Here is a 144,179-nt window from a genome sequence, read left to right on the forward strand (position 1 = left end):
CCACAGCCTGCAGCTGGAGCTATGGCAGAAGGGAACCATGGGAGCAGCTGCTGGCCTCACTGCAGTCAGGAATCACAGAGAACAAGGGAGGGATCGGGATTCCAAACTATCCCTTAGTGTCCCTCCCTCCAGTGACCTACTTTCTAGTCTCCTGAGAGTCCACACAGTTGTGAACTCAGAACAAGCCAAGATGAGGTTAGTCACGTCACGATCTGGTCACCTCTAAAGCCCCACCTCTAAATATAGCTGCATCGGGGATCAAGTTTTCAATACATAATAAGTCTTGGAAGATACTCACATTCATATCACAGCAGAATGCTTCAGTCTGGGTGGGTTATTCAGTAAAAATCTGCCTTTCACAGTTTAGTCTAATGCCAATGTGCCAATTGTGTTGGTTCCTGCTCAGGGCTTTTTTGGTGGCTTTTCATTCTGTTTGCATATGGCAGACAGACAGACAGACAGATAACTGATAGAGATAGATGATGATGAAGATAGATATATAGTAGTAAATAGGTAATTCTCTTCTGAAAGGATGCCTGTCCTGTCAAATTAAAGTCTTGCTACTATGACTTCATTTCACTGTAATTATCATCTGAAAGGGCCTTGTGTTCAAATGCATGATTTTGGGGATGCATAATTCAGTCTATAAAGCAGGGCCTCAATATAATTTTCTCCCCTCACAAAACTAAGCAGGCTGTGCTGTGTTCCACCCACCCAAGCCCAGCCAAAGCTCAAGCAAACTCTTAGGGAAGTGATTGTCCTTCGAGGTCTCAATGCCAAAACTTTCAAGTAGCCAAGGAGTTGAGGGATGTGGTCCATTGCAAAAGTGGTCTGTTTCTCAGCCCAGGAAGATCTGCTATTCTCAGAGGCCTAGAAATATGTGTGAAGCTGAAACTATGCTCTGATGTTCCTGCATTAGGATCTCTGGGAGTCCATCTGGTTCTGCCTGGACGGTGCTGTGTAGTCAGTACTGAGCCCTCTAAGCTGATATGGGTTGAGCACTTTCTTGCATGCCTGGAGTACAATGCTAAATGCCTTCCATGTTATCACAGCTAATTCTTACAGCAGATTAGAAGATTCGTCTGGTTACTGTCCTTAATAAAGAGAGGCAGAGAGAGCTCAAGCAACTTCTCAGCATTACACAAACACTCTGAAGGGTCACAGATAACCCTTCATTTTATACTTAAAAGGATTTGCATTAAGAACCCAAACACTGCATTCTTTTTCCCTCAGAGCATGTCTGAGGACAGACTCAAGTGAATTTCCAATAACTCTTTTTATTGCTTGAACCCATTTATCTTCCCATTCTGAGTTCATAATCAACTCAAACAGAACTAAAAGTGTGGGCTAATTAAAAAACACAAGATCTGCTATCCTGTTAAAAAGAGGAGTAAGATCATGAATGTTATCTAGAACCAAGCACCCCCTTCAGTGTGTGTTGATGAAACTGCATCTCAGAACTTGAAAAGATCCTGCCTTTTCTAGAAGAGAGTGTGACCCCTCAGGTCTTCTGGACTTCGTGTTTGTCACGCTGTGAGGAACCATGACTGTACCTTGTGCAGACCACATATAATCTCACTTTCAGTGGTACACATTCTTCACATACAGGTCTGATAGCAACCTTAGGGGAAAGACTGTTTTAGTCATTTCTACTCTGCCCAAATTTGGGTGGGCAAGCAATAAATCTTGTGACAACTTTATAAACATGATACAACTTGACCCTCATGGCTATTATCCCTATTAAAAATACACACACTCCTCAACCCAGTGATTATTTAAAGTGAATATAAACCAACAGCTTTTGGTAGCATGGTATCAGCTGTTTGGATTAGCTTAGGATAGCAGACTGCTACAGAAGCCGACCAGGAAAACTTCTCAGCTCACAAAGGATGCTTGTCATGTAGGGTGACCTTTTTCCTCAAGTGAGCAAAGTCCTCCAGAAACACAGCCCTCCTTTGTGAGGGACTGAGCAGCAGCTAGAAAGGAGTACAGAAGTGTCACATCACGAGGGAATGGAATGACCACAGCCACCTAGCAGACCAAAATATTTGCAAGATGGATTAAGAGGAGTCTTTGGAATCAGTGTGATATTTTAATAATCTGAACCCTTTATCGATAACTGCAAGTCAGAGTGATAACGCTGGGACTGCCATCAGCCTTGACGCTCCTCCTATGTAACACCGTTCGATTAGTTTGTAGTCAGTGCTTTGATGCTGAATGTCCTTCTGTTCTCATTCATCCACTCGCCCATTAAAACTCACAGCCTTTTTAACAGTCTATAGACCAATAGACCCCTAAACTTTGTCACACATAGATTAGGGAAGGCAAGAACAAGCAGGTTGTAAATGGAGCAGCTGAGCAGAGAAGCAAGAGAGAAAAAAAATGTCCGAAGCACCCAGCTTTAGTTCTGAAAAAGGCAACTTCATTATTTCCTGAAATATTATAAAGACTTAGACCACAGAAACACCTGTGGACATTGACCCAGAAAGCAGAGCCAAAAGTCATCTCTAAGTTTGGAAACTGAGCCTGTGTAACTAGAGGATGGTCCCGTGACACATTGGCACTAATGGTGAGTAGCCTCCTCTCTCCTACAACTGAGATCCTATCTGTGCCAGCAGGCCCTGCCTCTTGCTCTGGGATTTCCCTACTGCTGTCCTGATGTCTTCACCCCACTTCCTTAATGTGACAGTTTACCATCGGAGATTCTCAAAACTCCTCCACATTCTACAGCTACAACCCCGGGAAAAGACCGAAAGAGAAAAGGGCCTTTGGCTGCCGTCTGCATGTGGCTTTAATTTTGTTCCAGCAGGTTTTGCTTGTGAACTTATGAACTGTGAGCATCTGGGCTGATGGCCCAAGGAAACAGCTTATCATTAATCTATACGATGAGTATCTCCGAGTCAATTGCTTTCTCTGATCCCTGTCCATGAAACTGGCAAGAATGTGTGTGCTATCAACATTCCACGCAAGGGAAGGGGAGCTGAGTACAGAGGCAGAAAGCAGCAACATTTCTTCAGCAGCTAATCTAGCTCCCTCATCTAAAGTAAGTCAATAATTTAAAATCAATTATCAAGGGAAAACGAATTATCAAACACAGCTGTCTGTCTGTATATCTCACGCCCCTATCCAATGTATACCAGGTCTCCTGCTTTCCACATCTCAAATGTTTTTTTTTTTTTCTTTTTCTTTTTGGTTGTTGTTTTCTCTCTTTTTTTTTATTTACTCACAAGGTTGGCTTCCTCTCCAGGTTTGAGAACCTAAGGGTTTTATCTTTTGCTGCCTATTCACTTAGAATTTCCCTCGCCATAAAATGATCGGCAAATGTTCGTTTTCCGTAACTCTGATCACTGCCTCTCATTGCCCTCCTCCTCTATCACACGTCCCCTGATTGTCACAGGAACATGTGAGATTGCTGCAAAATCAAATCAAGATCGAAGATGTTCCCTGGGAAGTAAACAGACCTTAGAGCTAAGATACTCACATCAGTCAGAGAAACGGTATACAACGGGAACCCCAATTTCCAAGATTAGAGCATATTCAATGTGTAAATGCTCATTTGGAAGGAGGGGAGGACACTAATGGAGGACCCCAAAGAAAGCCAAATAACGTTGGATACTAGATACAGTGTGTCCATGACAGACACCAGCCCTCACCAACATCATGATCAGAATCCATTTCATACAGCAAACCTTCGTGACACAAAGAGACTTGTGTACATGGCAAGGAGCCATATAATTCAGTCATTTATATGTTCAAAAATGTCCAGTGAGAGTGCAACATATATTCAGACGTGGTCATACGCACATGGTATCTGCTGACTGTAAGTACAGGCTAAGCCAGAACTGCCTCTCTTGGTTATAAAGCACGGCACTAAAGTATTCAAGAATAATATGGTCTCTGGCTATCTATTTTGTATTGTTGGACTCTACCAGATAAGGATCAAAGTTGGGTTCAAAATTCAGAGATTAAAATCCTTGGTAACAAAAACCTTTCCCTTAAAGCCTGGCCCAGGTATCTCTGGTCTGATCCTTATCAGAGTTCAATTCATACCCTGGGTGGGACAGTGCCTGCCATGGCTGCATCCTTGCTGGTGTCCCACACTCTGTGAACACTTAAAATTAACTTTAGTTAAGCAGGTCATACTTTTGGTGTTCCAGAGGATCTGAAAAGTTAAAGCATGGAGTAACCTTTATAAAAATAAGATATTATTAACATTACAGGTTTTTGTGGTCCCATTTTTAGGCACAGTGATCATACTAGATGACTATTCCTTCATGTCTATAACGGAGGGGCAACAGCACCTGAAGGCAAGGGCTATATCTCCCTTCCTGGCTCCTAGCTATGCCACATGCTTCCACTACAGTACTTATAATATAGCGTGAACTGAACTTGTCACTGTGCATCAGGTGTCTCAGCGCCATAACTAATTCTCTAGGCAAGGGTCTGTTGTTTGATGTTTTTGTAGGCTGGCAGTTTGGCAAGGCCTACATCAGCAGTTCTCAACCTTTGGGTCATGGCCCCTTTGGGGAAGGGTTGAATGATCTTTCTCAGGAATCTTCTAAGACCATCGGAAAAAATACAGATGTCTACATTATGATTCATAGCAGAGCAAAATTGTGTTATGAAGTAGCAACCAAAATAAATGTATGGTTGGGAATCACCACAACATTAGAGACTGTATTAAAGGGTCACAGCCTTAGGAAGGTTGGGAACCACTGTTCTACATGAATGAATTCACCAGGGAACGCACCTGGCCATGTCTGAAGGCTCAGAGAGACAGAAAGACAGGCAAAGCCAGACAATTTGCATGCTCAAATGCTTTTATCCTAATGCTGTTTCACGGTCAAAAGAATCAGAGACTCAAGATAAAAGCTCTGGAGGTTGTTACATTTGTCCCTGGGAGTTAATTCAAAAGTGTCTTTATCTCGCTGAATGAATCTTTGGACTTTTCTGAGAAAGCCACCTTGCCGGCACTGCCTCAGGCTCCAGGAATCTCTCTATGGGGCTGGAAAACTCCGTTCCACTCTAATCCACCAGTGAAGCACGTTTCATAGGCAAAGCAAGTTAGGTAGAAATGGGACAGATGGAGTCAAGGGGCTCTTGTTCCATCAGGAGTTTCCCACTCTCTGTCTACCCTCAGAATCTTAATTCCCAATGCAGGGATAATGTGAGCACTATCCTGCCATCTCTGTCTATCCTCCCCTCCAACAGCACAACCAAAGTATAACTTACACACGGTGGGGCAGAGGAAAAACAGGTCTTCTTTTCTTTCCTTTTGACCCTTGGATTCTATTTTATGTGTACTCTGCCTGCAGTCCAAAGGGTAGGTATGGGGAAGGGGAGAGAAGCTGAGAACAGAGTCAAGGAGCCAGACAAAAGGCTCCAGAGCCACCAGCTGCAGCCAATCGCATATCGCACCTCAGCTGGGCCACCTTAGCTCTCCCACCCACAAAGCCAACTCAGGCCCCTGTGCCCAAGGGCCAAGTAAGCCTCTTGGCCTGGTCAGGTCCAACAGAGAGAGGCAGCTGGACCTGACCAGGCAAATGGCTGTGGTTGCTGGCAGCTCAGTGGCGGCAGCCCAGGCCTGCCAGGTTAAGGCTTTCCTGGGAGGAGGGTCTCTTGGGTTTTTCTCATTATATATCCCAATAGGTCAGCCTGGTGGTGAGGCTCCCCACAGGACCAAGCGGTATAAACCCAAAGGGAAAGAAATGACCTTTCTCCCAAGGAATTCTCAGACTCAGGTTCCCACTCACGGTTGGTGTCTCCAGGTCCCTCCTCCACACCCAGAAATGCCAAACCACTTAGATCACTGCTGGGGAGAGTGGGCAGAGGGGCGGGGTTCTGAGCACCTGCAGAGATCCCTTTAACCAACCAGGCAAGTCTCTTCTTTCAACTTTCTCCTATTTCACCTGCAAATGAAAGGATCCCTAATTAAGACACCGTGGGGGAGGGGCAAGCTGTGCTGCACAGTGTCTGATGTGTAACAGCTGGAGAGTGTCAGCACCCTCCCCTCCCCTCCCCTCCCCTCCCTTCCCTTCCCTTCCCTTCCCTTCCCTTCCCCTCCCTAAATACAATGTTTTGTCAAAATGGGGACTCCATTAATTTTCATTAGAATAATTTCACAATGAAATCCATCACTCTATATACTAACACAAAAAAGTTAATCACAAAATGTGGTCCCCAATTGGATTTTTCTTTTTTTTTTTTTTTTTTTTTGAGCACCCATTCAATTAAACGTGGTTTCAATGGAGTCGAACTGGTGTCTGCTCACGATTCTGTGAGTACCATTCAAGAACTGCACTATGGACATAAAAACAAGGCGTGTTTTATTTATAATTGGATATGATAAGATTACATATTAGTAAGTTCACAGTAGTGATTTATTTGTTTTTCTGATGTAACAAGATCCATAAAGAGCAAACATTACCCAGAAATACGTTATGCTGCGTTCTAATTGTAGGGTCTCTGCTGCAGGGCTCTCTTCAAATGATCATACAGACATCCCTGTCAATTTCAGTCACGAATCATTGGTTGTTTCTTTTAAGTTACATTAAATAGATGCACGGGAGGCTCCCTGGGGAGTGAAGTTTGAACAGTAACACCCCACCCCAAGTTTGCCTGGTTTTGGTCTTGTTTCTTGCTGTTTGTAGGTCACAGAGGTCCCAAGGCAAGAAAGAAAGAAATGGGCATGCCTGCAAGGTGACAACGGGCTCCCACAGACAGCTCCTCATGGAGAAGCCAGTATAAAGAATGAAGGAGAGGACAATGAGCCAGCTTTGAGGAACGGTCGTGAACAGACTCAGCCATACCCACATGTACAAACGAGACACACAACGACTTGTCACTGGCCACGTGGATGTTATGACTGCCAGCGTGCAAACATGGCAACGCACACTCCGAGAAGTTCAGGTGGGAACAGGTCCTCTTCTTCCCTGATTTGCATCCACCTGTAGGGAGTCTTGCACAGCAGGGCCAGGGTTGAAGAGGGCAAACCAAGGTCTCTGCTTCGTTGGTTCACTGGGTCAATGATTGGCAGTGGTGAGAGTGGGTAGTCAATTTCCATGAGTACAGTGTGTTGGTAGGAGTTCACAGACAGAACTCTGTGCTGGCTAGTTTTATGTCAATGTGACACAACCTAGAGTCAGAGAGGAGGAGTGCCAACTAAGAAAATGCCTTAGTAAGATTGGTCTGTGGATAAGCCTGTAAGGCATTTTCTTAATTAGTAATCCGTGGAGGTCCCACCCCACTGTGGATGGGACCATCCCTGGGCTTGTGGTCCTGGAAGCTATAAGGAAGCAGACTGAGAAAGCTTTGAGAAGCAAGCCAGTAAGCAGCACTCCTCCATGTTCCTGCCTCCAGCTCCTGCCTCCAGGTTCCTGCCCTGTTTGAGGTCTTGTCTTGACTTTCTTGATGATGAACTATGATGTGGAAGCATAAATCAAAAAAACCCTCTCCTCCCCAAGTTGCTTTGGTCACGGTGTTTCATCGTAGCAGTAGTGTCTCTGACTGGAGCAAGCTATTGCATTTAATACATGCACTCCAGAAGATGATGTAGAAATTAGAGCTGCTCACCACCACCTCTGACTCAGGAGATGGCAAGATCGAGTACCCTAGACCTTTCTAAGGCTTATCTGCATGGCCAGTCTCCCCATTCATTAGAAAGCCCCACACTCTTAATCCCAGCACTCGGGAGGCAGAGGCAGGCGGATTTCTGAGTTCGAGGCCAGCCTGGTCTACAAAGTGAGTTCAAGGACAGCCAGGGCTATACAGAGAAACTCTGTCTTGAAAAACCAAAAAAAAAGAAAAGAAAAGAAAAGAAAAGAAAAGAAAAGCCCACACTAACAGTGAATTGTGATAAGGCAAACATACCCAGGCCACTGACTTCATACTCTGTGCTATAAAGAATCTGTCTTCTTATATCCAGATGATGATGATGATGAAGATTGGACCTGCACCAAGGACCTCAACACCCCTAAACAACAGGAAGTGGTTTAAGAATTCCGATGTCCCCTTTCTTCTCTCACCTTCTCTCTCTCCTACCTAGTGTCAGGGGATTGGAAGGGATAAGGGAGGTGAAGGGTAGTAGGGAAAACAACTCAATAAAGTACCCAAAAGTAAAAAAAAAAAAAAAAAAGAATCTGTCTTCTTGCAGATCTCAAAAGGGAGTTAGAGGAAAGAAGGGAGATGATAAATGTTGGGTAAGCATTTACTTTATGAACTTTAGCCAAGACAGTTTTGACCCCACGGGTTACCTAAGGATGTGTGAGCCTCATAACCTTAAAGTCCATTTTAATTCCCACTTCCTGAGCATTCAATTCCAGGACTATTAAAGACTGCTTTTTCTTTTTTTTTTTTTTAAGCACACAATTCTGAACAAAAGTTGTCTTATCTACCTTTGTAGATAATGAAAATCACCCGGGAAAGACGGCAATCTCAGACCTACACTCTTCATTGAGTTCTTCCACAGTTAATGTTAGAATTTTAATAACTTAGGTTAGAAGTTATAGGGGGGGGGGAATCTATAAACGTTTAAGGTAATGGAATCCTGTGTCCTCTAATAGGATCATGTATCCTACTAGCCTTGGGGAGCAATTTACATCCTTTAAAAAGAGTAGGCTATGAGGGTCCAAGAAATGAAATAAAACTTTATTGTCTTCAGTTGTGTGATGCAGCTTTCTGCAACTTCACATTTCTTTTGCAAACTCTCCTCTACACCGTTCGCTTCCACGTCAACTCGGCCTGGTAAAACGCTGGGAGCACAAAGACTTTAAAGGATCCTGCTTGTGATTTTGGCTTTTCTTTCAGGAATCGATGCAAACTTAAGCATTTTGAAGAAAAAAAAAATCGATATTCAATTTACAACCAAAACAATAATTTCAGGAAGTCTGAAGTTCTATGCAAAGGAGATGGAGAGGGGCCAGGAGGGAAAATAAATTAATTCCTTAATTTAAACCGTTCTTTGCCCTTCTGGGAATGCACATACCAACACAGGGCTCCAATTTAACCCCTTTAAGACCCATGGTTTAACCAGGAGCAGGAAGCATAGTACTGTAAGATGTTACCTTTAACGCTGCAGTACTTACATTTATGGCACTTAACAACTGAATGGTGTTGGTGGCGGAGCAGCTCTGCTGTGACATTACCCTCCACACACAGCTGGTCTCTCACAGACTGCCCACCCCTTACCTCGTTCTCCTAAAATATTTCCTGAGTAAGACATCCTGAGGAACTTCCAGTAGAAGGGACCTAAAGGTTTCAAAGTAAGACCAAAGCACCTGGTTACACTATATGTGTGTGTGTGTGTGTGTGTGTCACAGGTTTCTCTTCCTTCTCTAGCACATCTTTCTGAGCAAAAGTTATTGAACAAAAAAATAACATTGGCTTTTCTAAGCACAGGTGTATCACAAATATTCCATGCCAATTTGGATTTTTTTTTTTTTTTTAATGACAGACAAAATCGCTTGGTTCGTGGAATGCACAGACAGAAGGGTACACATATATGGGCACGGAGATGATGGCGGCCTTCTCCTTTCCTGAAATGAGATCCCTGAAACTGATAAAGGAAAGAGTACTTGGTGGAGCATTGCTTCGGATGTAGGCAAGCAGAGACTGGGACAGCCCACTACAAGGTGTCAGGAAATGACTCCTTGGGCACTCCCCTGCACAGGACTCTGCCAGGAAGCAGCTATGTCTACAAATGGGACATCAAGGGCATTGTCCTCTGAAACCAGCTACAACATGCTGACAGAAGGAGCCTTCGGGACTGCACGGCTGACTCAACTCTCCCTTTCCCAGCGACCCTTTTCCTTGTGATAAGTTGCACAGTGGTGGTGGTCACAAACCTCAGGGATGGGACAGCAGTAGTTGCCAGGGTGGTGGGCACTGTTTGGTTTCCCGTGGCAGGGAAGCTTGGCACATGAGCTTTGTTGAATACTTGTCTCCCTGGGAAATTAGATGGCTACATGGGGCACCTGCCAACTGGGAGTCACAGTGTTGGTCTCTCCTGGTTTGTGTGAAGCAGGGCTGAGGAGGACTGGGTGGATGGGCTCCTGCTGCAGCCTAAGGGAGGTGCTGCGGCTGAATAGATCCCCAGAGTCATACCCTACTTCTCGGGAGAAAGACTGGGAGAGGCTGTGCAAAGAGCTGTGGGTATACTTGGAAAGCCAAATCCCTGACATCTCTGGAGGACCAAGCTAGCCTGGCCAGGCTGCCCACCATGTACAGCTGTGGTCCAGATGCTAAGGAGAGTGGGCGTTAGAGTGAAGCCCAGGTAGGCAATCCCAGGGCTAGGGAAGGGCCAACAGAGGAGCAGGGCCAAAAACAGGGCAGGTAGGCTCTCTCTCAGGGGAAAATGGAAAGCCAATCACTTAACAGCTGCAAAACGGCAGTGCACATTTCCTATCAGTTTCTTTCTCTTCGCAATGTAAGGCAACAAATGATTAAAAACTCAGGCGGTTGGACATTTCCTGTACTGCCCACCACTCCCCAGGGTGGTGTGGTGATGTGGATAACTACATGCACAAACACGCAAGTGGGTGTGTAGTGTTTGGCTTCCTGAAGCAGAATAAAGTGAGGCCCCTAGGATCTATGAGGTGGTAGACCAGAAGTCCAGGCGGGTGTGGTACTGGGCCACAGGCAGGGACCAGTTGTAAGGCGAGGCTCCCAAGGACACACAGCAGCTACACTTTGGTTTACAGCTGTCACAGAAACTCCAGGGAACAGCTTCTTCAGAAGTCCCATCTATTAAAGTCAGATGCCAACAGTCACTTGTTGGGGTGGGCATCTCCTGCTTCCTTCCAAATAAAGTGCAGATGGTCGAAGGATACTGGTCTATCCTCTGCCAGTTTGAGTCAGCATTGAAGAATTTTAAAAAATCTTTATAAAAGAACTTCCTCCTGGACATATATATATATATATATTTATATATTCTTTTGTTTTTCATAAAGCCACAAGTATAGAAATTTTAGACTGATGTCTCAGACTGTAAGCGAAGAACAAACTTGTGAGATTTAGGGTCTATGAACTCTTCTGAGAGTACAATGAATGGGATTTTCTTCACATTGACCACGAGGCTGAAGTCCAAGCATTTAAGGACGAAAACAATTCCATCCCGTAACCCGTTTGTCACAGCCTCCTCACTAATAAGTCTCCACTGTGTCGAGAGCCATCGATCCTTGTCATACTGCAAGGTGGGGCCCGCACTGAGGTATCGTTCAAGGAAAGCCTGAAAGCCAAGGAAGAACATTGGTGAAGTTACAAGGGTTGCTGTGCGTTATAGCTAGGCTCCATCTTGTTTTCCCTAGAAAATGTTACCCAACTACCCCATACCTTAGACTAGAGTTCAGCCTCTCATGCTGAAGGCCCACGAGACCCTCTCTGTAGAAGGAAGACTCCTTGGGCTTCGGAATTTTCTTTTGGCAATTTACAATCAGAGGGTGAGTTGAGGGAAGTGGATTGGCTACCACTGTTGATGTAACATGCCACCTGAAGACACGGGCACCTCTCCCTCCCTGCTAAAGCCAAGAATCCCCGAGGGCAGGCTGAGTGCCTGGAACAGAGACGTAGTCAGTGAATCCTGGGCAGACAGACAAGGACAACCGCACAGACAAAACTGCATGGCTCTACCACCTGCTGGTTGTGTGACCTTGCTCAGTCATTTGCCCGGTTCTCTCAACCTCGCCCACTGAGCTGCCAAGAGGTGCACAAAGCACTCCCAGTAGGCACACTGTGGGTGTTGTCTGTCATGCAGAACTGATGCATGTGTGGCTAGGGCTCCGTATGGCCAGACCCACGTCCCCTCTCCTGAGTGCTTGCTCCAGGGACACGACACCAAGCAGACTGAAGTTCTCTGATTCCACTACATCTTCATGTGCCATCCCTCCTGCTGAGAGCTGTCCCAGAAATCCCTCCTAGACCTTCACATCTTACACTATCCCTCAGATGGATCAACGTGTTCTTTTGCCAAAGCTCCTGAAACCCCTGGCGATGACGTCATGCCATAGTTCACTTCCTGAACTCTGCTGACTTGCTGTCTCCTCCCCTCGAGGCTTCAAACTTGTAGAAGATAAGAACTACGTCAACCCTGTCTTCCACTTTTTAAAGTATGACTTTCTAATGTGCCTGGCATGGAATTAAATACATACATCAGTTTGGTTGGGAGAAAGAATGAACTGACAATATAAATTGAAAAATACTGGCATGTAGCCATCTGGTCCTAGGCCAAGGTGAGGACCTTTTTGGGTTTCAAGCAATCCTCTTTCATAACTCCTCCACTCTGCCGGGCAGTGCAAGCAGCTGTAGCCATGGTGATAGGCACACAAGAAAGCGCTGCTGTGCTCCAGTGAAATCGGAGTCACAGAAACAGCCAACCCCTGGCTTTGACCAGTGAAACTTAATTCAAAGGTGCACCAACAGACAAGTGGTTAGGCAAATCTACATATCTGGTGGAATCGGGAGCAGCTATTCACAGTGAAAGCTGCGTGAGTCAGATCTGAGTGTATGGAATGAATGATCCAAGAAACCTTGAGTGAAGAAAGCAGGCTTCCAAAACGCAGGCGTGTCTAGTATTAAAGCATCTCTGCCTTAAAAGCTAGACTCAGACTCAGCTAAGAGAACACACGTCAGCCCGAACTGGAAGGAGTGGGGGGTGGGGGCAGAGTGCGGTTTTGTTGATAGTGTGGGGGTTCTAATTACTTTGTGTTCTCTCTGTCTCTGTCTCTCTCTCTGAGTTTGTGTGTGTGCACGCCTATGCATGCCATGGCATGTGTGTGCTGGAAAACAGTTTCCCGAGTCAGTTCTCTCCTTCCAGCATGTAGTTCTGGGGCCTGAACTCAGGCTTGGCAGCAAGCACCTTTATCCAAAGAGCCGTCTCACCAGCTCCAGTTTCGGTTTTGGTTTTGTTCTTGTTTGATTGGTTGTTTTTTTGTTTGTTTTTGTTTTGTTTCTGAGAAAGTTTCTGATAGGTAGCACAGGCTGGACCAGAATTCACTACATAGCACAGGGTGGTCTTGAATCCATAAGCCTTCTGCCTTGGCCTCCCAAGCAGTGTGATTACGGTGATAATCTACCACAGCTGGCTGAAAACATAATTTTCTACATTGGACTTTTCTTTTTTAAATAAAAATCCAAGAAAGCATACATTTAAAAAATGAAACGGGAATATATCAGACAACTTTAAGAAACCCTGGAGATAGGAAACCAGCGGTCCCTTCTCCTTGACAGAAGCTATTCCTCTGCACAAGGGGACAATAGTTTTCTATTTGCAACCTGTTGTATGTGGACTTTTGTAACAAAATATTCAAGTGTTCACCCACATTGCAACAGATGATATACCACAGCATGCTAGACACTCTTGCTTTTGTAAACGATTTCCAGTTTGAAGTTACACAGAATAATATTCTGGGGGTGGGCAACCTACCTTTAATGTAGAGTTGTACATACAGATACTAATTGAAAAGCTGATTCTAGGATGCCCCTTATATACTATAATCTGATGTTCAAGTCTCTCATATAAACGGGCTCACCGTTTGCATGTACCCTGCAGTTACCCGTGTACTTTAGAATGCTTAATCTCTACATGGCTTGCAGCACCTACTCCACTGTGATGCTAAGTAGCTGCTACACTGTGTTGTTTAGTGGACAGTGACAGGAACGTGTGTACATGCTCAGGGTGGCAGGGAAGCACGAACATGCACTTAGTATGACAGGAGTGCATGTGTATGCACTCAGTGCAGAGATACATGTTTCCATCCATGGCTAGCCGACTCCACAGATGGGTCCCGAGCTGACTACGGACACAGCTGTGCTGGATATTTTCCTGGGTGGGAGACGACTGAATCAAAGAAATGAAAAGCCTTACAGTTTATCATGGCTATTTCTGCATGGCTTTCCCAAGCTGGTAGTACTTGTGAGAAGTGTAAGAGTAAGATGTCCTTATGATGAAAGGTGATTGGATGTCACTTGTGCACGAATGCCAAGGTCATCCATGCTTCCATGAGACTTACATGCTTATAGCCTCTCTTATCATCATCCCTCACACAACAACTCTGTCAGGCAGCTATCCCTGCTTCATACGGGAGGAATCATTATAGAAAAACTTGTGCACAGCTACAAACCAACTGAATGGATGGGCGAGAATCCGAACCCACCATGATACCCACTGTGCCCACCCTTTCTCTTTTTGCCCCAGTCCTCTATTTACACTGCTGATGACTGCAACATCTATCCCTTACAGTGTACTAAAGCCACGATCCAAAAACAAAGTCTACAACATCCAAAATGGTGGCATCGTTTCTGCCAAAAATCAACAGCTGTTTAGTCAGACTTTTATCAAATGATAGGTATGACTTTATCACATGAATTAACATGAGGTATGAAGAACATCCTCAATTCACTGGTTAGGAAACTGAGGCACAGTACCAGAAGCTAATTGTCCAAGGTTGTACAGCAAGACAGTTGGTGGAGGGCCCAGGTTAAAATGGGTCAGTTTAGCATGTACTCAGCATGTACATACTTTCCTGTCACACTGATCATGTACACATGCTTCACTGTCACACTGAGTGTGTACATACACTTTCCTGTCATACTAAGCGTGTACACATTTTCCTGACCACCCTCACCACTACACTGTACTGGTTCCAGGTGGGATTTTTTTCCTCTGTTATAGTGCTACATCCACTCCAGTAGTAATAAGCGACAGGCCCCGAAAACCTGGGCACTGTCCTGAGGCGAAAAGTTCATGGAAACGTAGTCTCCTGGAATCGTGGCATCCTGTATATAGAATGCTCCAATGTCCTTGCTTTAGTTGGTAAACAGATCCGTGTGCTTTTAATATTGCTTTATTACAAGTGCTCCTAAGGATTGATACTTTGACAAATAGCTAAGTTAGATTCTAGGCAGTCCTTGATCCGACCCTGGGCATGGATAGCTAAGTCACTGCCCTACACAGGAATTTACCTTTATCTAGGAAGAAGGAAGTTTGTGATCTAAGGAGGAACCAGAGTAGACACTTAGAACTATAGATAGCTGAGTTACACCCATACACAAGTATTTACAATGGCCTAGGGGGAAGCTGGACTATACAATAGACTAGAGTAGGAACTATGGCAAGGGCACGAAGCCCTTGACCCTGGCTTCTAAGATTAAGTGGACCTTAGGTGGAGCTGTTTTTGATCCCAGTTGTTAACACTGAGTTTTACCCCAGTTGGTTCCTGTCAGTCCTTCTGTGTTTGCATTCCTCTGTTTTGTGTAAGAATCCAGTAACCTCTTTGTACCTAGCCAGTGTGTCACCCAACTTCCCTATTTTCTTCTGTATAAAAAGTTTGATGCTCGATTTGACAAATTACATTCAGATTCTACACAATCTCATGTGTCGCTTCTGTTTGTCATTCACCAACTCCTTGTCCACCTGCAACCAGAGACCCGTTCCACGCAGATAGGAGACCCAAAAAGGGGGATAGTCTGCAGCATTATAGAATCTAGAGGCCTTCAAAACATGTACTTCAAAAAATAATTGTTCCGGGCTAGGGAGCCGGCTCAGGGCTACAGTGCTTGCTGTACAAGTGTGGGGATCTATGTTCAGATTCTTAGGACCCCCACGTACAGTGCTGGAAAGGAAGAGAGGGAGGATCCTAGGGCCTCACTAGCCAGCCAGTCTAGCAGAATCACTGAGTTCTATGTTCAGTGAGAGACCCTGTGTTAAAAAAATAAGATGATGGGCCAGAGAGACGGCTCATTAGTTAAAGAGCCTTTATTGCTCTTCCAGAAGACCCAAGTTCAGTTCCTACTGGCCATATTAGGAGACTTACAATCACTTGTAACTCTAGTTCCAGGAGAATGTCATCTTCTAGCCTTTGCAAGGGACATCCAAACATGAAAGATGCTCACACAGAAACACACAAGTACATAGATATCAAAATCAAAAGTAAGTCTTAAATAACGTGGTGAGCAACAGTGGAGACATGGGATGTCATGTGACCGGCCAAACCCAGGGACATTTCTGCCCCAGCCCCGACCTAGCAGCGCACCTTGGGGGTCATGCTGTTGGTGATGCAGAAGGCCAGGTGCTGCAGGATACTCTCCATGCTGTGGTAGTGCTGCTGCCGTGTGGTGCGCAGGTACTTCTGCAGTGCCCTGGCCATGGAGGGGAAGATGGCCTGGGCTGCCTCTCTGGGGTCCATCACCTCTCCGGGAGACTTCTGCTGCTCCTCAGCCTGGAGACGCTGGATATGGATGAAGGCTTCCTCCACAGCCACTACCAGTCTGGAAGGAGATTCGGGACAGTCAGCAAGGCAGCGCCCACTGCAGGGTCTGGGGACAGTCCCATAAGATGCAGAGGGCCTTTATTGACTGAAGCACCCTGGCCTACCACCAACTTCCCCAAGGCTCTGTCATACTGTATCCCTCTAGGAGATGGAAAGAGCCTGGGAGAAGAGAAGCAACAGCAGAAATGAGATGGGAGTGGGTGGGTGGTATCGCTGGGCCTCCCAGTTCTGCCAATAATGAGCTCAGAAAGCTCACTTTAACCTGTGCTTTGATTTCTTCAATAAAAGGTGTCTCCTGAGAAGCTCTGCCCGAGCCTGACATATACAGAAGCAGATGCTTGCAGCCAAGCATTGAACTGATGATCACAGGGTCCCCAATGGAGGAGTTAGAGAAAGGACTGAAGGAACTGAAGAGGTTTGCAACCACATAGCAAGAACAATAATATCAACCAGCCAGATCCCCCTCCCCCTCCAGAGCTCCCAGGGACTAAACCACCAACCAAGGAGTACACATGGAGGGACCCGTGGCTTCAGCTGTGTATGTAGCAGAGGATGGCCTTGTTATGCATCAATGGGAGGAGAGGCCCTTGGTCCTATGAAAGCTCAATGCCCCAGTGTAAAGGAATGCAAGGGCAGGGAGGTGGGAGTGGGTGGGTGGGTGGGGGCACACCCTCATAGAAGTAGGAGGAGGGGGAAGGGATAGGGGGCTTCTGAGTTGGGGGAATCAGGAAAGGGGATAGCATTTGAAATGTAAATAAATAAAATATCCAATTTTTTAAAAAGCGAAATAAAGACTTCTGTTCACACTCCATCGGGAAAGCGAAAGCGAGCGTGCAGACACAGCTGCTAAAGAGCCAGAGCTTGGGTAGCTTTAGTTGGCAGAGGGCTTGCCCAGTACCACAGAGACCTGGGACAAATCCCCAGCACCTCATGTGGTGGCACACGCTCCTGATCCAGCACTCAGCAGGTGGAGGCCACACGAGAAGCCAAGCTGACAAGATGGCTCAGGGCAAAGGTGCTTGCAGCCAAGCCTCACAACCCGAATTTGACCCCCCAGAACTCGTGTGAGAGAAGACAAAGAACCAATCCCCAAAAGCCATGCTCTCCATATATTCACTGTGGCATATGTACAGGCACACATACATGTACATGCACACATACATGTACACACATGTACACATGTACATACACACACACACACACACATAGATGTTTAAAAAGGTTTTAAAAAAGAAGTTCAATATCATCCTCAGCTATACAGAGAGTTTAAGGCCTGGTTAGGCTACAAAAAAAGAAAGAAAGAAGAGAAAAGACAAGAAAAGAGAAGAAAAGGAAAGAAAAAGAAAAGAAAAGCAAGCAAGCAGAGCTTTAGTCCCCTTGTTCCACTTACCCCTCCCCCCAGCCCCCCAGCAACTCAGGAAGGGGAAGAATGAGGTGACAGGCTTAAGGGAAGCCACCTTTGTCACCTTCCATTCACATGGGAAATGGTGTGGGTGGGTCTTGCCCCCTCCAAGGGCAGCCACAGATGCCCCCTGGAAATCTGCTCTGAATGCAGATTCCCAGGCCCAGGCTTAGGCCCACAGACCACGTGGTAAGCCTTGTAAGTGGGCCCAGGACCTGTGATGGGTGTTTAGAGGTATGTCTGGTGGTGATTACACACAAAGTCTGAGAAACGTGAGAGTAACGTGGTCTGAAAACAGTCATCCAGGGCATGCGTACAAACAGAAAATTAATTCTGGAAGTTAAAAAAAATTTTTTTTTTTAAGTAAGAATAAAATGTTCAGCGGGAGGAGGGCCCAGGCGTGCAAGGGTCACAGACCTTGCTCTCCGCTTCTTCACCCTGCGTTCGTGTTCGGCCTCTTCATAATACAACTCGTTGTGGCTGGAGTCTCTGCGCCGAGCTGCTGCAGCAATCATGGCTCGGGACTGACCAGTGGCGTTATTACTAGGCCCTTTGATGAAAGGAGAAAGGTAGATAGCTTTAACGGTAAACGCCAGGAAATGGGACCGAGAAGCAGCACCAGGGTCTGTGGTCTGCTAGTTAGCGCCCACCCACGCCCCTACGGAGCACCCCTGGCTGGGCCTGCGCAGTACTCCACGCTCATGGCAGCCAGGAGATCTAACCCCAGTGTGATGGGGAAATGGAAAAAGAACTCTGAAGGGGCTGCCAACTGCTCACCCCTGAAAACGCCGGCCAAGAACAACACCCGCCGGAGCGTGCCGAAGAGGTCACTTACCATCTGCTACACAAAGTTTCAGTTTGGCCATAAGGGCAGCTGGGACATCGCATACAGCGGACAATGAGAGAGAGTGGGCAGGATGGGAGAACAAGGACAGACAGAGAAAAGAGAAGTCAAGGGACACTGACAGTGACCACACACAGGAACACAAGCTAAGCCGAGTGCTATCTCCCCCAACACCAAAGCCCAGCAACCGCAATACGCCCCGCCCCATCTGTGAATCGACCTACAAGTCCCGTATCACCCTGAGCATGACCCAACTTAGCTTATCACAAAGACACAGCCAGGACCTAATGCTTTCTTCTGGGTGCCTTAGAGAACTAAGTTTCCCAATCAAGGGTGAGGCTTACCAGTCATACCCCTCACATAGCCAAATTTAAAAAAAAAAAAAATATTTGAACACTAATACCAAAAACTGATACCTATGTAAACCAGATGTCTTACTGACAACATGAATCTCTCTGGGAGTCTGCAAAGCTCTTGTCTTAGCCCAGGTGCCCAGCAAGACGTAAGAGGGAGTCCTGTTTCTCACACTTAAGCATCTGACACCCTGAATGAAACTGGCCTCTGACTTGGTGAGTCTGCCTCCAGCTTCTGGTTGCCATTCCTGGCCAGGACTGAGAGACTAGAGAGGAGCTCCCAGATAGCTGACTCTCTAGGCTGAATACGTTTCTAGGCCAGGGTGGAGTATTCTAGGCCGAAAGCCCTGAGAGCATCGCAGTCTTTTGGTAAACAGCTCAGACTTTGAAAAACATTCCTTTCCGAGGACTTTCAATCTAAAGTGTTCCCAGCAGGAGGCAGGAAACACAGCTACAGTTTCCAATACCAAAATCTCCAAGTGGATGAACTTGATATATATATACACATATATAGACTGTAACTGACATTCCCCCGGAAAAAAATGTTTGTCTACATTTAAACTAAAAATATAAATTGTTCTAAAGTGAGAAAAGACCGTAAGGCAAGCACAGAATACAGGGTTGAAGCAAACGTACTATGAGGTTTAAGCCACAGAGCCACCTAACTGTGCGCCCCCCCCCCCAAACGGTTTCAAGCACATACCATCTACATTGTAGACTTTCAGGCCAGCCATGTGCTTGGCTGCTCGGAATTTGGATGCTGTTAGGAGGTTCGGGTTATAGATGGTGAAGTCCTTGTAGTAATTTTCCAGAACCACCAAGGCTGCTCGCTGGATGCTGTAAAATGAGGGCAAAAATGAATGCGGGGTTTTCACCGGAATTCAGTGGGGCTGAAATGAGAAGTCTTTCTGAGTCAGGTCAATTGTAAGTCAAGGTAGCCCTCCCAGGAAAGTCTGCTGGCTCCTACACTCCCCATGGCTCCCACTATGGCGGCTTCCTCTCCTTTCCCAGGCTCTGGCATTCCCCATATCCCATTCAGCCAGAAGCTGAAAGAGGAGAGAATTACAAGCTGTAACTGAGATTTAGGTTTGGGGTACATAAAGCTTTTCCTGTTTATCCTTAATTTACCAAAAAAAAGGGAAGGAAGTTGAGAAGCTCGCCCCCCCCCAAAAAAAAGGTAGGAACTTTGATGATGCTCTGAGACCCTCATTCAGTAATTGGTTACACACACACACACATACACACACACACACACACACACACACACACACACACATACACACACAGAGAGAGAGAGAGAGAGAGAGAGAGAGAGAGAGAGAGAGAGAGAGAGAGAGAGAGAGGCGGAGATTTGCCCCAGGTCTAAGGAACTGGTCTCCCATGTTACAGCAATGTCCTCCCTATGGGGCAGAGTCCTTTAAATGAGGCTTCAGTTAAACGCTAAGATATTCTGGGTCTTAAGATCCTCAGAAGCTCCTGCCCTTCAAGTGTCCTGGACACTCAGCAGATAATAGCTCCAAGCTACCATTTTGGAGCTCAGGTGATAACACACATATCCCAGAAGCATGCTGGGAGCTGAACAGAACACTGCAGGATCCCTGCTGTTTCAGAGATCCACCAGCTGTAACAGGGAGGGGCTTTCACTCATCTCCTCCCTTTTGACCTTCACGATCACTCCAGGGAAGAAAACAAAGGTACAGAAACCCACAAGCCACACAATGGCATGGCATGCCTTAGAGTCTGGCTAGAATTCTGGGGTGGATTAACAACCTAGATGCTGGCCCTTCACCCTGCGCTGTGTGTCCTGACATCTGCAGCTCCCGAAGCTGTTCGCCAAACACGCTGCACTAAATACCACAGCTCTGTTTTATCTTGCCCTTCTGTGTCTCTTTCCCAGCGCTCTGCTAAGATAATGGGCTTATAAGGATTATTTACAATGGCCTGAATGCCAGGACAGGGACTGCCTTGGATTCCTGGAGGGCTATGCGGCATCCCAGGGCTCTCTACCCCCTACTGACTGAGCAACCCTTAGCCAGACCGCTGAAGCCCCGACTACCCCCACTCCAAGACTCCCTTTGCGCTCCGCTTTAAGAATTGAACACAGGACTGAGGATGAGTCTCCAATGGCAGAGTATTCACCTCTGCACTATGTAGGAACCGAGCAGTCATTAGGTCAGCATGGAGTGCAAGACTAAGGCGGTCCTTGAGGTGAAGGGCTTCATTTTGATCTTACTGTTGTTCGGAGTTCTGCCCATTGTGTTTTCAATTTCCTCCTCCTCCTCTGCTATGACCTTCCCCAAAGAGGAACAAGTGTTCCTTCACTTCCAATGCATCCAAAAGTGTACCCGTCCCTATCACACACATGCACCCTTGCACATTGCTATGTTTGAAAACCCTAAGGATGAAAATAAGCTTGGTTATACACAGACACACTGGTTCAAACTAGTTCATCCCGTGCTTTTATACCAGCAGAAGAATTTCTCTAGGTGCTCAGATTAGAATATTAAAAAAAAAAAAAAAAAGTTCGTCACCAAAAGTTAAGAACTGGTAGGGAGAAATTGAGAGATGGCTTAGCCATTAAGCATTGGCTGCTCTTGTAGAAGCTCAGGTTCAGTTCCCAGCACCTATATGGCTTATAACCACATATAACAGGGGATGCAATATACTTTTCTGGCTTCTGTGGTCTGCATGAGTGTGGTGCACACAAACTCTGCAGGTATATACACATTATAAATAAGCAAGTAAATAAATCCCCCTTTAAAAAAGTCCAGAGTTTAAAGGTAGTTTCGGAAGTTAGCCTCAGGCCCACCTCCAAAGCAAGCCTTGTGGTGACTGCTGGGTTTTGTTTTTCATCCAGGTCACAAGGAGGAGCCCAGAGAATTCCATCGGCTCAGTCCAGTGCCTTCATCCCACATGTGCCATCTCTATAAGTGCCTTCTGTCCTTGTCTCCCTCTTCAGAGCTCCAACCCTGCCACCTTAGCATGGCCTAAGACACGGTTGAGGTAAGGCCCGCAGCTGCCAATGTTGGAGCAAAACTCTATGCATCCCCTAAGAACTTCCCACAGATAGGGCTGATGCCCAAGGACAGAGCCCCGGGGCTTCATGCAGGGCCTCAACCTTGCCAAGGCCAGAGAAGCCCATCTCCCAAGAAGCACAGAAGAGAAGAGCAGGCATCCTGCGCCTTCTCCAACCCCATCATCGCACAGAGCTCCAGCGTGACTCAGAGCCAGGCACGGTCCTGGCCGGATGCCCAGGCTGACAAGCTAATGCAGGAGCTGAAGTACTCGCGCCAAGTTTATAAATGCCTCCAAGAGCTGTGCACACTCTCGCCTACAGAGAACCATTTGTCTGGCACTCAGCACATCTAACAATACGAGGGAAGGAGACTTTCCACAGAACTAAGACAACACACAACCAATGTGCCCAACTTTAAAAGGTTGCAGTCGTTTGAGCTAAAATCCAACATCACAGTGCTTCATCTTTTTTACAGAGCAAACTATGTACTGCATGCCTGAAGTCTTGCCAAGATACAGGATGGTGATTCCTTGTGTTCATGGCTGAGCTGTGCTTTGTACATAACAGCCATAAGTCACGGGTGCAAACAGCAGGCAGACGTTCCCAGTGCCCATGTTCTGCTCCAGGCTACAGGAACAATCTAAGCACTCAGAACTCCCTGGTTGATGTCATTTTCCACATTCTCCCTTGCTCTTAGCAAGCAAAGTCATTTCAGGGGTTTAGGTGCAGGCTAAGTCATAGACCCACAAGCCCAGGACTTACAGTGCATCCCTTCCTCCAGCCAGTGTCCGTGCTCAGACACCTTCCTTGCCTTGGATCCTCTGTATCCTCCAACTGTGGTACCACACAGGCCTCTATCAGTAAGCCTTTCACACTCCCTAGACCCTAAAGTCTGTCCCTACACTCAGAGCACCCAGCATAACACAGACCAGTAGTGTCTCCTACAAGGAGTTAGATATGCAACCCCTGCCTCTTTAACTTCTTACACAAGTCCCTCTCACACAAGCAAGGCCTCCTGTATTTCCTCCATATGTAACACTTGTTGGCTCAAATTGTCTGTTTATAAAACCTTAGGATTCCCATAGGTTTAACATTAAGATCTTAAGGTTTAAGACTAAGAAGAATTTCATGAAGCCATTAGAGGCAAAGGCGGGGGGGGGGGGGGGGCTGAGAGATGGTTGAAAGCAAATCTTTAAACTCATCCTGATTCCTAGACAAGATCATCTCTGAGGAAAGACAGGGGCAAGGAAAGTCAAACTGGCGGGGAGCTTGGCATCATACCAGCACTGGAGCCAGAGAGGAGAGGCAGTGAGCAGGCCAGCCACCTTCACGCAGGAGTCCTGGGTGCAGGCTGTGGAGACAAGCCCATCATGGTCCCAGAAGTGTGAAATGAAAGCCATCTCCTCGTTCTCCTCCAAAGCCAATAATCAAACAAATCATAATTCAACTATTCCGATCTCCCACTTTATGAAACAATTGATAGTACTTCATACCCCCTAGAGAACTCCAGCCTCTCTGGAGAGAGAGAGAGAGAGAGAGAGAGAGAGAGAGAGAGAGAGAGAGAGAATATGAATCATTTTATCTTAAATTATTCACTTTTTCAAATTTCATTCTTTTTTTTTTTTCTTGAATAGGATGGGACTACTAATCCAGAATGCCTGGCACTGCCATGGTACGTGGGCTCCAAACATGTATGTATAAGGTACATCACTGAGAGCTGAATGAAATGAACCTGTCAGGTCAGTGTAGTTAGAAGTTCCAGTGAGACACCCTGAGGTTCAACTCTATGGGGTGCTGGCTAAGGCTGGCATCAGTTTCTGAGAGCTGTCTCTGAAGCACCATGGCTAGTGGGCAAATTCTGGACTTTGACTTTCTGAGAGTTCACTTTAACCAACATTTAGGCCGGGGAACATGTTGGTGATTGGGGCGTTTGCCTTCTATCTTCCCCATTTTGAATTGTTTGGTTGGTTTAGGCGTGGCAGGATTTTATAAGGTAATATAATTTAAAGGGCCCAGCCTAAGGCACAAGCCTTGTGACTGATACCACCATGGCCATAGGTTTCTATGTCCGCATGTGTGCTGGGGAGGCTGATCTGCCCCCTGTGTGCACCTGTGCCAATCTCTCTCCCCAAGAGGGACTGACTGCCTTTGAAATGGAGCCAAGGCAGATCCTTCCACATAGCTTTCCCTGGAGATAGGAACCATAAGGACCATAAGGTTAGAGCATTCCTTGACAACTCTCAGCCTCCTGACAATCCAATCCACTTATTGGGAGGTGGCCATGACTCACAAGTGGAGAAAGCCTTGGCCTAAGAAGCAGAAAGTCTGGATTCCAGAGCTGATCCTGCCATTCTGTTACTTTCTAGAGTCTTACTTCCTCATGGCCTGTGATGGCAAGAGAAAAATCAATGGCCTTCTGCGGTTGTTCAGAACATCCGCTGAAATCTCACCAGTGATTATATTTGTAAACCATAAGGCATTATTCAAAACTGCCTCATATTATTGATAATGGCCCCAAGCATTTTATAATAGGGAATGCGGTTCATTGGTTCATGCCATTCCTGGGCATAAAAGCATGCTCAATATTCATTTATACTGAATAACTTATTATGTTTTGTCTCTTTAATGCTCCCCACAAACACTACGTATTAAATGCTCAGTTGTCAGCCTGAGGAACTCTGGGGAAGTAGTGAAGCCCTGAGAAGGTCGAACCTCGCAGAAGGAAGTCAGGTCTCCAGGGGGACGCTCTTGAAGGGGACTCTGGGATCGCCTGTCGGCTCTTTTTGCTTCCTGGCTGCCATGTTGGACAGCTTTGTTGGACTTTTGTTCCCCACCACATGGCTCTACCTTGCTGCGAGCTCAAAGTACTGGGGCTGAGTGAGTGTATGTAACACAAACGAACACAATTGAAATTGTGAGCCCAACTAATTTTTCTTAGAAATTGGTCATCTCAGGTACTTTGCTTCAGCAATAGAAAGCTGACCGACACACGCCCAGAATTCTAGAAAACAAAGTGATCTCGGTGTTCTGCCAGAATCTCAAGAATCAAAGAAAGCCGAATCCACTCCTTTGAGAGTACCCCAGCCTCTGAAAAGATCACTCTCCCACTACGCAGAATACTCTTTAACTTCTGCTTCTAGTCCTTACTGCTTCCTCCGGAGACACGGAGTACTTATGAAAACATCTCATACTTGGAGGAAACACCTTGGCCATAAACCATCTCTCTTTTAACCCCTCTAGGTTGCAGAAAGAGGGACTGAAGTCTATAAAAGTATGCACTCTCACACACATACATGTGCACCTCTACACACATTCCTTTGTTTACTGTTCATTTTCTCTCCCCTTGATTGTGCTTTCTACAACCAAACCTGTATATATGACTGAACTCAGAAATTAGCACTGGTCTTCAGGATGTATCCAGGAGAAAGCCCTTATATCCTCTGCTCCTCTCCAAGGGGAGAAAGCATGGCCAAACTGGTAAGACCCTCTTAAGTTTCAGCCTTTTCCAATATAAACTGGATCCATACCACTCTATCAACAAAACAGCTTTCTCCATGAGTCAGAAATGTGAGCATGTTTCGTACATGTAACTGCCCCACATCAGTGTCAGGACATTATTGCAATTACCTTGGCATGTGCTGACAGATGAAGCACTAAACAGTTTCTCATCACAATAAAATCTGGGAAGACTTCCGTGTAGAGTATATAATCACCATCCTTTGAGCCAACCACACTGACGTCCAGAAAAGGTTCAGAAGAGGATGAATAACCAGCTGCCCCACCCCCATCACGACAACTGCAAACACTGAACACCTGTGACTTTCCAGACGCTGAGCTACAAGCTGGACTTATAAAAGGCTGTCCACTCCTCCAATAGGTGGTGACAACCACCCAAAGGATGGGAATGCTTAACCGATAAGACAGGGGTGGAGGCAAACATAGTGAAGGGGAGGGAAGGGGAGGTGATGAGGAGAGGATGATGGGGGTTTTAACTGAGGTCTACACAGCAGAAAATGCTAAGTGTCTGGGCTGAGTCTTAACAGGTCACTGTTGGCTCCATTCTGTGGACTCTGGGCTCCAAAAATTCCAAGTGGAGCGAATAGCGCGAGCAGAAATGGGTGTTACGCACTGTTCTGAAATATCCACAGCGCGGGAGCAGAATCAGTGTTCATCCCTGGAGAGAGGAGAGCTTGTGTATTGTATGAGCAGGTCACCTGTCAACTAAAAAGCCTGTGACCTATAGCTTAGGCAGGAAATACGAGGTGGAACATCCGGGAGGCAGAAAGAATCATGGGAGTGTCCCAGGAGGGAGATCCACCAGGAAGATGTGACTAGCAGATGCCTGATACCTGAGCATGTGTAGCCAGCCATGGGGCAGAATATAGGTTAAAATAAATAGGTTATTTTAGTGATGATCTAATAAGAAAAAAGCCTAGCAATATGGCAAAGTTATTCATAAATATATTTAGAGTCTGGGTCTTATTTCTGGGAGCATGAGACTGGAAGGAAGACCTGGGCCAAACTTCTAGAAAAGCCTTTCTTCCTTAGGGTGCTTTCGTTAGGTGTCTGACAGCAGCAACCAGGTAAGCAACTAATACAACCATCAATGCCTTCCGTTCAGCCAACTGTGAATTCTCCCCGGCAGTATCAGTGAGAGCCAAGTCACTCTGCATGCGTGGACATCACTGTCCCAGACCAGGAGCAAGATACAGTGGGGCCACATGCAGCAGTATTTGTGTGAGTCCCAGAGAAACACACATAGTTAGGGGAGCACCCTGCCCCCAAGTGCTGCTGCCTCAGTCAGGCACAAAACATGTTTACATCTCCAGACCTTCTGCCTTTTAATTAAGATGTTTGCACTTGGGAAGGTAGCTTGATCAAGTCCTATACAGATAACAGGGAACAAACAACCTTGGAGTTCAAGAGAACAGAAGGGGCAGAAACTGGGGTTGGCTTAAGTTTACTAACCCAGGAGACAGGGTGAACTTCCTAGGACAAAGCATCTTGTGACACATTTCTGGTACTCGGACAGCCTGTGATCCTGAACCACGGGGCACACCACCACCCGAGGAGGGAAGCAGATCAGTTGTTCTGGCTGGCTGCTGAGGCTGCCAAAAGCGCTAGTCCATCACTGCCTGGATTCACTGGTGATCCATGCCCGGCAGCTCTAAATCAGACTCACAGTGTATCCTTATCAGTAGTGCAGGAAGAGTGAGCAGATGGAAAACCAGGGACCCTGATGGCAGACCTCCAAGACAGAACAGGACTGAGTCACCATGGAAGGGTCTCCAAAGTGCAGGCTCGGGGACACCTATGCTCTTACTGTCCCCATTTTAGGTTTATAGTGAAAGTGAAGCCCTGAGAGACACCTAGTTTCATACTGTGAGTGTAACCACAGTAAGAGAAACCTGCTTCTGGTCTTAGGAGAAAAACAGGACAAAGCCGCCATGGGTGTGATACTCCCTGGCCATTATTCATCATCCTGTGCAGGGCCCCGAGTGTGCTGATGGTACTGACAGACATTCTCCTTCTGAGTCTGATGAGTCACAGCCAGAGCCAGGCATACAGGAGCCCTCTCCCACTGGGTACCCAAGAGACCTATTGCTATAGGCAAAGGCCATGGCCCTGCCACTAGCTCCCCAGAGGGCTGCAGCTCTGCTTCAGGCTGTAGTACAGATCCCCACCTTACTGTCACCTCCCTGTACTGTCAATTCAACCTCGCAACAGTCCCTATCCAGGAACTGGCCTTTCTTCCTTTCACACACTGCCATGGTGAATCGCACTAAGATAAACACTAGAGACCTAAGGATCAAAGAGGTGCCTGCCTAGTATGTTTGAAAGCATCTCTCTAGACAGAGGCTAAGAAGGCCTGCAGACACACACACCCGAGAGGCTCTGCTGGCCTTCTCTTCCCTGCCTCACCTTCCTCGACGTCAGCACCGCTAGCTTTGGGAAGATGGGAACGTAGACGATAAGTCTGGGATCCAGAGGTTAACAGGTACCCAATGGGATCTCTGATCACAAAGACAGGGCGGGCAAAGCTATACCTGGAACAGATCTGAATGCCAGCCAATGAGACAGAAGGATTCCCCAGTCACCACTTCCCGCTTGTCAGTGCCGTGACAGCAAAATCACACCCGTATTTATGGACGGGAGCTGGAGTGTGGGACCAACCCACATAAACCCTTGAGGGAAAGGCTCACCACTTGTTCTGGAAGCATAGCTGTTTCTCTTTAGGACAGCTACCTTCACCAACAGGGTCCTCGGTATTTAGACTAACCCTGCCCCGAGGAAGGTTCTCTATTCAGCGTCGCCCCCAAGTAAGCTGTCTATACTAGCGTGGGTTCCAGGTAGGCTGTTCATTCCAGCAAAGACCTAAGGGAAAGACCAGAATGGCTTCCATACAAACATGGTCCCCAGGAAGGCCTTCCACATCAGCGTGGCTCCTGGGAAAGCATACACAAGCACGGCCCTTAGGAGGCACTCCCAACATTCACACACACACACACACACACACACACACACACACACACACACACACACACACACAAACACACACACGCACTCCCAACATTCACACAGACACACACACACACACACACACACACACACACACACACACGCGCGCGCACGCGCACGCGCACGCGCACACACATGCACGCCAAGGGAGTGGAAAGCACCTTCCCTTCCATAGCGCGCTATACCCTGTGAGAGGTGAATCCTCTGGCCTCAGCATGAGGCTGCAGGCGGACGCCATAAGAACAGCTGGATAAACACAGTGCTTCAATGTCCAGAAACTTACACTCTCATTAAAGCCACTTTTAAGAGGTACCACAGCAGCAAACCACAAACGGCAGCTCCCGAGCTTGCCCTGAAATTCTCCTTCTGCCTGAATAAACCCTTCACCCTCTAGTCTTAAGCTTGCATTCATTTTTATCCACTGCTTTTTAACGGAGTGGGCACGGGGACTGTTAAAATACCGTTATTGGAAAGTAGTTACAAATGAAAACACCCATTTCTAAAAATAACAGTTTATATATGAAACCACGATAGTAATAGCATGAACCAAAAACTCCAGTAAGCATTTAAGAACGTTCCTCGGTGCCACGGCCCATGGCTCTGGGCCTTCCACAGCCTCCCAAGACCCTTGGTGTTAGTTTCCAGTGTGGGAGGGGAGGCCTGGGCCAGTCCTACAGCTGAGCTAGATTTGCAGCCTGAAGACCAGCTTAGATACTACTGGAGTCAGAGTCAGGGACTTAAGACTTCCCAGATGCTGGAGTAAGCTAACTGTTGGGAGACTCCTCTGTCCTTGTTTTAATTAAAAAAACATAGACTAACCAGGGGAAGAAAATCCCATACTCATGCCTAGAGATGTGTGGGTGAGCCACCCAGACGACAAGACCAGCCCTGTTTCATTAGGGGCAACATGTGCTTACTCACCCCACAGATTCCTGGTCTTTAGGGTAAAAATTGCTAGTACTGATAATATCCCTATCTTGACTTGGGCTATGACAACATGTACGAGTCTGGGTAGATTACACAACATAAATTGTTCTCTCGCAGTTCCGAGAGCCGAAAGTCCAAGAGTAAAGCCAATTTGGTTCTTAGGAGAACTCCTATTCTGGTTTTCAGATGACTGCCTTGGCAGTGTCTCACACGGTCTGTGTACGTGTGCACACGAAGAGTAGGCTATCTGGGGTCTGGGTGCAAGGACACTAATCCTATCGGACTAGATTCGTAGCCTATGACTTCCACTAAGCCCAACTATTTCCTTAGCAGCCTATCTCCAAACTGGGATGAGGGCGTCACCATGTATGTGGAAGAAGGAACATAAAAATGTCTTCTCAACAAAGCTGTTCAGCAACTGTGTATAATCAATCATGCATTCCTATGGTTTAGAAAGCAATCCCGGGGTCATTTCTTTTCAAGCAGAGAAGGTTCTCTGGTTAGCTACCAACCCTGTGAAGAAGGGGTTCATGTTCAATGTCAATTTATAAGACGCTCATAGTCTTACTGAATGAAGAATTAAAACACCGCCAACAACAGTTAAAACCCACAGTGCTGTGAGTTGTGTGGGCCTTTGTGGGTTCCTTTCTGTTGAGGTTTAGTTTATTGCTATGTATTTATACTGCCCCCCACCCCACCCCACCCCAAGATCTAGTTGTGGCCAATGAAGAGATCCTCACATACTCAAGAAGTGTTATGTAACCTTACTCCTTAATCTAAAACTATTGGCTGAATAAAGATGCCTACAGCCCATAGCTGGGCAGAAGAGGGGTTGGGGTCTGAGACAGAGATTACTAGGAAGAAGAGGAGAGAGGAGAGGAAGAAAAAAGATACCATGAGGTAGGTGGCTCGTAAGCACGTGGCCATGAGGGCCTGCATGGTAGAGTAGGAGGGTCCCAGGCAGAACGTGGCAAGTTATATCCTGGGGTTATTGACTGGGAAGCAGACAAAATAGCATAGAGGGATGATATTTGTGCTTTTAAGGTTTATTATAAAAATAACGGTTTTGAGTCTTTGGGGGAACTAAAAGATCTAAGGTGGGGCAGAAACCCCCAACTTCCACCCCCAATATTTACCACAACACTTTTCTTCTTCCTTTGGCTGATGATCAGCAAGGTATTAATATTCCTGTACAACCCTAGAACAGCACTCTGTCCCCATTTGTAACATATTTCTGGTCCTTTAAGATATAGACATTAAATATCAGAACTATATGTAACGTAAAGGTAAGCAGACTAGGGCTGAGGAGTCTGAGGTGGAGATGCTGACAGGGATCTAGGACAGTGGTTCTCAGTCTTCCTAATGCTGTAAATTCTTTAATACGTTCCTCACGTGGTACTGACCCCCAGCCATAACAGTATTTTGTTGCTACTTTATAACCGTAATTTTGTGGTTATGAGTCATAATATAAACATCTGAGATGCAAGATATCTGACATGTGACCCCGGTGAAAGGGTCATTTGACCCTCAAGGGTTTGAGACCCACAGGTTGAGAATCACTGATCGAGAAGATCCTAAGATATAGCCCTATAAGAGATTAAGTCAGCCTCCGAGCATACCTATGAGAGATGACCTAGATTGAGTTCATTAGAAGTGGGAAGATTCACTGTAACTGTGGGCGGTGCCATCCCCTGGGCTGGGGTTCTGGGCTGAATAAAGAGGAGAAAATAGCTGAGCTCCAGCCTTCATCACTCTCTGCCTCCTAACCGGGGATACAATGTGACCATCTATATCAAGTTCCTGCTGCTGCCATGATTTTCTCTCCATGACTGACGACATGCTCAAACTGTGAGTCAACATACACTCTTCAAATCTGGGCTTGCTTTAGTCAAGAATGAACACAGCAGAAGTGTTGCTGGGCTGGCTCTCAGCCTGAGCTCTGCGGGGCCTGAGAACTTCTTCTTGAGCATCCTTCGAAGCCTCAAGCTGCCCCTGACATCTAGATACTGATGCAGGAGCAACGAGTCCATGTGGGAGATGGAGAGTATCTCAGGAGATGCAAAGAAGGACCAAAGCTGAGTCAGGCTGGCTCACCATGTGTGCATAATTACACAAGGACTCAAGTAGGCTTAGAGAAGACCCACCCAGTAGAGCCTAACCCATGCTGCAGAACCATTCGATATAAAATGATGGTTGTTTTAAGCTACTGTGTTTTAGGCTAGATATTACACAGCACTAGGTTTGAAGGAGGGAAAGTAGAGAACGTAGGAACGGTTTGGTCAGAGAGTCTCAAAGCCACTGCTGCAGACCCAAGGACCAGCCTTGGGAAACTGGTCAGTTAAGAACTGGTGGGTCTAAGGGACCAGAGAGAATAAGCCAGCCATTGCTGCCACCTGCCACCTGCCTCCTGTCCACCCAGCTGTAAAGAAAGAGCCGGATGAATATAACATCATGACATCAGCTGGTACCTGGTAAACGTGGACATAAACCCTCTGTTAGGGGCCGGTACAATGTGAGGTTAAGATCACTCTGAGACCAGACCATCAGGGCTCAAGCCATGTCTCTCACAGTTACAAATGCCTTATAGAACTTCCTGAATTCTCTGTGCCTCTGTTTCCTCATCAACCAGCGAAGAAGACAGTGCCCACCCCACATGACTCTCCTGAAGACTGAGTTCTGTGTTCAAAGCAAGACAGCACCTGACCCCTGCTGGGAGCCAGCTACTGTGTAGCTGTTCACTGTCAGCTACAGGAGTGTCTGTTCCAATAGTTACTGAGTTTTGCTTCTAAGATTTCAAATCACAGAAAATACTGCAGTTATTAAAAGTCATTCTGAGATCTGTTTTCCATATTCATCTGGGTTTCTCCCCTCACACAGGAAGTTAAAAAATAAATTATATTTCTAGTAAAGTTAAAGAAAATTTAGCAAATCACTGAGAAAACCTGACAAGTGGGATGTGCATGGGCTGAGACCCCACCCCCACCCGGAGAACCATGGAGAACAGAGGTGGGCAATGAACTGCACCGTGCTACCTGCGAACCTGCACCTGCTACTGCGAACAGGTCCCTTAACCTGTCCTCAACTGGAAGAGATGTTAGCTGTTGTCCCACCTGCCCTGACCCCCAGAGGTGGGGTAAATTAAGTCCAAATATAAAAAGCCCACGTAACACCTAAGGCATCAGTTAAGAGCTAGGTCATATCTTACATCTATTTATGGAATTTCACAGTCTGCAACAATACTCTCTTCCATTTCTGAAGGTTTTCAAATAAACCCCTAATGATCCCTGCTCACGAGGAAAGCCACAGCAAGGGCCTTTTACAAGTGCTAACAAGAAGCCCATTTTCTTTATGAACCTAAAGAGTAGGCATTCTTTTGAAAACTCTCAAAAATAGCTCAGACCATTCAGGAAAACCTCCTTTGAAAATGAGAAGAAAGACCTCTCCAGCACTCCACACCTAAGCGCAATAGGTCACTCTGCAGCGAAGGCTTTGCATAAAGGGGAGGCAGAAGGGCCTGGGGTTCTGGTTGGGTCTGCTGACGACCTGCTATTCTGATGTCTGGGGCTTGCTTTGTCCTTCCTGCTCCCCCCTTCCTCCTGTTTTAACAATTTATAAAAGGGCTTAGAAGTCATATTTCTGCCCCACTGGTTCTTCCCACCATGGCTGGGCTTGGGCCAGATTTAGCCCATGGAGCAGCAGGTGATGCAAACTGGTTGTCACAGGTCACCTAGTGCTGTCCAGGGAGAGACAGGACACCTTTCCTTCCACCTCAGAATTCAGAATCACCTAAGGGTCAAACCAGATCACATAAAAGGAGGGAGAGTGAGGACCCAGGGAAGAAATTTCTCTCAAATACTCCCCTCCAAGCCCGTTAGACATGTCACTTGCAGTTTTCCTAGGACCTGAGGTGAGCCTTACAGAACTTCCTGAGCAGCAGCGGGCCAGCAGTCCGGGAGCAGTCTGGCTTCTCCCACCCAGTTCTGCCCCTGACCCACATAGCAAAGCTGCTGACAGGGATTCTTTTCCTACTTTGCAGGGGCCGTTGGGTCGGCCCCTTCCATTTGCACCCAGGTCTCATGTAGGGGTGAGGTCAACCTGTTTTTGAGAAGAGTGGGAGCCCAGAAGGGATTGTTCCTCCCATCAACCTGGACTGACCTAAGGTGAGGAAGACATTACCCTTCTCTGTGCAACTGGGACGGACACTACTCAGAAGGAAGACCGGGACATAAGGCTACAGCTATCTGTCCTTCACAGTCTGTGGCTGCCACAGTCCCAAATGCTATTCACCTGCTAGGAGACCACAGGTCTGGCTGCACAGCATAGATCACAACAAAACCGGCCTCGGAGCTGGGCTGTTTGCCAATAGGCTTCATAGCTGCCGCTCACTGGCTGACTGAAACTCCCTATCTTCTTGTGCCCTGGTCTCCATCTCAGGCTTGGCAGAGCAACTGTCCACTTCAAAGCCATATGCCAGCGACTCTCCAAGTGCCTGGGATCCCCAGAAAACCCTGGGAGATATCACTGGGGAGGGGGTCGGGTGGGGAGGGGTCCTTCTCTAGTATAAAGACTGGGGAGAGAGTTCTCTAAGGTTCCAGTGCCCCAGTAGCTTCCTGGCTTCCACAATTTTACTAGCATCTCTGGGGGATTAGAAACCAACTTATCCTTCATGGCACACCAATTCAAAGAGAAACTCCCCTGGGAATCAATCATGGTGACAGCAGCCTTGAACACTAAAGCAGCCTGTCTCAGGCAGGACGAGCTGAGCCAGAGGACACAGATGAGAGTGTACGTCAGCAGGACACTGGATGAGCAGTGGGATCTACTCCAAGCGGGGCTGGGCCACTTCTCTGGACAGTAGCTAGCACAATGACAAAGCCAGTTATTCTAGTGACCACAGCGGTGTTCTCACCAGCCCTGGCTGCTTTGCCATGTGACACATCAGCTTTTACTGCTCAGGACAGTGAAACTTTGAAGCCAGGCATTCAAGGTGACTTATTTTTATATTATTGTGAAGAGATACCATGACCAATGCAATTTATGGAAAAAAAAAAAGCATTTAATTTGCGGGCTTATGGTTTCAGAGGTTTAGAGTCCATAGCCATGACTGTCATGGCAGAGAGCATGCAGCTGAGAGCTTACATTTCTCAGGCAGAGGCAGAAAGGAGAGAGAGATGATTAGAAATAATAAATGAATGGAAATGGATGGAAACCACAAAGCCCACCCTCACTGACATACTCCCCCAACAAAGCCACACCTCCTAATTCTTCTCAAATAGTTCCACCACCTAGAGACCATGCATTCAATACATGAGCCTCTGGGGCCCATTCTCATTCAAACCACCACAGTGGATCAATCACCCAGGAACCACATGGCTGCCAACTGTGAATCATGCTCCATGCCAGGCACCAAGGATGTCAGGTGGAGTAAGACACACTGTGTATCATTAGGGATCTCAAAGTATATGGAGGGGAACAGATGGAAGAAGAAGATTCTGCACGGAGGGAGAGATGTCATAACTGGATCATTCACTCAGCCCAACCGCATGACATTCAAGGGATCCTGAATAAAGCCGGGCATGCCTGGTGTGTTGTGTAAATTACTTACACCCTCTACCCCAGCTCTTTATCCATAACACTGGGATGAATAAAATTACATGAGGTTTTACAGTGATAACCAGCATAGAGTACTTACCTTCATTTATTTATAAAACAAACGTTTAAGAAGACTTTCACCTTTGAGTTAACCATGGAATAATACACTAAAGTTATGCACAGATAGGAGGTTGTTTTTTGTTGTTGTTGGTTATTTTTTTTGGTTTTTCGAGACAGGCTGTCCTGGAACTCACTTTGTAGACCAGGCTGGCCTCGAACTCAGAAATCCGCCTTGCCTCTGTCTCCCAAGTGCTGGGATTAAAGGCATGTGCCACCACGCCCAGCTACCGATGGAGTTTTAACCTTTCTCATATTACACAAACACTTTCAAAACATTCAGTCCTTACATATTTGTAGTCTGTAGCTGGAGTCTGACTCTTTTTGTTGTTGTTTGTTTGTTTGTTTGTTTTGAGACAGGGTTTCTCTGTGTAACCCTTGCTGGACTGTAATTTATGCTGTAGACAGGCTGGCCTTGAACTCACAGACATTCGCCTGTCTCAGCCTAGTGATGCTGGGATTAAAGGTATGAGTCATCAACATTGGCTGGAGCCCGACTCTTTATTAGTCACTAGGGTGACTACATAATTGACTGACCAAACAGGCTGTCTGAGAGTGGAAACAAAAAGGAAGAGCTAACAATCCCACTGAGGTACCAGGGTAAACTTGATACACCATTTTTAAAAATGGCATTAAAGTTTTAAATACTGAATTCAGGAGTGTGATGTGTACTTGCTGTATAAATCTATACATTTCATAATGTTTTTGATAAAGTACATCATGTACTTAACTATATTCACTAACCCATAACACCACCCCCCTTTCCTATTTCTCCTCCCACCCTGCACCTCCATTTCCCTTTCCTAAATAGATCTCCTATTTTCATGTGTGTGCATCATATATATATATATACATATATATATGTATGTATATATATACACACACATATAAATATATATGTATGTATACATACATATGATACATACATATGTGTGTGTGTGTATATATGTGTGTGTATATACATATAAAACCTAGGTCTGCATGACAGAAAATGGATTACCTGTCTTGTAGGTCTAGCTTACTTTGTTTAACATGATCACACCAATTCTGTCCATTTTTATTCTTCTTTATACCTAAATAAAACTCTATTACATATATATGTATATATACATACATATACATATATATTATATACACACATATATATATAAATTATCAATTTTTAAAAATAATCCATTCATCTGCTGGTGAACAACTAGGATGATTCCAAAACTTGGCTATAGTAAGTATCTGCTGCATCATTTTGGACAGAATGGAAGTACTAGTCACCTTATCCATTATCCCCAAGCCAAGTTCACAGTCAAGGTAGGTAGCCATCATTGTGTCTATCTTTGGGAATTGCCATTGAGGTAGAGTGTGAGTCCAGTAAAACCCTGAACTTATCTGAGAGTCCCATGGAAAGGCACGGACACCCCACAGCTCACCCAGCCCCTACTAACACCAAGGGTCAAGCCCCAGTCTTAGCATCGCGGGAAAGGCACAGACACCCCACAGCTCACACTGCCCTTAGTAACACCAGAGAAGGGTGGGGCTCCAGTCTTAGCATCTGCCTCTAGGGCTTCATCTCACCCCTGCCGACTAATAACATCTGTCTTCTAGGGTTATTAGTCATCCTTTCTGCTTACTCCGTGTGCATGCCCCTTACCTCAAGTGTCCCAAGCTGTAGAAGCGGGACTCTCCGTCGGTGGAGCGGACCACCTGCAGGGTGAACATGGGTTGCAGCTGCCTCAGCTCCAGCAGGACGATGGCAAGGTAGTGGATGAAAAGCAGCGCGTCCACAAGAGAGACTGCGTATTGCACGATGTCCTTGTAATTTTGGTCCCGAGAGTCCAAAATGCGGACCCCATAAAAAAGCCAGTAAGAAACCACAAAAAGAAAGATAAGGACCAGTAACAGCGCTCGGAACACAAACACCCGCGGCACATCCGCTCTTTGCTTGCGGAAGAAAAGTGCCCAGGTTCCGATGAGCAGAATAAGCAGTTTGAATGATACAGAAATGAGAAGTCCCTCACAAATGGCGCCACAGGGTTTCAGCTCCTCCCTCCACAGGATTTGGGGTAGCAGGATGAAGGCAATGGGGGTGAGGAAGACAAGTAGTCCAAGGAACGAGGCAACGGTGAGGCCCAGATAGCGCTTGCAATCCAGCCCCACACTGTCCTCCATGTCCTTGCTAATCCTGGCAATGTCCTCTTGGGATATACTGTGCTCTGAGGTGCCTGTGATTGCGGTGGTGGTCTCTCCCCAGTTGTCATCCTGATGACAGAGAAGATAACGAGGATGATTTATAAAAGCCACAACAAAATAAAATACTTCAATTAGCCAACTTTTTTGGAAGTGTTCATAGAATCAGCTTTTAATACAGGGACATTTTTAACTATAGCTATTTTCATTGAAATTTTCGCCATATATTTTATGTTTGCCCTTTGAACCCAGAAAACACAATCTAACCTTTCAATTTGTTTGGGAGATTTCATTACTATGACACCTTGTCATCCCTCGAATTGAAAAGTTCTGGGAAGCCCTGGGTCTAGGCCTTTCTGCTCTGACATTAATAGCAGCTGTTAGACTGAGCTGAGCTGACTCCACTACAGGAGAACAGCCACCCTTACCGCAGTAAACTCCGCCCATGCTAAGTTCTAGGCTTACAAAGCCCACATCCAGACACCCCCGCCCCCCAGTAGCTCCACAGAGCAGAGAGCATAAAACAGGAATTCCCAGCACACAGAGGTCAAACTCACCCACAGCTGAAAACACACTACCTAAACTTCTGTATGACATTTATAGGACTCACTTCGGTACAGAACAGCATTGAGGATTCTTTGACATCATTTCTCACTGACTAAATAAAGAAAATTCAAAACTCTATGGCCAGAAGAGCTCAAAAATTCTCTCTAAAACATGTTTTCATAATAAACTGAGTGAGGGTATAGGACTATCAGGGTTATTATATCTTTCACTTCATTATTTTCTCCTTTAATGCTTCTAGGCAGTTGCTGCTGTGGGCTCCTGGTGTGATCATTCAACAAGAGTCTGGTGCTAGACTGTCAGATGCTTTTGCTGTTCTGGAAACTAGGACTCCATTTCAGGGCACAACAGAGCTGGGGTGCACCAGAAACCATGTGAGCTCCGTGCATATGACTTAACCAGGAAAAATATCCCATATAGAACAAAGTGTTGGAATGAGGACACAGATGGAGTCTCAGCTCATAGGTAAAGCAACAGCATAGGTCGCTCATAACCAAACCAAGCACTTCACACTCATTTGTGGATCCCAGCGCTGAATCTTTGGCTTTGTGTGCTTGATCTGGAGTAACTGTAGAATCTGGGGAGCAAGAGAGGGGGCCATTGGTGGCGGGGAGGAACAAGGGTCTTAAAGGGAGAGTATAGGAAGGGGAAAGGGGAGACGGAAAGGGGTGGGGAGAGGAGTTTGGGTAAGGGATAACTACTACTTTACAAGCATCACCCATACATATATTCATATAAAAGAGTTTAGTCACCCTACACAAGACATAAAGTTCCTCCCAGAAGGCCCAGGTTACCAAATACTGCCCAGTACTGGATGTGTCCACCAGAACTCAACAGTAAGACCTTACTGCTGAAGACGTCACACTCTCTGGTTATAGGAAATGGAGACATCAAGTAGGTACTGACGAGGAACCTCCCTCCCTGCTGGCCAGTTTCCACAGTACAGGGGGGTCATCAGTAGTCTTACTCTCAGAGAACTCTCTGAGCTACAGTAATGACCAGCATGGGAAGAGACCCCTAAGGCTGCAATAGTGGCACAAGTGTTATGATGGTAACCAACTGCTTTCTGTTGGTCACCTGTATTTAAAGCCTGCTCCACAGGAGGAAACATACCTAGTACTATACATCTGGCCAAGAATCCATGGTTGGGGAGCTCACAGATCTTAGGGGGATACTACTACCATTATTCTGCTAAACAGTCATAATATATTTCTCTACCAATAGGTTAATGTAGCTCTTAGACCTCGTCAGAAAGGTTTCTCTATAAAGTAGGCGGCAACTACACAGAAATTCAGGACTAGTTAGACTAAAAGGAAAGTGAGTCAGTCACAAATGGGGCATCTTGTTTCACACCCCTTCTGTATGAGGGTCAGGGACCACTGCAGAGGAGGGGATGAAAGATTGTAAGGTCCAGAATTCAGGGAGGACCCAGGAAAACAGTGTCTTTGGGACACGATAGGATGCTGCACTCCTGAATTCACAGCAGCTGTGTCTGCTTGCACAAAACTAACCCAGTTAACAACCCAGTGTGGAGTGGGAAAGTGCTCATGAGTCCCCATGTGGTTACTGGGATTTGAACTCAGGACCTTCGGAAGAGCAGTCAGTGCTCTTACCCACTGAGCCATCTCGCCAGCCCCCAAATTTTTTATTTATTAAGGCCTGAGCAATGCTGGGAGTGGGTAGTAAGGATTTCAACCTCGGGACACAGAGGCCATCAACTTAGGAAGTCAGAAGTATCACAGAGCATGACAGGAATGATGTAGACAATAGTTAGAAGCAGCCAGTTCCTTCAGGCACTGCTGGTAGAGGTTTAAGATGGTTTAATACCACCAGAAAACCAGCCTGACACTTTCACAGTGATTTAGGTACGCATTTAACTATACAGACCAGCCATTTGACTCCTAGATTTTATCAAAAGTTAATGGAAAAAATGTTCACAAAAGACCTATAAAAATATTCACAAGAGCTTAATCCATCATAATTAGAGTGTGTGCACCTTAAATGTCCACCCACCAGAACAAATACCAAACTGCGGTCAGTTCAGTGGAACACTAGTCAGCAAAAATAATAAAGAGTGAACTGTTGAATCACATAGAACATGGATAAATATCAAAATCATCCTGCTGAGTGGAGAAAAACTCATATGATTCCAATTATATTCAATTCTACAACAGGCAAAACCAATCCACTGAGATGGAAATCAAAACAGCAGTTGCCCTGCAGAGGTGGGGGTGGGGGTAGGGAACAACTAGGAAGAGGGAGGAGTGGTTTGCGCTGAGAGGTGTGGGCTCATCTGTTAAAATTTACCAAAGTATACCCTTGAGAACCATTTGGTTTATGTGTGTAAATTTAGGTCAATCTCCTTTAAAAAGTACATCGACAAGAGAAAACACACCACAAAAGTCATACAACTTGGAGTTCACAGGCTATAGAAAACAGTTGGCTTCACAGTAATTGTCTCAGAGAAGACAAATGCTGGATTCTACACATGCGATTGATAAATCCCTGCTGAAGTAAGCATTACTAATATCATGTTGACATTCTGTTGTGTAATATCACTGCTCTGACTCAGCTGTGCGTCCAACTTCCTGCCAGTGCACTGCTAACTAAATCTCTGTTCATTTTAAGGACGTATGTACATCTTTGTCTAAAAAAGTAGGGCTATCCAAAGGCTTCTTTCAAATTTGAGGTCTTCAGGGGTTGGGGAGGGTGGGAAATGCATCTGAACTTGATGAGTCTCATCCCTTAGAGTCTCAGAAGCTGGGGACAACAAAAGTTTAATTACCAAGTTGACAGAGCTGCTGAAACACACAACCTCCCAAGGCTTCCTCATCACACCATCCTGCTGTAAGCAGCAACAGCTTCCCAGGGGACTCAGGGGACAAAGAAAGAAATGCTTTTCACAGTGGGTTACTAGCACCCCCGAATACACTTCTAGGAGGAAACTGACCTGTGAAGCTTTTAAGAATGATCCAGTCCTAAGACTGACCACATCCATCCCCCATCCATCCATCCATCCATCCATCCATCTATCCATCCATCTGCCTTCCTAGAACCAAAGCAAGCAGCGCGACGACATTAGAGGAATTTGCTCACCACTGAACAAACCCCACATTCAGTGCAGAAGCACAGCTATGAGTCTCAGTGGCATCTGTATCCTTGGAGGGACTGTAGTTCAGTCTTCCTAACTGATTACAAATGCCTCTCTGTGGGTTCCTACAGGTGTGCATGGATACATGCTTATCTCTGTTCCTGTATCTTTATAGCTGTGTATTCCTTCATTGCTTTGTTTATATGAGGCAAGGCTGGGCATGTAACATTTCAGGAGATGGAGGTTGGGGGGCAGTGCAAACATACTTCTGAGTCTAGCTCACACATTTATTTAAATCAACGAGGCTGCCAAACAGTTGGGACTCGAAGGCAATCCCACACAACTTTCTTTTATTTTTTAAGTAATAAAGTGTTGATATTTTAAAACTGATTGACTCCGCTTGAAGTCCTAATGCTAATATTACTAAAACATGCAAGGCCTGGCAACCCCAAATTCCTACAGTCCTGAGTGGCTGCAGGCTGGACCACAGTCCTGAGTGGCTGCAGGCTGGACCACAGAAGCTGCTGGATCTTGACAGAGGAAATCCAGTCTCCAGATCTGTCCAGTCCCAACCTGTGTACCCCAAAGACCACCGCTACTAACTCCAAAGTTTGCTGGACTCCTTTCTGCCCCATCTTTGACTCAGTATTATCACAGTCACCAGATTTCCATGCTTGCCATCTGAATGCCAAGCCCTTGATTTCTCTCTTATACCGAGTCCTGGGCTGGCTCTTGGAGTCATTGTTAAGCACTCCCTGATGGTGCATTTTTTGTTTTGTTTTTGTTGGTTTTTTTTGGTTCAGTGGTTTTTTTGTTTTGTTTTTGTTTTGGGTTTTTTTGTTTTGTTTTTGTTGTGGTTTTTTTTGTTTTATTTTGTTTGTTTTGTTTTGTTTTGGTTGTTTGTTGTTGAGGGAGTTTCCGGCCCTCTCCAGTCCTGCTCCATTTTGGAATTAGTCTCCAGGGACTCTTGCCTGTAACTTTTCCCTTTTCTGACCTGTCATCAGTCAAGCTGGCTTCTTTCCAACACCATTCAAAGGAGGCTAACCAATCACAGGGCAGAAAGGATCGCCCCACTCCCTAGCTCTTCAAGGGTAGGACGTGTTGTGCTTAGACCAACAAGAAAGCCAGGGAAATAGATAAACTCATTAAAATGCTAGAAAAACGAAGATTAAAAACCCAAGAGAACTTAGTGCAACAAGACAGGAACACGCAGGCGGGAGCCCAGGCTGAGTGGCAGTTGGCTGACAGCAGCGCCTTTGAGCCTTACCTGAACTTCCTCTGCGCCTGTGCGGGCAGAGTCATTTGCCAGCAGGGGCTCTCCAGCAGGAGCCTGGATGGTGACAGACTTTTCTGACCCTCTGCCATCTTTATTCCTTGGTGATTTGTGTCTTTCTCTTGTTCTTTCCCTGGGGGGAAATAATCCAATAATCAGACACCAAAACTCATGCCAGGTTAGTTACTCTCTAGCTCACCCCTCACACCGCATCCATGCCTACCCATCCCCACAGCCTGCCAGGAGTAAGAGTGTCTTAAATTTCCCAACTATTTTCAAAACAAAGACTGCCACTCCTCCACCAACAACGGTCACATTTTTCAGAGCCTTGTTTTAGAAAGCCTTGCTTTAAAGCCTTGCTTTAGAAATTATTACACATTTCACTGTAATAATTACTCAGTTGATTTGGTTATCATTTGCCTAAACTAATTCGTGTTTTACTGGACAAACACTATACTGTATCATATCTAAACTTCAATCTGAAAAAAAGAAAGAAGGGAAAGAAAAAAAAATCTGGGACATGATATCGCTCTACAGTTTGGGACGAGAAGAGAAGAAAGGAAAACCAAAGCCGGGACAGAGAATCCTGTACTTGTCTTTCTTACAAATTCAACATGAAAAGCCACTCTGTGGGTTTTGACTGTGTTCAAAGACACCCATAGAAACAAAGAAGGTGAAACAAAACATTCCCGGGGGTGTGCTTGTCCCAGGCCACCTAAGAGAAGCAGGCTCTCTGTACTCTCTCTGTACCAGAGGAACTTCGTGGGTGGTCTTCCTCCAGAGACAGTGGGAGGACACCCTGCTGCTGAGTCTTAAAACTACAAAAGGCACCAGCCACAGTGGCCGAGCCCTAGAGGTCACAAGCTGGTCAATAAGCAGTAAAGGAGAGGGGCACCAAGGCAGCCCTGCAGTGGCCAAAGCCAGTGTGTCTCCTTGGCGACCTGACATCAGCTTTCCCCATTCCTACTTGTCCTCATGCCCAAGGTTTCCCATTTTGTGTGCAAAGTCAGACAGTCAGCTCTCCTATGTGTGACTTTGCACAGGTTGATGACCTCAGTTTTCCTTTGTGGGGAACAGAATGGGGGCCATGATTCCTCATACACAGGGAGAGTGCGTGTGCTCAGTACAGAGGCGTGGAGTGAGTACCAATGTACAGCAGCCATCTTTGGCCAATGGCAAAAAATGGGGTCTGAACTTTGTGAAGGAGAGTGTGATATCTCTATCCCAGAGAGTGTGATGTCCTGGAGAGAAGGACACAAAAGAGCCATGAGCACACCATAGGCCCACCACCAAACCCTCTTCCCCACTACACATTTATCTCCTACTAACCTACTACTTAGCAACAACAATGAACCCCTAAAACTGCATGGCAGATCTATTGTCAGACTCCTATCTTGGGAACCTCTCCCTAGGAAAGGCACTATTCAAACTAGGAAAGGATAACTATTTCAAGGAACAAAGGGTTTGTGGCAGACAATGTTTCCATGACAATAACTCCATTCTTAGCCAGATAACTAGACAAAGATGTGTTCTGGTTAGCTGTGTATGGCTCCCAGACAGGTAACTGGGGGAGGTGGGGAGGGGGGCAGTAAAATAAGCAGAGAATCTAACTATTCACCCAGAGCTGTATCAAATGATGTCAATCTCTCCTGCCCTGCCCCCTTCACGCAGCACTTGGCTGAGTATGTGACTTCATTCAATTTTAACAAATAATTCTGAGGCCAGTATTACTGCCCCATTTCTCAGATAAGAAAAACTAAGGCACAGAGAGGTCAAGCACCTTGCAAAAGTTGTGGTAAGGAGCAGAACAGGAACCGATCCCAAATCTGTTGCCACCATTTCTATTCAAAACCGCCATGTGACATTGCTTTGAGGAACGATTTCATTTTTAAAAACTAGCATATATAATTATATAAGACAATGAGATTTTACCATGGTACTTTTCATACATAAAGATAATGTACTTTGATTATGTTCACCCTTCTTCACCCCTCCCCCACTGGCCCCCTTCCTTTCCTAAATCTTCATAAGTTGGAGATTTCATAAGGTCAATATTCCTAGCCCTCATCTTCACCCCCCTATACAGTCTCACTGCTCCGAGTTAGGAAATAGGCCTTCGAGGTCACTGTTGGCTGTGACCATGGATAGCCTTAGTTGTGTGTTGTCCAAAACCAGCACCCCAAAGGGTGTTCTCTGTGAGCAACAGTAAGCAGGGTGGGAGATTTGAGTGAATTTTAGGCTAGGTCCAGAACTGTTAATTCACCAGGTTCCACCTGCAGCCGGCTGGATGACCCTGGAATGATCCCCACCCCTTCCACTTCCCCTGGGATCCCCCATTTGTCACTCATGTTGGCCACCAGCCTAGTCACATGCTTATCTAACCTGGTTCTCTATTGAAAACTCCCACAGGTCAAATACTGTGACAGCAAAGATTCTACTGAAACAAAACCCTTTTGCTTTGTGCCAGTTCCTGATTCCTGAACATCACAGGGGTGAAAAGCAGGCGGAAACTAACCAGGACTAAAAATGGCTGCAGTGCTCTTTCCAGGATCACCCGGCTGGGTTCTTAAAGGACCCAAGGGCACTGAGATGGGAACAGCCCACACTGGGCAGCTTTGCCTCTCAGCTCCCCGCGTAACCCTGCCGTAAGCCAGGTAAGAGCATCTTGTATAGGACGCCAAGGACATTCCATCCTCCAGCACCTGCCCCCTACACCCGTGTTCTCACTTCTCAGACCCCTGGTGCAGACAAACCACCAGGGCTGCAGAGATTGGGTGGCCCTGCCCTCCGAGAATCTGTCTGGGAGGAAGATGACAGGAATCTACATTTTTTCACCAGCACCCCAGGTCATCAGGATGCAGGTGATGCAAGAGTTGTTCAGGAAGACTTTCCCATCCCATGTTTCTAGGGCGGCTGTGGGGATTCCTACTCAGGGAAGTTTGTGTGTATGTAAAACGCCTCGTGAATCACAGGTTATCAAAATCATGGATGCTCAATTAGGTGTGTAGCACCATAACACACAGTGTGTCATTATTAACAGAGTGGGGCTGGAGAGATGGCTCAGCAGTTAAGAGTGCTTACTGCTCTCCTAGAGGATCTGAGTTCTGTTCCCAGCACCCCACATCCAGAGACTGGCAAATACCTGTAACTCCTGTTCCTGGGTTCCCTCGGCACCTGAAGACACTTACACAGACCCATACACATAAATAAAAACAAGCTTTTCTTTTTAGTATTGCATGGACATAGGGCAGGATGCAATCCTGACTGAGAGTAACCCAGAATAATGAGGGTCCTATCAGCGCTGCACCAAGAGAGCTGCTCTTGTATTACCTCACTGTGGAAGGGAGTGACTGCTCTGGGCAGGTCTCCAAGCCAGACCAGGACTTAGCAGTGATGTCCAAGAACAACACTGCTGATCATCCATCCATCCAGTGCTTTCTAGTTTATAGAACGACAAACCTCTCAGAGGTCATTTGACTGCAGAACATACCTAAACACTCATCCCTGTAACTGTGGAGGCAGGAACAGGGAGAGGGAGCTATAGCTCAGTCAGTAGAGGGCTTGCCTAGCATTGCTGAAGCCCTGGGTTCAATCCCTAACACCACATAAACCAGACATACTGGTACACACCTGTGACCCTTGGTGACATACAGAATTTGAGGCCAGCTTGGGATAGCAAAAGGATGATGTAAGTTTAAGCGACATCTATCTGTGGCTGCCCATTATCCTAGGAGAGGGTTCCCCAAGGATGAAGATGTGTCGAAGAGTGTAGAAATAAGTAAGAGTCCAGGGGAGAGTAAATGGTTTAATAAGTCAATAAATGGAGCATTAGGACACAGCTAAGATTTAACTGCCTAAGCGGTCAGGATCACCTGGGGGCCCTTTTCTGGGAAGCCCTAGGAATCTTCGTCTTTATCGCTAAATCTGTCTTCCTGCTTCCTCGGCCCACAGGAGTAAAGATAAGTCTATCAGTGCAAAGATAATTCTGTCAGTGCAAAGATAAGTATATCTGTGCACCATACGCACACATGCATGAGAGGGTGGGGAGCGCAAGTTGCAGCATGCAAGAGGCAACCGTGTGCGCAGGTAAATGCATCATTATTTAGGTAATTTGTTAGCTGAGCCCTGGAGGGCTGCTGCAACCCCCCAAGCCCCAGCCGGAATGCCTGCAATTCCCACACTGTCCCTACTTACAGTCAGCACTTCCTGGGCAGGCCATTTCCTCCTGTTCTGTTGCTTGTCTGTTTCTAAATGGGGAAAGCCACCCCCTCTCCCAGCCCCCCTCCCGCCCCCCCTTGTTACTCCTCCCTTTCCTCCTCTCCCACCACCCACTCACTACCTGTCCTCCCGCTGAGGGTGGAACAAACAGGCTCAGAGTCCTCGGAATCTGCCACTGCCCGGGCAGCCCTTTAGAACAATGCATTTTATAGCACATTAGTCACGTTCCCTTTCAAAGGCGGCATTCTCTTCCGAAGGGCCCACAAGCCTGAGTCTTGCAGAGGGTCTTCCTGGCCTGCCAGTATCTGGGAACCTTGTTCCTCCCCGTGCCTCAGTTTCATCACCTATAAAACGGGAGCTCCCAACTCCGGCTCTGCTAGGACTGTTGTGAGCACGGGAGAGGGAGACTCCCGAGATGATGCTTACTGCTTCCAGCTGCTGCTGACTACGGGTCAGACGAGATTGGCTGTAGTCTCTACACTCTCTCAACAAAGCTAACTGGACACTCTCTGGGGACCGCAGGCATCAGTGACCTCTTTGTCAGCAAACAGGATTGGAAAGCGGCCAACCCTCTAAGACAATCAGTGTCATCAGGCACTACATTATTATTCCTTTCTGAGTCGGAGCTGTGCTCAAATCACCAAAAGACCAAGTCCCTTTCTTTCCCACTCCTCCATTTAAACTCCCCACAAATCATCAAGCAGAGTAGCCTTCACAGGGCCCTCCTGGGACAAGAAATGCCTGAGACCGCCAGCTCTCAAGCCTGTGGAGGGCTCCTTCACTGATGGACACTCTTCTTGCCCAGGCTATGCATTCCACAGCACCTACTTACTGTGAGTGTATACAACCTCTGCCCCCTGAATTCTTATGACCTCTGTGGTCCTCCCTCAAATGCACCAGGAGGCACAGGGGCTTCAAAGATGCACCAAGAGCACACACAGCCCCACAGCTCAGGCCCCCTCACTCTGCTCCACTTGGAACAGGCACTCTGCAATATTCCCTGCTCAACTGCAGAGAAGCCGGAGCCCCACTCAGCGCTCCTCCCGGTAGGCAGGCGCGCTGCAACGTTCCTTGATCAATTGATTAAAAGCCTCAGCTCCGACTCACATTTGCCAAGTACTTTCCACAAGGGATCAAGACAGAACTAAGCGTTCTGCATGTCATCTTAATTGAAAGTTATAGTCTCTTACAGTTCCCATAACAGCACTAGAGAATCCATTTCTGGGTCCCCAGGAGGTCCAGGGAAGCAGCAGGAAGCAGCAAGGGGCCTGGAAGTGTGCAAGTCTTGGTGGGTGTGCCGATGAAAGAAGCCAGAGCTGGCTCCATTCAGAATTCTGCAAGCTATCCTTCCTGCTCAGCCCCAGCCCCAGAGGAAACCCGAATTCCTATTCATACCATCTGGAAGAGGAAGTCCAACACCGCAGTAAGCCAGCTGCTTTTTCTAGTTAGGTCTAAAAAGCAGGTATTTGAAAACAGCTGTTTCTGGTATTTTATAATAAATCTGTCAAGTTCGTCTACAGATCGAAATCTGTGATTATTTTTAAAACCAGGGCTCTCTCGGAATCGGGGCTGTAGAATGTCACTATAGGCTTTCCCCTCCCCCGCTCTTGAAGCACCCACACCCAGAGCCTTCTGTCCTCACTGAAGATCCAGCGAAGCACACAAGCAATTCAGGGATGTTTAGAAAATAAAGTGAAGTTTCCAAAAGAACCAGACAGAAGCCCACTTCCTTAAAACAATGGCATTAAAACACTTCCTTAAAACAAGAGCGTTATCTTTAAAGAGCTTTCCTTTACCCTTTTATTCCACTCACATTTTTGTCTTAAAGACATGGGTCTCACTGTGTAGCCCTGCCTGCCTGGTCTGGAACTTTCTACTTGCTATGCAGCCCAGGCTGGCCTCCAACTCACAAAGGTCTGCTTGCTCTGCCCCCTAAGTGCTCAGATTAAAGGTGCCTGTCCCTTATGGCGTTCATGTTTAAAAAAGTTACAAAGTACAAATTGGTACAGAAAACTAAAGTTTAAGTGTCTAACTTCCCATCCATCAGTCATCACTGCCAAGAGCCCCTTCCTGAAGATGCCACACCTGGCAGCTTGGGAAACACTTGCGGGCTTCTTTCCAGGTGTGGCCACCCACACAGAGCCCATGAAACCCACATCTTATTCTGAGATCTCACTCTGGGTACAGTTACTTATATGGTGATCTGCTCACTGAGAGAAGCAAACATCAGGACAGCCACCACTTCCACACAGCACACAGCTGTGGCCACAGCTGGGCCTCTGAGCTGGGGTCAGCTGTCACCTTTGAACAAAGGTGCTGAAATACCAAGACTGGGAATAGCATTAACACAGCTACAAGAGAGGGGCCTCCTCCCGGGACTGAGTTAATCATTTCCCATGTAGATTTCATTCAACCCTTACCCGTTCTAGAAGGAGGAATCCCTATACCCACTTCACAGAGGAGGAGACACCTCCATTGGATTCCTACCCTGCAGAGTACCACCCATTTCATCATTTATCTGTTTGTCCATCCATTTATCTCTCCACTCATCCAGCATCCTGCCCCTCGGAATGCACTTGGTCCCCTGAACAGCCACCCAGGTCTCTTCGTTCAGCAGAGGAAGGGGAACTTAGCCCCATTACTCAGGACAGTGTTTTCAAATCCTGACTCACTTGGAAGACTAGTTAAAGACAAATCAGGTACCAGGCCAAGCAAGCATGTGCCTGTGTGCGTGCACTCGTGCACCCACGCGCATGCGTAGCCAACGAGTCAGCAGCTTCGAGTGAAGCAGCAAGTTAACACCTGCTTTTTAACTTTCACTTACAGTATTGGTAAAGCTCTGAGAGAACAGATACCTATAAGAAGTATTTAGAAATGAGAAGCATTTCCAATGCCAGGGAAACTTTAATTTAAAACCAATTGTGAGAAATTAAGGCCATCAACTCTAATGGCAGCTATAAAACGTAAATTGGCAGTATTAGTGACTCCCCAAGCATGTCAACTGCCCTTACAGCTTGACTTCTCACGCACCAGTGACTGAACCTTCCACGTCCTCAGCCTTTCTGGTGGGCTGGTGGAAACCTGATTCTCTAACAGAAAGCCCTTCCAACCTACAGGCGCTTGTACACAGAAGGATGGCATGACGGATCGCTTACATACCCTTGCCTGTGAGATTTTTTGGAATGGCTTGAGTAGTAGGAATATCCAGAATACGTGGATTCGGTATCCATAGCAATGGCAAGCTTCGTCTGATGAAGGAGCAGGGGCTGTCCTTCCGCGTGCTGTCTCACCCACTAGCTCTAAAGGCCTTGGAGGACTCAGAGACACTACTCTTCAACAGGACTCTGTAAAGAGGAGAAAAAGGAGAGATTAATTCTCAAAGTCAAAGGGTTGAAAGATAAACCAACAACAGGCAGCTCTCCTCTGGGGTCCCTGTTATAGAATATGGGGTAAGCACAAAAGCCAAACCTCCAAATGCATCACTCAGCCAGGAACAAGTGTGGCAGGTGCCTGAGAGGCAGCTCGCAAGCTGGACCCCAACTCAGCAGGAGGAAGAAGGTTTGGGAGAGACCTGGACATTGGGACATTTATTTCCTGAACACAGCTTTCTTACCCTTATGGCTTTGGCTGTAGAGTAGTACACCAACCCCTAGATAAATGTCTACTTCACCCCCAACTGTCGGTTATAGAAACAACACCCAAGGAAATCCCTTACTCAGCAATTTGGCCATCATTTCCAAAAGTCAATTTGTTTTTTTTTTTCTTAGTCTCTGAGAATCCAAAACTCCTAGAAATTTATCTTCGATAATTAAAACTCAACAACCACCATGATTGCCTCGCTGCCTATGATAACAGAAGTCAGCAGCCACGTAAACACCTCCCCCCAGCCAAGGAAGAAATAGCTGGAGGAAGACAGGACTCAGTCAGTCAAAGAAAATACCACAGATCTGTACAAAATGACAATTACAAAGAACGGAGACTTTAACAAGCAGGATATGGGACTGCAGGCAGCCAATGGAACTATAGAACCATTGCAATGATGTAATAACTTATGGAAGGGCCGGGACCACAGGGGACATCAGCAATGGTGATTTATTAGTTACAAGGTCCTAGGTTCTTCCCCACTTCCCTCTAATATTGCTCTGCAATAAAAATAAATTAGAAGCACTTCCAAGTACATTCCGATCGAGAAAGCTCTACAGCTCTACCTCTTTCTGAATTGCTCTCCCAGGGCTGCTGGAGCCTCAACAGGGCTCCCACCCTGCAGGGTCCTGGAGCCTAAAACTGCAAACAGAGCCAGAGATAAGTGGGAAGGAAAACAAAGGAATTGCAAAGGCCACGCCCCTGCCCCTCACGTGGGAGGAGATTCTGGCTCCCTGACCCCAGCTACAGAGAAGACATTTCAAACTGGGAGCCCTAACTGGGCCTGAAGTCTCATCTGCACACAGTTACACCAGTCCAGAGCCTAGAAGTAGTATTCTGTTCCTTCCAAAGTGAAGAGAAAAAACGTTACTAAAGAGACCCTGTGCCTAGGGGTTACACGCCCTGTCCTAGATGCCTCAACTTGTGACTTAGGAATTTATCTTAGAGCGCTAATTCTTCAAGGAAAAACATTATCTCCTCACTGTCCATTGTGATCAAGAGCTAAAAAGATGAAAGGTCCCCTAATCCAAAGAATAGGAAGGAAACAAGGTTCAGCTCTACCCTAATTAGCACATATGTAAGAAACAGTAATTATTGAGTTAGGTCCAAAGGCCACCATGCACTCACTCATCCATTTCGTATCCAAGTTTCTAAGCAGCCAGAAGACCCTGCTCAGGAGTTCTAAGGCTGCAGAGCTATGACAGAGAGCTCACTGCTTTCCTTGGTTCTGCTGGTGGCTGGTTTCCATTTGATGGCACTTGTAGCACTTCTCCTCCAGCCCTCAGCCCCCTTTCTCCCTATCAGGTTATCACTTAACAGCCTTTGGCCATCAAGAGCCCAAGCCTAGCCACAGGAAGCCTGGAGTCCAGCCAAGCTGAGCCACCTGTGATCAGCCCCTTCCTCGCCTTGCCTTCTTGAATCTCAGTCTGCTCACTTGTCAATCAGGAATCCAAGCGCCGGCCACCATCTCCCAGGGTGAAGCTATAAACAGACACAGACTTGACTCGCTTCCTAGCTCCAGGACCTCAGTCAAGCGATGCGATCTCTTTGAAGTCCCATCTACAAAATGTGAGCATCAGGAGTGCTTTGATGACTCTATGAGCTGGCAGTGGTGACAGTACCCAGCGTGGGCACCACATGCACTGGGTAAGTAAAACTGGGTGGCCCTTCAGTGGTTTCTAAACTCCACCATCTCCGTGCCTTTCTCAGTCAAAGGAAAGCTTAGAGAGCCACAGGGTGGAGGGCCAGCACCTCCCTCCAGGCCATCCCACCCAAGTCTCACCTGCTGTGGGCAGAATGGGGCTGCCCCTTAGGCTGCCTGCTCACCCACCAGCTGTGTACTGGAACACGGCAGTTTAATCTCTCAGAGCTGTGGATTTTCCACCCAGTAAAAGAAAGGCAAGCAGCCTGCTTGGGAGGAAGGGGGCGATTCTAAAAACTAAACATGAAACTAAGCAGGCATCTCTCAGAACATTAGCTTGGCTTCAGAGCCGAGTCTATCAGTCTTTCTCCTCCTCCCGTTTCCCAGGGCTTTCAACTGCCACTCAATGAGCTTCCAGCACACAGTGCTCTCCCTTCCTTTCTGCTCTGGCTTGTGCTCCTTTCCCACTGGCCTTCTGGCTGGCAGACAACCAACCTTAGGAGGTACAGTCAGGATATGGGGGCAAAGAACGAAAGAATCTTCTCTCCTTGATAGCCAATAGCTGGACTCTTGGTTGACCTGCAGATTCCAAGGCTTGGCACCTTCTCCAGAACACTGACTGTTCTTCTCTAGGACAGTCAGTCACACCCTTACCCTCCTTCTGCAGGCCCTTCGTACCCCATTGCTTTGCCTCCATATCTAATGAGCAGCCACCAGACCCTGCTCAGCGGTTCTAGGGAGATGGCTTCAACTGGGGCACACCACCTGCCCTCATTAAGCTTTGCTGACTAGCTCGATCTGTGTGTTGTTCCTTCTCCTCTAGTATTCCTTCTTCCATCCCTACATCAAGTTATCCCTTAACAATCAAGACACACCCCCTTCTTCTCCATCTCCAGGGATAAGCTCCTGAGTCAGGAGGAATGGCCCCCTCCCCCAAATATTCTGAACATAACGGGAACACTTCCTGAAACATAAGGCCAAATGCTCCCTTTCCACCTGGTCAGCTCTCACCCACAGCCACTCTCTTATGCCCTGACTTGATCTTTCTAATATCCGCTTACAGTAATGCAGCCATCTTGTCCAGTAGACAGACCTGCTCTGCTGTTTTGAACACTCTCTCCTGTTCATCCGTGCATCCTACTGCCACCAAGCTCTGCTTGTCCTTGGATCCTCCCAGTTCACAGCAACAGAGGATAACCTAGAGAACATCTCCAGGCTCCCTCACCTGCCCTGGTCCACACAGAGCCAAGACCTTCCTTTCACCATGGTTACCAACTCTGGCCTCATCTAAGATGTGGGGGAGGAGTCAGGAAGTAGACTAGTAAGGCAGGGTGGACTCCTTCCAGAAAGGGCATGACCTCAGGCGAGGGCTCCCGTTTGAGTTAATGAAGACACATTATCCTGACGCTTAACTCTGTGAGGATGCACTTAAAAGAAACTAAAGCAACTCCTGAAGGGGTCAGAATGTTTCCCTTTATCAGCAAAGGCTGATATCAAGAAAGGAAAAGAAATCAATTTCCCTGGGTCGCAAACTAATGAATTGTTGTGGAGGCCAGAATGGGGTACAGGCAGGTAGGAGAGAACACAGGCAAACCTAGAACCCTCAAGGTCTGTCATACTGGCCCCTGACAGGACCTGTATGTGTTGGGTTCAGGTAGGGCAGCAGCCAGGCTGACGTAACCTTCTTGTTCAAATCCTCCCATGGTATCCCCTGAACTTTAAAACACAGAATCCTCCATTTGATCATATAGTCTTGCCAGCTGTTCCAGTTCCTTGGGGCCTGGTTCTTTCCAGCCTCAGGACCTGAGCCCAGCCCGGTGTATCTGCTGAGGCTCACTCTCTCACGTGAACCATTCGGCTAATTCCTCTCAGTTTGAACACCCTTCTTTTGGAGAGGCCTGGCTGACCCTCCAGTTCACACCTGGCCGCCCACTGCCTGCATTCTGCCTACACTTGGCTCTACCAAGTCACATGCTCACTTGGGTGATTATCCAGCACCAGGCTCTGAAGAGGCTCCTGGGGTGCGGGGACCACAGTCCTTTCTGTCCCCCTGGCTGCTGGCAAACGAGAGGCACCTAATAAATAGTTGCTGAGAGAAAGGAAGGAAAGAAGGAAGGAAGGAAGGAAGGAAGGAAGGAAGAAAGAAAGAAAGAAAGAAAGAAAGAAAGAAAGAAAGAAAGAAAGAAAGAAAGGAAGAAAAAAAGCCATGTACCTATCTTAGGGCATGAAGGCATGACTTCACCATAGAAGAAAGCTCACAGAGGGTAGAGAAAATGAAGATTTTCAGAACTATCTAGAACAAAGCAGTACTGCTGGTACAATGCTTATTCAGTAACAGAACATATAGTCCAGATGTGCTCATGGAAGACCAGCACCATTGTTTCAGCTAGTGCTGAAGAGCATCCTACTCCAGTCTGGCTGGATCAGAGTACACCAAACTACACAGCCTGGGGAACACTGCTGGTAGAGCATCTTACAGGGTGCAATTCATTTCTCCTTCCACCTTGTACTAAAACAAGCTGAGAGCCAGTGATCGATCCAAGGAGAGTCTTCCCCTAAAGTCACATCTTTCCTATAAAACACACAACTCCTACTTGAAAGAAAAACAGTAATACACGCATGCACGCATGCACGCATGCACGCGCGCGCACACACACACACACACACACACACACATATGGGAAATGACAGGTTATGATAATGACCATGGTAAATGTAAGCTAACTTTTATGAAAAGGAAGTTATAAAAACATCAACAGCTCCATGTAGAGCTATTAATTAAAGGGCCTCTGCCTGGGAAGGTAGAAAGTTATTGCACAAGGGGTCCAGAGAAGAGCATATGTGGGTTTACTTGGTGGGTCTCAGGTTAGGAAAAATGGTACAGGGACGTGTGACAAAGCCTGAACGTGCACGTGTAAATCATAAAGCATTATCCAAGTCTGTGATGTGAGTGAGGCTCTGCAGGGCTCAGACACCTGGGACAAGTCAATGATCCCCTTCCAGGAACACAGCGCTTCAAGATGTACAGCTACAGGCCACTGTTGACCAGGAGAGAAAACGCCCGCCTCATTTTACCTGGTTTGCCAATGAGTTCAACTCCCATTCCCAGACTAACTGCTCTTGGCCTGAGTCATTAATTACCTCTGGAGCATCCCTGGCAGCTGGATAAGGGTTGCTGAGGAGCTGTGAGTGGTTACTGTCTCTAGGATGGGTATTTCTTTTCAAGCAAAGCCTTTCCCCCTAGTAGATTCTGAAGCTTCAGCCACCGCCTGATGCACACCACACATCCCATGGTGTTCTAAGGGGGATCTGGGATGAGGGTGGAGGCAGAGCAGCAGAGGATGGAGGCAGTTTGCTTCTGCCTCCAGGAGGACACAGAGTACCAGAAACAGCCCAGCCACAGCCACCGAATCTTGTCTTCCTCGTGGAAAGTGGCACAGTTAACTGGCCACAGTTAGCTCACTCCACAGATATGGCGGCGATTAAGACTGAAGTCATTTGCATAAAATAGCTCAATCTTCAGAACAAGTCTTTAAGGGAGGCAAAATTGAATGTCATGGCACAGTTAAGGGGACAAGGTCACACACACAAGCAAGTGCCCCCATATGGCTTTAACCTTCAGAGAGCCATGGAAAACTGAAAGCTATGTAGCAATTACCAGGATTGTTTGTTTACTTAGAGAAGAGGCAGGCAACAATAGTGAATTGTTCCAAGCCACACATAACCTCACAAAGAATCCTGCCTTTCGACTCCTACTCATAGGCTCAGTAGAAGGGAGACTGTGTGTGTGTGTGTGTGTGTGTGTGTGTGTGTGTGTGTGTGTTTTGGGGGGGGGGTCACTTTAAGGAGAAAGGAAATTAATCTCAAACAGCCTCCAGCCCAGGTGAGACCTATGATTATTAATCAGCATGATGAGGCCCCCATCCAATCCAAACTACATCAGACGCAATGCAAGGTGTGCCTTTGGGTATACATCAGGGGGATAAAGAGTACTTGGCACACTCAGCACATTAATTCTTCAACAGACGGTTGTCATGGAATTGTTACTTGGTAAGGAAACTTTTCAATTTCCTGTATGGTTTCATCCTATTGCTCAAGAAATAAGACAATAACAACTTTTTTGAGACTTGGCAGGCAGTCTCAAAAATATGACACTCACAAAGTCTTTCATTTTACTTACAAATGAAGTTGCCACCAAGTGACACTGTCAGCAACTGCATCCCTGAAAATTTCACACTGGGAGTTTTGGCTATTCATAGTGGGAGTCGCCAACCTTTAGAAATGCTAAATGCTCCTGGATATTGCTTTGAAATGTAGAATAAAACAGTTTCCTCCCACACATCAAAGCCCCAACCATATCACACTGATTTAATTCAATTCTAAAAACTCTAATTAGTGGTTACATAAAATGGCTAATTATGCCTCCCTGGGCTCCGACGGTTTCTGCCATGGCACTTACAGAGCCTAGGAGCTGTGTAATCAACACGCCCACTAGAAGGAGAAGGCTAATTAGTATTGTTGATTGGTGACATAACTTATAATATTTTTTCAGCAAACCCCGTAAAACGTATAAACACGTCAGTGAAAACACTAGTCTTCACAGCTAACTTTTGGAATTCGCCTGTAAGGGCGCGCGCACTCCTGACCACAGTCCCCTCAAACGGGTTCAAACTAACGCACGCACCAACCACACAACCATGCCAATAAAGACCCCTGCCACCCCTCCATGAACTTCAGAAGGAGCTCATCTTCGCGATCTGGGCATCACACCCGGTTTGGAGACATGAAAATTGAGATTGCCCGGCTCCGACTCTCCTCTCCTCATCACTTAGCCCACCAGGCTACGGCTCCGCCCCCACTCCTGCTTCCACCACCGACGCTTTTAAATTTTTATAAAGCTTCACACTTCTCTGGGCGCGCTGCTCGGGGCAGTTCAATGGCTGCAGGATGAAATAAGGTTCGACTGGTGTCTAAGGCTGCCCGAGTGCGGCGAGGTTGCCCAGGACAGGGACTCCTCCTTTGGCTGGGACTGGCTGCTCGCCTCTGCTCCGCCCCGGCGCTTTTGAAAGTAAACTACCTGCCTGTTGCGCTCCGCGATGCGCAACTGGCCGCGCCCCCCAGGCCTCCCGGGCTGCGGTTTTGTAAGCGAAGTGAGAAACACGAGCCAGCTCCGTTCCTGTGCTGGAAAACCGGCCAGTTGACCCCGGGTCCTGGCGGGGACCCCCATCGCGTTCTGCCCTGCAAGGCGCGTCCAGCCACTGGTTGCCTCCGACACGCCGTCATTCCCTGGCCACCACCCGGCACGCGCACTCAGGGGCGCACTCCGAAGGCCAGACAAGGCAAAGAAGTCCGAGGTAGCGCAGGCTGCCCCAGGACTCCGAGCACTGGAATGGAGCGGAGAGAGCCCGGGGCAGGGATGGAAGGACCCGCGTCTCGGGGAGCTCGACCCGGAGGAACCCAGGGGTCTCCCGGTCCGAGGGCCCGGACCCCAGTCGGACTGCTGGGGAGCAGGGACACCCGCAGTTGGCCTGACCTCCCACCCAGCTCAGTCTCGAGCCGCCGCGCCGCGCCGCGCCCGCCTCTCCCGGGACTCACCCCGGCGCCGGCCCGTCGCGCTCCACGCCCGCGCTCTCGGCTGCAGCGCCCGGGCTCCGCGGCCTGCGCTGGGCTGCAGTGGAGGCACAGCCCCGCCGCGGCCGCTGGTCTCTGCTGCTTTCCGCTTCCTGTCCCGGCGCCGCCCCGCAGCCCCAGCCCAGCCCTGCTAGCCCGGCGCGGCCGCCAGCCAAGAGCTGCGAGCGCTGCGGGCCCCGCTGCCGGCCCGGCCCACCTGCAGCGGAGGGCGGGGCACGGGGACACACACACACACACACACACACACACACACACACACACACACACACACACACGGCCTGGCCAGGGACTGACATCTCCCCTCCCAAGTGGACCCACTAGCACACAGCCTAACAAATCTCATCCTGAACACACACACACACACACACACACACACACACACACACACACACACGGCCTGGCCAGGGACTGACATCTCCCCTCCCAAGTGGACCCACTAGCACACAGCCTAACAAATTTCATCCTGAATTCCTGAATACATGACGCAGGGGTTGATGTCTCTCCACCCAGCACCCCAACATACCCCCAAGATCACACACGCACGCGCACACACACACACACTTACAATTGTGCATAAAATCCAAGCCCTCATTGTTTGCCATCATTAAAAGCTCCAACCCGCATATCCACATGGCTCAAGAACCAATTTCTACCCCTCCCCCAACTCATACATTTTTCAGCACACATAATACACTTAAACTCCAATGTAGCTCAAGAGATGACCCAGCCCGTAACCACCAACGCCCACAGTCCTACAGCAGCTTCTCCCCGCTCCTCTTCTACCAGAGCAGACATGCCTGCCTACTGGAAACTACCAGGAGAGCGCATCTCTGAAGGCAGGGAGCCAAAAGTTCCAGACCGATTGAGACCACTTCCCTCGCTAAGCTTCCTTTCCCTGTCTGGATAGTGGTGAGGACTCTAATGTCCTTGAAGGGTTGAAATTCTAGTATTAGAAAGTGCAGAACAGTTGGCAACTGTTTTTGTGAATATTCTCACCCTTCTTTCTTAGTCGTCATAGAATCCATGCCCAGAATGACAGATCTATAGCTGCCATGACAAAATGCTCCCGCGAAGGCACGCACAGCGGGAAGTGCTGAATCTGCAGTTTGTTTGCAGGAATGCTGGGGGTGATTTGCCTTGCGAAAATGCAGGCTCTTTGTGAAGTAGCCTTGTTTGGGAACCTGTAGCCTCAGGAAGTCCTTACTGTCTGCTTTTTCCTAACTCCTCTATATTCCATTTTCTCCACCATCCAGGCCACGTCCTTCTAAGTACACCCAGATGTTCACGGTGGCAGGACGATGTTCCACACTCCTAGCCTCCAGACTCCAATGACCCCACCATCTGCATGTACCTGAACTGCAGCCTCTAAATGACTCCGGAGAGCAGATCTAGAGTCCAGCATCCCGTTTCCTCGGGTAAATCCAGCTGTCTGCCCGGCATGCTTAGCTGCTAAGGTGGGAAAGCCAAAGAAGTCTGGAAACGGAGTCCCATTCACCTTACCACTTAGAACCTTCACACGTAAAGCAGAGCAAGACATCCCAGTTCAAGTGTGAGGTTCTCCAGGAGTCCTGTGTAATACTAAGACCCACAATGAATTTTCATGGAATGGCATTCCAGCTTGCTCTGGGTGATTTAAGTAACCTTATAATGTGATGCTTCTGAGAGGGGTCAGGGGAGAAGGATAACCCAGAATATTATAAATGATGAGTTCACGTCAAAGTGCTATCTACTATTTGTTTTTACCCCATGAACTAGAGTTTCAGAGTTGAAAAGTTCAACTGAAGGCATTCAGACACTGAGTGGTGGTCCGTGCAACCGAGCGTTGCACTGGATAGAGCGAGCTACCTGTGGCAGAGCTGTTCAGCACTACTAGCCATTCATCTGACATTGACTCCCCCAGCTACACCTTTATCAATAATTCAGGTGACTCCACGGGCACCACCTGCTACTCTCTTGTTTTGCTAATCCGTTTATTTCAAACTGCATAGGGGAAGAGCAACACTATGCATTGGGTTCTTTTCCAAATGTCAACATGCCTACCTTCCATGCGTGCAACAGCAGCTTCCTGGTCTTATATTTTCCGTCCCTCCCTCCTTCCCCCAAGGCTTGTAATGCTCTACCTGCTATGATCCACCCTATCTACCAAGACCCAACAGTTGTATGACAAAACTTTTTCTGGGGAGATGCGACACACACATCTGTTCACCCCAGATAGGGAACCTATGACAGAACAAAGTGTGGATACCACCAAAGTCCAACGTGGTGAACCAATGAGTTTTAGAGAGGCTCCAGGAGCAGAAACGACTCAAAGACAGCTGCATCACCAAGGCGTACCCCAACATGGGTGGCACTTCACAAAGCTGGGAATCTGGAACGCACTGCACATCCTGCAGGCTGCTCAACAGGTTGGAGAGTGTCCTCAGTGGGTCTAAACCTCTTCCAGGCAGCTCAACTGATTTACGATTCTTCCAGGCTGCTGGTCTGGTCTTTGAGTCTTCTTTGCTGTTCCATTTGTCTGAGACCCTTCTTTGCAGCTTGGCTATCTTTCTTTGAGAAGGACTCTCAGCTTTTATTACTTACTCAGGCAGGGAGGGGCTTAGTGAATCCACTTAGTTTCAGGAACTTCCTCAAGCTATTTTGAATTGTGTATCTCCCTGCTTAAGCTTTCCTGAAGGATGGGATGCTTTAATTCCAGTGGAAATTTACATAATACCAACGCAAATCCCCAGCTCCAGAAAGCCTCTAGTTCTCCTGATGAGAATGCAGTCTCTTCCCTGTTTACCACTTCCAAAGTGCTCTGGGCTTTTAAAATTTTGTTCACTTTTGGAGACAGGGTCTCACATAGCCCAGACTGTCCTTGAATTCCTGATCTTGCTCTCTTCACCTCCTGAGTGCTGGAATTACAGGAGAGTGTACCGCCACACCAAGTTGAGTGTGGTAAGAGAGTCTCCTATTTGTAGGTCTGTCCTCTTTTAAACTGGGTTGTACAGGGCTGGATAGATAACTCAGAGGTTAAGAGCATTTGTTCTTGCAAAGGATGAGGATTTGATTTACAGCACACACATGGTGGCTCACAACAGTCTATAACTTAAAACGAACAAACTGAGATGCACATGAGTTTTTCTCCCCCCCACCCCCCCATGACTGATCTTCCCACATAGTGTGTACTTAATTTATTTTAAATTATGGGCACAAGAATGTGTGTGTGTGTGTGTGTGTGTGTGTGTGTGTGTGTGTGTGTGTGTGTGTGTGGCATCTGGGGACTGGAAGATTGTTCACCTCTGAATGTATGTGCCAGAGGAGTCTAGAGGACAGTGTTAGATTTCTCAGAGCTGGAGCTATAGCTGGGAAACTAACTCCAGTCCCTGCTAGAGCAGTGTGTATGTGCTCTTAACTAACGGCCATCTCACCAGCCCCAATCCTTGCTTTGTTATATTTAGCAAAGGAATGTATGACTATCATGACTTCCACCTCTTGAGAAGTTAATAGGGTAACCAGGGAACAACTGACTGAAAAGTCTTGACTTCTGCACCAGGAGTTAGTTAATAGTAACAGATTATCTGTTAGTATACATGCTAAATATGCTGAAGGAGGACTTCTGTAGAAGTCACCTATCCCAGCTGCAGAACTCCAAAGCTAATAAGCAAAGCAAAGCAGAACAAAACAAAACAAAAAACAGGAGCTAAATGAGAAACGTCTCTAATAGAAAAACTCATGTGCATCTCAGTTTGTTCGTTTTAAGTTATAGACTGTTGTGAGCCACCATGTGTGTGCTGTAAATCAAATCCTCATCCTTTGCAAGAACAAATGCTCTTAACCTCTGAGTTATCTATCCAGCCCTGTACAACCCAGTTTGAAAGAGGACAGACCTACAAATAGGAGACTCTCTTACCACACTCAGAGACTAGTTACATTGAGAGTCAGAGGAAACCTCAAGAGCACTGTGAAGGGCTCATTGCGAGGACTATGAAGCCCCAAAGCTCATTTTACTAGGTCTCACATAGCCCAGACTGTCCTTGAATTCCTGATCTTGCTCTCTTCACCTCCTCAGTGCTGGGATTACAGGAGAATGTACCACCACACTAAGTTGCTACCCCCCATGCCAGATCTCCTGGCTCAAGATCATACCAGAGGATAATAGCTAGTATGCACAGGCAGGAGCCTGCACTGTAACTGTCTAGAAAGACACTTTCTGAATTATTTAAGAAGGCAGAGATGATGCAAAGTAAATATTGGAAAGGTTTACGTCCAAAATGTTTCAACTGGTAAAAGCGTAAAGGACCATTTGATGTTAATATTTATATAAGATCTACATATATTTATCGTCTTCTTGTTGTTGATCATGCTGGTGATGAGCCTGGATGGCCGGAGAAGGTCCCAAGGAAGGATCAGTTTGTCCTGAATGGTCACAGGTGGAGGGTGATGGCTGGAAGAAGGCAAGGCTCTCTCGAGTGCTGAGGAAATGGGCAGCAGTGTATCTGACGTGGAGAGAGCAGCACCGGGATACAGCCAAGGGCAGGGAGTGATGTGGAGAGACAGGGAATTCAAAAGCCAGGGCTGGGATCAGAAAAGGGAACATGAAATGCAGCCCTAGTGTTCAGGCTTTCCAATGAAAGCTAACCATAGAATAAATGTTCCTTAATCCAAGAATAAATACACGTTTCTGAATTACAATGGCTCTACTTAGGAGGTTTCAGTCTGAGAAGATGGATCAGTCAGTAAAGTGCTTGCTACGAAAGCATGAGGACCTGAGTTCAAATCCTCAACCCTCACATAACAAAAGGCTGTATATGCCTATAATCTTAGTGTTGGGGAAGAAGACAGGAACGATCTGGGGAACCAATTACCTCTGGTTGATGAACTCTAGGTTCAGTGAGAGACCTTGTCCCAAAAGAGCAATGGAGGGAGACCCCAGACATCTACCACTGGTCTCCACAAACACATGTGCCCAGATGTGTGCTTACATGTGCATACGCGATCACTTTCATACGTGTATACAGAATACACACTCTTATACACAGAGAGACATTTTGACTTTAGAGTGCTACAAAAGCAATGCCTATCAAACAGAAGTTGACTTTGGATTCTAAGTATTAGCCTTTACTCTGACTAGTAATATGCAGCCACAAGGAGCCACAGGTCCAGGTCAACCAAGTGACCAAGGAGGGTGAACCATGTAAATGTAGCATGTTATGCTGCCAATGCTTTCTCAAGGTATGAGTCCACTAAGTTACATGAGATAGGCAACACTGAATTATCAAATAGGCCTTATGGTTGATGTTAGTAAAGGGATATCGATTCAGACTTAAGGCAAGCTAGGCTACGCTATGATGTTTTGGTAAACTAGGCCAGTTGCAGCCTTTTAGGATGTTTTCAACTTAATAGGTTTACGGGGACCGTAACTTCATGGTAACAGGAGAAGCGTCTATACTTAGTGTAAGTTACTAGGGATATAAATCCAGGTAGTGTTGCACCAATCAGTGATTCAATAATTTATTCAGCAAACATTTATTAAGCACTTACCACAATCCAGTCACTATTCTAGGCTCTAAAGGCATATCAAGACAGACAAAAGCTTACGTACTTGTGGGGAAAAGGGGCCACACAAGCAACACAAACATGTTCTCTTTAGCAAGGTGATAGGAGGAGATGGGGACTATACAGGACACCCCTCTGGAGGGGCTCAGGCACAGCTTGGAAAGTTTCCTGAAAGGCGGTGGTTCTCAACCTTCCTAATGCTGTGACCCTTTATCACAGTTCCTTGTATTGTGGTGACCCCTACAACTATAAAATTGCTTTGGTTGCTGCTCCATAACTGTAATTTTGCTACTGTTTTGAACTGTAATGTACATATTTGTGGGGTTTTTTTGTTTTTGCTTTTGTTTTTTATTTGGTTTTTTGAGACAGGGTTTCTTTGTGTAGCCCTGGCTGTTCTGGAACTCACTCTGTAGACCAAGCCTGGTCTACAGAGTTCAACTGGCCTTGAACTCAGAAATCCACTTGCCTCTGCCTCCCAAGTGCTAGGATTAAAGGCGTGTGCCACCACTGCCTGACCATATTTGTGTTTTGTAGTGGTTGTAGGTGACCCCTGTTGGAAAAGTTCTCTCAAGGAGTCGCGACCCACCGGTTGAGAACCTGTGTTGTAAACTGGACCACTAGCGCTGTGACAGGGTGGGATGTGAGTACTTTGGGAAATCAGAGATTGAAGGTCCAGCTCAGCCTGCAAAGGCTGCCTGGCTCATCTGGCTGTGAGCCCAGGACTGGAAGGATAAGTATGTGGTCCATAACAAGGAAGGGAGCACTGGATAAAGGCAGGAGAGTATGACCTACCATGGACAGGAAAGTGTCTCCAACAGCCAGGTGCAGTGCAAGCTGCTGGCCAGCAGGGGCAGCGGTGTTCACTAAAGAGGCTATTGCAGAACCACAGGCCGACACCAAGAAGATCTGAAATGTTGGAGGTGGGACATGGGGAGGGAGAGAAGGAGAAGCTGAATGTTGAAGCAGGATGGCTCTTTGCAGGTGCCAGTCGGCAGTTTGGGCTGGAGAACAAAGGGAGGGTAGACACAGGCCAGGAAGAGACTAGTTTTATGTTAACTTAACATAAGCTAGAGTCATTTTGGAAGAGGGAATCTCAGTTGAAAAAAAAAAATGCTGCCACCAGATTAGCCCGTGGCCACCTTGTGGTACATTTTCTTGATTGATAATGGATGTGGGAGACCCCATCTCACTGTGGGCAGTGCCATCTATGGGCTGGTGGTCCTGGGTGCTCTAAGAATGCAGTTGGAGAAGACCACAAGGAGCAAGCCCGTAAGAAGTGTTCCTCCATGGCCTCTGCTTCAGTTCCTTCCTATAGGTTCCTGCCTTGACTTTTCTTTGATGATGGACTGTGGTGTGGGAGTATAATCGAAACAGACTCTTTCCTCTCCAAAGTTCTTATGGTCTTTATCATCCTAGCATCATACTCTACAGAGAAAAGAAACAGGAAAGACAAACCACTTGCCAGAGATGACTCAGCTGCTGACAGCTGGGGCCAGGCTTGACAGACCACAGATCTCTGTCTCTCTCTCTCTCTCTCTCTCTCTCTCTCTCTCTCTCTATCTATCTATCAATATCTATCCACCCATCCATCCATCTATCCATCTTCTCTATCTTTGTGTGTGTGTGTGTGTGTGAGAGAGAGAGAGAGAGAGAGAGAAAGAGAGAGAGAGAGAGAATGTCTGTGTGTGCATGTGTTCCCTTAGAAGACAGAAGAGGGTATGGGATCTCTGACAGCTGGAGTTATAAGCTGTTATGATCTGCCTAGTATGGGTTCTGGGAACTAAATTCTGGTCTTTTGCAATAGCAGTAAGAGATCTTAACCTCGGAGCCATCTCTCCAGCCCTCAGATTCTTCAGTGATGAAGAGGGTTTGGAGGGATGGCCCAGCAATGAGGAGCACTTGATATTCTTAAAAAAGGACCAGAGTTCAATTCCCAGCACCCACGTAGTGGCTCACGATCATCAGAATATCCAGTTTCCCACCCTCTTCCGACCTCTACAGGGAGCAGGAATGCACATGGTGTGCAGGCAAAACGCTCACACACATAAAATTAATAAATCTAAAATGAAGTGTAAACACACAGTCTAGTGATAGCGAATATAGTTTTGGGACAGTCGCTCCATTCAGTAAAGAGAGGAGTGACGAAACGCCAGGTAGCAGAGAGGTGTGAAGAAATAATGTCTGTGTGAAGCAGAGAGATAAGATAGGGGTGTGCAGAGGTGAAGCAGGTGTCCCCGTTCTGTTGCATCACGGGAAGCTCTGAAGCCTTTATAGGGAGAAGTAAATTCAGAGAGGCTAAAGTTTAGAGAAGAAGGGATAACCCCATGAGACAAAGCGGCCTTGTGATAGCGAGCCTGGAGCCTCGGCGCAACAAAGGTGAGATGACCAGGGTCATGTGACTGCGGCCGGGAGAGGCTCAGCGCTCTGGATGCAGAAGGAGGCAAAGGCTCTGACCGTGCAGAGAGAACCGAGGAAGCTGAGGAATGGAGTCGGGCCAGAGGAGGAGGCGTCTGATGGTCACTGAGGTGGAAATCACAGAGAAATGGAACCCCACCCCCAACCTTAGCAAGCCCCGTGAATTGGTTCCAGACCTAAGGACCCCAACGCTGTGCTCTATGGTCCCTTTCACGTCTAAGGATTTCTTTCTTCCATGCTGGGCCTCGAACAGGGACAAGTGTTCTACCACTGAGTTACGTCCTGCTGTTTCTGTCGCTTTTCTCATCGATGGCAAGATACATAGAGGTTATCTCGGTTCCTAGGCTGAGGGTGCAGTCCATCCTGCTGAGGAAGTCACGTGGCAGGAGATTGAGGCAGCCGATCACATTTCTTCCATAACCAGGAAATGGAGAAAGATGAACACCTGTGTCCTTTTTCCTTTGTCTCATCAATGGTGCCACCCCAGTAGGGCTGACTCTTCCCTCTTCATGTAAATGTTTCTGGAATCAGTCTCACCGACACACCCAGTGGTGTGTTTCCATGGTTACTTTAACAATGTGTAGTCTGTGGACAAGTATATACTTCATCAGGGCCGTGGCTGCCTTAACAGTCACGATCTGTGGACCAAACAGACTAACCTCGACAGAGGGGCCAGCCCTTTGGATGCCTGGATGATTCTCTGCAAGTCTAGGCAGGCAGGCCAATAGGCTCTCAGTCGCAGGGAGGGAACCTGATGCCAGGTGTGTAGATATGCAATCTCAGAGGCAGAGCCTTCCAGGTCGACAGGCAACCCCTGAGCTTGGCCAGCTTTGTTATCACTGAAGAGTAGGAGTCAGGCCCACGACAGAGGGCCCAACAAAGACACCAACCGGTGAACGTGTTCTGAGGATGCTAGGTATTTCCCAAACGATTCCAGTTGTCTGGACAGTGAAGGAGGTTATGTTCATGAGCCAATCACAGGCAGCACTGAGCTAGGCTCTGGATACTTTGTGGGGCACGGGGGTGGGGGTGGGGTGGGGGTGGGGGCTTTCTTCTTTAATGTTGATTTTCAATCAGTGAAAGCATCCATGTCTGCTAAGTATTTATGAGGAAAAACTTGAATAACTCACCACATGTAGTGTTAAGCTAATTATTTGGATTAACAGCCAGTGGCCTTATTTTCCAAGGGTGAGACTAACCTCTGGAACTATTAGCCCAGCTCAGACTCCTGCTGTGTAGGAGACTCTGACATGGAAAGAAGGCCTCGACTTCCAGCCCCCCCCCCCCCACCCACCCAGCAGGTCCATCCTTCCCCTGACAGATAATGTGTGGGAGGTGAGGTAGGCCAAATCTGAACACAGTAGGATAGCACAGCCATCTGAGCAAACAAGGTTGGTATTAATATCTTAATATCAGTTCTCTCTCTCTCTCTCTCTCTCTCTCTCTCTCTCTCTCTTGTTTTGTTTGTTTGTTTTGACAGGGTTTCTCCGTGTAGTCCTAGAACTCACTTTACAGACCAAGGTGACCTTGAACTCAGAGATCTGCCTGCTTCTGACTCCCAAGTGCTAGAATTGAAGGTATGTGCCACCACCACCTGGTCTTTCTCTCTCTCTTTACTGTTTTTTGTTTGTTTTTGTTTTTTGGTTTTGTTTTGTTTTGTTTTGTGTGTGTGTGTGTGTGTGTGTGTGTGTGTGTGTGTATGGCTATTTTGCCTGCATGTATGTTTGTGCACTATCTGCATGTCTGTTTACCACAGATGCCTCAGAAACCCTGGAGCTAGAGTTGCATGCTGTCCTATGGATGCAGGGAACTAAACTCAGTTCCTCTGCTGAGCCATCTCTCTGGCCTCTAGCCACACCCACCGCTGCAAAGTCTGTACTCTGATGTCTTGACACCTGTGGCCCTCTGCCTCCTTCTCCGGTTCCCATGGAGCTCATTTTCTCTGGACCTCTATTGTCTACTGTAAGCACCTCAGGGCCAAGGGCCAGACAAGCAGAGATAGCCCTTATCCTGGAGTCTGCTGGAATTATTCAAACTAGCCTATCCCGTCCTGTCTCACAAGATCCTCCTCCTACAGGAACCACAACAAAGCCTCTTATCTGCATTTCTCGGGACAAAACATTACTCAACAAGAGGGAACCAAGAAACCAGGTGTGAGACAGCAGCAGACAGCCATCTCTGAGAGACAGGAAGCAAGCAGGCAATCTCAACCATTTCTCCAGCTTTCTGCCTAAAGCAGTGGTTCTCAACCTTCCTAATGCTGTGACCTTTTAATAAATATGTTGTTCCTCATGCTGTGGTGACCCACAATCATAAAATTATTTTCATTCTAATTTTGTTACTGTTATAAAACATAACATAAACACCCATATTTTCTGATGGTCTTAGGTGATCCCTGTAAAAAGGTCATGAAGAACGCCACGCCCATGAAGGGTCGAGACCCACAGGGTGAGAACCCATGGCTTAGCTCTTGGCCTGAGTTGCAGGAAGTGGGATGCTAAACAGTCCAGTGCTCTTTACGCTGAGGAGGCAGGGCCAGGACTATAGAGCAGAGTGTCAGGTGAGATGGCTGCAAGGAAGGATTGCCTAAGGGTCTCCAGGGCTCCCTAAGATATTCCACCCAACCCAAAGTGTTCAGTGCAGGTGTAAGAGGAAAATGCCCTCCAAATGGCTGAGAGGCAGCAATGCATAGAACTCAACAGGGGAGTGGATAATCTGTGCATAGAAAGGCTGTAAAGCCTTAGCATATGTAGGGCAGTGGAAAGGTGATGAGAAAAGTCTGGCCTTGATGGTGGGCCAAAAAAAAAAAAAAAAAAAAAAAAGGCTCTGAATTAAATGCTTCCCTGCTTGTTCTAGAGAAGGCTTCAAAAACCTGGAAGTGTCACACTATCCCAGTACTTTTAATCATAGAACAAAGTTCTTGTCTGCTTACAGACCATTCCACTATGTTCCTCCTAGGAACCTACCACAGCAAATATAGAGAACTGCTCTATATGTCAGCCCCACTTCTACCACACACACTCTCTCTGTTCCCATGTGTTCCTGCCTCCCCCCCCTTCTGTCCTTTTCTGTCCTGCCCTTGCTTTCTCTGCCTCTATACCTTTTCCAAGTCCCCACTCCCTTCCCTTTCCTCCCCTCTCCTCCCCTCTCCTCCCCTTCCTTTCCCTTCCCATGGTAAACCTCCCTTTTATACTAGGCCTGTTGCATAGCGTGATTTCTCAGGGGGACACCTTTTGCATGGACTGGCCAGGTATTTTCTTACTCCCGCTGCATTATACCGCATTTATATTTCATAACAGTTCCAGAATATGTATGGAACATTGTACAAATTCCCAGCATCCAACAAGGCAAGTGTACAACGGACAGAATTCTGTGAGAAATAACCCAACTTGTAAAAAAGATGGAGAACAGGAATCCCAAGAAGGGAAAGTACAGCCATCGAAACCAGCCTAGACTGACAGAGAAGATGAGACTGGTAGAAACATATTAAGGTGGTCCTTCAGGTGCATTTGTGAGTGTTCAGAACACTCTAGGGAAGATTAGACAGGGCAATAAAGCCCCGGGAGGCATAAGTGTGCGAAGCTGAGCTTCTAGAGAGCCAAAGGAAGATGCTCCATTTACCCTTTGTTTTTCCTCTCTCCCTTCTTGTTTCATTATAGATAATCCCGGTTGCTTAGTCTCCAAACCTTCTGCAGTGTTGGATCTTCTGTTGATCCCATGTAGCAAATGTCTTCTTTCTGAAGTCTTCATTTTATTAAGAAAGATTGAAAAAAAAATGTTTCTGTGTCTGTGTTTCTGAGGATGCCTGCCATACTTTCACAGATACCCTCAGAGGCCAGAAGAGGGCATCAGATCCCCTGGAGCTGGGGTTACAGGAGGTTGTGAGCCACTGGATATGACAGAAATCCAACTCACGACCTCTGGAAGAAAACCAAACCTGCAGAGCTATCCCTCCAGCCATAGGAAAAAAGTATTCTTTCCGTTTAAACACAAGATGTCTTCCAAGGGTTGAGCACTCTCCCTAGCTGGGGACGATATTCTCAGAGGTTCTGGGGACTGTTTGGAGCATGGGTGGGTAGGTGGAGGAAGTTGGTTTGAAGATTATGCCATTGCCCAGTCCTTTCATTGCTCTTTGCTTCCTTCCTGCCCCCTCTCCCTCTGCTTGTCCCGATCACCATGAAGTTCTGTAGCATTACAGGTCCAGGATCAACAGAGCCAAGAGCTATGACTGAACTCTCTGAAACTAAGTAAAAACTAGCTGTCCTTCCTTTAAGTCATTCTCTTGGGTGTTTGTGTAACAGTTTTACAAAAGTAACTGATACAGTTGTTGTTGTTGTTGTTGCTTTAAGATTTATTTATTTATTTTATGTATGAGTTCTCTATCTGCATGTATGCCTGCATGCCAGAAGAGGGCATCAGATCACAGTATAGATCGTCATGAGCCACTATGTGATCCCTAGGAATTGAACTCAGGACTTCTAGAAGAACAGAGAGTGCTCTTAGCCTCTGAACCATCTCTCTAGTCACTTGATACAGTTTTAACTTGTAATTCAATACAATGTGTCCAACTCTAACTTGCAGGCATTAAGGTGAGGAGCTGGGGGTGTGGCCCAGTTGGTAGATGCTGCCTTAGCATGTAGGAAGTCCTAGGGTTGATCGCAAACACTGCATCATGCTGGGTATGGTACTGCAGGCCTGTACTCTCATCCAGAAGATGGGGGCATCAGAAGTCAGGGCCATCCTTGGCTGTGTAGCTATGTAGTGAATTTGAGGCCAGCCTGAGCTGCATGAAACTCTGTCTCAAAACAAACAAACAAACAAACAAACAAAACAAGCATACAAACTAAAAACCTAAGGTTTAACAAAAGTTTTCAGGCCTATGAAATCTGAAAGAATTCATTTCACAGAAGTTTATTATACAGTCTGAACAATTAAATTCACTAATCTTTTCTCATGTAGCTTCTAATCTGTTCCCAATCCTACTGAGTATACTTGCTCATTTTAAACACTCTTCTCCTTAAATTTTATTTCTACTTAAAGTTTTGTAAATGTTGCTTTTGCTAAAATACACATTTTAATGTTCTTATCAGCTAGGCTTAAGGTCCTTAGGGATTCTTTTTCATTTTTTTTTTAAAAGTGATTAACCCATTCTTTTCACTTGGATTTTTTTTTCTGCTTCTTAGGCTGCTTAGTGGGTTTTTTTTTTTTTTTTCCTCTTGGTTGTTAAACTTTGGGCACGTTATCTTGTATGTGCCAGATATATTTTGCAATTCTATGAATACTGTTAAGCAGGGCTGGAGAAATGGTTCAGGGGTTATGAGCAGTTGTTGCCCTTTCAGGGTACCAGGTTGTTTCCAGCACCCACACGATAGCTCACAGCCATTCTTAATTCCAGGTCTAGGTAATCTGAGGCCCTTCTGACCTCCATGGACATCAGGTGTGCACACTGTACATAGACAGACATATAGGCAAAACACACATACCATAAAGGAAAAGAAATATCTAAAAACCAATCAGTTCAAAATGCTATGCAGTTTGTATGTGTGTGTGTGTGTGTGTGTGTGTGTGTGTGTGTGAGAGAGAGAGAGAGAGAGAGAGAGAGAGAGAGAGAGAGAGAGAGAGAGAGAGAATTAAGACACCACTAAGACCATTTGATCCCTTAGGGCTTGTTTTGAAGTGTGCTTATTAGTTACTTAGTGCCCGCAGTATCAGACAGAAACAATTGAAGGGAGAAGGATTTGATTTGGCTCCTCATGCTGTCCTGGTCCTTTGTGCTTGAACATAATGTCCTGGCAGTGGGCAGCTTAGACAGAAGGCAACTGTTGACATCATAACAGACAGGAAACAGCAAGCTGACAGGATGGAGGGCTCTGCTACACCTTTCAAAGGCCCATTGCTAGAGATCCCCTTCCTAAAATTTCCACAACCTCTCAAAGTAGTGAGGAGGCCGAGGAAAAAGCATTCAAAGCATGAGCCTCTGGGTGCGGGCAGTGGGAAGTGTGGAAGAGTGTGGGGGTGAGTGGGAGGTGTGGAGGAGTGTGGGGAGGAGTGGGAAGGGTGGAGGAAGGGGGTTCAGATTCAAGCATGAAGTGGAGAGCAGAGCCCTGGTTTCCATCCTTGCATGGCTTTCTGAGGTGTTCTGTCCTGGTTCTTTGTGCCAGCAGAAAGTCTCTCATGGAGGCAGTGAGCCTGGGCAAGCCTAAATCTTACCATATTTGCTTCCTGTCTCTCAGGGAACACTGTCCTCAGTTGCCTACTACTCAGTATCATGAAAAAAAAATCTTGATTATTTTGTATTACCTGTGGGCTCAGGGAGCTGGAAAAATCTGTTCACTGTCAACTCATCTTGCTTAAAGCAGAGGTTCTAGACCAGTTATATTTAATTTAATTATTTTTAGTTTATTATAAATTATATTTAATTTAATATGTGATAGGCTTTATGTTTTCCACATTGCTATTATTTTCTCCTGGCTTTATTCTTTTCTCTGCCTCCACTTGTATTATTTATTTGTGATTAATTTTATTTGCAATGGTGCTTGACTTACCCGCATTAATTTTCTTCAGCGCTTGTCCTTAGATTGGCCATCTGTACGTATGTTATTGCTGTGGAATGTTTTCGTGCACTGTAGACTTCAGTGCTGACTTCTGAGCTCAGAGATCTGGGTATTGTCATTATTATGAATCGTTTCCTGACTCAGTAGTTTGCTCCCCATTATTTCTGATTGGTCAATAAAGAGCTGATCAGCCCATAGCTGGGCAGGAGAGGATAAGGTGGAATTTCTGTGCCTTGAGAGAGAAAGAGAGAGTCTCAGGTGAGCTGAGGAATCCCCATGAGGACACAGATGAAGAAGGAGGCCAGTGAGAAACCAAGATGGCAGGTAACAGACACACAGCTGGGAAGTAGGCCAGGCCAACATAGTCTGGTTAGAACAGCTCAGAACCTGCCCAGATTAGTGCCAGAGCCTGGAATACATATACCAAGTATCACTGCCATTACTTTAGAGCAAAGGCGGGGGTAGAAAAGCCCGAAACTTTACATTAGAAAAGCCCCATACTTTTACATGTTATTTTTTGACACTTTATCTTATTTTTTTATGAATAGTAAAATAGCCTTTCCATTTGTCATTGGCTAGTCAGTTGTCTCACAATACAATCCATGATAAGTAAAACTCTTCATTTTGTATTACTTTATTGTCCACTGTGTGTATGTTCTTCCATGACTAAATTCAGATTCCCTTTGCTATTTTTTCCACTCAAAGAACTTAAATTTTAATATTTCTTATTAATCAGATCTGCTCCAAATTAGTTTGCACAGATTTTATCTATCTGAAACAGTCATAAGTTTGCCTCCATTTATTTTTTAGATGTATGTTTTCCTGAGTATAGAAATTTAAATAGATGGTCTTTTCCACCTCAAGTTCTTTAAGGATAACACTTGATTTCTCCGAGTTGTGTTGTGTCAGGCAAGATTGTTGTACTTCTGGTCTTTGAATAGACATGTTCATGTTTTCTCTGGCTAGCTCTGAGGACACCATCTTTTATTTGGGTATTAGCAGTTTGGAGATCATATATCTAGGTTTTGTTTGTTTGTTTGTTTGTTTTGTTGTTGCTTTTGTATGTGTACTGTTGGGTTCTCAGTAACTCTGAGGTCCCTAGCCTCATGTCTTTCATCATTTAAGAAAGACCTTACATGTCTTTAGATGCTCGTTCTATTGTGACCTTTCTCTCTAGTCCCCATAGTGACATGTATGTTAACCCATTTGATACTGTCCCGTAGCTTTGAATACTTTGATCTTACACCAATTTTTCTCTTTGCATTTTAGTTTGAATCCTGCCTGTAGACTCAGATTCACTGTAGTTGACATTTTTTCTCAGCTGTGTTTTCTTCACCCCTCTGTTGGAGAAAAGGCTCCTATTTGATATCATAGTTGTAATATTTAGCAGAGTTACATCCTTTCTCCCCCCTCAGTCCTTTACACACTCATACTTTATTTTCGGGCTACAACGGACTATCTGGTTACATTAAAGTTTCTCTCTGATAGCTCGAATGTATGAACAATATTTGATCATGATTTCTATGTAACTCATCATCTATTTACAATAGGTTGACTTTTTTTTGTTTGTTTGTTTTTTGTTTTTGTTTTTGGTTTTTCGAGACAGGGTTTCTCTGTATAGCCCTGGCTGTCCTGGAACTCACTCTGTAGACCAGGCTGGCCTCGAACTCAGGAATCTACCTGCCTTTGCCTCCCGAGTGCTGGGATTAAAGGCGGTTGTTTCCTCTCACCAAAACAATTTTTTGCCTCATTTTTTAAAAAATCAAACTGGAAGAATAACAGAGACTGGGGTAAACAGCATTCATACTTTATAAGACTTCTTAGGTCTGTATGGAAGTATGTCACGTGAGTATTGAGTGTGGTGAGGCGGAACACCCTCACAGATAAGGTACTCACAGATAAATAACCAAGAATCATAGAAGCCTCAGATCCAGGGCAGGTCAGTCCTCCCAGGCTCAGAAAACCTATTCAGGGCAGGTGGAGTCTCAGCTACTTTCACCCTGCTTTTCATTCACAGCAGAGGAGTCCCCAAGGACCATGTGACCATCACTCCTCACTTCACTGTGCTGAGGTCCAGAACATGGCTCAAGCTTTAGAGTTGCTCAGCATCCTGTTCTGGGAGCCATGAAGACAAAGCCCGGCTTCTCCTGCCTTCCTCGGCCCCCGCCCCCACGGCCGCTTTTCTTCAGAATGCCTTAGTCTTGACACATTTTAACCTGAGAATTGAAGGGACCCGCAAGGTCTAAGTGTGTTCACCAGTCATGTGGGGCTTGGAAATGCACACATCTGTGTTCCTGTCAGGTCAGCGGCGGGTGCGGTGGAGCTGGAGTGCTGCTCAGTTAGGGCTACAGTCGGGCAGGAAGTGATCCCTGTTGCCCTGCTGCAGCATCCAGGAAGCATATTTGTCAGGGCTCTGGGTGGGAGGCAGCTTAACTGGCATTCTTGCGTTTCTCATTGTGGCAGCTAAGCTGTTTTGTGCCTAGCAGTACCCTCAGATCTGTGGCCTCTTTCCAGCCAGTCTTTTCTCTGTACTGGGGTAAGATTCTGGAGCCAAAGGGAGGAGAGTTTTGTTTTTATTCTTCCCTCATGGAAGTGGCCCCCAAAGAGGGCTTTCTACTGTTAAAAAAGGGGGGGGGCTTTCTTTCTCCTCTTCTACAAGGAGCCCAGACCTAGAAGGTTCACTGTCTCTCGTATCGTGGCTTATGGCTTTGATCCATAGCAGGAATGGACACAAGGGCATTGGCAGGCTTTGTGCCCATCCCCACCAGCATCCTTCACTTTCTCTCCCTCTGTGTCTGTGTCATCATTTGCATGTGAAATGCCTCCCACAGACTCATGTGTCTGAACACTTGGTCCACACCCGTGCCACTGTTTTTGGAGATTGTGAAACCGTTTGAATATGGCCACCAGCTGGCTAACTTAGGGCCATAGGGGAACAGCTTGATAGGTGGGAACAAAGTCTAGCCTGAGCCAAAGATGTGAGCAGCTGCCTCAAATCCCTGCTGCCATGGACAGGAACTGGTCCCGCCATTCCTTTGCCACATGGATGGACTGTTTAGTCTTAAATCCATTCTGTCATAACGATAGAAGTAACCAATACAGTGAGGTCCCCACACCCCCATCTTTGAGGTCTATGAAGAAAAGCTTGCCACAGAAGACAACTAGGTATCTACAACTCCCAGCCACTGCATTCGAACATGCCTGCTCACCCTCAGCCTTTAAGGAGTTAACTTTTAGCGTGCTCCAGCTTTGCTTGTTTGGTGGCCTTGTTGTTCTCTCATACTCCACGGGAAGAGATGTTGCATGTGTGTCCAGCCCTGCCTCTGAAGCCTTGTCCCTCTCTGGAATTTGGTTTATTTGGAAGCTTTGTGGCTGCAGCTTTCTCAGACCCTCCATAAAATTTTATCCATCGTTTTCTCACTGTTAGATGGGAGCAACACTCTTTCTAGCTTTCTTCCCCCTGGGTGGCTGGATTCTCTTTGATAGGAAAACACAAATTTCCGATTTCACATGTGGGGAACAAAAGTCTCAGAGGTTACACTCCTTCTTGGGCTGGTGATGAAAACCTGCCGGATGGTGGTGGGATTGGGGGTGGGGTGGGGGAGACAGAGGTGGCTGTAGGGTGAGTTGAAGGATTGTAGGTTTTAGGCGTGAGTGGTGAGGACTTCTCTCTCTCACAGCATCAATGCTGCCATCAGCCACCCTCAAGCCTGCCTGGGAAGCTTTCTGGCACATCCCACCATTCAGGAAGAAGGACCTGGGAGAAAACTTGCTTCAGCTACACACTGGGTCAGAACTGAGGCCCGACCCCTCACCCTCAGTTGCTCTCTGCCCTGTGTGTGGCCAGCACTCCCAAGCTCACTACTCCCCACACAGCAACAGCACACCAGCCTAATCTAGGGATTTCTTCAAACTGTGGCTCTCCACGTGACCGCTGTCTTGTGCAGCTTTGCTTGCCTGAAGCTGAGCCCAGGGAGAGAGTGCATGCACTGTCTAGTAAAATCTTAGCAAGTGTGTGTCAGGGGCGCAGGGAGAAGGACGAGCTGTGGCCTGGATGGCATGCTCAGCACACGTAGGGAGAACGTAGAGGATGCTCGAGGGTCCGGACCCTGGTCTACACCTGTCCCATTGGTTTTGGAGATCGTGGAGGGACTGAGATCTTATGAAGGTGTTAGATCAGCCCCCATCCTTCAGTGGGGCTAAGGCTCAGGTGTGGTAGGAAATATTTAATCTCGATCACCAGTTTCTACCTTGCCTAAGACCACTTAGTTCCCAGATAAAAAACACAAAGCCTTTATATTTATAATCAGCCTAAAAGCACTAGAGCTGGGCAGATATCAGCCCTCCAAGCTATTAGTGTCTACTTCCCTAGCTAGTACCCCGAGTTATAACTTGCTGTATGTATCTGGGTAGCTCTTAACTCCAATTGGCCTACCCCATTGTGTCTTCTCCTCTCTGCACCTTCTCTCTCCCTCATGGTCCTCTTTAGACCTCAAGCATGGGAACTATTCGAAAACCCCACCTACCTCTCTTCTGTCCAGCTACAGGCTGCCAGCATCTTTATTCAATCAATAGTTTTAAATGAAGGAGCAAGGTCACATAGTATCACTTGATGTATGTGAGGATTTTCCTGTTCCTGAGGTGATGAGGTCCGGTATTTAGCATTAAAATGCATAGCAGCAGACCAAGGCACTCAGATAAGCCTATCTTAACAAAGGGAAGAATTGGCCAGTAGGGTCATAATGCCAGCAATGCTGAGACACCATATTGCATAGCACTAGCCCAGATATCCTCATTTGACCACTACAGCTGCCCTCACAAGGTCTGCAGTACAGTCTTGACTAGTCACCAAGTGAGTATGCCACAGAAAAGAATTTGAACCCATGTGCTCCAGGGACACATCCATCCTCTTCATAATGCCCAAGTCACCTTTTATGTGGTGGTATCCGACAGGAATGCTCTTCCAGGCTAACTATACAAAGGGAGCCCGGTGAGGGGCCCCGTGCTACAGAGTGAGCCAAGGGAAGGTGAGGGTACCTGTGTGGTATGGCTTGACGGGGTTTGGTTTGGAGAAGATCTCATACTGGAATGGATGAAGTATGTTGCCAAGAGTCCAATATTAATGTATTTTGTGCACAGTGTCATTTTAAAATTCAATTTCTAAAGCATTTTATTATTAATTAGTTAAGAAGGGGTCAGAGGGGTATCAGATCCCCTGGTGCTGGAGTTTTGTAGGCAGCTGTGAACCGTTTGATGTGGGAGTTGGAAATTTGTCTCATCACTGGGAAAAGAGCAAAGGATGCTCCTCAGCCACCAGGTGAAGGGAAATAACGAAAATGGAACACTCCTTGCAATGTCCACTGCACGAATCGTGCAGAAAAATGTCTATAGAGAAACTATGAAGTGTGATTTTGTTGGTCCGGGGGCGGGGGGGGGGGCTTCACCAAAAAAACCCCAAAGGTTTCACTGTCATAGACTTCACATGCCGGAGCAGGAAGTAAACAAATAACTACACATCATCAGAAGAGACGTGCTTGGGAGAACAGTGAGGAGAGAGAGAGTACCGAGGAAGAGCCCCTAATGCAAGCTTCTGGCGCGCGCGTGCGCGGAGGGGGGGAGGGGGAGACGGCGTGAGAAGGCCTCTGTTATGAGGTGATGTTTGAGTTGTGGTCTGCAGTGAGCGAGGGAGCAGGCAACGGAGGTCTGGGATAGGGGTGGCAGGTAGCTGGTAGAAAAGAATGAAAAGGAGGTTCTTGACTTGGTGGCATGCTGGGAAAACTGAAGAGCGGGAGCCAGGAGGCAGAGTGGGGAAATACGGAGTGGAAGGAGATGAAGAGAAAGGGCTGAGGGTCTGGAGAAGCTCTAGGTAGACAGTATGGCTTTTAAGCAGGATGAGGATGGCAGCTTTGGCCCCAAGATCGGAGCCACAAACATATGTAAAGTGGGGATAGGCTTGGCAATACCTTAGGCTTGGCTGCCACGTGGAGTATAAACTGAATAGGGGGCGGGTGTAACGCCAAGGAACTCATCGGAGGTATTTGTAATCTAAGGAAATGGAGGATATGAGGAGAGAAGAGATCAGCTCCAGCACGGAGAATGGAGCTGACTGATGCTTGATGGACAGAACACGGCAGTGCCCAAGAGCATGAGCAAGGAAACAGACTCGCGGGTGACTAGAAAGACCAAGAGAAGCAAGTTTGGGGAAAATTGAGCTCTGTTAGTTTGGGATGTCATGCTTGGTGCCCAAGGGTAGACAAATATGGGAGATCTGGCATGCAGGCAGAGGTAGGGGCAGGAACTAGAAGTGGGCAGGTGAAATGTTAAAAGTATTTGTAGGGCCATTCATCTTTTCTTCCCAGTAGAAGGCTCCAGAAAAGTGAGGTGGGGCTGTGACTAGGATTTACCCGTTCCCAGTGATGCCAATGCTTTGTGCTTAATGGCCCACAGAGAGTTACATAAGACAGTCTGTAGTCTGATATGCTCTGCTTGCCTAACTAAATAAGGGCTCGTGAAGATTAGGAGACTTCAAAGAAGAGGTAGCATATCTAAGCAGTAATAACCAGCTGTCCTCCAGGAGAAGCAAGAGAAGATCCTGAGAGCTAGAACTCTCAGTAACAGAGTATCAGCGTGGTGGGTGTGGTGGGACATGATCTCCAGGGTAGAAGGGATAGTAGATGTCCTCCCAGGGCTTCCTGGGCTGTGCTGGGGTCCCACTTCCCTGGATGCTTCTTCATTAACTGGGGAACCTATTTTTTTCCAGTTCAGATCCCCAAACTCCAACCTGAAGGGTTTCTTAGGAGCAAGTGTATCCATCCCTAAACCAGCTGCATATCTCAGTAGAGGCTTCTGTCTCGTTGAAGGAAGTCTTTCTTGGGTCAAAAAAGCCAGCTGTCTGTGATGGAGAGGATGTTTATGTATCAGCTTGCCAGGGATGTAGCATGCCCAGGTAGCAGTAAGACTTTAATACTGGACGTGTTTTTGAAGGTCTTTCCAGAAGAGGTTAGCATTTGTGTCATCAGACTGAGCACAGATCACTGTCCCTAACATGGGTGCCATTATGTAGCTGAGGGGGTCCAGTAAAAAAAAAAGAAAGAAAGAAAGAAAGAAAAAAAGAAAGAAAGAAAGAAAGAAAGAAAGAAAGAAAGAAAGAAAGAAAGAAAGGAAGAAAGGAAGAAAGAAAGAAAAAGAAAAAGGTGGGGGGAAAAAGGTGAATGTCAAGGTGCTCTTCTTTTGGTCATTCATCTCTTCCATTGGAGGTCAGATTTCTTGATTCTTGGAGCTTTGGACGCTAACATATACCCCCAATCCTTTCCATACCTGCCCTTCCCCCACTCCTCAGCCTTCTATCCCGGTTCCCAGACATTTATATTTTGACCCGCAGCAGCTTTCCCGGCTCTCTGACTTGCAGGTGACACATGATGGGGCTCTGTTGCCATCATGATTTCTGGATACAGTCTAGAACACAATTCATCCCCTCCCCTTGTCCATCTGTATGTATCCCATTTGCTCTGATTGTCCAGAGAACCTGAGACAGTCAGTGGCCTGATGAGGTAGGAGCCAAAAACTTCAAGGAGCCAAAAAGAAATTCAGTACTGTCATTAGCATTTAAAACTGTCCAAAGGTGACCCATGGAACAAATTGTAATGAAAAAAAAAAACTAGTTAAATAAGAGTATAACTCAAGTCACAGGCCCAGTGAAATGGATAAAAAGTTTACCTAGTCAGCAGCTCCCTGGAAGTTATGCATGGAAGAAGTAGTGCTCACATCAGCGTCCCCTTTCTAAGCTACTCAGAACCAAAGAGAAGATGCCACCTCTGTGGGTTCAAGGAAAGGCTTAGACCTGAGAATCATCAAATGCACGATTCTTAGGCACTGCTTTACACAATAGCTGTCTTTTGAACAAGTAAGTTGCAGGATTTGAGAAGCGGCTCAGTAGGTGAGGTGCTTTTTGCATTAGCATAAGATCTGAGTTTTGAACCACAACACTCAAAAAAAGAAAGAAAAAAAAATCCAGCTCAGAACATGCCTGTCGTCCTAGTGATCCCAGAACTTGAAGGGAGAGACAGTAAGAGGCCTGGGCGTGCTTGCAAACCAGCTGAGCTGAATGGAATCTCTTAAGTAAGATGGAGAGCAATCGGGGAAGGCAGCTGACATGGATATCTGGCGTCTACACTCAGGCACATACATGTGTACAATTGTCCCATGACATACATAAGTCTGTACACACATGCACAAGCATGCACATGCATGCACATGCACAATTTCCCACCCAGGAAACACAAAAACCAACCAAAAAAAAAAAACCACAACAAAAAAAAACCTTGTGTTTATTTTTAGCTACATCTATACCTAGAGATTCACTGTATCTTGGATGAGGCCTGGGATTCAACTTCGGTTGCAAGTGTTCTGGGTGATTTTGAATGATCATGAACCACTACTGAAGAAATGCTGGAATTGGGGAGAAAGTATCAGTCAAGGAGGCCCAGGGTTAAGACAGAGGTTCAGTATTAAGGGAGTTGTTTGGCTGACAGTAGAGGCTGAATCCCAGATCTGTAGGCAGATCAGTAAGGTAGCAGTAGGATCAATTGCTAACTGAACCTGTGACAGGCTTCCTATAGTGATCAAGTATTGTCTCTCTGTACACAAGTTACCTTCAAGGCCCTGAAATGGCAAGCAGGACAGGGAAGAACTAAGAACTGTGGAACCAACAGTATGTGTGACTCTACCTAGAAAAACTGCAGAGTTTGCTACTAAGCTACATGGTATGACAACATAAATTGTGAGGTGTATGCATGTGCGTGTGTATGTGTGCAAGTATTTTAACCATGGCTACCTGATATAGAAGCACTGTTTCCTGAAGATTTATGAATTAATTAATCTGTAGTACACTTTGGCTGGGTATAAAACAATTGTCTCACAACCATAAGTGAACTTACTTGAAAAAGGCCTCATTTGTGTGTGTGAACACCCCATATAAACCCATCACCTCTGTCTATGTCAACAGATGACTTTAGAAAAAGGGAATAATGGGACAATGTGTACCATGCAGAGAGGACAAACACACAGCTTAGACCAGACAGTGAGAGTTGGCATATGTCCAGCCTGTGTCTTGGATAAGCGCATTCTGCTGAGATGATAATTTCCTCCCTTGATTGGTAGAGTAATTTATCACTGTGGATAGGTATCCAAATAAGTGTAGAAACCATGACAAAAAGATGCACGATTCTTTGCTTTAGGCAGTGTTATGTAGGCTCTGTTACAAGTCTTGAAATCATTAAGCCATCATGCTGTCTGGCATAGGCATTATTTATTTTCCTGTTTTCATGATGTTGGAAATGAGTAAGATACTTTGCTTTACCATATTTACAAGATTGGTTTATTAATTTACAAAAGTACATAATTGCTGAGGATAATTTTACTTGCTAAATCTGACACAATGGGAGTTTCAATTGCCTGGGAGAATCTGACATGCTAAATTTGTGATTGTAGTTTCATATGTCTCAAGAAATGTAGTTAATTAAAAAGCAAGTAGATGAACATTGAAAGGGATTTCATCTGTTAAACTTAAGTTAGCTGAACACTGATCAAAGAACCAATAGAAAGATTTCTTAATTTTTTTTCAGGTGCTTGAAAAATGGCTCGGCAGTTAAAATCATGCACTGCTCCTGCAGAGAATCCACGTTTGGTTCCAGCACACATTGGGCTCACAACTGCCTGTAACTACAGATCTAGGGGATCCAACAGGTGGCCTCACAGGTACCTGCACTTACTTGTACAGACCATACGCTACTCCCATGTGCATACTCATTGAGAATTCAAACTCTTTACAATTTGTTTCTTTTCTTTCTTTCTCTTTCTTCCTTTCTTTCTTTCTTTCTTTCTTTCTTTCTTTCTTTCTTTCTTTCTTTTAAAGATTTATTTATTTATTATATATAAATATACTGTGGCTGTCTTCAGACACACCAGAAGAGGGCATCAGATCTCATTACAGATGGTTGTAAGCCACCATGTGGTTGCTGGGATTTAAACTCAGGACCTCTGGAAGAGCAGTTAGTGCTCTTAGCCACTGAGCCACCTCTCCAGCCCTACAATTCCTTTCAATTGCTAAGTTTGTAAGTAGAATAAGATAATTTGAAGCCGGGCATGGTGAAGCATGCCTTTAATCCCAGTGCTCGGGAGGCAGAGGCACTCACATTTCTGAGTTCGAGGCCAGCCTGGTCTACAAAGTGAGTTCCAGGACAGCTAGGGCTGGCTATATAGAGAAACCCTGTCTCAAAAACAAACAAACAAAAAAAGATAATTTGTAGGTTGAAATTAAAGGTTTAAGGGAGAATATCTCTTAAAAGATATATATATATATATATATATATATATATATGAATATATAATTGTAGTATTAATATAGCTAATATAATAATAATATTGAAAATGAATTGCAATATAGAATTCCCCATGAACAAAAATGTCTTTTTCACATAAAAAATAAATTATAACTGCATCCTCATTTGCTTTGCAGATCTTCTCTAGGTAATTAACTCATCTATTAACTTGTGCCAATACTGAATCAGAAGAGAGAGTAACTGGAAAATTCGAACACATTCTAAAGAGAGTCAGTACCCTAACAACAAAGACAGGGCAAGGCTCGTAGAGGAAGGAGAACGATGTGACAAGGGAGTCAACAGAAGTATGAATACACAGCTCCTCCCCCTATGTGGGGTGACCCCTTACTACCAAGTCAGGTTACAGACTGTCAAGACTGGCACATTTATAAAATGGCAAAAATACTTTACATGCAAAGTGAGGAGACTGACATTTTGTCATCTGGCTAGTTGATGAGAAATCAGAGAGGGCAGGAGGCTATATGCATTCCACCAAGGCACGTTCCAAAGCTCTATGGAATAGAGGCTCTGCTACAATAGCAGAGCCACAGACAAAGAAAGAAGTTGCAATATTGTTAGAGGGTGATTGTTTCTAATTACAGTGAAAGCTATGATTGCTGAAACAAGATGGGAGTGAGAAAGATAAAGGGCCAGACTCTCCCTTGAGAGTCTGGTGTTAAGTAGGTGTTAAAGCACTGTTAAAATAACTATCTGTGTTAATAATAAGCCATTGTAACTTCTTACTGTAAGCATTTCTTCTGATGTTCATTTTTCTGTAAGTAAGTAAAGACTTTGAGGGATGGTGTAACTCAACTTCCTAATTGGCAACTGTTGGACTCTCCCTGCCGTCTTGGCTCCTTTGAACAGAGGGATAGACAGTTAAACACTTAGGGAGACTACCCTTATGCGAGCACAAGGTGCAAGCCATTTTGAAAACTCCATACACTCCTGGAGGAAACTACACAAGGACTACAATCCTTTGCTGTAGTTTCTTAAGATGAGCCCCAAGCAGGACTATTTCAAGCAGTTTGTGCTGGGTATCTTGCTATCACAAGCCTTGGTGAACCCTAGATGACCTGGAATAATTTTTGTCCAGGTCACAAGGAGAGCAGTTCTCCTCATGAGTTTATTTGGACTCACCTTGGCTACTCCATCATCATTGGCCACTTGTCCCCTTTGTCAGAGACTTTGGCAGCCATTGAGATACGGCCCTTGTGGTGCAGAGAAAAGGGTTCCCAGGGTTAAAGTACTTTGGAAGCTTGTCTACTTGCACTTGCATTTGAATGTATTTTTTGGATATCTCTTTTATAACACATGTAGGCATCAAGATTATTGAGTCTATGCTATATTGGTCACCAGTCTTGATCTTTTATGATCTAAGAGTATGTGCTAAGTTAATGTACCATTCCATGTTTCCTTTTGTGTATTGTCTAGAAGTCTGCATCCAGGATGGTGAGTGTGGCAGTGTGAATGGGAATGACTCGAATAGGCTCCTAGATTTGAATACTAGGTCACCAGGGGGTGGCACTAATTGAGAAGGATTAGCAGGTGTGGCCTTATTGGTGGAACTGTGTCACTGGGGGTGGGCTTTAAGCTCTCAAAAGCCCAGAGTCTCCTCCTTTCTGCGGCCTGTGGATCTGGAGGCCCATGTTCCCCACCATGATAATAATGGAGTAAACCTCTGAAATTGTAAGCAAGCCCCAAGTAAACATTTTCCTTTATAAGAGTTTCCTTTATAAGAGTCATGATGTCTTTTCACAGCACTAGAACATTGGATAAGACGATTGGCTCCACAACTTGTCCGTTAGAGATTTCTGTAGACTGGGAACCCACGAACTATATGAAGGGACAAATGTTCCCTCTAGTTGCTCCTGCAAACTCTAAGCAACTACAGCATTAATAGAGATCAGAATGTCTGGTTTACCAGATGCTGCAGTGCCATAGGGAATCTTCAACAGAGCGTAGTCTTCGATGATTGGGAGGCATACCAACAGCTTACCCCGGAGGTACACATAATGGCTGGACCCCACACCTTGAACTACCTCACTCTTGAGAATTGAGACTTTCTGGGACACGTAGTTGGTATAGTTGGCCCACTGGCAGAAAGGGATTTGTGTGAGGTAGCACATTTTCCTGATCTCTACCATGCTCTAGCACCAACCCTTGATTCAGCAGCACAAATGAGCCTCTTTCATAGTGCAGCACGGGAGTTCGTGCAGACAAAGCTGCAGTGCCTGTGGCTGCTTCCTTTGCTTTCTAAAACTCTGCAAGCTAAATTACCCCCCCCCCGGAATACCCAAATTAAACTGGGGAGGGGGCTTTAGGATGAATTCTGGACTTGAGGCTGTCGCTTATCTTCCTGTTGGCTCTCCTTGGAGATCCTGGCTGCTCAGGCTCTTTTTCCCAGTCAGGCCTCACTGAAGTGTGAGTATTGCAGTGCTACAGAAGAGACGGCGACAGCATGGCTCACACGGGAGAAGGCAGATGGTCTTTATTTGTTTCACTCTGTCATTAATATGATTTGGATTTAACTATCAGTTCATAGACTTCATAAATCTGCATGGTCCTGCTTTATAAATGTAGACATGCTTAGATTCTCAAAATCTATTAAAATGGTATGCTTATGTTCCAGAAAACATTGAAATGTTTCTAGCACATCATCAAGAGATATCTAACCTTCTAGAGCAAGTGACTTTCAGAGACAACGAGCATCTACAATGACAGCTTTGTTAAAGATACAGCTTGCTTACATAAAAAAAATTTGTTGAGTCATATGATAAAGGTTTGTTAAATTACAAAATTTTGTGTCCTCTACATGGATTGATAAGGAATTTCACAACAAAAGATTCTAAAGAAATTAACTTTTGCATTTATTATTTTTCCAAGTAGCCAAGAATAAGAGAAGACAGGAGGACATAAAAATGTTTTTTTTTTAGTCAAAATGTATTATTTTAAGTGATTTGAGAAATGATTATATGAAAACACCAAACATAATTGCTTTATGACATTGTTTTAATATACGGAGGTTGTCGAGCATTATCTTGCTGAGATATAGAAATATCTCAAAACGTAATTATAGAAATAAAAATAAATAGCTCTAAATTGTGTGCATTAAAAGTCCTTTCATTGGATTATCGCTAGAGGCTTCTTTTTTAGGAACACTCGTATGTGCAGTTGTTAAAAGTGAGATCTTATTAAGGCAGAAGTACCTATGAAATTATGGATGTATATAGTAGTCAAAGACCTTTATGTTAGCTGGAGACGTGACTCAGTGGTTAAGAACACTTGCTGTTCTTACAGAGGATCTGAGCTCAGTTCCTGGCACCTATATCAGGTGGCACTCAACTATTAATTATCCTAGTTCCAAAGGATCTGATGCCCGTTACTGGCTTCCATGGGCATACACACACACACACACACACACACACACACACACACACATACAAAGCCCCACCTCCACAGTGATACACTTCCTCTAACAAGGCTATACCTCCTCCAATAATGTCACACCTCCTAATAGCGCCATTTTCCATGGGCCAAGCATATTCAAACTACTACATCATGTGTCTCTTAAACTTACATTTTAATTTTGTCTAACAAAAAGCACTTTAAGCGTTTTATGAAATCATATTTTAACAACTTACCGTTTAAATGCAATATGTCAGTTTTCTTGATAAGGCCTAGGAATATAATACTTGTGTCTGTACTATTTCTGTCTAGACATGCTTACATTTCTGCTCATGTTAGCTTCCCTAGGTCCTGTTACTCTTTGTAGAGGTTCTCATGTGATTCCCTTATGAAAAGGGGATTTAAGATGATATATCTTTTAAGATTTGTTTTTTTGTTTATGTATATTTGTGTGTGAGTGTGTGCACACTATATATACACATATATACATATATATGTATACACACACACACACACACACACACACACACACACACATATATGATCTCAAAGTGTTTTCTTCACAGCAATGTAATAGAAACCATAACTAAGACACATGATTAAAATAAATCAGAGAATCGGTTCCATGGTGCTTTTTGTATACCTCTGGGCTTTCCTCCATGTGAAATCTACAAACATTTTGTCAAAATTGCGATGGACATTTCTCTCTACCTGAATGAGAAAATTGCTACTCAACATCACTATTTCTAATCCATATTGTCATTCATTTTGTTATAAATAATGCTATAGTATTAAATACTTTAATATCTAGTTTGGTATAAATATATGTTATAAATTAATAAGAGAAAGCCAGAATTGGTCACAAAACCAGAATTTTCCATGGATAACGACTCAGTTTCTTGAGATCTAATTTTATTTATTAGTACTGAATGTGTGTGTGTGTGCATGTGTGTGTGTTTGCGCACACAGTTGTGACGTGTGTGTAGAGATTCTTGTTTCACAAGATGTTTATGGAAGTCATAGAAGAGCTTTGTGGAATAGTTTTCCCCTTTCATTTGTTTTTTTTAATTAATTGATTAATTAATTAATTAGTTTATTATTTATGTGTATTTGTGTGAGCCTACATAGGTAAATATACACCACATGCATGTAGGAGCCTTCAGAGGCCAGCAGGCATCAAATCCTTTGAAACTGGATACAGACTATCATGTGGGTACTAGGAACCAAACCCAGGTTGCCTGGAAGCTCTCTTAGCGGTTAGCCCATCTCTCCAGTCCCTCCTTCCACCATTATATGGGTTTCAGAATTGACTTCCTAGGCTTGCATGTGCTTTTACCCTTTGAATCATCTTACTGGTCTTCAGTTGTTATATTTACAACACTATGTAGCAGAATAGTCACATACAAACATACATACATACATAGCTTGGGCTGAAATCTTTTTTCATTCCTATAGTTTTGATTAATCACATGTATAATACAGTATGGTCATTGGTCATTGGTATTTTTTTTTTGTTTGTTTCTTTCTTTGTTGGTCCATGTTTGTTTGTTTGTTCCTTTCTTCCTCCCTCCTTTCCTCCCTCCCTTCCTTTTTTTTTTTTTTAAATGAGATTGGGTTTCTCTGTGTAACCCTGGCTGTCTTGAAACTCAATCTGTAGATCAGGCTGGCCTTTAGCTCAGAGATCTGCCTGCCTCTGACTCCTGAGTCCTGGAATCAAAGGCATACATCACCTTGACAAGCTATTGATACAATTTTCAATGTTAGAGGTGTAATTACTTTTAAAGATTCTAAATGTTAGTACAAAAGCTAAAAAGTCCATTGAAGTATGATATTGGTTTCTTTATATGTCAACAGTTATCTAGGATGTAAGTCTTAGATTTTAAAGCTTAAAATGCTTTTCCAGGTGTAAGACTGTTGAGCTCACCTTGTCCAGCAAGAAAAAACGCAACACGGTCAGATTCTTCTCAACAGCCTTTCTTTATTTCAGGAACACCTCCATGCTACGGGGGAAACCCGGAAACCCCAGGAGGACTGCTTATATCCACCCCAGCACTGGGGAGAGCTACGTGTCCTCCTGGGATTCGTCAGTCTGTCAGCACTTTGATATGTAACACCCGCTCAGGAGGGGCTGGCACCAGATTCGGGCTGGCGCCTGCGCAATGGCGTTGTTTACGGCACCGGTGTACCGGAGGTCGGTGCCATCTTTTGGGCGTGCGGCTGCCTACATCTCCCCCTTTTTTGTTTAATAATATGATGCTGGACTAGGTCTGGGCAAGTCTGTCCATGGGCTACGGCTCCTGTCTTAGGTCTATCCTTTCATGTCACAGCCTTACCCGTCCTAGGGTTACCCTATTGCCACTGGGCCCCGTGTCTTAGGTTGGTCTGTGCATACGGAAAGTTGCCCATCTCTGGATACCGCAGTGCTGTGTGACAGTAACTGCTAAATGACCTAGGGCAAACTCTACAAAAGAGGAACTAAATTTCAGGGGAGACGCCCTCTTTAATCACCATCAATGCTTGGTATACCACTGCCTTATACTGAGCGTGCTCTCGTTTGAATCGACACAACAGCCAGACACAAAAGACACAACCCAGGAGGACCACTGCTCCCCAGGCCAACATTTCTGCCCACTCCTTAAAATATGAGAAGGCATTGGTGATTCAGGAGGTGAAGTCCCCCAAGGTGACGGGGTTCAGTCGAGTGCTGTTGAGTTTGGCAATCTGGAGGAGCAGCTTTCTGGAAAACTGCTCTGCTTTAGCCGACCAATTTCCTACTCAGATAAGAGGTGAATCTGTTCAAGAGACTGAGAGAAATTAGTTTATACAACTTTATACAAGGGGCACCTAATGGGCATAGGTGGCAAACATTTCAAAATCTACTATAGGCACAAAGGTGAGAAATTTCACAACCACAGCAGTATACTCTCCCAACATTTTGCTAAAAAACATGTTCTTCCGGAACTATTACAATCTATATCTCTGTCGGGGGAGTAATTTTCGTGTCAGCCTCTCTGGTACCCAAATCAGGTGTTCTTGACTTTGTGGAAAAACACAAACAGCTCCCCTGGATCTCGAAATAACGGGATCTGGGCCATACCATTTTCCAGTTAGGACATCTTTCCATTTGACATCCTGTTTAAGGATAGGCGAGGTCATGGCATGCCTATCTGCAGCCGAACAACCATGTTCATCCAGAATTAAAAAATTTAAAGTAAAGAGGGCTAAAGATAATTGTTCTTTGGGTGGCTGGCCATCGGCGATTCCCCCTTTTTGTTTTTGTAAGAGTTCTTTTAAGGTTCGATGTGCTCTTTCCACAATGTCTTGGCCCTGTGGATTGTAGGGAAGGCCAGTAGAGTGACTAACCACCTTCCTAAGAACATCAGAAGCCTCAGGTGTTAATTGTCTCAATGAGGTAATATGTGATTCTCCTTCTAAAATTTGAAATAAAGGTTTTAATTCTGAAGTAGGGATCCTTAAATAAGGTCTAATCTAATTTATATCTCTTAATAATTTTTGAAAATCATTTAATGTCTTTAGATGATCTTTTCTTATACTAATCTTTTGTGGGGTGACACACCGTAGAGTAATAGTGGCTCTTAAAAAATGACTAACATTAGACTGCTGTACTTTTTTTTTTGGTGCAATAATCAAGTCATTAATTTTTAAAGTTTCATTAAGCAAGCCATAAGCTTGCTGTATACTTTTTTCTTCAGGTCCACAAGTCACAATATCGTCCATATAGTGACAAATTTTTAAGGAGGGGAAACCATCTCTAACTGGTTGTAAAGCTTTTTTTTACGTATAACTGACATATGGTAGGGCTATTTGTCATTCCTTGGGGGCAATACCCGCCATTGATACCTTTTATCAGGTTCCATATGATTAATAGAAGGCAGGGTAAATGCAAATCTAGGTTGATCTTTCTTATTCAATGGAATGGAAAAGAAACAATCTTTAATATCTACTACTATAATTCTCCAATCTTTAGGTAGAGCCGAGAGTAGGGGGAGTCCTCTTTGTACAGGACCCATAACTTGCATTTGTGCATTAATGGCTCTTAGGTCATGTAACAATCTCCATTTACCTGACTTTTTCTTTACAACAAAAATAGAGATATTCCAGGGTGATTGTGTGGGTTCCACATGTCCCAGGTCTAATTGTTCTTGCATTAATTCTTTAGCTGTTTTTAACTTCTCAGAGGGTACAGGCCACTGAGAAACCTACACCGCATCCTCCGTATACCATGGAATGGGCAAAGGCTCCCCAGCGGCCCCTAGAAAAAAACCCAGCCCTTTCTTGTCTGCTTTTTCTGTGGCTTTAACTGGTGAAATTCTACCTTGTAAAATTTTTCCAATACCTAGTCCAGGTATATATCCCATTCCTTTCATAATTTCCTTGCTTTTCTGAGAATAATTTACTGGATAGAATGCTTTTATCTGCTCCTGTATCCATTATACCTTGAAAGGTTTTTCCCTCTATTTGTAAAGATATGTACTTTCTTTTCAAACCTACTCTTTCTACCCTTTGTACACTGCTTTTGCATATGACCTGTTTTCTTAGGTTCGTTTATGTTGTTTAGAATGACTCCAACCTTGAGTTTCCAATTTTAAGCTAACTTTCTGTTACAAGCAAAAGGCTGCCTGCCCCTTTAAGAGCTCCATTTGCAATCGGCCTTCAGCAGGGCTCTTTTAGCTGTACTTGAGTCCCAGCCACCGTGCAGCTAACTCATCAGTTTTTGCTGTGCAGACTGAGACTGCTTTTTATATTTTCAACATGAAACACAGAACAACAATCATTCAATCATCCAAACAAAAACAAACATGAGTTGACAGACATATAGACAATTTGGTGCACCAAAACCAGACAATAGACAGGAATAGAACTTGATGTCTCAAAGGGACACAGATATCCTATCTGGAGCTAAAAATATCTCCATAGGAGCCAGAGAGGAAGCAGGACGTCTCCCGTTTTCCTTCTGTCCCCAGGAGGGCTCTGAAATAGCTTATTTTTATTTTCTCTCCTTCTTCTGGGAATTCTGCACAGTGGCTGCTTCTAATAGTTACTCCTCTTTCTCTGAGAGCTATCTTTAAGCCTTTGATGAAGGCTGTCTCTTTAGTCAAAGTCCTCGAGAGGAGGGTAAATTGACTTAACTTTTTGTTCTTCATTTTTTATATTATCCTTTGTATCTTTATGTTATCCTCTGTATCTTTATATTTTATATTCCTTTCTTTTTCTTATTTCTTTTTAAGCCTTTCTCCTCTTCCGACATACTCTCTTGTTGCTCTATAAGGATTTTCTGACCTGTCCTGACTGCCTGACAATTCAAACAGTAACAGAGTCCATATATCAGAACAAACAAGACCAAAACTATCAGAGGGTCAATGGGAGGAAAAAGCATAACTTATGAATCTTAACTTGTCCCAAAGCCGGGAACCTTATCATCTCAATCCTTTCTTTTCTTCCCTGTTTTCTTTCCTTTCCTTTCTTTTTTCTTTCCTTTTCTCTTTTTTTCTTTCTTTTCCTCTTTCCTTTCCTTTCCTTTCCTTTTTCTTTTCTTCACTATTTCCTTTTCTTTATTACTGATTCCTTTTATTTTTCCTCCCTTTTCTTTTCCTTTTTATCCCCCTTTAACCCGGGGATCAATTTTGGGAGACTTACCGGTACCGCTGTTCCTCAGCTGAAGAGTTCTGAATCCATAAGATCCTTCGTTCCCCGTATGGGCCACCACTTTGTTGCGCTCACCTTGTCCAGCAAGAAAAAACGCAACACGGTCAGATTCTTCTCAACAGCCTTTCTTTATTTCAGGAACACCTCCATGCTATGGGGGAAACCCGGAAACCCCAGGAGGACTGCTTATATCCACCCCAGCACTGGGGAGAGCTACGTGTCCTCCTGGGATTCATCAGTCTGTCAGCACTTTGATATGTAACACCCGCTCAGGAGGGGCTGGCGCCAGATTCGGGCTGGCGCCTGCGCAATAACATTATTTACGGCGCCAGTGTACCAGAAGTCGGCGCCATCTTTTGGGCGTGCGGCTGCCTACATAACACAAAAGTAAACTGTTAATAATGATAAAATTTGACATTTTCATATTCCTGATCACACCATGGTCATTGTTTGTGCTCAAGCACCTTGCATTTCAAGCCCTGCCACTCTCAGGGCTGAGAGAAGATTAAACACTGATAACCTACAGAGTCCCACAGTGTCATATGCGATGGAAGTAACCAGATTTTATCATCACTTGTTAAACTACTTGCAAAATTCCAACTGTGTCTGTTCTTCCTAGTTTTGATCCTTACCTAAAGCATTTTTAATGTCGTGAAAATGGTTTTCATGAATACTCATTTTCTTTTTCTTTAACTATTCTCTCTTGTTTGTTGCCTTCTGTGTTTTCCTTGTGGCTTTGTAGCTAAGCCTGCTGGCATTGTGCAGCTGCACAGCTTCTTTAAAAAGTGAGTCTGAGGTCTAGAGAGATGGCCCAGACGCTAAGAGAACTGGCTATTCTTCCAAAAGAGCAGTGCCAAGTCCCAGCACTCACATGGTAGCTTACAACTGTCTATAATTCCACATATACATGGAGGCAGAACACCAAAGTAAGTAAAATTAAAAAAAAAAAAAGAAATTAGTATGGAAGTAACTTTGAATCACCAGACTTCATCTACAGGGCAGACAGAAGTCAGTTCACAAACTCCAATATAGGTTTAATTTATATTTCCTTCATGGTCAGGGATACTGAACTCTTAAAAATATATTACTGGTTATTTGTGTTTCTTTCTTTTTTGAAAATGTAAATCAAGTTCATTTGCCCATTTGTTGATTATCAATTTTGTTTCCTTTGTATTTAGTTTCTGTAATTATTTGCAAATCCTGGATGGCAGTCCCTTGTCCAAAGAGTAGCTGGTAAAGATTTTCTCCAGTCTTGTGAGATGTCTGCTAATTCTCCTGCTTGTTTCCTTTACTGTTCAGAAACCTTTTATTTTCATGTAGTCTCACCCATAGACCCCCTAAGATTATTTTGGGGTACCACCTCACACCAGTAAGAATGATTATGAGCAATAACTCTAGTTACAAATGTTGGTGATGATGTGGCCCAAGAGGAACCCTTGTTCACCACTGGTGGGTGTTCAAGTTAATACAACCACTATGAAAATCATTTTTCAGATTTCTAAAAAGAAATTAAAAATAGAAGTATCTTGTGATCCAGTTACTTCACTCATAGGCATCTATGCAAAGAACTCCATATGCTACCATAGAGATGTTTGCATCCCATGTCTACTGTCTATAGCACTATAGCAAAGAATGGGAATCAACCTAATTGTTCAATGATAGATGAATATGAAAGCTATTCAGCTTTAAAGAAAAATGTAATAAAAATTTATAGGAAAGTGTATGGACCTAGAATGTATAATATTCAACCAGGTCATACAATCTCAGAAAGATAAAAAGCATGTTCTTCCTCATATGCAGAATCTAGTCAATAACATATATCTCTATATAGACAAATGTACTTATGGATACTGAAAAGTTTATATTGAAAAGAAAACAAGAGAGCTTGAGTATTAAAGGCTGAGGAAGAAGTGAATGCATACGATGAACACAGCCATGAAAGAAGATAGAAGGCCGACCATTTTTTCTAGTTTTAATTCTGCCATGGATTTTCTCTTCTTGGTGGTAGATAGATGCATAAAAATATATTCAATAATGAAAGTATAAAATCTTACACGAAGCACCACACAACATCCATTTTGAATGGCTACTCTAACTGTAGAAAAGTTCATGAGCTGGATGGCCTTTGGGTTAATTTCTATGGGTGATAGGTTTGTTATTAGCAATGCTATTTTTGTAATAATGTTTAAAATAGAAAGAGAATAACCTCTGTAAGTGACATGCAATGAAAGCACTGAACTAGACCACTCTGTGGGTAGAAAAGGAGTTTATTGGAAACCATTGTCAGGTTGTCTCATGGGTAGAGAGCAGAAGCGCAGTGGGAAACCAAGCAGATTTTATATGATAGCAGAGACTGGGAGTGGGGGAGGGGCAGGTGCTTGAGCCCATGCAGGCTGTTTAACTAACGGGGACCTAGGTATATTTTCCTCAAGGTAAGTGACTATAGGATGGGGAGAAGGGAAGTCATGCATTTCCTAAGAAATACAAAACTCCAACATGAGGTTTCTGAGGAATGTTGAATTTAGGTTTGTGCTTGTTTCCCTGGTGATAAACCAGCTGGGGCTGGGGCTGAGCCCTCACCTTAGGACAGTGTCAGCAGCACTGCCATTTTGGTGACCTAACAATCTCCAAGTAAATTCAGGCTGAGAACTCCTCCTTCCTAGCCCCACAGTTGCTTCAATTTGGCCAAGAAAAGCCTTTAATACTATCTCCCCAAGAGCCTACCGTAGGTTTGGGATCAGACCAACTGGGAATCAAACCAAACTGCAAAATCAATATTGTCAGAGTAAGCAAAAGGAGGAATTGCCATTATCAAAATGGCTCCACTTGTGTTCTTCCTTAGAGACGTCTCTATGGCAGACGCGTTACAGAGAAAGGGTTCTGCCCAGTTGCACTTTTAGGTTCAGCTTCTACTATAATTCTACTTACACTCTTTGTTTCTGGCACAGCAGGGTCTCAGAGATGCTCCACACCATTCCAACATCCATGTCACAGCATCTCAGATCCCTCAAGACAGAGGAGTGAACAAAGAAGGTGAGGGATTGAAGCTGAATCACTGACCCTAAACATTAGATCCCAAAGAGTGACCATTTCCCCAGGAATCTCACGTTGGAGCAGGAAAGGCTGAAGCCCCGATGTCAGAGGGGAGCTTAACTACCAAGAAGAGTTAGTTCTGACAGCTCATCTCACAGATGAATCAACACATGCACAAGTATTTCCTGGCCTGTGTGCTTAAGTTTTCTTCCTTTTGAATTTTAATACTGCTACAGGAAAGGTGGAGAGAAATTGAGAACCTTTGTCTTTTGTTTTGTTTTGAACTTGACTCAAAGTAGAGTTATCTGAGAAGAGGGAATTACAACTGAGAAAATGGAAAATGCCCCTGCAAGTCTGGCTTTTAGGCAAGCCTGTGGACCATTTTCTTAATTAATGATTGATGTGTGTGTGGGGGGACTCAGCCCATTTGGTAGTACTATCTAAGGGCAACTGGTCTTGGGGTGCCTAAGAAAGCAGGCTGAGCAAGCCATGAAGAATAAGTCAGTAAGCACCAGAGGCAGCCATCCACCTAATTTATTTGTGACATCTTGTCTGTTAAATATGGCTACACACGAGGCTCCTAAACTATGGGACTCAGGGTTAGGCATGAATGTGGATGGTGCAAAGGGAAGTTGGTTGTATCAGTCATTTCTAATGTCCAGCTTTAACATCTTCCCAGGACCTCAGCTTCTCTGCTGGGGCAATCAACTAAACATGAGATAATGAACTGACAGCAACTGGTACCTACTGCTGCATTGCAATGCCTAGTTCTGCATCTCTATCTGGAGTATCTCTTTCATAGGATTTCTACAATTCTGCCATGTGGTGTGCCTATATGAGTCCCCTTGGCTATTCTGAATCCTAGGCAAACCTGGAAGTCTAGGGAGCAGAAGCTCTTGATTGTATCAGCCCAGTCAGTGCTCTAGGTAACAGATGGAATTGGGAGTGAAAGGTGTTAGGTTGGGTATAGCTCCTGTGAAAAACAGAACTGGGTAGGAAAAGCCTTAAGGCAGTGCAGATCAGACACCTGTGCAACGGAACTGGGGATGGACAGGGAGATCCCCAAATGATGAGGTGGATCCTTCAAGTTTTAGTTGGCAGAGAACACTGAGACAAAGTTGGCACACACTGGGCCAGAATAGCAAAACCCCAGGACCCTGCCACATTCCCTCACAGACAGCTGCTGCCTCAGAGGAGTACAACTGACTCAGAGAAAGAAGGTAGCCAAGCCACTGCAGCTGGTAGCTGGATGGCAAGAGTACTCCTTCAGGCTTCGAGGCAAGGTCTTTCTCAAAAGTGAGATCTCCCAGAAGCAGACTTCCTGGTTGCATGGGAATCAGTGGGGATGACATCAGTGTGAATGTATCTTTTCTGCTTCTACTTGTAAGCAGACAGCTGTGCGTGTTCCCTGGTTCCACTGAGGGTTCGCAGAGAGTCGGAACTCTTGTTGCCTGCAGCAGTAATCAGATGTACCATTCACTAGTGGTTTCTGCCCTGTTCCCTCATCTCTCATGAAGTCTGCAGGCAAGAGCTGATGCCAGCTGAAATGGCCGTGTATGGAGTTTCTTAAGTCAATAGTACCCTCTGCTGTTGGTACGATGAAATTCAATTTCTTTAATGAAGGGTGACTGTTTTCAGTGTTTCCAAGGACAGATAATCCCAAGGTAGCAAGCCTCTAAGGAACTCCACCCCTTTCCAAGCAACCCCTTTCTCCTTTCTTCCTGTGGTCCCTTAGGCTCACATACTTTTGAAGGCTCTCTATTTTCTTCAGATACTGACTTAATTGTGAGATTAGTACCAGTATCTCCCTCTCTGGGTAGAAAGCTCTTATTCTGATAGTGCGTGCACATTCTAATAGAGAGAATTTATTATATCTATTTATTTTGACACAGGATCTTAGGTAGCCCAGGCTAGCCCCAAACCCTTGAATGCCTAATCCTCCTTCCTCCACCTCCCGAATTCTGGGATTCCAAGTGTTCACCTCCACAGCTGACGGGTGGACGTTATTTATTCTCTGTAACTGAATGGGTCTCACCGTAGCACAAACTCTTGCACAAAACTCTTGCTTCATACCTGGCTCCTCTGCTGAAGAAAAGGTTCATCAGGTGACTGTTCCTTGAACAGATTTACTCCTCATCTGTATGCAGATTGGTTCCCGTGTTGGTGTGACAGAAGAGCAGTTCTGTGTGTTCTGTTGTCCTGTGTAGCTTTGGGAGCACGTCCATGGAGATGTAGCTTTGGATGGCTACCATCATCCCGTAGGAGTCAGAAGTCTTGACTCCACCTTACTCCAGCTTCCTCTTGCTTGAGTCAGTATTAAAGTCATAGCTAAGATCCACCATTTTTACCAAGGTTTTCAACATGGCCAAATAAAATTTACCTCAGATATTTGATTTCTAGCTTTAAAATCGTTACTATAATCTTTTCTTTCTCTCTTTACTACCCCTTTGGAGTGTGTGTCTTTTTTCTTCATTTCATCACAGGTTTTTCTAAAGCATTCACGTTTTCAACAAACCATTGGTTTTTTTGGTTTGTATATTTGTCTTTCATTTAAATTATGTCTTTTTGTTTGTTTTCTTGTTTGTTTGTTTTTTGTTGTTTTCTTGTGTTTGTTTTTTGAGGCAGGGTCTCTCTGTGTTTAGCTCCGGCTGTCCTGGAACTCCCTTTGTAGACCAGGCTGGCTTCAAACTCACAGAGATTCACCAGGCTCTGTCTTCTGAGTGCTGGAACCAAAAGCATGTGCCATCGTGCCCAACTATCTTTGAGCTTCTTATGTTTCCTCTATGGTTTTTGGCTTGTTCTATTGTTCTTCCCTGATTAGTTTATCGGCATCTGGCTTGTTCGCTTATTTTTCAGAGTTCTTCAGTACAGAGCACAATGCCTTTCATAAGTTTCAGTTGTATTCCTCAGGGTTTCAGGAGTAATCTGTTTATCATTTGTAAAATGTCTGAACATGGCTACTTCAGAAAGTAGATCCTGACTGGCTATAGCTTTATAATTCCATCACTCAGGAGGCTGAGGCAGGAGGACTGCACGAGTTCCAGGCCTGATGGAGAAACAGATGGAGACCTTCTCTCTCTCTCTTTGCCTTCTCTCAGGAAAAAAAAGGTGGTGGTGGTGGCGGCAGAGGAGTCTGAAGCAATAATGATGTGACTACTGTAAAAACCTGAGTCAGAGAAGGAATTAAGACTTGAGTCCACATATAAAACTGAATTATGGTACACACTACTTTCTTCACATGGAGTCCCAAGGGCAACTGATTCTCCTGACATCTGCGTTCCTTCAGTGGGCAAGGAGGGCCTCAGAGTTATCTGCAAGAGAGAGAAAGGAGGGGGAATTATTTCTCAGCTGCCTCTCATAGTTCATTTCCTACTAGCCAACATGCAGACCACAGGAGGCTCGTTCACAGATGTCTCCATGATGGACTTCTGGCCCTTCAGCATAAAAGCAAGCAGCAGCATCCAGACCCCACATGTTCACCACAGTCCAGAGCACTGAGGTACCTGTGTGACGATCACAGGCCAGGAGCTAAAGAAGATGCCCAAGACTGGGGAGGCACGTAGGCTTGTTTCTCAGACACTCACAGGATGTCCACTTTAGAATGTAGATATTTTGATTTGTGAATCATTAATAAGTATGTTGCTTGAAGCAAGAGAGAGGAAGACATCTAGAAACCAGCCCACTGCCCCGACTTGCTGCGCAGGTGGAGAAAGATGCCTGGGACCTGTTTGTCCCCACAAGATGGGTGACAGTAGACACAGAAAGGCCTGCTTGTCACCCTGCCACATGGGCAGGCTGTAGACACATAGAGGTGTGATTGCTGCCATGCCATGTGGCACCGGAAGAGGAGGTCACCCAGAGGCTCACCAGTTACTGCCCGCAGTGGGAACCATTACAGTGTCCAAGCATGTGGTGGGCAGATGGAAGAGAAAGGGAAGCAGAACAATTTGAGCATTGTGAAGAGAGATGGAGACGCAAGGGTAGAGAGGAATCGCCTGTGTGATAGCCAGTCCCGCTACCTGAGACCATGTTGAAGTCTCAGCCCGAGCTGCTACTGAGGGCCATGTCTGGGTCTGTGGCCGTGCAGCAGCAGGGGTGGGTGTCAATAATCTGTGGCTCATATTACCACTAGAGAGCATAAGGACATTTCTGGTCTGGACAGGCACCTGGGACCACATAGTTGTACAAGGGCTGTGCAGAACTGACCCCACCTCTCACTGGCTGCAGCATTCCGGAGAGCCAGCCTCACCTCTCACTGACAGCAGCACTCAAGAGAGCAGCCCTGCACCTCTCCTGGACAGCACAGTAGAGCTGGCATTGGTGGAGGGGGAGTGGGTGAGTCAGCCCAAGGGGAGGTAGAGTGGGCATGGGGGTGAGGCCCTCACCACTTCGCCCCTTGCCACCTGCAGTAGTCAGGAGAGCTGGCCCCCGAGGTCGTCATCAGAGCCGGAGAGCTAGCCCTGCCCTTCACTGGCTGTAGCACTCTGGGGCATGAGTTCCGCACTTCACCTGGGCAACACAGTGAAGGGGCCCTGATAGGGAAGGCATGGGTGAGCCAGCCCTGAGGCAGCCCCTTGCTGGCTCCAACACTTGAGCCACTGGGTTTCATGCATCAACTGGGCAGCATAGTGGAGCTGGCTCTTGAGGCATGGGCAGAGGGGAGCTGGCCCTCAAGGACATGAGAATAAGAGCAGGGGAGCCGACCCTTCCTCCCGCCCATGGTGGCGTTGGGTGGCCTAGCTGGGGCAGCATTGGAGAGCTTGTCCTGGTGGCATGGGTGCAGGAGAGCTAGTGGGATGACCAGCTCAGCTACCTCCCAGCCACAGATCCAGGGCTTTGAGTTATCCCACCCCCAATTCTACATCCTCTGTGAACTGTTGGAGTGTGTGAAAGGGTCAGTCCTGCTGATCCAAAGCTGCAGGATCTCCTCGACACAGGGCAACAGCAGGATAACAGGGAGGAGTCCCAGTGAGGATCCAATATTGATGGCATCACAGAAGCCAGAGACCTCGAATCAGACCAATGACTCATTGCAAAGAACATTTGCAAGTGAAGATGTGTGGACACACTGGGACACACTACAGCTTCCACTACGAGATGTTTTCTTTCTTTCTTTCTTTCTTTCTTTCTTTCTTTCTTTCTTTCTTTCTTTCTTTCTTTCTTTCTTCCTTCCTTCCTTCCTTCCTTCCTTCCTTTCTTTCTTTCTTTCTTTCTTTCATTCAAGATTTATTTATTTATTATATATAAGTACATTGTCACTGTCTTCAGACACACCAGAAGAGGGCATCAGATCTCATTACAGATGGTTGTGAGCCACCATGTGGTTGCTGGGATTTGAATTCAAGACCCCTGGAAGAGCAGTCAGCGCTTTTAACCGCTGAGCCATCTTTCCAGCCCATAAGATGTTTTCTATGCTTTGTTTTGTTTAATTTTTGTTTGTGTGTTTTTTATTTTATTTTATTTTATTTTTTGTGGGTAGGGGGGTTTACAAAGGACCAAGGACAGATATGAGGTTACTGGCAGATGAGTGGGACTGGGGTCCATGATGTGAAACTCACAGAGAATCAATAAAAAGCGCGTTGCTAAATTTCTACCTATATATTTTAAGGCTATCATGTTTAAAAACTAACTTTACCTGTGCTTGAGGAAAACATGTCTTCTCTCGTTGTTAGACACGGAATTCCCCATGTGCTTGTTAGATAGCTATGACTTCCAAATCTTACCGTTTTCCCTTTAGACTATTTGGTTACTTCTGGGGTGATAAAATGAAGCCCATGGTGAAGACTGGTGAATATTTCTCTGCTGGTCAATTCGCTTTACATAGACAGGATTTGCTAGAAATATGAAAACCTAGAAATGCTGGTTTTTTCAGAAAAAAGAAAATCTTTTATTTTCATGTGGAGCCTTTTTAGCTCAGATAACTCCATGGGCCTTAAAGTCTATTTTGATGATTTTAATATATCATTACATACTTCCTGCTGGTGAACATTTGTCTGGAGTGTTTTAAAATTTAATTTAGTGTTATTATTTGTGTGTGTGTGTGTGTGTGTGTGTGTGTGTGTGTGAGATGGTCAGGGGGCTGTGTACATGCCACAGTGCATGTGTGGAAGGCACAGGGCAACTTGACTTTGTGGAATTGCTTCTATCCTTCCACATTTATGTTGGTTCTAAGAATCGAACTTGGGTCCCCAAGCTTGCCTGGAATACTCTTTTCCAGGTTTTTCGTTCAGTATTCCCTTAGTGCTTACCTGCCTTTGAAATGACACCTACATGAATTCAAACAAACAAACAAACAAACAAACAAGCCAGACTAGTCCGACAGTCTTGGCCATATGATGAGAGCTTTAAAGGCTTTCACAGACACTGCCATTACTGCTACGGTGTTTTCTCGTATCTTCTTTCTTGTGTTAAGCACTGTCTTGCTGTATTTCCTCACCTTGCTAGTGTAAAAGTTGTTCAGACATTTTCTCACAATGTAGTTTACTCTGCAAACAAGCTCAGGGCTCTCTCTCTCTCTCTCTCTCTCTCTCTCTCTCTTGTTCTCTCACTCGCTCTCTCTCCCTGCCCACCCCTCTCCCAATCTCAGTGCTAGAAACATAGGCAAATAACAGTAGTGGAGTGACTACCAAAGATGAGGGAGCACTAAGATGAGTGCTCCAAGTGCCTGGTGCTCTGTGGGAGGACTAACACTCATGGTGAAAGTTGCTAATATTTTGGTTTTTTTCAAGACAAGATTTCACTGTATAGCTTTGTCTGTCCAGGAATTTGCTCTGTAGACCAGGCTGGCCTCAGACTCAGAGGTCCACTTTCCTTTGACTCCTGGGTGCTGGGAATGAAGGCATGCACCACCACTGCCAGGCTCCTTTCTAATGTTTTTATTAGTATGTATTAATCATAAATAAGAGTGGGTACAGTGACATGACCATACCTGTCTTATATTTCTTCTATCACTCACCCAAATCCCCACTAGCCTTTAGTATTCTCTTCTAGCTCCCCCAATCTCCCTCTTCATTCTATCCAGCCCACTTCTTTGTTATTTTAATACTGGGGGACACATTGTGCCATGGCATGATTGTAGAAGTCAGAGGACAACCACAGGTCGCTCCTTGCCCTTCAACTTGCTTGTAACGAATCCCTCAGCCTAGTTCCAAGCGTTGGGGACATTATCCTGTCCCCATTCTCCCACCTCGCCATAGGAGTGCTGGGGTCACATATGTGTGCCACTGTGTGCAGGTTCTTTACCTCCAAACCTCAGGTGGTAGGGTTTGTACATAGACCACTGGACCACCTCCCTCCCCACCCCCTTCCCCTTTTTACTTTTGTGTCTGGGTGTCCATGTCTGTATCTGTGTTCATGGCTGGGGGAGGGGTGGGAAGAAGAAAGAGAGAGAGGGAGGGAGGGAGGGAGGGAGGGAGAGAGAGAGAGAGAGAGAGAGAGAGAGAGAACCCTGAGCCATTGCCTCCTCCTAGCAAATCTATTCCTATGCCTATGACATTGTCTTGGTTCATTTTGGAGAACCCTAGGTAGTACAAGGCTTATGTAGACATTAGGGCTGAGATACTAAGATTAAAATTCAGAAGTGGCTATGTTAACTTGTACATGTATTTCCAGATCAAATTCAGGAGATTTTCCCCCCTAAAGATAAAGGTGTAGAAAGAGTCACCATGTGTCTCAAAATCAGGTGAATTTTGTGCTGTGTCTCAGAACGGCTCACTTAGGAGAGTCAGTCCTTCATTTGTGGTCCTCACCATATGCTCCTGAGACCTGAAATGTTTTCTAGAAAAACACATTGGAGCTTTGTGTAGCTTAGTGGAACAGCACTTGATTAGTGCGCACAAGGCCCTAGGCTTGATCTTTAGCACTTGTATGTTTGAAGAACCACACACTTAGATTCCATACCAGGCAGTTAAATGCCCCATCCGAAGCTCAGCTCATTTCTAGCAAGCATTTCAAGCAATCTTCACACACAGACGGTTCTGTGACAGCCATCAGGCCAAGCAGTGGCACGTCTTCTACACCAGATGGCACCACAAACCCAGTCTAGAATTAGCTGTCCACTCAGCTTTTTTTCTGCTTGCTTCTCTTATTAGGGAAGAGAAAGTCGCAGCTAAGCCCAAGGCACAGTCATTCTGCTAACAGTCTGCTAGTGAAAGGCCTCCCCGGAAGAGGCTAAGGTTATTGGCACAGACAGGTGAGGACTATTCTCTTCTGAGTGACCACCTGGGACCACACTTTAGTCCAGCCCGCAGTTCGGGTGAGGAGTCCTATGAAACACTGAAGACTCAGTCAGAGGCAGACTTGTGCAGAGCACAGAGAGACTGCACCCTTCCAAACCACTGTCCCTCCTGGTCAGTGTTCACTTCTCCCCATCAGAGCCAGGTACAAGTATGTTGACGCTCCATCCCCGCAGAGCCAGGTATCCCTGTATCCTCTTCCCCAGAAGCAACCCCTCTATGTGGTTTGAATGAGCTATGTCCCTCCCCCCAATAGCCTCACTTGGTGGTGCAGTTTGGGGAGGTCTGGATGGGGGAGGGAGGCCCTGCTGGAGGCTGTTTTGAGAGTTTTTAGCCTCGCCCTACTTCCCATTCACCCTCTCTGCTTCATGTTTGCAGCTAAGATGGGATGTCTCTGCTGCCTGCTGCAGCCACCTGCTGACACGCCTGGCCCACCATTATGGACTCTCCCTCTGGCTCCCTAAGCCCAAATAAACTCTTTCTTCTATAAGCTGCTCTTGGTAATGATGTTTTATCACAGCAACAAAAAAGCAACCAATATAGCATCCTTCTTCCTTTCCTAGGATAATTGCTGGTGTTGCACTGGGCCCCAGCATCCGAGTGCCATCATCCAGACTCCATCATCTGGGCTCTAGCATCTAGGCTCCATCATCCTGGCCCCAGCATCTGGGCTTCTATTGTTCCCTGTATCTAGGCCCATGCATTCTTCCTTGCTTCTTGTAGAAGCAGGAACCACACATCTCTGCACTCTCCGCCTTCACCCTCAGGCTCAGGCTCAGGCTCAGAGTTTTACACTCAGGTCATTTCTGCAGTGTTCACTTTCACCCATCTTTGTCTCTGTCATCCCCATGCCCTTTGGTGTGTATTTTCTGCTATTGGATTTTTACAAAATAGATAATTTTTAAACTCTATGTACATGGGTGCTTTTCTTGCACATATGTATGTTCAGTTCCCCAAGAAGCCAGAAGAGGGAGTCAGATCCTCTGGAACTGGAGTTATAGCCAGTTGGGAACTGCCATGTGGGTGCTGAGAACAGAGCTCAGGTCCCACACAAGAGCAACAGCATCCTTACCTGCTGAGTCCTTTCTCTAGTCTCAGCCCTTAGGTCTTAATGCACTGCTATCCAAGTCTTACCTTTTAGCCCAGCATTAATAACTCTCACTTCTATGGCTTAATGTCTGTACTGCTGACATTATTCCTGGAAGAAAAGATGTCTGGAACTCCTCAGGTTGATGGAAAGGACAGGGAGTGAAGAAGACAGGGTGTCACAAGCTGGGGAGCGCAGGGAGCATGAACCCATGGGAGACAAGGGTCACCTAAGCATGTTGACTGTGGAGTTGCATCGGAGGATAGGAGAGTGGACAAGATCAGGGAAACCAATGGGTAATGATTCCTGGTGATGTTAGTAACAGAGAAGAGACAATTACTGTCAGTCTTGGGACGCTTTCTGTTGTCATAACAAAATACCAGGGGGTGGGTACTTTGTTTTAAAAAGAGGCTTCTCTATCTCACAGTTTTGGAGATTCAAGATGTTAGTGCCAGCATCTCTGGCTTCTGGTTCCATCAGTGCCTTATAGCAGAAGTGTTTGAAAGGGTTGATCACACAGTGTGGGGAGGGGATGCTCTGAACTTGCTTTATAACATCCTGATGAGACTGAATCTACTCCTTCATTCTAGCGTTAATTCCCGGGGGTACCTCATAAAGATTCCCCCGTCTCTCACTATTACCACACCCGGACCAAGCCTCTAGTTCATAGACATTTAGAGGACGTTCTCCAGCCACAGTCACATTAGAGCTGACTCTCCAGGACAAAGGTGAAGTGAGGTGAAGTGCCTAGCAGGTGTGCGTGTTGGGAAGGCCACAGCTGTAAGAGAGCACAGGGCCTGGCCGGAAGCAGGCAGGAAGACCTTCCATGGCTTCTTCTTTCCTCTGCTTCTGACCATGACTGCTTTCTGCTGTCTCGCCTAGAGCCTCTGGAAAACCAGAGACCCCCGATGAGCTTCAGGCAGAGAGCTGGGCAGAAATAAAATAAAGTAAAATAAAACAACAACAACAACAACAACAAAACAACCAATCAACCAACCAACAACCTCCCTACAACCCCCCTAATACCAAAGACAAGAATGTTGGATGCACTAACAGTGACCTGCATGTGGCCAAATACCTTGAAAGAAGCAACTTTAAAGAGGCAGGATTTATTTTGGTTTATAGTTTGAGGGGATCCAGTCCACCATGTTGAGAAAGGCTGGGCAGGGTCCTTAGTTGGGAAGCAGGGAGCAATAGATGTTCTCAGCTGGCTTTTAGTCAGTGATGTTGTCACTCACTTTCAGGGGAGGTTAATCCTCTTTGGAAAATCCCTCACAGACACACCCATGGGAGTGCTTCACAATGCCCTAGGCACTTCTTAGTCTATCACACTGGAAGAACAGAGGATGACCAGCCCAGGCAGCGGGAACCGAGAGCAACACACTTTATAAAGTTCAGTACTTCATATATTACCGTCATGATGTGGGACCAGTACCAGGATTTAAAAGCCACAGGGATCAGAGCCCACCACAGACACTTAGGTTAGGGGCCTTTAATGGGAGTCACAACTTGTATCTTTGGTGTTTGTACAGACTCAAAGAGTGTGGCAGCACATATCGGGTTGAAATTGCTAATATTTGGTTATTTTTGACCCGGGGACAGCAATGTCTTATAGTGAAGAAGAAGCAGTCAGTTCCTGTGCTCTTTCCCCCTCTCAGAGTCTTTCCTCTTCCTCTGCCTTGCCCTGCAACCTGCAAGAAGACAGTCCAGGAGGCAAGGAGACCGGACCTCTGTCCTTGCCCTTAAAGCTTGCTACTCTAGGGGCCTCACTTCTGCTCTTCCAGAGACAGGGAGCCTCAAAGCCATGGATGGCGTTGTCTCTTTATTGCTCTGTTCACTGCAGCCCATCCTTTTCCCAGGGCCCATCAAGGGTCTCATTTAGGGGAGCTGGGGCACAGCAGTCCTCCTGAGGCACAGGAGACTGCCTTGCAGTGGGGGCACTTGGCTGCGGTTTTAGGGTCAAAGCAAAAAAAAACAAAACGAAAGAACCCCAAACAAACCCAAAACAAACAAACACCCCATTTACCTGTGCACATTAGCGAGGACTGATGTGGATCCAAGGCTGGCAGGGTTGGTGAGAGTGTGCTCTGTTCTCCAGTCTCCTCACTCCCAGACCAGGTGACCAGATATTCTATCTTACATGGACAGCAGCCACATAGGCTTCCACAGCCGCTGCACTCCCGCTCTTGTCCACAGTTGCTACACACACCATACACATACACCACACCACACCATACCAATCACCCCCTCCCCCCAGGAATCCCTACTTGCATGGAATGTCTGTGGGAACCTCAGAAGAAAGCAAGGGATGTAGACTGAGCCTCCCCTGCCAGGAGAGCCTGGATCATGGGTACTCTCCAACCCCAGGGCAAGCATTCAGTCACACTCCCGCACTTGTTAAAAGCATTAAGGGGAACATCTGCAATGTATCTTAAAGATCCCAATAGGCATTTATCCTTCTCCAAAATGAGGCTGAGCCATCAAGAAACAGGAATCAATTGGGTTTTTTCCAGTTGTGAAAAGCCAGGGCCATCAGGTCACAGCCTACCTAAGATAAAATCACTGCTGGCACAGGAGATTTCCGGCCACCCCCGCCCCATGCTTCCTCTCTAAGGGATAGCCCTAACTCAGAAGTCCTCACAGTAATTCTGGACTAGGGAGATCTATGGCTGCCATCCACATCCCCTCTGCTTCCTCTAGGTGGGTGGGCTATCTCCTCTCTCACACAAGGGGCCAAGGCTACTGTCCACCCAGCAGGGGTTGTGGGGGCCAGGGTAGGGCAGTCCTCAGCTCAACCTTTCCAGCTCCAGTAGCCAAAACACACATTGCAGGGGACACGGCAGAGACTTCTACAGCTGGGTACAGTCACCTGTGGCAGCCAGATTCTCTGAGTCCCAGCAATCCACACCCAGCTCAGGAAAAATTACAAATCCTAGGCTCTGGCCTCCAGAGGCGAAACACATTGGCAAGTAGAAGCAGACACTGAGGATTAAAATGTGTTAAGGGCGAGCAATTAGGTCAGCCCTCTTCTTGATCTGCTAAATGTACCAGAGGGAAAATCCTGCGGGAGGAAGTAGGGAAAATAATACAATAGCCACATTTACTTTGTGCCAGTAACTGGACTCCAGGTTTCACATGCATTAAATCCTAACAGCCCTGCTAGAATTTGGATATTGGATTTTTTTCTCACCCCAGAGGAAGAAAAATTAAGTAATTTGCATGCTCACCAGATATAAGGGATGGGGGCCCACATCAGATCGGCCTCACGAGCTCTTGTTATTGGTGACTTCTTTTGTGCTATTTTCATGTTGCTTTTGAGTAATATGCGTTAGCATAAAAAGTAATAAGGATTTGTGTTCCTGCTTCTGGAGTGGAGTTGTTACAGACGGTCTAGATCTGGACTGGGTGTTTATAGATTTGGCCTCTCATCCAGAGACTTGAAAATAGGGTTCAGATGGGGGTATTGAAGCAAAGAACTTTATTAGGAGTGAAGCCATCATATATGGTGGGTCAAATGGGTGAGAACAGGCAGGGGTCCCAATATTGTTTGAGACTCCCTTTGTGGGGTTCAAAAGAAGGAATAGTTGGTTACTAAGGGGTGTATTAAGAGTGGTTATCTCTTATTGATAAGTTAGGTAATATATTAAGTTGTCCTCCTGGGCCTAGCCCTTCCCACAATGCATTTGATTTTAATCATATGCCCACTCAGTTATGCACAGATATAAGAATAGGGACTCTCCCTAAGAGTGTCTTCAATTACTAGAGGACACAATTTTGACTTACTGTGCATGCACTCCAAACCGGTTCAGGCCAGACTGATCCTCCTATTCTTCATGCTTAGGACTTTCTAACTTTGATTTACTAGGGTGAGGAGACTTCCACTATTGTTCAGAGTTGGGAGTCCATGGAGCCTGATGCTGGTGGAAGTAGAGACGGTTGTGAGGTTGCTAAGTGAATTATTTGAAGACAGGCGTGTGGGGGTAGCAGGTGGAGAAACTAGGCTGTCACGTGCATTGCTATCAGGGGCTAGCAATGGTGTTCACAATTCCAAACCAAACACTTACCCAAGCCAAGCTCTCTCCTGTTGTCGCCATAGGAGGCAGCAGACCCTAGAGTGCCAGTGCTGAACCCGATGTGTCCCGCTTGACTCAGGATTTTTAAATTTGATCTCTCTCTCTCAATCTCTCTCTCCTTCCCTCCCTTCCTCCCTCCTTCCCTCCCTCTCTCTCTCCCCCTGTGTGTGAGAGAACACTAACACACACACACACACACACACACACACACACACACACACACACACACAGAAAGAGAGCATCCACTAACATACAAACACAAACACATGCACGCACACACACACACACACACACACACACACACACACACACAGAGAGAGAGAGAGAGAGAGAGAGAGAGAGAGAGAGAGAGAGAGAGAGAGAGTTGAGACAAGGTCTGTGACTCGGGCTGACCTGGAACTTCCTATGTAGCTTAGGCTGAACCCAAACTCATGACGCTCCTCCTGCCTCAGCCTCCAGCATGCTGGGATAACAGAGCCACTGGGTTCAGATTTGATCACCTTAAATTCTAGATTTGAATGCAAGGCAATCTCTATCCATTTGTTGCTTTTCATGTGCTCATTAGTCTTTATCTTTTCAGCTCTTCTGCAGTGTCAAGTGCTGACCTTTGCCTGGTTGCATGAGGGTACAGAAGGATGCAGGAGGATACAGAAGGATGCAGGAGGATACAGAAGGATGCAGGAGGATACAGAAGGATGCAGGAGGATACAGAAGGATGCAGGAGGATACAGAAGGATGCAGGAGGATACAGAAGGATGCAGGAGGATACAGAAGGATGCAGGAGGATACAGAAGGATGCATGAGGGTACAGAAGGATGCAGGAGGGTACAGAAGGATGCAGGAGGATACAGAAGGATGCAGGAGGATACAGAAGGATGCAGGAGGATACAGAAGGATGCAGGAGGATACAGAAGGATGCATGAGGGTACAGAAGGATGCACATTCTTGGAGGACTATGGAAGGAGATAGGGAAGGCTTCCCCGAAGAAAGGGTGCGTAAACTGGGTCTAGAAGAAGTTTGGGTTTAGTGTGGGAACCTTCTGATGAGAAAGTATGGGTAGGGATTTTAGGAAGAGGGACTAGGTCTGTGTATTAGAAGAAAGCCAAGCCTGAGGAACTCTTTCTGCCAGACTTGGTTGGCATCTCCTATACATTTGAGTAAATCCCTCTTTTCTGAGGGTCCCTCAAATTTATTAAGGATCTCAGTTTACTAGAACAGCCAGTGGGTTTTGTTTTGTGTGTGTGTGTGTGTGTGTGTGTGTGTTTGTTTTTGAGGGGGAGGGGAGGAAGGATTTATTTTGGCTTACTGTTCCAAGGGAACACAGTCCCCCATCACAGGAAAGATAGATAGCAGAGGCATGAGGCTAGCTGGCCATATTGCCAATTGTACTTAGGAAGCAGACAATGGATAGGAAATAGGGCCTGAAAGATTGCTTCCAGTGACTCACTTCCTCCAATGAGACACTACACAACCTTCTCAAACAGTAGCAGCATCCAAGAACTCTGTTCACTCATGTTACCTTTATGGAAGGAGCGAGCCATACAAGGAATGTTCTAAGCAGACAGGGCAGCAAGTGAAAAAATCCTGAGTCAAATCTGTATCTGCCTGTTCATTGAACAGAGATGTTAGGGTGGCTGAGGCAGAGTGGGACAGGAAGCATAGAGGTGGGTGGGACATGTTGATACCCAGGTTACAAACTGTTGGGTTCAGTAATCATCGAGCCATTGTTTGTTTGTTTGTTTGTTTGTTTAGCTAGGGAGATGGCTCAGTTGGTAAAGTGCTTGCTGTCCAAACATGAGCTCTGAGTTTTCACCCCCAGCACCCACATAAGAAGCTGGACATAGCGGCATGTGTCTGTAGCCCTAGCACCGAGGAGACAGAGACACGCTGATCCATGGGGCTTGCCGACCAGCCAGCCAGTCCAGTTAGTTCATGAGATGCAGGTTCAGTCAGGGGCTTTGTCTAAAAACTTAGGTGGATCATGATTGAGAAAGACATATGTCATCGGCTTTGACCTTCATATGCTGCAGGTGTGCACACACAGATAGGAGCGCAAGGCTTTCTCTTTTACAGTCTTGCTATTGCCTCACCTGAATTGTCAGTTGTTAATTACTCTGATGTTTCTTTGGAGACAGGGACTCACAAGGTAGCAATACAGGTAGGTCTGGAACTCTCTAGTTCAGGAGTCACAATCCTCCTGCCCCTGCATCTCAAGTACTAACATCCTATGTATGGGCCGCTCATATCCAGTTTAATGTAGACAAGTAATTAACTTCTATTTGCTTGGGAGAAGTGAGAGATAGACAATTAACCTCTACAAACATGAACATTTTAGTAGAGCATCAAAGATGTTGCATGCACAAAACAGTCTCCTCCAGCCATCTGTTACATAGTTACTCCCTCCAAGTTAAAATGTTCCCTCCTATAACAAGGAGAAAGGCTCCTCAGAGTCAAGAAGCGAATGAAACTTACAAGGGTCAGGAAATGCTATAAGGCTACAAGATTCACAAAGTTCCTGTGCTTCTACTGCCTGCGAGTGAGGAGGCCCAGCTGAGCAGCCACATCACTTATGCTGGGGTGGATTTCCATGATCCGGGATGCCTGTGAATCAACCATGCTTCTATAAGGAGCCAGATTCACTGGTTAGCCAAGGTATACCATGATGCAATGGTTTCTTTGGTTTGCTGTGGGCACCCTATCTGAAGCAATAGGTTCATGTTGTGTGATCCAAGAAGGGTTGCAGAAGATGATTTAATCATGTATTTATCAAATATATATTAAACAAAATCTCACTGTGTAGTCCAAGTTGGCTTGTGGTCCCTTTGATTTATCCTCAGGACCACTTGGATTACAAGTGTGCACCACCAGACCCAGCCTTCTGAAAGTGCAAACAAAACAAAACAAAGATAATGCTTCCCTGTAGTATATAAAAATAATAAGTAATTAATTTGTTATTATACTTAAAAATACATGCTTATATACAGTATTTTTAATTGGCTCACTTTAATACTGTTTTTGGATTTTGATTACCTAGGGTCTTCAAAAATACATTTAGGTTGAAATCTCACAGGATACAATTTCTGATGATAGAGTTCACTGATCACAGAAAGTACAACTCTAGATTCTACTACCTCTTGGAGCTGTTCTAAGAGCTAAGAGAACACAGCTTTGAACTAACACAGCCTGTGAGGCCATTTGCCTATTCTCCTGTGAGGCATCTTAGGAGATGGCCTTCAAACCTACTAAAATGTAGGTTTTGGTTTTTTTTTTTCAAAACTGAAACTATTACTCTCATAGAAATTTATGATGTGCAACATCAAAGGTTCTTAAATGAGGAAAGAACAACTATAAAATCCATTGAGTCAGAATTTGGCTTCTAGTGATATATAGTCACTCTGGGACAACATTTATTGACATCGTTTCGGAACGAAATCATTTGTATTGCTGTGGAAGAAAACATTTTGACAACTATCAGTCTCCTAAAACTTAGCCTCTGACTCCGGAGAGTCATAAAATAGCTTCATTAATCAAAGGCAGTCAAAGGCTCGAAGCCTGTAGAGTCATAGTGTCCTGGAAACCCCACAAGACACATCAGTATTCTCTGGAAGTTATTCCTTTCGAGCATTTTTCTCTGTTTTAGGTCTTCAGCAGAGTTTTTTTAACCTGTTGAGAGAATAGTTTTGATGAAGGGTGAGAAGGTGGGGGGGGTGAGAATATGGTATAGCCACTTTATGTGTTTAAAAGGTTGTATATCTCCATGACAATGGAAATAATCCAAGGAAGACAGAAACGACCATGGGAAGTCCAGTTAACAAGTCTATGTAATGGTCCTTGGAAAATTAACTAGATCATTAGATAGTTGGCAGGGGGGTGGGGGGTGGGGCTGGGAGGGGTGGGTGGGTGGGGTGTCAAGGCATGATGTTTCAGGGGTAAAGCTAAGGTATTGAAGAGATTGGTACCCTTCAGATAGGGTAACAATGACAAACCAAAGAAACAACTGTACCGTGCCATAGTCTGATGAACCAATGAGTCTGTTAAGGTTCCTTACAGAAGCACAGTATATTGATTTTGAAAATCCACATAAGATGGACCAACTATTGGCAAGATATTCTATTTAGAAATATATAGAGTCCATTAACATTATCTAATATTCCTATCTTGTAGCCATCATTAGAGTCTGGGACTAGAGATGGGGTGGTAGGCCCTGGAAGGATGAGTTCAGTTTGAGAGCCACTGCATGAGAAGAAGTCTAGCAGCCTTTAAGGATAACATGCATTTAACAGGTGAAAACAAGGTTGGGAGACAGGAAAATGATCCGGGCCAGGCAGGAGGGGACAAAGTCAAGTGGTAGGGACAGAACAGGGTGAAGTCAGTCCAGGAAAAGAGGACAGCGACCCCCAGAGGAGCTGGAAAAGCTGGGTTCTTAGGAGAATGACATGGCAGGTCTTTCCACTACCTCTGGGACATCACTTACTGTGAATAATCTTAGGTCTGCTCCATCGAGATGGAACAAGTACACATGTGAAAAGCAGGTGAGCTTTTCACAGAGAAGCAAGATTAAACAGAAGCATACTATGTATGATAAGAGGATCCATCAAGGCTCAGAGAGCTGTTCTTGGTAGGTGTAGTCTCATTTGTATCTCATGACATCACCCTGGGATTGCCGAGCACAAACACCGGTAAACAACCTGTTCATGGAGGAAAGAGCTCACAGGCTGGGTGACTCCAGATAACTCCTCCCTGTACCAGAATATGACAGTCTTTGTATGTTTTGAAACTACCCTAAGAACTACAGGCATGAGCAGACAGAGCTGGGAAGCCAGGGAAAGAGTTCAGTCAGTCAAGTGCTTGCCTTGTAAGTATGGAGACCTGAGTCCGAGAACCTGGTGTGGTGGCACATGCTTGTAGTCCAGCGCTGGGAAGGTAGCGACAGGAGGATCTCTGGGGCTGGCTAGTCAGGCAGTCTAGTCTATTTGGTGAGCCTCAGTGAGAGACTCTGTCTCAAAAACAAGGTGAATTGTTCCTGAGAAGTAACACACCCAAGGTTGTCCCCTGGCCTTCACACTCATGTACACACACACACACACACACACACACACACACACACACCCATAGACTCATACACACATGTATACCCATAGGTATAAATACACACAAGTCAGAGAGAGTGGGAGGCATTTGGAGACCTAGCCTCCTACAAATGCCTTTTTTCCCTCTAATTCTGTTTGAAAGGCTGCTTGGTGATGTATTTCTTTTACCCAGTAGGGTTTCCATGCTTTAGCTCCAGAAACTAGCATGGACTTGAGAGAAACAACCTAAGATACCAAACTATGGGGACACCACAGGGAAGGATGACACAAGAAACTCCTCTACCTTGGCATCAACATAGTGCCACAGTGCAGAGTCATCAAGGGAGGATGCCATCCGTTGGTCCCCACAAGCCTTTAGTTGCCTTCTAAGTACATGGGTAGCATGGGCACTTGTAGGGAGACTTTTGTGGAGAGGAATTGGATCTCCTACATAGCACGTTGATTAACTAATGAGAGTATTGATTCACTATTATCATCTCTAAAGATGGAAAACATCCATCTCATTATGAATCTTTAATTTCTACTTCACTTTACCCCTATGCTAGAATAACCACTAGATCTCTGTACAGGGATTTTAATCCAGCAACATGGCTAATCTGGAAAGATCTCGGATCCAAAGTTCTAGGTCACTTTGTTTTTAGAAAGCAGGGCTGTGTGTGAGTGTGTGTGTGTGTGTGTGTGTGTGTGTGTGTACACCATATGTGTGCCGGTGATCTGAGTGTGTATGTGCATGCCATGTGTGTAGGTGTTCTATGTGTGTGTACACTGTGTTGTGTGTGCATGTGCCTGTGTGTGTGTGTAGTGGAGTATGTATGTATGTATGTATGTATGTATGTTCAGGTGTCCACTCAGGCAAGAAGAAGGCATCACATTCCCTGGAGCTGGAGTTATAGGCAGTTGTGAACCACCAGACATGGGTGTTAAGAACTGAACTCAGGTCTTTTGGAAGAACAGGAAATAGTCTTAACTGCTTAGCCACCTCTCCAACCCCCCATAAACTGAGGCTTTAATGTACAACAGAAATAACAGAAAATATTAGGACCGTAGAATTGATTCTGTAATCCTTTTCAATTTTATTTATTTGTGTATGTGTACATCATGTGTATAGACCATGTGTGTACAGGTGCTCGTGTGTGTTTGTGTGTGTGTGTATAGCATGTGTGTGCAGGTGCTCTGTATGAGTGTGTATGTATGTACGTCGTGTGTGTAGATGCTTTGGTGTGTGTTTGTGTGTTGAATGCAGGTGCACATTTGAAGTCAGAGGACAATTCTCAGGACTCAGTTCTCTTCTGCTACCTGGTGGAATCCTGGGATACAGCTCAGGTCACTAGGTCTGAGTGCCTCTACCCACTGTGCCATCCTATCTCATTGGCCTTATGATCCTGTTGGATGTGTTTACAGTAAATGAAGCACAGTGCTGCAGATGATCACACCAGGGCTGCCAACACTCACATTTCCTGGTTAGTTTCTTGTCATTAGCTTTGGGCTCCAGCTTGTAACCTGTGGTGGCTGCAGGAATATCAGTAAATTCCACACAGGCAGGCATCAGCTCGGTAAGACTGGGCTATGGAGGTTTGCCTTAGATCATCTGTGGTCACAGAAGGAAGATAGTCCTCTTTCTTATAAACGAAGGCTGTGTGGTTAAAGGTTCAGCTGCAGGCTGAGCTATTGGTGCAGCCTCAGCGGGCTGCAGCCATGTCAGTGGTCCAGTGCCAGGACAGCAGAGCTGCCCAGTCAGGCCACAGACACAGGAAAGTAATGAATCATTATGTTGGGTGATTAAGCTTTGGAGCAGATTGTTGCATAGCAAAGATAATAAATTGTATTGCACAAATGGAAATATAGAGATGTATAAAAAAGTGAAGCACATCTATTTGTTCATTAATAAACAAATTTTCAAGGACTGGTAAATGCATATTATCTAGTCTACTCTCAGAGATGCCTCTGCAGAAGAATGCATTGACCCTTTGTGGCTTCCAGAGAGTCTAGAGCCTGTAATGAGGAAGGAAGTCTCCAATTAGGACAATGGTCTACAAAGAATGATTTCAAAGTTAGGAAAAACTAGAGCTGCCTTCACTTCTCAGTCAAGGTCTGTAATGCAAGTCGACCCTTTACCTCGGAAAAGAATAACCCTGTGCGTGTTGGGGTTCCAGAGAGAATCATCTCCCCTTTGCTGGACTTCACGGCAACTTTCTGTCCAGTGAAGTCAGTTTTCTGTACAGTGGCTTCTGCCCAAATGGTCTGTATTTATCAGATGATGTATTCATGTATCGCTTTCCAGCCTACAAAGCGCTCTTTGTTTTGCAAATCTCTCTTGTGCATTATCTCATCCAGGCTTGTCACAAGGTAGAACGGTTATTTGTCCCAAATTTACTGGTCAGATATACTCACGGAGGGCTGCTGTCACCTGTCATCACTGCTGGACAGATGATTTCAACACAGACATTACAAGTGGTCCAGCCTCTTCATAAGCCTGCACTAAAGACACTGAAGCTTGTGATCACCCGTGTCAGGACAAGGAATGGCATCTCCCTAACAGGACTCAAGAGCCTTTGCCATTATCTGTGGTATTAAGCAGGTTTCAATTAGGATTTTAGGTGGATTTTTTTCTTTGTTCCGCAGAAGTTTTAATCAAGGCAGAAAAACTCTGACGCCTCATTCTCCTCACAACAGTCAGTCACCAAAGCGTTGCATTTTTCTTCCTGAAGCTTCCCCTCCCTCGGGCACATTTTTAGCAAAAAAGATGAGATCCCAAGCTCTCCAGATGTTGCCTCTCAGATGTGCCTCAGCACGCATCTCAGAGCCATCTGGCCGCAGCAACAGCTGGACTGCTTCCAAGTGGAAGTGCTCACAGGTAAGGGGGTGTGAGGGGAAGAATGTGGGCTCCTTAGTACGTTGTCAGCTAAGCCGGTGATGCTGTTTGACCAGCTGTTGACATGAGCTCTCAGTGAAGGCGGCTTTCAGAATCCTGCAGTCAGGTTTCCTGTCTGGGTGCCTGAGGGTTATTGTCCAGGGGCATGCTCTGCAGACTTGGACCCTGTGTGGTAATTCTGAGGTGTTGGAAACCTTAAGAGGTGATGTGCGCACCTGTAATCCCAGAAGGTTGTGAACATGGCTGGTTCTCCCTGCCGCCCCCCCCCCCCCCCCCGCCACCACAGTGAAGAGCATGTATCAGATCCTTCCCTGGCTCTGAAGCCCTTCATGATCAAATTCACCCCAAGACAGACAGACAGTCAGTCAGACAGACAGACATGCACATACACACACAGAGAGACATATAGAGACACAGACAGACACACACTTCCTTCCTTCCTTTACTCTCTTTATAGTCCAGGTGTCTCAGGGTAATGATGGATAACCGTAGGTCGAGATGACCGTTCAGCAGAAGAGACTAGAGGACTTAGCTGACTTGCAGAAACTGCTCATTGTGGACAGCACACCTCTGAGGGAGGCCGGGAACTTGGCAGCAGACTTCAAGAAAGCAGCAGGAGGTAAAGGCAAGGCTTGGGCGTGGAAAACTGAAACAGGAAGGAGATGTACAAGGGGAAGGAGACCTCCCAGAAACCCTTGGGGGATAAGTTAGCATTAACCCAAGGGGGAGAGCTGGGAAGCATTTGACCTGACGCCAGTGTCTTTGTGGTCAACAGAGCACTGTGCTTTCTGGGAATGGACGCTGTGTGTATTTTCCATTACTGCGCGCTGTATCTTCAGGATGTTCCTTCCCACCCTTTCGTCAGATGCAAAGGCTCCCTCTAATGAGTCCTCGGCCCAGGCTCCCCTACTTCTGTGGTTACTTATGCTTGGCCAGGATGCTTTACATACACCTACTTATCTGCCAGTCCAAGCCAGTCTTTAAAAGCCTGCTCTAATGCCAGCTCGTTGGTCGCCTTAGGCCAGGGGCATAGTTACATCTGAAGAGTAGGAGAGAGAGAGAGAGAGAGAGAGAGAGAGAGAGAGAGAGAGAGAGAGAGAGAGAGAAACATGTGTGTGTATGTGTGTGTATGTGTGTGTTGTGTGAGTATGTGTGTGGATATGTATGTGTATATGTGTGTGTGTATATATATGTGTGTATATGTATGTGTGAATGTGTGAGTATATGTGTGTGTGTATATGTATGTGTGAGTGTGTGTGTATGTGTGAGTATATGTGTATATGTGTGTGAGTGTGTGTGTGTGTATGCATGTGGGAGCATGGGGTGTGTGTGTGAATGTGTGTATGTGAGTGTACGTGTGTGTTGCATAGGCTAGACCTATGTGGAGTAGTAGTCTCTTTAAAGATTCAAGAACCAAGACAACTAAGTACATTTTGAACTGAATCTCTGTTTCCCCAAAACTATAAGACACATTTTAGAAATATTTGGTGTGGTGGTTTGAATAAGAATGGTCTCCACAGGTTCAAATATTTGAATGTTTAGTCACCAGGTGCTATTTGAAACAATTATACAAAGTAGGAGGTTCCTTGTTGAAGGAAGTATATCTCTGGGGTGTGGGCTTTGAGGTCTCAAAAACCCATGTCAGACCCAGTCTCTCTCTCTCTCTCTCTCTCTCTCTCTCTCTCTCTCTCTCTCTCTCTCTCTCCTCCCCCCTTTTGTGGGTCAGGATGTAATTCCCAGTTACTTCTCCAGCACCATGCCTGCCTGCCTGCCTGCCTGCCACCATGCTCTCTGCTATGATGAGAATGGACTAAATCACTGAACTGTGAGCATGGGTCCAATTAAATGCTTTAAAAAAAACACTAAGAGTTGGTCATAGTGTCTCTTCACAGCAATAGAACAGCAATAGGACAGTGGGGAAATATTAACCTGCATTAGACAATGGCTGATATTAAGAAGCTGCTAATTTAGTTCTTGCATAGTGATGTTACAATTATATGGAAAGATGGCATTTTTTTATAGGTGCCTGATGAAGAGTCACTATGCCTGTGATAATTTAGCAAACATGTATACTTGTTCACCTGCATAGGATGTAACAGATGCTGGAACTGAGCGCTAGATGGTAGATTGGGAGGTTTTCCATGTTTTAAATTATTTTGTACAGGTAAGATCTTTCATAATCCAAATTATTTTTTAAAATATTTTATTTTTAATTATGTGTATGTGTGCGCACACAGGCGGGATGCAGGAGAGGGCATCAGATCTCCTGGATCTGGAGTCTCAGGTGATTGTACCCCAACCAACATGGGTGCTGGGAACGGAACTGCATTCCTCTGGAGAGAAGCTAGTGTTCTTGACCCCAGAGCCATCTTTCTAGCCACATAAGAAAAATCCTTAAAAGAAGTCAGAGCAGTGGTTCTCAGCGTGTGTGTTGCAATCCCTTTGGGCTTTCACAGGGGTTGCCTAAGACCATTGGAGAACACAGATATTTACATCACGATTCATAACAGGAGCAAAATCACAGCTATGAAGTAGCAATAAAAATATTTTTATGGTTGGAGGTCACCAGGACGTGAGGAACTGTATTAAAGGGTCACAGCGCTAGGCAGGCTGAGGACCACTGCTGTCGAGCTGTAGCAGACTTCGTGGCCAGGCAGAATGAGGACTAGGCAGACCAAGGGGCTTCCTTTGCCAGAGAACTGTTTCCAGCAGTACACAGGGGCCCTTGCCTGAGGCAAGGCTGGATTTTTTTTTTAACCTTAAACATAAGAAGGGAAAACAAGAGCACTCATTCCAGAATTTCATTTAACATTTGATAAAAGCTCACTCCATTCCAGTTACATTCACACATGGTAATTTACTTCATTCTCACAATAACTTCTGTCCCTGCTATTTCCATTTCATGGGCTAGGGGAAAATAAAGCCTCCAAGTTCAGTGGATACTCCCTTGTCAGGATCTTTTTAGACCACAGAACTAGCCTGTGGCAGCAGGGTGAGAATCCAGTTCTGCAGATGCCACACTCCAGGTCTGTCCATATCCGTGTTTCTCAATCTTCCCGATTCTTCATATTATACTTCATAACTAATTTTGCTACTGTTATGAATCATAATATAAATATATGATATGCAGGATATCTGATATCTGATCCCTGTGAAAGGGTCCTGTCCGGAACTCAAAGACCTTTCCAGTGCCCTTTCCTGCCAATCGGGCTCAAAGCCCTCAGGCCAGAGCTATAAATTTAAGGAGGGAGCATGAAGTCATGGGGACCCGGCCTGGGCCTGTTGGAGTTTATTTGGGGTGTGATATCTTGTGAAAATTGCCCCTCAGGCCTAACTAGAGGACCGTGTTGTTCCCTGGCTCCTTCACAGCATCCCTGAGCTCACAGGCTTGCTAAGGCGGAAGACTCCCTGCCTATCCACCGAGCCAGCATGCACCCACTGGGACCTCTCCGGTTGCACCAAGGGAGTCCTGTTTTGTGATTTGCAGAAGCAGTTTGGAAATCCATCTGCAGTCAGGAATCAGGTTCTCCTGGAAGAGGGATTTCTGAATCAGAGCAGAAGCAGACACCCGACCACATCAAGGGAGAACCGGGCAGACGCTGAGTTGCTGCGTTTGAGAATGGCTACTGATTAGCCAACCGCAGGGTGGGACAGGCCGCTGGGCTTCTTGGTTAGGGCAGAGGAACGTGAGGATGAAGGTTGAGGGCTGAAAGGAGCAGGGAAGGATCTGTGAACATCTGGGGATGCTTAATCAGGAGGAAATGGGGATCCCACACACAGTAGCACTTTTATGAGCTCTGATTACACTCTGGAGAAGACGGAAAAATAACAGAAGGTAACGCCCTGGTAACTAATAACCTTCTGATGGTGAACCGTGCCACTTTCTCGAATCTTCCCCTTCCACAGATCATGACGCTAGGCATATGGAAGCGGCTAGAAGGGAGCCGAGCAGGTGTCTCTGTATCGATGGCTTCTTAGTCACAGAAGATGAAGGTCTGGGAACATGGGAGAAATATGACTCCAACCAGAACTTGAATTGTGAGGATAGGGTAGGGGAGGAGGTGAGATTTGAGGAGGAAGGGAGCAAGTCTCGTCTCCCTTCCTTATTCTTCCATTCACTCAGTGTTAAAAACTAGTGCTCTGGACTGAGGTGCCTCTGGGCTCAAATCAAGCTTTGTCACTTGAGAGCCCTGTGAATCCTGAGAATTGTTTGTTGTCTATTGGCTTCTGTTTCTTCATGTGATCACGTGATGAAAGAGATGCATGGTATAGAAATTTGTGTGTGTACACACACATGCGCAGCTCTGTGTTATATGCATGTTTGTGTGCATGCATGTGTGTGTGTGTATACATGCCAGAAGTTACGCCTTCAGGTATTTTTTTCTCCACCCTTGTGAAGACAGGATCTCTCACCAAGCCTAGAGTTCATTGTTTTGGCTAGACTGGCTGCCAGCAAGCCCTGGGAAAGCACTCACCCCTGCTCCACCCCTCGAAACCCCTAGGCTCCGGGGTTACAGACATTCACCATCACCCTTGTCTTTTGCGTGGTTACAAAGATTTGAACTCAGGTCTTTAGCCTTGTGCAGCAGATACTCTGCTCACTGAATCAATCCCCCAGGTCCACCATAAATATTCTGAGAAATAAGTGCCCAGTCCAGTAATATAACAGTTCACTGGGCCTGACGAGTGATGGTTGATCACTCAACACCACCTATCGTTGAGTCTTTCAATAAACGTGTCCTGGGCACTTGCTTGAGGGTCCAGAGGTGGTGGGTTTAGAAAAACATAATTTCACTCCATACTTGTGAAATGAGGCACTTTCCCAACTACATCTCCCTTTTTATTTCCTTCCTTCTCAGTTTCCCATTGACAGAGTGTGGAACACATGCGAAACAGAGAGGGAGGCCGTTGGGCGGAGAGGAGATAATGCAGTCTGTGTACTCGAGAATTCTCTCTGCCTGGTTCACAATAGACACTTGATAGTGGAATCAATAATTACTTCCAGGGGCCAAACACTCAGGAAAATGGAACCTTTATTTTTATTTTTCTGGTGTTTTGATTAAAAGAGAGTCACTCATTTGAAATTCCACGGCTGCGAGCTGGTGGTCCAAGGATAAGGTCTGCCCCAGCCACGTGTTTTATTTGGCCTGCACAGTATGTTAAAAATTAGAAAATTAACTCCATGTTGTTTCTGGCTTCCTTTGAAAACAGATCTAGCTGTCCTGGGCTGCCTTTCTCCACGGTAGCAGGCAGAGGGAGCCAAGCAGAGATGGGAGCTCTAGGAGATTTTCCCACTGATGCCCCTAGGCACCCCAGTCCTGGGCAGCCTCTTCTCAGACTGCCAAGGAGCCACCATTGCAACTGATGGCCTCGTCCTGTGAGGTGAGTGGAGGTGAGGCCACTGGGGCCAGAAGGACCAGCGTTGCTCCTAGAGCATCCTCTTCACTGTTGTCTAGGGCAACTGACCGACACTTCACTTTCTGCCCAGATACAATGGCCTGGTGTCGGTGCCACCAAGATCAGCCTTTCTTTCTGCCACCAACCCTTCCAAGGAGAGTGACTGGGTGTGTAAAAGAGGGCAGCTTCCCTCTGGTTAGGAAACCACAAGATGGAACCTAAGTGTGAATTCTTCACATACTTCTCATGTGACAGGAAGGAGACTGCTGATCTGGGCTCCTGTGATTCAGAGCCCAGGATGTTCCAAGTGAGAGCTTTGTCAGCACAGGGCATCATGGTTCCATATTTAACCTTGCTTTGATTGTTTTTGACCTTGGATGTAACTTTATTTTCTCCTTCTCTCTTTTTGAGGTTTGTCTTCTTTTCTAATTGTGTGTGTGCTCACTCATATGTCCATGCACATGAGTGCTGGTGTCCGCAGAGGTCAGAAGAGGCCCCTGTGGAGTCATTGGTTCTTGTAGGTCATTTGACAAAGTTTCTGTGAACCAAATTCTGGTCCTGGGCAACTGCTTAGGCCCTGCATGGCTGAGATGGCTCTCCAGCCCTTACTTTGTTTCAAGTGAGCTCCCACAAGGACACATGATAGATAAAACTGGAACCTCTCTGGATACTCATCATGGATTCCCCAAATGATCCAGACTGATAACCACTGGCCTAGGCCACCATCTCCTTTTGTCATAAAGGATGGAACAGAGGCCCCAAGAGGGAAAGAGGCCTGCCTATCTGTACTCATGGTTGGATGCTGGACTAGTGTCAGAACAGACTTTACTCTGAGTCTGGTGCCAGCCTGTGAGTAGCACTGTAGTCTGGACCACTGGGTGTGACCCAGCCAGGCAGATGTGGCCCTCACTCTGCAGGGCTCTAGATAGACTTGGCTGAGCAATAGCACTCTGGGAGCATCACTCTGAGTTTCAGGTTCCCTGATGTACCACGCTGGCCTTCTGCTCCCTGAGGCATCGACCCTCCAGGTTGGCTGCCAGTTGTCTCTCCACTGATGTTTTGTGTAGTCATCTCCTACTTTGTACTAGGCTTGGTCAGCACGGCCAGCAGAACATGGCAGAAGTGAAGGCCGTCAATTCTGAGATTTGACCATCCACTGTGGTTGGAAACTTCACTGCAGACAGCTCCATGGATAGCTGACAAGGCTGGGGCTGAAGTCCACGTATAGACAGGAGAGAGCACAGAGAGGCATGGCCTGTGATGCCAGGCATGTTCTTTGCATTGCAACATAGGAGAGCTCAACTGAAACTGCCTGAGAGACCCTGAGCCAGAATGAACCATAGTAATCTAGTTTAGATGCTAAGACTGCACTTTTAAGCTGCTCAGTCCTCGGGTGATTTGTTATACATCCATAGAGAACTAATATAGTCTCATAGCAGCAGAGACCTAAATACCTCAACTTTAGCAGCACTTGAGGGTAGACACTGAAGTCAGTTTAACGCTAGACTGCATGGCTTAGCCATAGCACATCTATTTGTTACAGTTCTGGAGGCTGGGAAATCCAAGGTTAAGGCACTGGCAGATTTTGTATCTGCTGAAGACTCGTTCCCTGCTTCAAAGAGACCAGCCTTATGTTCCTCACACAGCAGTAAGGAAGTGCGTCCTACTGGGACAATTCCAAGGATACTAATCTGATTCACAGAGGCTTAAGTCTTGCTACAGTTTGTATATGGTTTAATCTTCAGGATTCATGTTGAAGTTTGCTTGTCCATGTAACGGCATCGGGAGGTAGGATCTAAGTGAAGGTTAGTGTCTTTGCCATAGGACTGGATTAGTTCTCACAGACAGGGATTCGTTCTTACGAGAGCGGGTTGTTATAGTTCAGGAAAGTTCATTGTCCCCCTCCCCTCCACTCTTTTGTGCAATTGCTTCCTTCTATGCCTTTATATCTTGAATGAGGCAGCGTGGGGGTCCCATCAGAAGCTGGTCTGTGCTTCCACACTTCCAGGTCTGTGAGGGAAAGTATTGTCCTTTCTATACACAATGTCTCAGATGTTCTGTTATAGCAACAGACGCACACAGCACACATGACCTCATATAAATCTAGTTAGAAACCAAATGCCCTTGACGCCGTCACACTGGGAGAGAGAGGTCAGTGAGGTCACAGGGGACACACAGGCATTAGGTCCATGACAAGCATCCTTTAGAAAAAGTCGAAATCCAGGCAAAACATCGTAAATGCTTAACTTCCTATAACTAGAATGTGAAAAATAAAAAGCAAGAATTAACCTGTTACTTGCCACATGCCCATATTACTGAACTTTTTTTTTTTGCCTTTCTTAAAAGAAACAATATGAAACTAAAGATAGAGTTTTTAAAATTGAGATGTAACTCACACACCAGGAAACTCACTATCCTGAAGTGTTCAATTTAGTGGTTTGTGGTGTATTTACTATGTTGCACAATCATTACCACTAACTATAGAACATTTTTATCTTCCAAAGAGAAAGGCCACACTTTCCCCTCCCTCCTCTCATTCTCTGTCAACCATGAATCTGCCTTCTGTCTCTACGAATGGGTTTATTCTGGAGATTTCATTTTGGTGTAATCATACAGTTTGTGGTCTTCTGTGGCTATCTTCTTTCGCTCAGCGTGTTTACAGCATCTTTCTATGACTCAGCATGATCAGGACGCTACTACTTTTTCTGCCGAGTCACATTTTGCTGTGGGGCTATACATAGTCTTCTTTTCTACTCATGAGTTGGTGGGCATTGGTAGTGTCTTCACCTCAGAGCTGTTGCGAATGCTGCTGTAGGAATTGTGGGCATATCTTTGCATGCATGTGTGGTTTCTTCCATTCACTTCCATAAATACCTAGGAGTGGAACAGTGGCATCAGACCATAATTCTAGGTTCAACTTCCCAAGGAATTGCCAAGCCATTTTCTACAGTAGCTCAGCATTTTGCATTCACGATGGATATTTTCACTCTATTAAATATCTAACAACTGGACCAAAATGAAATATCAAAGTATGTAAAAAAATGAAACTTGGAGACTATTCTCTTATTATATTCAAGCCTCTGCCTTTTGTCCTTGTCCACTGTGAGTTTGCCCTTGTAAGCTCTGGTCTAGTGGGTTGTTGAGCCCACCAGTTGTACTCTGATATCTGATTTCTCTCTTAGAGCTAAACCCAGCCTCTAAGCTGAGCACTTCACTGCCCAAAACAAAGATGGCGTTTCTCCACCTCCTGCTAAGCTATTATGGCCATTGACTAAGTTGTGGTAGATGGGGTAGTAGAAATCTTGCCATGACTTTCAAGAAATGATCTCAAAGGGAGTAAACTTGATCCTTTTTTCTCCTCTGTCTCCTGCTGGCTGGAATGTAAATGCAATGATTGAGCTCAAACTGCCTTGATGGGTGTAATTGTAGATTACACAATAAGGAAGACAGAGCAAGAAAATGGAAGCTATTTGGAAATTCTTAACACTACATAAACCCTAAGCTAATCTCAGATTAGTTGGTTGAAGAAAATTTGTATCTCAATTTTATCTGTAGTTATTAGGACTATGTAGTTCTATTGAACTTAACTGAATGACTAAATGCTTTAAGTGTAGTAGAAGATCACGTCATCACCTATGTTTCTTCTGAACTTGTAATATCATCAACTGTGTGGTCACCCATCTCCATCTTGTCTCTCCCTAACCTGCCTTTCACATGGTACTCAGTTCGATCTTTTTAACCTGATTTTGTCATGTCCTTTGCGGCTGACAGTGTTGTTCCGTTCATCTTGTAATAAAGATCAAGGCTCCCAAAGGCTGTGCAGCATCTGCTGAGCTCATCCTGTCCTAGTTCTCCTTCTGCTTCAGGTTCACTAAGACTTGGTTCCTTTGATAGCTCACACAGTGTCCTACGACAAGCTTTGTGCACATGTCAGCTAAAGAAAATTCTCTCCTATACAACATATCATCTTTACTCTTGGGTGTGCCTAAGCTCTACCTAAAGTTTCTTCTGGTCATCCTCATGTGTGTCTGTTTTCCCACCACATGGGCTGTGTCCTACATTCTGCTCATATCCTAGGCCCCGGCATATGGCAGACGTTCATGTTAGAATTCCTCTGAGTGCTAAGTTAAGAAGTGTTGGTGCTATGATATCTAAATCTGTTTTCTGTTACTATGGCAAAATACTTGAGACTGGCACTTAGAAGAACAGAAGTTTATTAAGACTCATTCTTCTGGAAGCTAGGAAGAGCAAAATCAGGTGCTTGGGCCTGGTGAGGGCTTTGTGTCTATCAACTTGTGGTGGAAGCAGGTAGGGGTGGGCAAGGAAAAGGGAGGCTAAACTCTGGAGACAGCATGTTTATGTCTCGAGCAGTGGTGTTGATCCATTCTGAAGGATCTGGCCCCATAACCCAGATGCCTCTTCTTAGGCTCTGCCTTTCCACTGTGCTGCAATGACAGTCAAAATTCAGCCTGGGTTCAGGAGGGAACAAGCTATACACAAGCCAGAGCACATGAACATACTAAATATTAATCCTCACCACTCGTTGTTTTCAGCTATCTGTTGGCTAGGTGGGTGACCTAAGAGTAAATAGTTATATAGTCTCCTTGACTATCCATTTATTAATTCATAAAATAGGAGCACACACACACAAAAGCCCATGTCCACTTCCCCCTGGGGTAGCCAGGTCTGTTGAGTCCTGAGCTGGACTGGAGTGAGGGAAACTTAACCGGGAGCAGGTGAATACAATGTAGGACTCTGGTCAGCCATGAGTGTACAGGCAAAGAACATACTCAGGACCAGCTATGGAGACCTGGTTCATTTATTGTGGAGGAGAAAAGGGTGTTTATGTCCTTGGCGAGGTGGCCAAGGGCAGGGGTGTTAGAAGATGCTTCACCTTCATACTCAGTGGTTGTAGAGTCTATGGAGGAAAAACCTTAAGGTCAAGTAAGGAGCGAGGCCTGATCATCGTCAGGGCAATAAATTCCTGTTCAGGTTGATGGTGAGGGAAGCAGGCTTTATGTCACTTGTGGGGAGTAGAGGCACCAACTCCAGCTGTCCTCATATTTGAAGTATCCAGGGTTGAAGCTTTCTTGACCTTTCCTCTGTAACCCTGGGCCATTATGGTCACACATGTGTGCTCATGCATGTTCACACAGGTGCACACACACAATCACACATACACACTACCTTAAATGTCAGCAATGTGTTGGGTTAAATAGAAAGATGACTTACATCTAACAGGTACTCAAAAAGCAGAAGCCAGTACTAGTTACTAGTTATCAGCAAAAATGAGCGTTCTTCTGTTTGCACTTTTATGGGGTGGTGAGGCCAAGGCAGCATGCCAGGGTATGGCCAGCTAGCCAGTGGGATCTGTTGACAGGGGCCTCAGATGTAGGGCAAGGTAGAAGAGAACGAGGCTCAGGAAGCCTCGGAATTTCTGGAACTGTTACTCTTATCTTGTGCCTCTCCTTCCTCAGCCCACCATCAAAGTTTGGAATCAATGACTTGTTTTGAGTTTGCAGGCTAAAGGACTACAGCAATCCCACGAAGACAAACCACACCTTGATCCCACTGCAGATACGGACTTTGGCCTTTTACGTTGGTGATCCAGACCTTTGGGTCTGATAGGGAGGAGTGATTGTGCTTTCCACTGTGAGAAGGACTCGGGCTTGAGGGTCTGAGAGGAATGCTATGATTTAAATACGGTTAGCATCCTCCAAAACTCCTAAGGAAACATTATCGGACACTGGTGAGACCATCAGAGGAGTCTTGTCATTAGGGCTGCGTCCTCATGAAGGGACCCGTGTGTTCTTGCAGGTGGTAGTTGGCTTGGGAGGCATGGATGGTTAAGAGCAGCTTGAGCAGAGGGAGCTCAGCTTCCTCTGGCCCTGCTTGCTTCTCCCACCATGGAACCTTCTGCTCTTCCACCATGGTACTAGGTAGCAGGAGGCCTTCAGCAGAAGCTGAACAGTCCCCAGCACCTTGCTCTTAGACTTCCCAGCCTCCAGAGCTGTGAACTAAATCAGGTTTTATTCTTTATGTATTATTGAGTCTCAGGTAATCTGGGATTGTCACAGAAAACAGATCACAACACCGTTCATCTCTACATTGCCTGCTGCCAGAGTTTTGTTAACCTGACACAACGGAACCATACCTGGGAAGAGGGCATCTCACCTGAGGAATTGTCTCCATTAGTGGGCTTGTAGGAATGTCCGTGGGGTATTTTCTTGATTAATGATTGATCCACACTAGAAGGCCCGGCCCACCATGGGTTGTGCAATTCTTAGGCAGGTAGCTTAGAAAGTAGATGAACAATCCGATAAGCTTCTCACCTCTGTGCTTTCTGCTTCAGTTTCTGCCTCTAGGTCCAGGTTTCTGCTTTGAGTTCCTAGCCTGACTTCTCTGAATGATTGACTATGGCATCGAAGCACAAGCCAAATCAAACCTTTCCTCCCCAGGCTGCTTTTGGTTAAACGTTTTATCAAGGGAGTAGAAAATAAACATAAGACCCATTGCTTGCTGCCTAATTGATGTAGATTGATTTCCTTCTCCTTCCCTCCCTTCCTCCCTCCCTCCCTCCTCTCTCCAGACACTTATAAAATATGACCATTGCTTCGCAGAAGAAAACTAGAGAATGAAACCAACCCGACATCTGGGCAAGCCCTTTGCCATGCTCATGGGTAGCTAAGACCTTTACAGAGGGGTCACCATTTGACTCCTTGATTTGGGGTGGAGTTTAAGTTGGCGCTCACATTTGAATTAAGTGATGGGAATCCTTCTATAAAGGCGATGAGAGTCCTGAGGATAGTCCCACGGGTCCATGTAGAGTCTTGGCAGGACATCACTCTGTGTGGTTCACAACCATCTTTACATTCCAACAACATTCAAATAATCCCAGTGCAATAGCAAAGAAAATAGGACGCCTGCTTGCTGCCCAGATTAAAAACTCTTATTCAGCTTTCTGACGACACATGTTGAAATCTCCACTCTCTCCTAAGGTTTGACATTGCTTCAGCGCAACATGGGGCCAGGTTTGCTCCCTCTGGAGACTTGGATAAACCCTCAAGTTCCTTAGGTGAACAAATGGCCGCATTTGCTTCCCACTAGATGACTCCCAGCTGCTTGCGTGCCCTGCTTCTCACCTCCTGGCCTGCAGCTGGAGTGTCCACTCTGTAAGCCTCACCCTTGGCAGCTCTCCCAAGAAGACTAACACTGACACTGGAATTTAAGTGGAAAAAAAATCACAGGAGATGAGCCAGGCATGTTAGCTCATACTTATAATCATGGCACTTGGAAAACTGAGGTCAGGAGAGATCGCAGTGAGTTTGAGGCCAGTCAGTTATTTGGGAGACTCTGTCTCAAAAAGAAAAGAAAAATCCCCCCAAAATGGAAAATAAGAGCAGAAGGCACATGATAAGAGTTTGACAGGTACTTGAATAAAAGACTGAAGCAGTGTGCCCCATGAACCGCCCACTTCACTAATAGTTTACAGTCCTGTATGGAAGGTTCTGCAGTGGAGTTGGCTGATGCCTGTTCCTGTCCTGGCTCCACTCCAGATCACCTTATCGGGATCTCTGGGGCTTTGACTTGCTAGCAAACTCTTCAGGCAGTTTCTTAGGGTCACTGCTGACACCAGTGCCTGAGGAATTCTTGACAAAAGTCCTTCAGCTTTGCCACCAAGATTAAAGCCAAGTGGCTCCATTAGGGGGCAGTGGCCTGGGGGAAATGTTAGCAAAGGCTTGCTTTGGTTTATTGGCTGCATTCAAACAAGGAGATCCTGGAAGAGTCAAAGGGCTCAGGAAAGCAAGGGCCTAAACCATGTTCCTGTTGTCTGCTGACAGAGACCCAGCGACCATTATCAGCAAGAGGAGGGTGTGTAGCCATGCATCAATTAGTGCTGGGTTAGCAGTAATTTCCCATACAAGTCCAGACTTCCTTTCATGAAGACTGGAAGCAGCAGGAAGTAGCAGTAAAGATGGGAAATGGGAAGAGAAGGGTCAGGTGGCCCTGGAATCACCCATCCCAGAAATAAAACAAAACACCAAACAGAATAAACAGAATCTTTTCCTAAATGACTGTTCCCCCTTTGAAAACAGCAAGTGTGAGCTACAGACCACACAGAGAGGCCCACCACTGTACTGGATGCAGTTAGAGAGGTTAGAGGACGCTTTCATAAGGAATAGGCCATGTCTGCCAACAAAACTGCTAATGTTACTCAGTGAAACTGTGTCAGAAAGGGTTTGTATATATCTCAGTCGGAAGAGTGCTTGCCTAGACTGTACAAAGCCCTGGTTTCTATATGGTTCTGTAATACAGTCCTATTATCCAAGCATGGGAAGTGGAGGAAAGAGTGTGTGTGCATGCATAGGTATGTATGTGTGTGCTCATGTGTGTGTATTGATGTGTGTATGTGTTCATGTGTGTGTGTGTGACATTCAAGGTAATTCCTTGCTACATAGAGACTTGGGAGGAAGTCTGGGTTGCATGATTTTGAGATGTCTCAGAACAACAAAACAAAACCCAAACCAACCAACCAAAGAAACAAACAAAAAACTGCAGCAGGTGAAACTTGATTCCAATAATTCTGTGTAACCCATACCTCATTACTCCTCCTCCAAAAGGCACTTGCAGGATCCTGGTTTCACAACTGTTCCTCGTTCTCTAGTGTCGTTGCCTCACTCAGCAACAGTGGCAGCCTAGAGTTCTTCACCTGCTCAACAGGGGTCAGCCTGACCTCCTTAGTTCTAGGAGCAGAAAACTGTGCACCTCCACAGAGGCCACTATTCCTAAGTGAGCCTTTAGTATCTACTCTTTCCATGGCCATAAATTTCCCATCATGCCTTCCACTCTTCCACCTCCCACCTACTCTCTGTGGACTGTTCACGTTAGACACAGTTGGGAAGTGTGTGAAGCTCATTTGCAGAGTCCCTCCACTCCACCTGCGGCCCGTCTCCTTGAGCTACAGCTTTGCTCAGGACGGAAACTGCCACAACCCGTTGCCATCAGTCTGTGAGGACAAGGCTGTGAGTTCCTGTCAGCAGGGGTAGTTTTTACAACCCCCTTACAGGGACAACATCCAGTTTTCCAAGGCCCTTATGAAATACCTCCTGTATTCTCCTCTCAAGTTTTCAGTAATCATGTGTCCTGCTGTGCCTAGCTCATGCCTGCGGTGCTGGGTACCATCATTCTGGCCTCAGAGATGAGGACCAGTCTGAAGGATGAAAGTGTTCATCTTGCTTCCCCGGGGATTTTGAAACACTCCACTTTCAGGGGCACTTGTGGTTCTCATGCGGAGCTGGGAGTGGAAGCGAGTTCTTGCTTGAAACCATTTAGATATCTATGGGAAGCTGGGGAAGCCCTGAGCGAATGTGACTCATTGCCATAGGCACATTCAAAGACATTTCAAACTGGCAAAAACCTTGGGAACTGGCAAGATCCTCCCTCTGGGCCAGGCTCAGAGGAAACTGGCAAAGCCTTCCCCTGGTCTGAGTGTCAAGTTGGCAGTTTGAGCAAAACCCAGCAACTGGGGCTTCCTCCTCCTGGATGACTGCAGCCCCTCATAGTTCCCCTACTGTGTCTACTGGGACTAGCTAGCTCCTCCCCCTGCACTGTACATAATAAAGTTCTAGGTTCCAGGCTGCTGTTACTTAGTCGGTTCTCCTCCATCAGAGCGAGAGCACCGTCCACCTTATCTCAGCTCTTCTCTTAGTTTGTCTGCGTGTCTGTCCTTTGCTCTCTGATACCCCAGTCAGGTTTTCAGGGCCAAGCTGTGCAGGACTCAGTGGACACCAATAGGGAAAATAAACAAGTGTTTTGATATGCAAAGCATAAGGTTTCTCTGTGGCTTCGGGGCCAGTGAGGGTGGAATGGGCTAATCATTGCTCTTATGAATCAGTCTCTATTCATTTGACAAATAGCTTCTTCTGATAAACCCAAGAGGACCTAACTTTATCTCTTCATGACTGGCAAATAAGAAGCACTCATTAAGTGTTTTTAAGTGAATCAATAAAGTCATGATAAAAAGAATAGGGTGGAGAGAAGTTGAGTCCAGCCAGAGTGACACCAGTCTGTATAATGACCTAATGCCTTAAAGTCCATCAGAGGCTTTGTGGATGGCTGCCATGAAGCAATAGCTCTCAGAGTTAAGGGTTCATGAGCAGCAAGAATCCTTCTTACATCTTGCAGGTCCTTAATCACAATATGGTAGCTCTTGCTTTTGCGCCTCGCATACACGGAATGGCCATTTGGAGAAGGTAGCGTTTCGCTCCGTATAAAAGCAAGTTGGCATTTTTTTTAAAGAATAAAATACAGTCCAGACTATTAGTTTCCTCTGCATGATGATAGCTATTGCTTAGAACACTGAAGAGAGAAACTTCTTAAACTGGGCATGGTGAAGCGTCCCCTTAATCCCAGCACAAAGGCAGGGGCAGAGGCAGGGGCAGGGGCGGGGGCAGGGGCAGAGGCAGGGGCAGGGGCGGGGGCAGGGGCAGAATGACCTCCATAAGTTCAAGGCTACTTGGTCTACACAATGAATTACAGGTTAGTGAAGGCTACACTTTGAGACCTCATATTTAAAAATAATGTACTTTCTTGCTTCCCACAAAATTCTTCTCTCCAGAACAACCATGCGTCAGGCACTGGCTATACGGACTGAGAAGCTGAAAACTGATCAGAGTCAAGCTGAGCCTATTGACCGCTTTCCATGTCCACAGAGATAAACACGAACAAACCTAAGATAAAACCCCACTGAGTGCACTTCCCTGGGACCATTTCGAGAGCTTCCGACCTCTGGGAACACATATGTGAGCCAGCAGGATGGCCACATCACCCACAGGGCAGTGTAGAGGTGGATGCCAAACGCAGAGAAACTGAGTCATAAATGCCTGTAACTCTTCCTGTGGGTGTGAGGATCCTATCTCTCAACCCAGCTTGAATGGGATTTGTTTCTGCAACTGGAATAATCTTAAATTATCCATTCTGACACCAGAGACTCAGCACTTTCAGGTAAGGTCAATGCTATTCTTGGTATAAAAGAGGATTTTATTGCATTTGCATGCGTTGTCATTGTTTCCATGCAGTCGCTAGCATCCAGCTGCCCAGGCAAACTGCTTCCTATGCAATTAAACTGCTTTTGATACCAAACACAAGCAGCTTGTTTTAGAAATGCAGGTTTATTTGTTTGTTGTGAAAGATGGGGCTTTATTGCTTATGGGCCGCAGTCTTTTACTTTTGATGGTTCGGAAATTTGCTTTAAAGCTTTCAGATGACCCTATGCTGTCTGCTTTACTGTACTTTTAGAAGTGTCAATCAAAGCAGTCTGGTTTTGGTTTTTATTTTGTTGTTGTTGATTTTCTTTTTACTTCTTCATTTTTTTCAATGTTTTGTCCTTCCTCGACTTCTGCAGCTGGTTCTGTCTCATATCAGCCAAAGGACAAAGAAAAACCCAAAGTGGTAAAATAAATTATGCCCAGGTGAACGACATGAAGCTTTTTTACCAAACTTTGCAAAGCTGATCTGAGCAGTTGACTACTGAAGCTACCTGCAAAGCTATTCAGTTCTAACCTGGATAATGAACGCATTCTTTTCACCCCAAGGATGGTGGACAATAGTTCTCTGCTTTTTATTTCACAGCCCAGTGCTGAACACTAGTGCAACTAATTCAGGAGACGGTGCTACATTCACTTAGCTCTCTGTTGCTGTGACAAATACCATGACCAAAAGTGACAAGAGGAAGGGAAGGATTTATTTTATCTTATATTGCCGGACTTTCTAGGACCTGCCAGTCGCTTGCTGAATAATGAGTGACTCAGAGACTTATTAGTTGTATTATAGCTTATGCCTAACTTAGGCTACCTCCCAGCTAGCTCACCTAACTTAGTTAGCCTGACTACATTAGTCTATGTCCGGACACGTGGCCTGTTACCTCTCTACTACTCTCTCTCCTCAATATTTCTGACCTCTTCCATATCAGAAATTTTCCTGCTGGCAAATCCTCCCACCTAGATTCTTCTCCCGGAGACGGGCTCTCATCCTGGAAGTCCTTCCTTCCCTTTCCTACCTAGCTATTAGCCTTCAGATCTTTAGTAAGACATCCAGAGAGTGAAGGTGTATGTTTACAAAATGCTGAAGTAGGAGACAAGCTGTAAGAATAACAATACCAAAATTTGGCCAATACTCAGCTCTCTGCTGGTACAGAATTAACAATTGAATGATACAAAGGCAACCTTCACACAGTGCGCCCCAACAATCTTACATTTTCAGTCTATCATTCCAGGAGGCCAAGGCAGAAGCTCAAGGCAGGAACCCAGGGGAGGCACTAAAGCAGAGACCACAGTGGTAAACATGCTGCACACTGGCTTGCTTCCATGCTTTCATTCAACTACCTTTTTATACAGCCCAAGCCAAGCTGCCTAGGGAATGGTGCTGTCCACAGTGGGCTGGACTTTCCTACATCAATCATCAACCAAGAAAATGCTCCATGGACATGTCCACAGGTCCATAAGATGAAGGCATTTCTTCAATTGAGGTTCCCTCTTCCCAAACCTCTTTTAGGTTTGTGTCAAGTTGACAGCTGAAGCTAATGACAACACCTGTCCAAATAAACATGCTCACAAAACCAATCAAGATCAGGGAAGCTGAAGATCTTTAGCATGTGGTTTTGGGGCCTAGAGAACTATACTTAAGACTATGCTGCTTTGAGTTTCAAACTTAGAGCCCTGTGATACCCAAATATGCCTTCTGAAATATATTTCTTTGACATATTTCCATATGGCTATGAAGAAAAATTGAAGAGCTCTGCAGACACAGCTAACTCTGCAGGGCTGTTGTTGTGTCAAGAAACTTCTATCTATACAGGAAAGTTACTTAACTACATAATATGTAGAGATCAGTGGTGGATACTGGTGGATCCCTTTCCTCCTGATATCCTGCTTTCTGCCCAGGAAAAACCCTGTCTTGGAAAGAAGACAGGAGACTAACACCTATTCAGATGAGGATGACCACAGGTGGCTGTTACCCAGGAAACAAGACAGCCTTTACTTCTTGCTCTGCACCCCTCCTGTGCCTCCACAGCCGGTCAAACCTCCTCTTTCCCTATAAGCTCACACCTTCCTTCACCTTTGTAGAAGATTTTGCATCTTGCTCTTTCCTTGAGTCCCTTTTCTACCATAAAAGTGGAATCTTCTAGAAGATATTCTGTTTCTAGAATCTTCTCCTAAATATGTCTTCAAACAGGAAGAGCGCAGACTTGACACCACTTGTATAGTCTAAGCAAACTCTCAGGCTATTTTCTATTCTCTGGGTTCCTTCATCTCCCCTAAAATAATGTACTTATTCTTTACAGTGGTTCACACCCCTACTAGCCATTTCCCCTACCAAGAGGGGGCTTAAAGGGGTTTAGTAGAGCTTGGATAAGCTTCCTCATCTTTCTTGGCTATTCAGTACCTGTGTTCCTGTGATGGCTTCTAATACATGCTGACCTTTTATTATCTCCCCCTGCTTTGTTTCCTTGTTAGTTTCTAGAGATTGAACATATGCTGGGCAAACTCTCTACCACTGAGCTGGGACTCCGAACCTTTTACTTTTAAAAGTAAAAACGTACATTGTCTCACTAAGTCACCCATGCTGATCTTGATTTCATTCTGTAGTCAAGTCTAGCCTTGAATTTTTTTTTCAGCAAAGAAATTTCCTGGTCAATTTGAGATTCATTTCTCTATGATGTTTCCCCGTAAGTACGTGGTGTGTTTAACAATATATGTACTGGTTGGCTTTGTCAACTTGAACAAACTAAGAGTAATCAAGGAGGAGAAACCTCAAGTGAGCAAAAGACTCCATCAGATTACCTGTAGCCAAGTCTGTGAGGAATTTTCTGGATTAATCATTGATGTGAGAGGCCCAGCCTGCTGTGGGAGGTGCTACTCTCGTATAAGAAGTCAGCTGAGCAACCTACAAAGAACAAGCCAGCACACTTCATTCCTCTAAGGCTTCTGTTTCAGTTCCTGCCTCCAGGCTCCCGCCTTCAGTTGCTGAACTACCTTTAGTGATGAAGTTTAGGCCAAATGAACCCTTTCCTTCTCAAGTTGTTTTTGGCTAGGGTGTTTCATCAAAGCAATAGAAGCCTAACTAAGACAGAAACCAAGAAAAATGGCATTCTCTGCTGTTGTTTTGGAGCTCTCTTGTGGCACATTGACCAATAACTCACAGGAAGATATTCCATGCCTGGCACTGTGATTTTTTTACTTAATAAAAACCTTCTTTGTTTTATCTTCTGAGAGCTGCATTATTCTCCCAAGCAATATGCCTCCAACCACTCTCTTCATTTATTTTATAATCCTAAATTAGTTTAGCAGGTAGCAGCATATCTGAGGCTTTCCTACACGTCCTTGGTTTTGGTTATCCCACCCTACCCCTCCTCTTCTCTTCCCCCATCCAACTTAAATCTTCAACTTTAATTATCCTGCCTCAGCTTCCTGAGTACCAGGGATTCCAGGCAGGCCTGTACCACCAAGTTCCCCTTGTTCTCTTGTCAATGTGTCTACTAATATGTATTCTCAGAAACAACTACTGGGCCTCCAAGAGTTCTGAAGAGTTCTTTCACCCTACAGGAAGAATACTGAGAGTGACAAAAACGAGAGTTATATTTTAGGATATGAATGAACATGAAGGACTTGTCAACTGTCAGAAGGAAGAGGGTATCAACTTACCAGAGGTTTTATGGAGGGATGAAAGGAGTGTGTGGTGTAGGCATGAAGGGAACTCCCCAACAAAGGCTCACATGTTGAAAGTCTGTTGCTGAGCAGTGAGTAAATCATGAAGGCCTGACTTGATGCTGCATGACCACTGTTAATCATCTTAATTCCTGGATGGAGTCATCACGTTATGGGAAGTTGAATGTTCTTTATCCTGCTGCCTCTACCAGAAACCACCACCACCACCAGCTGCACCACCACCAACACTACAACCTCCCTCGACTAACCACTCCCCCTACACACAGGCTTACACACACACACACACACACACACACACACACACACACGGAAACAGATTGATAGAGGAATCAGATTCTTTTTTTTATAATTTAAATTTGACTCATTACATATGAGTCTGATATATACATGTGTGGGAGCATGTGACATGCTACACGCTACAGACATGCATGAAAAGCAGAGGGCAACTTTTAAGAGTTCAGTAATTGGTTTTCTTTTCCACAGTGGAATCTGGGGACCAGACTCAGTTTGTCAGGATGGTTCCACTGAGCCACACAGCCAGCCTGCGGAGTCAGTTGTTATTCAGGTCTGGGCTGGAGAAAATGGGGTAGACTCTTTTCTCAAAGATATATCCCACATTTTCAAAACAAAAAGCTTCTAGCAGGTTTTCCGGAGTGATGGGTGGACCACTCCTGCTCATCCACCTAAGGCAGAGTCATTTGACCTCAGGCTCATTCTCACCTTTTATTTCCTCACAGTATTTTTTTATTGGTGTATATTTACTATATTACTGGGTCTCATACAGAGAACTTATTTCCGGTATACCACAACCCTTTGAATATATTCTTTTATTCCCTCTGTTTATAAGCTTTTAGGGGGAAGGTATGTCAGATCTAGGCAAAGGCAATGATTTTCTAAAACAGATTCCAATAGTTCAGGAAACAATGCCCAGGATTGACAAATGGGACTACTTAACATTAAAAAGGCACTTCACAGCCAATGATGACGTGCAGAGAAAGCCTATGGAAGGGAGAAAGAATTTGCTTGTAACACATTTGTCAGGATTAATATCCACAGTATAAACAAAATTAAGTCATACTAAACACCAAGAATTCAAACAGCCCAACCACCATATAAGTTAATGAAATCAACAGACAGTTCTCCAAACATGAAGGACTGAGGACAAGCAAGTAAAATATGTTCTTAGTCACCAGAGAAATGAAAACGAAAGCCAAAAATAAACCACAACACAAGCAAAAAAAAAAAACAAAAACCAAAACCACAGTAGGATCCCATCTTATCTTGGGATGACTATCATCAGGGAAACAGCAGCAGATGCTGATGAGGATATGGGGGAATGGAAATCCTTTGATGGGAATCTACATTGGTCCAGCCACTATGGAAATTAGCATACATGTTGCTCAAAAACTAAAAACGAAAAGTAGAACTACCATATGACCCAGTCTCACCACTTCTAGGTATAGAGCTAGCTACAGGACACTGTCGACATACTACAGAGTAGCCTGCACAGCCACACTTATTGCTACACTATTCCCAGTAGCTGAGTTAGGGACTCAACATAGGTTTCATCTGTCAGCAGATTAATGAGCCTATAAAGGAAAGAGGTCTATGTCAGGTTTAGGGAGAGGTGCCATTCAAGAAAGGCATGGAGGAGAAAGATTATCCTTTAAGTAAAAGGTTTGTACAGCTGACGGCATAGAGGGATTTGAGATAAAGTTCCAGAGGCTTATGGGAAGCAAATGCTGCTCCCTTAAGATCCCTATGGGTAAGTAGGGCTGGGGAGGTGATCTGCCAAAAGACAGCACATCTATAGTTGGTTGACATTACCAAATTAGGCCAAAAGAGGCACTGTCTTCTCTTCAGTTGAGGTTGGGGCAGGTGTTTGAAAGTCCCAAGGACATTTATGGGTAGGGGTAGTATGAGAAAGTCCACAGAACAATGGGCTTAGTGAAATATGACTTATGCAATATAATAGTGCTCAGCCTGCCTCCAGGCCTGGACAGTCAGAAGGCTGTGTGTGTTCTTACCTTGCCTGCAACCTTCTCCATTTAGTGGTGGGCTACCTGGGGACCCTGTCTCCGGGAGGGACAGACTCCTTGCTTGTATGGCAAGACATTTGCAGCCTTTTTCTTTGAGAAAAAATGGAATTATTTTTGTAGGAAAAAACTTATAGATGGGAGGGAACCTAAGGTGCTAGGGACTGTCAAGATCATTCTGACTACTTCCTCCTGAACTGGGGTGTCATGAGATCAGTCCCCACCTTCCCTTCTCCCTCTAGTTTTGTAGCAGATAGTCAGATGCCATCTTTAAGTTGGACGTTGGTATCTGAATTTTCACATCAGGAAGACATTGTCTACATGAGTATGAATAATCAGATTGGCTGGTGGACTAGAGAGAGACTTTGACATAAGAATCAGAACAGCTTAGTGCTTTAGGGGACCACAAGGCAAAGTAAACTTTGTTCCAAATGTCACATTTTGGTCCTGATGTCTTATCCAGCCACAGAGAGCAACTAATACTATAAGGGAGAAGGCAAAGGGTCTTTAATTTTGGTGGATTTTATCTTTTCCTTTGACAGTTTCAAGCCCGAACCCACTGTGTTAACAGTTCTGTTAACACACTAACTTTTCAAGTGAAAAATTGATACTCAAAAGGGAGGAGGAAATGTTACACATATTTTTTTTAAATTATAATTTAGAGTACCACGAAGAAAGGATAGGTTGCTATAGAATAGATAAAAGCAAGGAATGTTGTCCTAATTTGTGTTTTATTGCTGTGAAGAAACACCATGACCCAAGGTAACTCTTATAAAGAAAACATTTAATCGGGGCTGGGATACAGTTTCGGGTGTTCAGTCTATGATCGTCATGGTAGGAAGCAGGGCAGCATCTCGGCAGACATGGTACTGGAAGAGCCAAGAGTTCTACATCTTGATCTGAAGGCAGCCAGAAAGAGTGATTATCTTCCCTAGGCAGCCAGGAGTGGACTCTTTTCCATACTGGGCAGGGCCTGAGCATTGGAACCTCAAAGCCCACCTCCACAGTGACACACTTCTTCCAACAAAGTCACACCTACTCCAACAAGGCCACACCTCCTCATACTGTCATTTCCTAGGTTAAGCGTATTCAAACCACTATGTCCCACCTGCTATCCCCCATAGGTTTGTTCAAACACAAGAGTCCAAGGGGGGGCTATACTTAGCCTTAGCATAATGCAAAATACATTTAATCCAACTTCAAAAGTCCCCATAATCTATCACAGTCTCAACAATGTTTAAAAGTCCAAAGTTTGAAGTCTCTTTTGAGATTCATACAATCTCTTAACTGTAACCCCTTATAAAATCAAAATGAAAACACAGATCACATACTTCCAATATCACAAGATATACATTACCATTCTAAAATGTCACAGTGAGGAACTACCAGACCAAAGCAAGACCAGAAACCAGCTGAGCAAACCCCAAATTCTGTATCTCCATGTTTGATGTCAAACTCCTTTCAGGTTTGTTGACTATAACACAGTTCTTTCTCCTGGGCTGGTTCCACTCCCTGTTAGCAGCTTTCCTCAGCAGATATCCCATGGCTCTGGCATCTCTGATATCTTGGAATCTCCAAGGCAGCCATAACTTCATAACTTCTTGTTCCAATGTCTGGGATCCACACATGATCTTCTGGGCTCCTCCAAAGGGTTTGGGTCACTTCTCCAGTTCTGCTCTCTGTAGCAGTCTAAGCTCTGGTTGACTCTACTCCACTGCTGCTGCTGATCTTGGTGTTCATCTCATGGTCTTGGCATCTTCAACTCACTGGAGTCTTCTGCTGCAACTAGGCCTCACCAATCACCTCTCATGGTGCCAAGCCTCAACTTCTTTGCAAGAGTCCTGAGCCATCAACGGCAATCGAGGCTGCACCTTCAGCAATAGCCTTCCCTGGCCTCTCACAGTTTCAAGCCTCAGGTGCAATTCATGACCCCTTTAAACCTTCAAATCCAGTACATCCTGGGTGACTATTACACATTTCCAAGTCCAGCTATAACACTTGTTCTGTACCAGGCTGGCCTTGAACTCAGAGATCTGCTTGTCTCTGTCGCCTGGGATTAAAGGCATGTACCATCATCATGCCTGGCCCTAAGCTCCTCATGGCCACTTTGCCTCGAGACCTGGATCACAAGAGTGCCATTCACTTCTGAATTGTAGTTCATTTCCGATTAAAAAGTCCAAATACAATAACTAGATAATAATAATAATTCCTAACATGATGTAACTATCACCTTTTCAACTGCAAATATATAAACAATAAGCTTAGCTGTGTGGGATCTTTCCCTGAGAGCACCACTCCCTTAATTCCATCTAATGTTCTTGAACACAGGATTTATCTCCATTCCACTTCCTAGTACCACTTTACTCTTTCCTTTCTAAGCTTGCTTCATCTGATCAAAAGGCTCTTCATAAGCGTGAACTACAGGAAAGAGTTCAAGCTAGGCTCTGAGATCTCCTTTCTCAATGGAACCAATATGAGGAACCACCTTCGCCTCAGACAGACTCCTCATAAAAGGGCAAAACCCAGCCATATTCCTAACCAAAATATCATAAGAATGATCTCCATACAACAAACTGAAATTTCTCTCCTCTGAAACCTCTTGAGCTAAGTCCCCAGAGTTTAAACCACCCTTGGCAGCAGTGTCTTTCACATTCCTCCTAGGATGGCCCATTAAGCCCCACATAAAGCATTTCACTGATCTCCAAATCCAAAGTCTCAAAATACACATTCCAAAAAAAATAAATAAAAAATCATGGCCAGGCCTATATCACAGCAATACCTGGTACCAACTTTTGTCTTAGCTTGGGTTTTATTGCTGTGAAGAGACTCCACGACTAAGGTAATTCTTATAAAGAAAAACATTTAACTGGGGCTCTCTTACAGTTTCAGAGTTCATCATGATGGTGGGAAACATGGCAGCATGCAGGAAGACATGGTACTGGAAGAGCCAAGACTTCTACATCTTGATTTGAAAGCAGCCAGGAAGAGGGACTATCTTGCATAGGGATCCAGGAGTGGACTCTTTTCCACACTGGGTAGGACCTGAGCATAAAAGTCTCAAAGCTCACCTCTACAGTGACATGCTTCCTCCAACAAGGTCACACCTACTTCAACAAGGTCATACCTCCTCATAGTGCTACTCCCTGGGCTAAGCATATTCAAACTATCACAAATATGAAGTAGTTAGATGTCATTTACAATGAAGGTTGAAACTTATCAAAGGGAATATAAGTCAATTTCCTCCTGGTGAGACACCAGATTTTATAAATTTATTTTTAGTTTTCATTTGCTCTGTTACAACAACCTGACTTTATTAGGAGGTAGAACCTGGTTGGTTGAAGTAGGACACTGAGGATGTATCTGGACCCATGTCCCTGCCCCTCCTATTTTCTGATTACTGTCCGTCACAAGTGGGTGCCTTACCTTATCACATAGTCTTACAGCCCTGAAGTTTTGACTCACCACAGGCTCTTCCTCTAACTGAGCTGAAAACTCACACCAGTACCCTGGAGATGGACTTGGGGTTACTGGAACCTCTGTCTGGTCCTCCTCCCAGTGCACATTGATGAACTCACCCATTTTTTGATTTTCACCATTGCCTCTCTCTTTAATCAGTGTACTGGGGATGAGTGGCCAAGCAGAACCTGAGATTTTTGCCCTAAAATTCTTGTTACAAAAGTTCTAAAACTGTGAGATAAATCTTTCTTTCAAGCTGTTCCCTCTGGTTTTGTCACGATGAAGAAGCTGACTACCACACAGAATGTGAAAATTTTAGACTTCTAGAGTATCTTCCCTAGTCTCTACCTGTGAGATGACACAGTGAAGGCCAGTGTGGATCTCCCCTCCCTTGTGGTTGTTGTCCACCAGTCCACAAAGGTGAGGGGAGCAGAGGTGCTGTGGGAAGGATTCAAATGGCTGTGAATACAGACGGATTAACTTCCAGGAACAGCTTTAGGGAGACAGCTCAAGTTTATTGGGGTGAACAAGAGCTATACAGATCTTGGGGAGTAGGTAGGGATTTCCAAGGTGCGTGTACATTATTGGCTAGGGTGGAGGTGCTGAGTACGCTTCATTTACATGAAGAAGAATCTCAGGATCTTGCGGGCAGGGGTGGGGGTGTTGTTCTTAACAAGAAAGATGAAGTTGAGCCTGTCTGCACCATGAGCTACCAGACTTTTCTCAGGTGATTTTTGGGTTAGGGATGGAAAGAGCTGATTGGTTATAACACAGTACCTAATTATCATATGGGCCAGAAGCCAGAGCTGGACTTGTGTGCTCTGTTATGAAGTTCTGCACAAGGTCATTCTTGAGACTAGGCCAGGCACCTGCATTCAGGGAACACTCTCCAGACAAAGGTCAAGCAGAGAAAGGGAAGCCCCACTGAGAAAGGGAGCCCTTCATTTTGTGCCAAGCTTGGAGAGCCATTCAGTAATGCGGTACTGCCATCTTCGTAGCCGGGGGGGGGGGGGGGGGTGTGGGTGGGTGGGTGGGGGTGGTTCTTGAGTGCGCCCAACGCTGCAACAGGATCCTACTGCACACGTTTATTGGGAGAGCTTGATTGCAGAGGCGAAGAGACCCCAAGCCCAGAACTGGTGCTGCTTATATAGGCCTAGGAGAGGAGTGTCTCACACCCGGATTGGTTGTGCTTGGGTTATGCTTACCACCTCATTTGCATGCCTACATCTGATTGGTTAACTTCTCTCTCATCTGATTGGTTAACTTCTCTCTCATCTGATTGGTTAACTTCTCTCTCATCTGATTGGTTAACTTCTCTCTCATCTGATTGGTTAATTTTGGTTAATTCTCAAAACCTTATCTTGGCAAAAAGAACTTTACTGCCTATGTATGCGTGGTGGCCATCGGTAGCCAGCTCCACCCTGCAACGGCACATGTGGCTTCCCACAGGGGTTCTCCAACAGGTCAGGGCTAGAGGTGATTTATAACAGGGCTAGCGGTTGGAAAAACAATCCCAGCTTCCCCCTATCCTCCCAGGGTTTTGTTTTGTTTTGTTTTGTTTTTTAACTGTTGTACAAATTTAACAATTGATGCAACACAGATTAGCAGAAGGTAATGATTTAGGAGGCAAATGTGGCAAAATTTATGTCAAGTCAAGAGTTCATAGGGGAAAACAATAAACAGAACAACCAAATGTTGTATTAACGAGTTTCTTGGAAAACTTTAACGATTAAGCAACAGCTAATGAAATGTGTGAAAAATAAAACAGTACAAAGTAGAAAAGCTTACACTCGACCTAAAGGTGGGGTAGTTATCCCCAACGCCAGAATAGGCTGTGTGTATTTCTCCTCTGTAAGACAGTATTGTTAGCATTTTGTCTAGGCTCCGCCCCACAGTTACCTGGCAACAGTCAGGCATGCCTGACTCACTATAAAAGGGGACGCTCACTTGGGAGGCAGAGGCAGGCGGATTTCTGAGTTCCAGACCAGTCTGGTCTACAAAATGAGTTCCAGGACAAAGAAACCTTGTCTTGAAAAAAAAAAAGGGGGGGGGGGGAGGATGCTCGTCCTCTCCACTCTCTCTTGCCTTCTTGCTCCCTCTCTAACCTCTAGCCCCTTTCTCCCCTTCCCATTCTTCTCCCCCCACTCTCTACATGCTTATGGTTGGCCTCTACTCCCCCCTTTCTCTCTCTCTCTCTCTCTCTCTCTCTCTCTCTCTCTCTCTCTCTCTCTTTCTTCCTTTCTCTGTCTCCCCTCCCCATGCCCTGAATAAACTCTATTCTATACTATACCATTGTGTAGCTGGTCCCTCAGTGGAAAGGGATGCCCCAGGATGGGCCTGTGGAGACACCCACTTCCCCCACACCTGACTACACCCCACCTGACTACACCTCCACCAAACACATTCCTTCTCTCCTTATCACAACAAGTATACTTGGATGGAAATTGTTCACCTAGTCTGGGCTATTTCTGCAGCCAAGTATGGCTTGTGGGAAGTCTAGGGTCACATGCCTGGACCAGAGGCTGTGTGGACTGAGGAGCTGGCTTCCATTTCAAGTGCAACAGGCAAGAGGACAGCTCTGCTTACCCTTGGGCCTGAACGAAACTTGCCAAGAAGGCTGGTGGTGAGAAGAGAGATGCACAGCCACCAAGGTTGCACCGCAGGAGCAAGGCTGAATGGCTAATGTAAACTAACTGTGGGTTATGGAATGGTAGATGGAGTAGTATCCTCCATTCATCATGATGTGTTTAGCATTGCTTTTTGGTGAAATAATTGATATAAATAATGTTTTCATACTGTACTAGGCATTGCTAATATTTGTTTATTAATATCAAATTAGCCATCCAATGTCAATTGGCACTGACTGGGAATGGATAGTGATGACAACTAGGAGATCCTGTCAACCTTTAGTAAAAAGGTTTTCACTATATTATGCAAACC

General features: G+C 45.6%; 1 protein-coding gene and 2 long non-coding RNA genes across 6 annotated transcripts; 2 read left to right on the top strand and 1 right to left on the bottom strand.

Moving 5' to 3' along the window:
* Positions 1-6,309: 6,309 nt before the first annotated feature.
* On the bottom strand, positions 6,310-57,471 carry Vangl1 (VANGL planar cell polarity 1). 4 transcript variants are annotated; one of them, XM_006501395.4, is made up of 9 exons: positions 57,239-57,465; positions 49,519-49,703; positions 42,136-42,274; positions 36,678-37,285; positions 19,565-19,698; positions 18,500-18,538; positions 18,082-18,214; positions 16,026-16,260; positions 6,310-11,224 (listed from the first exon to the last, which is right to left on the bottom strand). In XM_006501395.4, the coding sequence occupies exons 2-9, from the start codon at positions 49,587-49,589 to the stop codon at positions 10,964-10,966; spliced, it is 1,620 nt and encodes a 539-aa protein (XP_006501458.1). In that variant the 5' UTR covers positions 49,590-49,703; positions 57,239-57,465; the 3' UTR covers positions 6,310-10,963. The 4 variants fall into 4 exon arrangements, with proteins under 4 accessions (XP_006501458.1, NP_808213.2, XP_017175038.1 ...); XM_017319549.2 differs by lacking the exon at positions 6,310-11,224 and adding an exon at positions 11,247-11,548 and having other exon boundaries at positions 57,239-57,373; NM_177545.5 differs by lacking the exon at positions 18,500-18,538 and having other exon boundaries at positions 8,627-11,224; positions 57,239-57,420.
* Gm16160 lies at positions 56,567-81,425 on the top strand. The gene is made up of 3 exons (XR_375921.3): positions 56,567-56,997; positions 58,528-59,679; positions 81,405-81,425. It is a non-coding gene; the product is annotated as a predicted gene 16160 (long non-coding RNA).
* Positions 81,426-115,131: 33,706 nt separating this feature from the next.
* On the top strand, positions 115,132-141,498 carry A230001M10Rik (RIKEN cDNA A230001M10 gene). The gene is made up of 4 exons (NR_040391.1): positions 115,132-115,606; positions 120,836-121,006; positions 131,640-132,025; positions 140,667-141,498. It is a non-coding gene; the product is annotated as an RIKEN cDNA A230001M10 gene (long non-coding RNA).
* The last annotated feature ends 2,681 nt before the right edge of the window (positions 141,499-144,179 follow it).

Source organism: Mus musculus, chromosome 3, assembly GCF_000001635.26.
Source record: "Mus musculus strain C57BL/6J chromosome 3, GRCm38.p6 C57BL/6J".
In the NCBI taxonomy this organism is placed as follows: domain Eukaryota; kingdom Metazoa; phylum Chordata; class Mammalia; order Rodentia; family Muridae; genus Mus; species Mus musculus.

Coding starts and splice junctions, on each gene's coding strand:
- Vangl1 (XM_006501395.4), bottom strand. CDS start 49,589: ATGGATACCGAATCCACGTATTCTGGATATTCCTACTACTCAAGCCAT. Junction 42,275..49,518: donor AAAAAATCTCACAGGCAAGG/GTATGTAAGCGA, acceptor ATTTCCCCCCAG/GGAAAGAACAAGAGAAAGAC. Junction 37,286..42,135: donor CAGGCGCAGAGGAAGTTCAG/GTAAGGCTCAAA, acceptor CTCTGTCATCAG/GATGACAACTGGGGAGAGAC.